Source organism: Aquila chrysaetos, chromosome 4 (assembly GCF_900496995.4).
Source record: "Aquila chrysaetos chrysaetos chromosome 4, bAquChr1.4, whole genome shotgun sequence".
Taxonomy (NCBI): domain Eukaryota; kingdom Metazoa; phylum Chordata; class Aves; order Accipitriformes; family Accipitridae; genus Aquila; species Aquila chrysaetos.
In genome coordinates, this window is record NC_044007.1 from 34,673,621 (window position 1) to 34,802,901 (window position 129,281).

Sequence of the window (129,281 nt, forward strand, 5' to 3'; positions counted from 1 at the left end):
AAACAGAAAAGACCAAAATTTGTTCACAAAAGACTGGGAGAATTCTTGAGAGTAACAACCACAGTTACAGAAAATCATGATCAGTTTGTGGGCAATTCACAAAAATACAAAGTGCAAAAATTGTCACACATCTTTTAATATAGAAATAATGCTAACAGTATACAAAAGCTGTATTTCCTTTTTTTTCTTATTCTCTTATCCTCCTCCTTTCCCCACCCATAAATATTTTCTGCATAGATATACATATACTGGTTTGCTATTACGAAGAAAAATTGTACAAACAAGAGAGGCTGATGGAAATGAACAGGAAAAAATATGACTATCACATTGTTAGTTTTCATTACTGCAGTTTAAATGTGTTCATGATTTGGTGTAGCTATATTTTCCCAGGAGGATGTATTATAATGACTATGTTTTCAAAACACCTCTGATATCATCTAGTGCCTTCTACAAGGGACAGTGCATTAGGTGTTGTTTTATGCTGATATTATAACCTCACCTGTAGTTTCTAACCTTGTAGTCCAGAAATCAGACTTTTTAGAAAATTTATCCCTAAGTGTACAGGTTGCAATATACCAACAAAAACATGAGTACCTGTTTAATAAAAACGCCACCACTGTTGCTTCATTAAGGTTCACTTTGGAACCTTTGCATCATTGGATTTTTGTCCTGATTAATAAAAAACAAGAGGCATCCATACTTTGCCCTCTGAGTGTTCCTGAAGCAGTGCTAACGATGAGAGGTTTAGGTTTTGCAATACCATACAAAATCATAGCATGTAATCTATATTCCACCTCATAATAGCAGAGAGTAAATCCACATAACTAATTTAAAGAGGTCCTTGTTCAGTCCCCATAAATATTAACTAAATGCAAAGAAAAAATCAGAGCACTATCATAGCATTTGGGACACTTTTGGGGCCAGGCAAAATATCACCTAGAACTGACTCAACATGAGTCCCCTATGTCTGTAGAAACAAGTAGCTATTAGTTTGTGTGAGACTGCTCCAAACAGCTGGCTTTTTACATTATCCATTATTTTTACAGTGCTTAGGTTAAAATCTGGCTCTGCGTTCAGCCCGCATAAATAGGCTGTGTGCTGGGGGCTCTGCAGGGGTTGCCAAAAGAGCTCCTCTCTCACAAAGAAAATTAATGACACTAAAATTTTTTCGCGGTGCAGGCTAGAGTTTCTGTCCCATCCGTGCAGCAAATCCAATTCTCTTCTGCTTTGTTTCCTGAAATCTTCATGCTGGAAGAGATATGCTGCATTGTACAACCAGGTATTTACAAAACATTTATTTCAATAGTAGTAAATTTTTAAAAATACCATCAATTTAAAGAGAGTCTTGTTTGCTTCCTGTGTTACCATTTTGTGTTGTTGACCAGGAAATGAGCCTGGGAACAGGAAATCATGCATGCTCTGTTGTGTAAGTTTATGGAGGTGGCAGACTATGAATCCAAATTAGATGTCCTTTTAAGAAGCTTTGCCAATGTTTATTTTCTGTTTGTTTTTGAAGAGTGTAGAGTATACCATCAGCTTGTGTAAACTAGCAAATTTCCCTTGAAGTCAAGATAGCTGGTCTGATTGACACCAGCTGAAAATCTGGCTTGAGCTTTTAAAAATCACTGTGATTAAATGTTGGTGTTATTTTTCTTGCGTAGTATTGTCTGCCAAAGTGGAAAACAAAGCAAAAGTTTCAGGGATAGAAAAGTTTCAGCTATGCATCTCAAAGACAGCTGGGACATTGGGCCATTACAGGGAGTTGCTTCTAACATGACAGTAAATTTAGCAGATGTTGTTTTACTAAACCTGTGTCCCTTAAACCAATAAACCCTGTTCATTATGCCAGGGCATAAATGCCCTGGCAGAAAGACGTCAAGGGAGCTGTCAGCTGTGTCAAGGACAGAGATTGTCTGAAAGCCAAAGAAGCTGTAACTTCACTCCCAAAAGATTCAGGCGTGCCAAGTTTCAGACCAGCCCACGTAAGAGAAGGCAGGGAATACCAAGCTCAAGGCATATCTTGGGCAGAGAGGCATCTTGCAATGAGACCATTCCCATGTCTGCTCCGTTCCTTTGGATAAAGTAAATTCTACCTTGCTTGGAAGATCTTCCTGTGTGTTGGTGTACTAATGTTATTCACAGAAGCAGGAGGTACCACGATTAGTCAGCTTGCTGTGTAAAAAAGCTGGCATCCAGAGGGATATACCCAACTGGATCATAGCATAGCACCCGAAAAAGACATATGGGGATAAGCCTGTGGAGAAAATGTGTGTAGTGGAGGGAAAAGAGCAAGATCTAAGAAGACTAAGCCTACTCATGGAATTATAAACAGTCCTACTCAGGCTGTTTGAAGTAAAATGAGACAGTCATTCTTGTGATTTGCCTCCAAGAGAAGTATTTTGAATAATCTGTATACCTCTTTGTTAGTATTTTTTCCTCTGAAATAAACTCCCATTGTTTTGGATGTTCTATAATCCATGCCACTTCCTCAAACATTTCTAACCCTGAATGCTTCACTTCCTCTGCTCTACACAAAGCCGTTCCAGTGAAATCAAAGAACATTTTCTTACACCAGTTCATTCACCACACTCAAATCTCTCTGTTTTGTTTATGGAGCTAATGTAGAAAAGATTTGGGTTTTGCAGAGTATTATGTTATCTCGTGGTATTGCAAAGCTTCTGACTTTTACATTAAACTTCTGAGTTGAATCTTCAGCTGATATAAATAGGCATGAATAGACTGACACAATACTTTAGGTCCGAAGAGGTCTGCCAGTAATTACAAGACTGAGTAACACGCATCTGAAATAGCAAAACTCATCATCACTTTCAGCAGACTGTCCCATTTTGTAAAAGACATGTTCTCAGGTGGGCTTTTTGGACTCCTGGCAGTGGAAATTCTGGACAATGTTTAGAGCTAGTTAGGTAACAGGCATATACTCAGCCTGAAGAGTCATATGATGAGACTGAAAGGTTTTTTATGGAGAGTAATATGAAAATATGACTGTAGTATAACATCAACAATAGTGTTTGTCAGTGTCTGTAGAATGCCCCCACCTAAAGAATGAGAAACATCAACTAATCCCTACTAATCCCAGCATTAAACTTCCTGATCCTGAAGCCACTGTTTGAGCATATTATTTGCAGAGTAGTGGGAAGCACTAGAGGAAAGGCATAAAAAGGATACTTTCTATCAATAGATCAACCTTGTCCCCCTTAAGATCCTCACAGAGAAGCTAATGAATCATGGCCTTGATGAGCAGACAGTGAGGTAGATTAAAAACTGGCTGAATGGCTGCACCCAGAGAATGATGATCAGTGGCACAAAGTCTAGTTGGAGGCCAGTAACTAGCGGTGTACTCCAGGAATCTATACTGGGTCCAAACCTGCTTAACATCTTCATTATTGATCTGGGTGAAGGGGGATAGCGTACCCTCAGCAAGTTTGCTAATGACACAAGACTGGAAGAAGTGACTGAGACACCAGAAGGTCATGCTTCCATCCAGAGGGACCTCAACAGGCTGAAGAAATGGGCTGACAGGAATCCCATGAAGTTCAACAAGGAGAAGTGCAAAGTCCGGTAACTGAAGAGGAGCAACTCTGTGCATGAATATATGCTGAGGGCCATCCAGCTGGAAATCACCTTTGAAGAGAAGGACCTGGGGGTCCTGGTGGTCATCAAGTTGAACATGAGCCAGCAATGGGCACTTGTGGCCAAGAAGGCTGACAGTATCCTGGGCTGCATTAGACAAAGTATTGCCAGAAGACTGAGGGAGGTGATCCTTGCCCTCTACTCAGCACTGGTAAGGCCACACCTGGAGTGCTATGTCCAGTTTTGGGCTCCCCAGTATGGGAGAGACATGGACATACTGAAGAAAGTCCAATGAAGGGCCACAAAGATGATTAAAGCACTGGGGTATCTCTCCTGTGAGGGAAGCCTAAGACAGCTGGGACTGTTTAGCCTGGAGAAGAGAAGGCTCAGGGGGATCTTATTAATGTTTATAAATACCCGAAGGGAGAGTGCAAAGCGGACAGAGCCAGGCTCTTTTCACTGGTGCCCAGTGACAGGACCAGAGGCAATGGGCACAAACTGATACACAGGAGTTTCCCTCTGAACATCAGGAAACACGTTTTCACTGTGAGGGTGACCGGGCACTGGCACAGGTTGCCCAGAAAGGTTGCAGAATCTCCATCCTTGGAAGTATTCAAAAACTGTCTGGACATGGTCCTGAGCAGCCAGCTGCAGGTGGTCCTGCTTGAGCAGGGGGGGTTGGACCAGATGACCTCCAGAGGTCCCTGCCAACCTCAGCTGTTCTGTGATTTTGTGATCACCCTACACTTGAATGTCCCAGTGAAATGGATTAGCTACCTTTTCGTAAAGGTCTCTTCTTATTAAAGCACCTAGTACCAATAAGACATTATTCAGAACAGGCAATGCTGATCCTTCTTCCACTAAAAACATTTGAAATGCTGCCATAACTAAAACTTTATGTTGATGTCATAATTTGGTGAACTTGCTTCTTTCATAAGTATTCTTATAATTAGGAAAAGCAAGGCTATCATTACTCCAGTTTTTGATGAGCGTCACAGATATTGGTGGGGTTATTCTGTTAAATGATTTACCGCAGTTTAACTGAAAAGATAACCCAACCTTTCATTTATCAAATTTGCAGCATTATATGTAACAACAAACAGCTTGACTGCTTCATAATACAGTTTGCTAAATTTCCTAGTGCACAAAAACTGTCTGTTGTCAGTATTGTTACTGTGCTGAAGATGCCTTTGTTATCATGCTTCCTTGGACATGCTCATGGTACAGCAGGACTCCCTCCCTCCCTCCGTGATTTCACATGAACATTTCCAGTGACAGAGCCCTGCAAGGAGTCTGCCATGCCTCTAGCCCCGCTGTGCAGTGCAGTATCACCACAGACATCCTCTCAAGATTTTCTTTTTCTTTGTAACTCCCACCTTTGACTAGGAAGGAAAAGAGGCATTTATGCTCTTGCTGAGACTCAAAGCAGCTGGGTTAGGTGGGAGGAGAGACACTATCTCTATTTCACAGTCACTTCTGTCACTAGGCATGAGTTATGCGTGAGACTTGGGTAGCAACTTCAACTGCGCAGATACTTTCAGTAACTCCAGGGTCAAACCCAGAAGCTGTACTGAATAACAAGTCTTTCAGCTAACACATACCATGCAGTCAGTAGGTTGAAAGAAGCTATTTCCTTTACATTGGCTTTTTGGGGACACAAACTGCATTCCTCATGAGCAGCTTATCTTCCTTGCACTGTGAGGATAACCCACATATTATTGCATCTTTTGTAACTTTTCACCAATGCATATTCTCTGGATTTTCACTCCTAACACGTTGCTGTCTAGGAGTACGTATGTCTAGAGAGTATTGCTGATCAATGAACTGATGGACATACACAGTGAACTACAGATTGGAAGGAACAAGCAAAGGGAAGAGTTTTTTTGTTGAACAGACTACAGGAATTTAAGATCATTTTTAAGTTCTTTGTAATAAATTCAAAATAAAATTATGTGTTGGCACCCTTATATCTAAAAAGTTAAATAATTAAGTAATTAGCTCTAGAAATTAAGAGAAACTTGATGATTGTTCAGGTTAGAATACATCATAAGACGTACTTGCTCACTAATCTAAGCATCTTGGGATACCTATGGCAAAATTATAAACCAAACCACCCTCCATCCTGTCTTCTGCTTAGTGGATACTTTTCTGAAGAATTTGACCATGATCCATCACCTCCAGTCTCAGAGCAGTTCTAAGAGGTACCAGTTCCCCAATAGTTTTTACTTCATTAGAGGATTCTGAGAGGTGTATCTCTGTATTATAAGCAGTTTCAAGGTATAAAGATGTATTTCTGAAATACAATGAGGAATATTTCTTATTTCACCTCAGTTATCACTAAATAACACTAGAGCTGTATTTGCAAAAACTCATTGCAAATCAGTTTCCTCTGCCAGTCCTACAAAACAGGTATATGTAACTCAAATGGACACCCATTTAAGTGATTTGTTTGCAAAAAGAACAAAGCTTACTGGAAAACTGCTTACAGAGAGTTTGGGTGCTTGTGAATGAACCTTAAAATTTACATCAGATTTTTGTGCATCAGTATACCTCAGCAAGCTCTTATCCACCTACTAGTCAAACTACAGACAAATTCTCCTTCTCAGCCCCACTGACCTTGGTATTTGCCTATTTTTACACACCGAAGAAAAACAGTGAGCTTTGAAATGTTATTTGAAGATTATTTGGTTTGGGACAGTAACCAGACAGTTTTAAAGTACTGAGATCAATCTTTATTAAGATTTATTCTTTATATTGTAGCAGCATCTACCAGTTCTATTCAGGGACCATGTGATACAGGCACATAAGTTTGTCTCCTAATACATCAAAGTGCCCTGCTTTACCGTAAGAGGCATTTCTCATATTCTCTGAGACCTCAGCTATTCTAGCCTTCAGCTGCAAATTACTCTCACCTTTCTTGTTAAAGCCCGATTCTTTGACAGACTACGGATGTTAAGTTATTCAGTATATTACAAGAGACATTGAGTCCTTTGCCTATGTTTTTGACGAGTTCTAAATAAGAAGCTGGGTTGGAAACTCAGCCTTCTGGGGACTCATAGACTGCAATTTTTATAGGAGTGGTTCTGAGTTGTTGTTTATGTGCTGTACTGATGTGAGATAAATAAGAGCTGAATGTCTTCTGAGACCATGGTAGAGATGGTGGTTTTCCTTAAGTATATTTTAGGTGTTTTGATTGGACTGTACTTCTCCAGGGATTGTAATGAAAACTACAAATTGAACTGAAGCATTAGCAGGAAAGAAGTCCTAAATCAAAGAACAGTATTTTTATTGTGTAGTAGATGCAAGAGCACATCTCATTCGAGGTATGACTTCCTCATTTCTAGGAGAAATCTTTACATATTACAAGATAATAATATATTACAAAATAATTGTCTTATAACTTTTAGAAAACTACTTTAAAATTATGTGGGCTTTGAAGCTGCTGGAGCAGAAGCTTTCAAATACAAATTGCTTTAACATTAGTGCCAAGCAAAAAAAATCACTGCATCTGCACAATCTGCACATCATTGAATATGTTCACTATAACATGCTTAAACCCTCGATCAGTGGCAGAAAGGCAAGTCTTTATCAGCAAGCCACCAAACCCATCCGTCCAGCTATACCTTTTATTTAAAAATGCAAACTGATCTAATTTACCCCATAATTCTTACTGGATATAAGACAGGGGCTCAGAGCATTTCACAAAACTACTCTTTGTCTCAGTTATAGCTGTGCCAGAATAGGACTATCACCTCCAGTACAGCAAGCACTAAATCAATTCATACAATGTACTTCTTTGTGTACTGAACTGGGCTAAATCCAAAATCTGGGACTAAGTCCTTCTGCATAAAATGATTGCTCTGTTTCTCTGCTTAGTACAGCCTGCAGCCCCAAAGGTCTTGGAGTTGTTCTGACACAATAAAAGAAATGCTTATTCAGAAGACATGATCTTTCAGTAGGAAAAAACCCACCCACAACCACCAAGAAACAGATGGACTTCAACAGATAAATAAGGAATGAAGATTGAACTGACTGCAGGGAGATTCATTTAGCAACTGTTTCCAATTTATCTTTGGGATGTACCGTAGCAGCAATTTATGAGAAGTCAAAGCCAGCTTGCTATTTATGTTGCATATAAACAGCCCTAAGTAAATAATTAAGCAACTGAAGTACTTGTTTTTCAACTGTAGGTTAAGTTTGGAAGTCTTACTACCCCCTAGCACTTTTTGTTTCTTGAGCATCCTAAAAATAACTAGTATTACTACAGATTCTTAGGAGTCTCTCAGCCTTTGGAAGTAATTCCAAAAAGATATGCAAGCAAATCTAATGCAAGTTCTTATATTTATTCTAAGACAATACTCCTAATAAGGATATTGTCTTAATAAAAAACATTCATTCAGAAATAACTGCAAACACACCAAATAAAGTTTGTTAAACTGCATAAGCAGTCTTTATATTAAATAAAATTTCAAGGAGATTATTGCTAATATTGCTGGTGTTAGCTGCAGCAATTTCTGTTCAGCTGAAATAAATGGGAATTCTTTGAACAACTGAATTTGTTACTAAACAGTTTGCATGTGCTGACATTTTTATTTTGTTATAATGCTTATTCTTTAAATGAAATTAGTGAATTTAAAAGCCCAAGAGTTATTGCCACTGGCAACTGAAGTCTTTTGTGTGCCTGTTAAAAGATATAGTATTGCAAAATTATTCATGTTGTTTGGCCAGTGTATCTCAGTTCTTAACCAACAACTTTGCTGCTAGCCTTCAGACACTCACCCCATTGTTAGTAAAGACAAAACCAATATTGGATACAGCACTGGGGGCAGTATCCCCCTGATACTGAATTGAATAACTAGGGTAATTATTGCAGAAATCAGTGTGGATAGTAACACATGGAGCATCATGACTAGCTGTTTTGGTTGCATGTTCTTTACTTTCCTCCTTTGGTCCCTCGTATTTTCCTGTGCCTTACTATATTGAGCTGGTCTGACTGGGGGGCTTTTGCTGGCTTCTGAAAATTTAAGACTCATTATTAGTACTTTTTGCAAAGTGCTATGATGGTTTAATGATGTAGGCATCTGTCTCCTAGCCAACAGGCTAAGAGGAACAAGACATTTAGCACAGATCATTGAACAGCTGATGGCAAATTTCAGGTGTCACATTATCATCCTATGTTAATATGGAGCAGGAATCACATTTTATTGTGTTTTCACAGTCCCCTAGTACATGACAAGGACTTCTCATTCAGTAACAATAATATCAATAAAATCAATAGTGACCATATATAAAATACTATTTCCATCGTTTGTTCCTGACAGCAAAGGCAGGCTAAAGCTACGGCTGAGAGCATGGCTTCTTTTCCCATATGCATAATGTATGTCTTTATAAAATCATGTAATTTTCTGAATACTAAAGTATGCTGTCATTTGTATATCTAAAGCTCTGTAAGATGCATATTATACACTGAATGAAACAAAACTCTTCAGGCTTTTCATTCCTTGTATAATTCCCTAGAGTTCCACAGATCCTAGAAAAAGCCTTAAGACATAGAAGTGTGACAGTACAGTATTTAATACAGTATTTATATAAATTTCAGTACAGAATATTGCACTGTATGAATAATCTTTGTAACTTCCAAATATTTACATTTCTAAATCTGACCCTTTGTAAGACTACAGAAATTGCAGGAAATAAACCTTCCCTTGTGTAGTCACAGGAAGCTGGGTTATCTGAGTTTCAAGCCAAATTCAAAACGTACTTCAAAAGCAATTGCCACACAGAAGACACTGTTTATGTGAGTAACTTCGTTACATCTCTGCCATATGAAGTGCCATGCATTTTCCTGAGCATATGTATCAATACACACAAAAAAGCTGCCATTACTTTTCTTCTTTTAAATCCACTGAGAATCCATAGACAGCTGACAGTCTGACATTTACATAAAACTTGAAACCAAGTACTTCATCAATTAAAAAACCTGTAAACTTAAACACATTATCCCAACCTGTGTTTCAGGCTTGGTTCCAAAAATACTTGATGTATAATTTCTAGATCAGACTGTCCCCTGTGGAGAAATCAGACACAAGGAAGTCTGCAAACTCTCTAAAATTCCTCAGTATCCACAAAGTTCAGGAAATGTTTCTTCGTTTCCTTAGTTTATGTCCAGCTAGTACTATGAGCTGTCTGCTGACATGAGTACGGGTCCCAAGTTCCTTAAAACTAAAGTATCCTCATATAGCCATCAAAACGGTGAGAGCCTGTTAAAGAATTATCTGTTTGGTTCCAACCATTTTCTTTCATACTAACTCTTGTTTAGTTATGAAATTAGCTACTCCAGCTGGAAAGGATGCCGCATAGCAGAAAAAATGCCTTAATTGATCCTTACTGAAAAGCTCACCAGGCAAGTGAACTACGCTTGACAAATACTTGACTCCTCTCCAAATGATTCCTATGCTTTTCTTTTTGAAAATTCCTCATGGACCAAGTCATAATCGGGAATACCACAGGATCATGGGAAAAGGTTCATATGTACTCTTCCCTGCTTCATATAAGTTTTTAAGGGCCTACTGTATTTTGTGGGTTTACATTTCTTGATAGTTTAGGACTTTCAAAATTATAAATGGCAGATATCAACGTATTAAAACAGCTTATTTTCTATTTTTTGGCAGAGGATTGTTATGGATCAGTTGTAATAATGCTTGTTGGGTACTTATAGGTCTTTCCTTGGAGGCAAGCTAAATATTATGAATAGCATGAATGAAGCTTTACTTTCTTATTGATTATCCTTTTATTTCAAGTTGAGAACATAATTTTGTAACTGCTCGGTTAACCAAACAATTCTTCACCATTTAAAAGCTGACTTTCTTCTATATTTTTTCATTAAGCTGCAACAAGTTTTCTGAAACTGCTAGTTACTCATTTGGGCTTTCTGTGAATTAGTTGTGATCATCTGGCATACAGTTGCTTCGCGTGCAGACAAAAATACCAGTGTTTAGCTCCCACTCTACAACTGCTTAGAAATGTCTACTCATTGACTCATTACTTACAGTAAATACAGAAGAGAATTTCTCAAAAAGCCAACGTTAGCTGGAATATTTATATTATAAGAGGATAGAATCATTGCACGTGGAAAAGTAACGGGACTCCAAAATTTGTGCAAGGGAAGATGTGAGGAGAAAGAGTTACTCACCTCCCTTTCTTCTTGTCACTGTGTCGGTTAGTAGAGCTGCTCGCAGCAACCATTCACACATGTCAGAGGTAGCCCCCACTTCTCCTCCCACCAAGCACTAACTTCACCATTATGGCACCAAGGTTCCACCCCCGCTCCCTTGCACAGGAACTCCCAGCAAACATAGGTTGGACTTTACGGATGACAGAGAGGAGAGGAAGCAAAGATATGCAGAAGAACAAAAAAGATGTCAGGAACAAATGGAGGAAAAAGGCAGAAATGTGGTGTGGCAACTGTGTTTCCACATGGGACTCCACACCCATCTACCCAAAGTGAGGAAGTTGTGGTTATGACCAAAGGTGTGACTGTCTTGTTCTTTCCCTCACCCCGGGCTCTGCGCTGCTGAAAGAAAGGGGTGCACCCTACTGCCTGGGCAGCAGAGCAGGGAGCTAGCTCACTGCCCAGGCTCTGCAGCACCCAACAGGTCTCCCATGGGCTCCTGAGGAAACGGCTGGGGACCATGGGCCAGGCAGGGGACAAGGGCAGCCTGCAAGAAAGCGTCCTGCCTGTGTGGAAAGGGACACTACCGTTGCATTCACACCGTGTTGTTTCAAATGTCTCCCTCAGCAGTTCTGTGTGTCCTCAATTTCAGAAGTGGCCTTACTCCACTTTATGTTCTGATAACCCCAACTGTAGGTATTGCAAGGCCTTTCTGTGTCAGTGCTTTGGTGCTTTTAAGGAAAGGTGGTGCAAGTCTACCTCAAGCCTTGAAGTGACTTGGAGTCCCATCAGAATCAAAGTCTACTTGCACTTTGATTTCAGTTCTGAAAAAAGGCTAATGCCAGTATTGCAAAAGCTATATAAAGCTTCTTTCAAGCTGCCACCACCTGCAAAAAAAGGGGTTATACATCAAAGACTCATTGTCTCCCTCATCAATTGAATAATTTCCCAAATGGAACTCCCAAGTTGACCATCAGTCTTACATGGCCAAAAAAGAATGTGTAATATAAAAACCTGCTTGCCCCCAACAAATGTAGCTAGGAATATTCACACTAGAAACATTTACCACAACAGCAAATAGTTGGACTGAATAAAAGGTGGTGGCTTTTTTATAATCACTTCCTGACACAGAGTTCCCCATTACAATGAGATGGCAATCTGTTCCCAAAGACCCTGGTCAAAACTTGAAAAAATGACCAGAAGATTTATCCATAAAACTTCAAATGCAATTAAGGGAAGTTGTATGCCTAAATGGCCTTTATAGCTTTTAGAACATCAGACTATGTCTACTGCTTGGTCCTACACTTGCAATGTTTAGGTCAGGAAAAAAACCCTAAATTTTGGGTGGCTGTTATTTTTTTCTTCTTGAGGCACAACAAACAATTCAAAAATAAAGGCTGTCAAAGGTACGCTTACTATGTAAATTAATTTTATTCAAAACAGATTAAAAAAGCTAACAAAGCTTGCCTAACTACATGAGGTAGTACATGTAGCAAAACAGAAGGCAGAATATAGCATTCTGAAATATGAAGAATACGAATAAGTTTACAAGTTGGAAGGAAATAAATTCAACAACAGAAACAAAGTATACCAAAAATAAAGTTTAACAGCTTTTCAGTCTCAAAGCACCAATACACTTTTCATAGAAAGAAACAGTTATCACCACTACATGTTCTTCATATACCATAATATGGTAAAATTAATGCACAAGGCTGTTCACCATAAATGAATTTTTAAAAATGGTGAAGCAACAAATGACATAATTGTCACTGGGCTCCGTACCACTATACTTCCTGGCCTGCAGGAGTATTTGCCAGGTCATGAGGAGCAAGGTGAGCCTTTGTAACCATTTTCTTTAAGTTTTTTTTAACATTTACCCTCATATTAATGTATAGTATACAGATATCACATACAGCTTAAGGCCTCAAGCTTGAAAATTTTTATGTATGTGTATAATTCTACGTTTTTTCTGAAACCCAATTTACGTAAATTGAAGGAGTCACATGGCAAAAACAAAGCATGTGTATGTGCAGAACTGCATTGCAGAACTGATGGCTTATTCCTTAATTTCAGCTTACTCTACTTCTCAATATGAAAATTTCCTCAGATCCTTCAAGGTTATATACGTCTCTCTCTCACTCACCCATCCCAAGATCACTGAATATTTGTGAAGGACTGGGCCATAATGAATTGTTTATTCAAACTAAAGAGCTTAGCAGCATCCAATAAACATTTTATTAACATACTGAAGAAATAATAAACACGAATGGCCCAGTCTCTTAAAGATATTTCTTTAGAGGAAAACATGCTAATACGACCCAGGACTTCCCTATATTTTATATTTTCCACTTTATTTCAAAACAGGTATTTGTGCTTGTTATGATTAGTGTGAAATTGAAAACAGTCTAGCTCTTCATTTATGCTTGCATGGCTAATGCTACTGTAAATCATCAAAAAGTTATATATATTTTTATTTTACTTTAAGGCATGATTTATTATATTGAATTATTGGGATGGCTTCTTTTATGTACATTGGAAATAAAAACTCAGGCCTCCCCATGGTATAGTTTTAAGGTTACTGTTAGTGGCATATATAAAGCACCATACAACAATATATTCAGATGAAGAAAACAAAGAACATTTATGAGCTTTGAATTAACTGTATAGGAGTAACTGCTAAGAAAATATAGCAATATTTAACACAGGATTCAAAATATTGTTATATATCATTATAGATTTTCAACTGAATTTTTCTCCCATGTTTACTTTTACAGATTTTTTCATTAAGATATATATGTAATTTAAACTTTTTGGTGGAAAGCAGTATACATCTTCTGTACAATAATGTTACAGCTTTATACAAATTTTAGGAATTATAAGAAATGGCCTTTATTATTCTCTTCCAAGTGCTCTGGTTTCAGTTGCCTATTTTACATTTTACTTGCTAGACTTAAACAACAGCAAATACTCTGAATGCCTTGCTTCCTGGAGGGTTCTGTAAACTGAAACATAAAAACATTCCTGATGTTATTTTTAAGACTGCAACACTCCAATGACAACTTTTTTGAATTGTTAATTACAACTCTAGGATCTTGCAGCTCTTCTTGTGACTACTCATAACTTTAGCTAAGATTTTTTTTTTTAAACTGTTACAAATAAAAATTACATGAATTTCAGATTAATTTTTCTTCCAAGCAGCTTATTAGGAACAAATTATAACATAAAAAAATTCAAGTAATCCTTTGTGATGAGGGATTCTAGTTTAAAGAATAAAGCTCTATTGAAGCAAAATATTAAAAAAATGTTTTAGGAAAAAGAGAAAGCATGCATCTTATGCTAACTATTCCAATAACTATATTCAGAAATAACTTGCAGAACTAGATCACTTGTTTGTTAGTTGCTTATAGGCTGAAGAATAGTTTTCAAAAGAGAATTAATATTTTACAAAAACAAAGGAAATGCCTTCTGAATGGATAAAAATCTGGCTTCAAAAGAAATGAAACAAAAATATCCAACTGCAATGAAATTTTGTTAGAATAAATATTTTTGTCCTATAAAATGAACCAGCAAGTCATATTTAATGGTCCCATTGTCTTCTCCTTTGCAAACCCTGTCTGAGGCATATATGGGAAGGAAAGGGAAATGGAGGTGAAAGTAAGGAAGGGCACAATGAAACAGGTTGCCTGCAAACTGCATTACAATCCATCATCTTCTGCTTCACAGAAAATTTGCATGGGACTGTTTTCCAAACCGCTGACCTTCTAAACTTTACCAAGACGGTAAAGTACAAATAATGATTAAATTTGCAACACTTTTCCTGGCTACATCTATACTCAATGAGATTTATATGGAGAACAAAAGTGTCAGTAAGGAAGCACTCTTTCTGAGGGAACGGGATGGTCATGGGGAAAGGCCAAAGAATATGTAAATTCAGTCATCCACTAAGCAAAGGAAATCTGTATTTTACAAGTTTCCAGGTTTGTTGAAAGGTTTGAGTGAAAGAGGCAAGACATCCCCCCACCCCCAATTAAAAATAAGAAAAAAATGCTCTATCTTTTCCTACTTCCAAGTTCTCTACAGAAACTTTCGGAGTTTTTTTCCCCCACAAATTTCTTGGAAAGCCTATAGTTTTAGAGATAACAATCATTCTTAGCTTTACAAGGACTAAAAGACTGGTACAAGATTTTTTTTTTAGGGTAAGTTCCCTTTCTTCCTTTAGAACCTGGAGAACTGTTTCAGGGATTAAATTTAATCTGCAAAATGCAGCCATGCATTATCATCACAGAACACATGAATACACTGAATACAACTCAATGAACTTTCACAGCATCTCCATGTCTTTCAGAATATCACTGTCAAAAACAGTCAAAGCATTGGAAAAAAAAAATTAAAAATATGTTTTAATGAGTGTGAATTTTAATGTTTGTGAATATTATTTATGATCCAGGCTCACTGCTTCAATACCATGTAAATTAGTAATGAACATTTCATCACGAACCAATGAACCTGCATCAGCTACTAGTACTCATCTATTGCAGATCCTCTAGCTTGGACAGAATAAATCACTAATGTTAATTTTAAAAAAATCCCAAAGAAAGCAAAGGCAATTTTCTTATCAAATATTGTGTTAGTTGCAACAGAACCAGCAAAGTAAAGAGGGTTATTTTATTTCATAAGCAGCTTTCTAGAGCAATGATTTATGAGCTTAGAGGAGGCAGGCACCTCTGGTACCACAGCTTCTCCAAAGTCACCACAGCTGTTACACAAGCTTTGTAAATCACCCATGTTAGCCTATTTGTTTGGTTTCTAGCACTGCCCCAGGTACAAACAGACACAATGCAAGACTTTGTAAATCTTATGGAGGTGAGGGGTAAAGTGTAATCTTTGAAACTGGGCTCTGTACCTTTCTGAATATATCCCATTTTGAAAGGAAGCAATGTACACCTTTCTTTTGTCTACTGGCATAACATCAACATAACCACCCTGGTTGCGGACTACACCAGCATGTACTGCTGCCCGGCAGATACTGGATATCTAAGAAAGAATGAGGAGAAGATTAGTTTTCATTCATCCTTTTATTTCAAAATTGTTTAGAAGAAAACTAATAAAGACATTTAAACCAAGTTCTAGGAAACATAAAATAATTATATATTTATTGCATGACTGATTTTATTAATCTTACAATATTTAGATCTGTTTTGTAGGAATTAGGCCAGTTTATAGGAATACAGACACTGCCTCTTCAAAGATCTCCTGCAGCATGACCCCAAAATCATTTATTTCAGGTAATTTCAGTTCAACGATCAGGAATATGTCTGAATTCTTGAGCTTTTCAAAATGAAAGGCTTTATCAGCCTTCCCTTCAACAGCAGAGAGGCAGTAAAACCCAAACCTTAGTCAATTATTATAGATCAGGAGATTCAGTTTTACCTCCAGCCAGAGCCAAACAGGGGAACTGTATAACAGCAAAGGCACACTGCAGTCATATGTTTCTCAGAGGATGTCCTACCCCAAAGTTGAGGCATAGACTGCAATAATTCCATCTCTAGGTGCAAAACCTCAAACATCAGTGAAATGATCTATATTCAAAGGGAACATCACAATTTCCTATCCAGGCATGGACAAACACTAAAATCTAATTAGATTAAAGGCATAATATGAGCATCAAACAGAAGACAGAGGTCTAAAATAATTCCTTAGCTATGACAGTTGATTAATGGCAGACTAATGGCTTTAGCTCCTCAATTCTAAGGAGCTAAATAGAGTCAGGAGGTGAGAACTCTCCAGTTGCTTCAAAAGAAGAATTTTTAAATCAGGGTCTAATTCCATAGACATTATGCAGGCAAAATTATGCAGCACTGTTGGGCCCCAGGCCTTGAGAACAAAAACCCAGGTTGATGCAAACACAGACCCACCAACAGAGCAGGAAGAGTTGGTATGCGAACTATTACGGGAGCCTGATACCTACAAATCAATGGGCCCTGACAATATCCACCCAACAGTGTTGAGAGCTGGCTGATGTCATTGCGAGGCCACTCTCCATAATGTTTGAGACATCGTGGAGATCAGGTGACGTCTCAGAAGACCGGAAGAAGGCTAATGTTACCCCCACCTACAAGAAGGGCTTAAAAGAGGATCCAGAAAATTATAGACCCATCAGTCTTACTTCAGTCCCTGGGAAAGTTACGGAACGAGTCCTCCTGAGGGATATCACAAGTCAAATGAAGCATGTGATTGGGAAAAAACAGCACAGATTCACCAAGGGCAAATCATGCTTGACAAACCTGATCACCTTCTACGACAAAGTAACCTGCTCAACTGATGTGGGGTGAGCAGTGGATATTGTCTACCTGGATTTCTCCAAGGCTTTCAGTATGGTTTCCCACAGCCTCCTCCTAGAGAAACTGATTCTTTATGGTCTAGACAAGTGCTCTGTGCGGTGGGCGGGGAACTGGCTGACAGGCAGCACCAGAGCGTGGTGGTAAATAGCTCCTTTTCAAACTGGCAACCTGTCACAAGTGTGGTCCCCCAGGGATTGATATTGGGCCCAATGGTGTTTCATACCTTCATAAGTGATCTGTATGATGGGATCAAGTGTACCCTGATGAAGTTTGCCGATGATACCAAACTGAGTGGGGAAGTGGACACTTTGGAAGGGAGAGCCACCCTGCAGGAAGACCTGGATAGGCTGGAAGAGTGGGCTAACAAGAACCTTATGAAGTTCAGCAAGGACAAGTTTAAGGTCTCACACCTGGGAAAACATAATCCAGGAGTGCAGCACAGGCTGGGATCTCTCCGGCTGGGGAGCAGCTCTGTGGAAAGGGACATGGGGGTCCTGATGGACCACAAGCTCAATATGAGTGAACAGTGTGCTGCTGTGGCAAAGCAAGCCAGCAGGATGCTGGGTTGCATCAACAAGGGCATCACCAGGAGAGACAAAGAAGTCATTATCCCACTCTACTCAGTGCTTGTCAGGCCACACCTGGAATATTGTGTTCAGTGGTGGTCCCTGCTATACAAAAAAGATGTGGACAGGCTGGAGAGGGTCCAGAAAAGGGCCACAAAGATGATCAAAGGACTGGGAAGCCTGCCATATGCAGAAAAGCTGAGAGAACTGGGTTTGTTCAGCCTCGAGAAAAGAAGGCTTAGGGGAGACCTTATCACCATGTTCCAGTATTTAAAGGGTGGCTACAAAGAAGATGGAGACGCCATTTTTACAAGGAGTCACATGGAAAAGACAAGGGGTAATGGGTAGAAGCCAATGCTGGGGAGATTCCGACTGGACACAAGAGGAATAATTTTTCACAATGAGAACAATCGGCCATTGGAATAATCTCCCCAGGGAAGTGGTGGATTCCCCAACATTTGACACTTAAGATTCAGGTGGGCAGGGTGCTGGGTCCTCTTGTCTAGACCGTGCTTTTGCCAGGAAAGCTTGGACCAGATGATCCTTGAGGTCCCTTCCAACCTGGCATTCTATGATTCTATGAAAATTCTCTGTGAAGTTAACAGCAGCTTCATGTGAGTGAAACCTACATTCTCTGGTCACTAATTTCTCTCATGAACCTACATAGCATAAATATTATCCACGGAAGAATTGCTCAGTGACAATCTTGATAATGTTCATTTAAATAATTGATTTAAATTTGCAGTCCTCTACTACTCTTTCAGCATTTTAAAAATTAATCACCAGAAGAATGAAACTTTTTAGATACTCCAGAATGTAGGTCTCAATCTTCAATACACACCACAGCAAAGTGTAGTTCCAGCTACGGTGAATCTCCACTTAAAGCCAAGTTGTTTAGTGGAAAAAGTCCACTGCAATAGGTCTTTCCACAACCAACCTAAGAAACTTAGCCAATATAAATATCAATAGCTGGTCACACAGGCCACTATTTAAACAAGAATTGCATTTCTTCCAGTTATAATTGGAATAATTTGTATCTGTTACCATAGCTATTTTGTAATCTCAAGGCTATATAAAATCAGTAATTTAAAATAGCAATGATTTTCCCACTCTTATTCCAAGCACAGAACTTGCCAGTTTCACTGTTATATAGTTTGTCTTTTAACGTTACAATATTTCTAGGAGTAAAGATTTTAAATTGTTTATGCAAAGAATCTTTTGCAAAGACACTTTAGAGTTTTTCTTTTCACACTGCTGGCTGCAGTTTTTGAACGTGCCAGAAGGGATGCCATTTATGCTCCTCTACTTTTTCCTTCCCCTCCCAGGGCTGCAATACTTTTGTTATATCCTGAACACCAGTAGTTACCTAATTTTTAGGATTATAGTATCCTTTATGTACTCATACTGTGGAAGTAACTAAGGATCAGACTGATCATGTGCAATTTCAAATATACAGGGGGAAAAATGGCCTCCTCAGTACAGGATTACAGTCTAAAGAAACAAAAGACAAGGTTTACAGGGAATTAACTACAGTGAAGAACTAGAAGAACACTATTAATTACTAGTACTATAATACAGTAGCAACTTTGTTTTCAGTTTACAGCGGAGATATAAAAAAAGCTAGAGGTACAGTTGGGGAAAAGACAGATCAAAGATTGTCACCTCTGTAATAATAACTGAAAGGCTACACTTTGTGTACGTCATTAGACAGGTAGGTACCTTCATAATTACATTTGAGGGTAGCTAAGATACTGGCTGTTCCAATGTTATTTGGAAGTTTCTAGTCAAGTAAAAAAGAAAGGAAAATTCAAGAGATGGAGATTTTGACAGAAGAGGCTGACCACTTGTTGGAAACTATTTCCAGTAAAGGATGGGGTCATTGTTAGGGTTGACAAAGCAGTTGGTTACTGGATCAATGAAGTACAGCTAGGCTAATACACAACATTTTAAAGCTGAAGGCAAGGCACTTATATGGGATATGTGAAAAAGGAGAGGTCAGAAGAATGGGGCTGATGAGGCCAACTCAGAGGCCATTTTCAGATGAAAAATAAACCGATATTCTGATGCTGCTTTCCAGATGAGACTAGAGAACAAATGTGCATAGTTTTTGAATATATGAACAATTAAATGAGTATAAATTCATAATTATGAACTAGCTTGTAAGAATAGACATGAATAAATGCATATGGTTTTATCAATATGTACAAAATATAATTTTTTTGAGAAAGTCTTATCTGCTTTGAGCTTTCAAAAATGTTTCACTAGCTTGGCAATCTTCATCTAAATGGAATCAGATTTCAGTTCTGATGCCATAATATTTCCTATACTTAATAATATTATGTCATCCTCATCACACTTCCTTGAATTGTTAAGGTGAACCTCCTGTTAATTTAAGCAGAACAGGATTTCACGCTTAGGTCTATCATAAATTTCAGCATATAATTGATATTTTACATTAGCAGCCTTATGCCAGGTTCTGGAAGTCTTCATCAGAGATTTGGGGTTGTTTCTTTAATTTTGATGAACTGACTCCAAAGGATATATAAGGCAGCATTTTTAAGTTAACATAAACATTTCATACAGCATTATATGACCATGCTTTATTGCTGTGCTGTGAACCCTCTGAAATTTGTTAGTATTTAACAGGTCATAGAATCTGAATACCAAGCTGCTTAATTATTTTCCTTCTTCAGCTACTCAGCAAAATACCAAATATCTACCACAGCATAGCAGTACTCTGCAAAGGCATTTTAACCACATTGATCTCTCCCTCACCATCACAGGACTACAGAACTATTCAATAGCTTTTTGACATCATATTGTTTATATTTTATCACAGCAGAGAATCATGAATACTTTTGCACAAGTATTAGGGAAATATTTCCATATATGGTTACTGAACCAAAACTTAATATGGCCAAAGTCCTCAGATGGTATGAAATTACACAACTCCATCAAATTCTTTAGATAAAAGACCTTTGTTGATCTCTAGCCCCCAAAAGGAGGCTCAATTTTTTGTAGAATTGCTCAGTCAACACCCATAATGTAGTCACTACTGGTAAGAGATTGTCTTTGGGAAAATGTTGCCTACTGTGAAAACAACAGGATAAATATAAACCTTAATCTCTTTAGAAATTCTTACAAGGCAACTGGAATGTGGTTAAGAACTTCTACCATATACACATCTTAGGTGTGTCCATTAAAATAAAATTTTACCAAAAAAATCTGCAAGTGAAAGAATTTTCAACTGAACTATTGTAGCCTCTCCTTCTCTCTATGAAAATGTTTGTTATTTTGGTACCTTGATAATCCAGGGACTAACAGCAACAACAAAGGACAATCTCTGTACAGGCAGGTGCTGCAAGATAGTCTCCAACAGACTTCAGACAATCACATTGGGCCTGACATGATTCAGTTCTTGGGAAGGTTTTTATTTTATTTCATAAATGAGGTCATATTGAAAAGTGCTTTAAAAATACAGATATTGTTAAAATGCTTGTCAACATGACACGATTCTGAAATTATAGAAATAAGACTCAAAAAGTTTTAGACAAAATGGATTAACCAAAGTTAAAAGGTGGAACCACCTCTTCAGCACAAGATAGGAGGAAACTTTCTTTTTTTCCTGGTCTCCCAACAAGACAAAGCATTGCCATATGGAAACTCTTAGTGGGGCCAGCAGGGACACAAAGCACAAAGGTGGCAATGTGTTTTGGCCATAGGAAGAATGAGTAATTTGTACTTCTTTCTGCTGAGAATGACAGGTACTACAGTTCTTATTCATACCATAATAGCTCTATTCAGAAAAGACAGTAATTGTACCATAAGCTCAGAATAAGAGATACTTTACCTCTTGCAATCTACCTCCAGACAAGTGAAACAAAAGGAGATCAACTAAAAAATAGAAGGTAGAGAGCATAGATGGATGGGTATTATGTGAAAACTCCCCACAAACATAAGTTTATAGATGCTGGCTATATGAACCATGGCTGTGATTTATCTGCCACAGATAAAGAAACAATAGCTAGCAGACTGGAAGAATGGAGGAAGAAATAATGGGGGGTTTGTTTCAATCAAGTTAGGGACAGTCATTGCAATATCAAAGGAAAAAAAGAATGGGAGGAAAAAAGGCTAAAAACTCTGTGGGGCACTACTGATAAACCAGAGAACAACTCTTCTCAGGAACAGGGAGGAAAAGAAGTCACTGCAAAATATGAAATTACTTTAAGAACACATGTCTGATCAGACCAAAGCCAGAAAAGGAAAGGTTTAACTAGATTATTCTCATGAATACTACAAAAATGGTTTTGTAAACATAACTTTTTGCATTAGTCACATCAATTAATGTTATTTGCTTTTTTTTCTTAATATCTCTGAAAAATATTCTTCCTTTACTGAATGCAAGTGCTCTAAGCAGTAGTGCAAATAAATAGTCATGTGCATATATGCATACCTCCATATACATATATATGCACTTTTGAAACAAAAGAATTTGCAGGAATGTCACAGAAACCCTATCTGTTTTGTGGAATCAGCCAAGTAGATCATGGACTGCAATTTCAAATACATTTGCTATGACAATTGGGCAAATAAATTCTCTTTATCAATGAACAAATCTGTGAATACATGAAAAACTGCAAAAGAAGACACACTTATTAAATAGATCATTCTCTATAAATACTTTACCTGAAACTAGTTAAGTAATATAATGCACAAAATACTCAATCATATTATTTAGTGAAAATTTCAATAAAAAGTATCTGAGTTTTAAAATAATTTAAATGTTAGCAACAAAGGAACATTGTAGAAAATCATATAATGCTGATACCACTGATGGGAATATCTGTACAAATATAGGTAGGACACATCTGTCTACACCTGAGCTAGATGCCCTAGGACCCTTCTGTAGGAAATGGAGAGGAATAGACATCTCTATTAGGCAATTAATCTCATACTGAGGTAGACACTCAGAAAAGGTCAAATGAATTCTGCTCTGCAGATGCCTATTTATCTCCTTTACCACTATACTGTATGTACTGCAAACTACTATAAACATAACCTAGAATAGCACCTTCAGTGTAGATATCTACCCTGACAGCATCTGAAGTTGATAAGACTCCCATCCCTGGTTTCTTACCTGTATGTATGTCCTTTTTTTCCTAAAAGCAGTATGGCTGCACACATTTCTATACAATGGAGATGAATAATGAGATAGTACATCTAAAATAATTTTAAAGCATAACTCTATAATACTAATTAAAGTCATCTGGGACTTCTCCAACCAAAGCAAATATACATATTCTGAGATGTCCTCCTGTGTAAGTTAAACAGAAATGGGTCTTCTTTCTCCTACAACAAAGTATTTTCTAACTCACTGGGAAACTTTGGCTGTAGCCTTTGATTGCAACCACAGAACTGAAAGAAAATCTTCTTCCACACAATGGACTTTCATTGAATCTATTTTCACTGCCCCTCTTACACACATTAAGGACCCAGTTCCACACGCACAAATCAATCATCTTCCTGAACTGGAAGTACTCCTCGCACATGTAACACGACTTACGGACAAGAGTGTTTTCAGGACAAGTTACTCAGGTAATCTAATGGAATGACCAATAAATATTTGCATATTATTTTCACACCTTTCAAAGTGCTGGAAAGTAGTGAAAATCATCATCTGACCCAGCTGGTTGCCATACTATTCCTTATGACAGCTAAAAGACAGTTAAAACATACAGTTTACTGGCAAAAATGTGAACTGCTCTCTCTGCCACTACATCCTGCCTTGTCCATAGAGAGATGACAAAGGAGGGGCATAAAAAAGAACTCTTTTTTCATTCTGTCTTCCCACTTCAGAACTAAACATGATGTAGAAAAGACAGTGGAAAAAAGTTGACTAGGAAACAGAACAACAACCAGAAAAAAATACAGTATTTGTCTGTTAAAATAATGTGACACTGTGAGATACTTTACACAAATATATCAAAATCCTGCTGCAAATATTTAGCTATCTACACAGATAAGAAATATCCAAAATAATGAGACTCTGGACATTTATTTTCAGAATATTTTTTTTTGGTTAGTTTATCTCACAGAAGTTATGGTTGCATCAGGGTCTAAAGAGCAAGGATTTAAATGAGTATACACTGCCAATACTGAACAAATCAGTGGGAATTTTGATAAAAAATTGAAAATATGGGTCCAGAGACTACTGAAGTCTACACTGAGTTTTCAAAAAACTTTCCGTATCTTCAGCAGCTGAGTACTACTAACTTAAATGGGAGCCTCTGAAAAAGAACATTTGAAAAGACTGTGTAAAAAATCAGCATATGGAGGAAAACTGGATATCTACATTATATCTTATTATCTTTACATTATAGCTTTTCATAGGATTTTATATTTCATTATATAATGTAATGTAAATCACTATACTTACATCAGAGTAAATTCGTGTTCCAATTACACGAGCATAGTGTGGATTTGCCTGCATACAGTTGCGAGGACAATACACCCTGAAATATCAAAAATAAACCACACACAGTTAGAAAGAATGGCATGAGAGTATTACTATATCATATTCAACATCAGCATTATTGAGTATAAATCAACATGATGATGCATACATATGGGTCCATACCAATACTAAAAGGCTGTCAGTTTTTGAGGCTTTAACAATACGGGTGAAAACATTGCTCATGTAAGTTGTGGTTCATAATGAAGTGCATGAAAACATACTTCAACAGGTCTGCTCTTCTTCCCTTTGGATAAGCAGATGGTGTTCTTGTTCAACATATGTGAGGCCAGTAGAAAATCCCCTGAGAAGAGAGACTGTTCACTCTTATATTATTATCTGTTTCTACAGAATCCTGTACAAACTGCACAGTTGAATACCTTCTCAGGAGAAGCAGATCAGAATGAGGACCCGCTATGGTGCTGATGACTTGGTGATGCAAGCCAATTTAGCAAATTCGAATGAGGGTGAGCACTTGGCATCTGTGACTAAAATGAAAAACTTTGGAAAGTAATGCGATTCCTAGCTGATTCTAGGAGATCAGAAAGCTACTGAAACAAAGACTGTCTTTATTCAATTGCATTTTGTTAACCTTTGAGAAAAACTCTATGTGATTCATGCCTGCTATAGCTCCAAAATGCACAGGAAAACCATGTGGGAAGCTAACAGTTGTACAGAAGGTGTCGAGCATCTTATTTGGTGTCGTGGTTTAACCCCAGTCAGCAACTAAGCACCACACAGCCACTCACTCACTCCCCTCCACCCAGTGGGATGGGGGAGAGAATTGGAAGGAAAAAGGTAAAACTCATGGGTTGAGATAAGAACAGTTTAATAGAACAGAAAGGAAGAAACTAATACTGATAATAACAACAATAATAAAATGACAACAACAATAAAAGGATTGGAATATACAAAACAAGTGATGCACACACTCATTGGCTGATGCCCAGTCAGTTCCCAAGCAGCGATCCCCCCAGGCCAACTCCCCCCAGTTTATATACTGGGCATGACATCACATGGTATGGAATACCCCTTTGGCCAGTTTGGGTCAGCTGTCCTGGCTGTGTCCCCTCCCAACTCCTTGTGCCCCTCCAGCCTTCTTGCTGGCTGGGCATGAGAAGCTGAAAAATCCTTGACTTTAGACTAAACACTACTTAGCAACCACTGAAAACATCAGTGTGTTATCAACATTCTTCTCATACTGAACCCAAAACATAACACTATACCAGCTACTAGGAAGAAAATTAACTCTATCCCAGCCAAAACCAGGACATTTGGTAATTGCAATATGCTACAAGGAGGAAGTGTCAGTCAGCTCAAGGTCTATTCTGTGTTGTTTTATTTAAAAAATGGGTCATGCACTAATGGCTTTGGAGCCACCCTACATGGGGCAGCCCTGGGCAAGTGTTCTTCTCGGGGATGCTATCCACACTCCAATCAATATTCGGCATGTCACACCACTTGGGCATGCTACAGTCTTACCAGATAGGTAATTCAAACAGGCTGATGCAGCTAGGAAAGAGACTTTTGTCTGAAGGAAGCAAGATGTGAAAGCGGCCTTTTGAAGACCTGCTGATTTATGATTAGGGCATAAGAGGGGAAAAATGAGGTTGTGCAAACAATGCCATAGCTGATTACTGCTTGTAACTTCTGAGACTACATTTTCAGAATTAAGTTAAGAGCATGTGCAGAATCTTGAATGAATCACTGCTGTTGTGAAGTTCCTTAAGTTGATACATCACAATTAATCAGTCATTTTTAGCCTTGTTTTTATTTTTAAATTTTCTTAAAGACAGAACCTATTTTTCTCTTAATGGAGCTAGGTTTAGTTTTTAATAATAAAGAAAAAAAGATAGAAGTATGAGATTGTACCCATCCATTCCTGCATTCCACTCCTTCGCTTAGTTCTCCACATCTTCCAGCTAGAAATCCAGGAGTCATAGCCAAACACCAAACAAGTCCACGGACCCAAGTGCTACATGAAGGGATGTTTTCCTAGCAGTTCTGGCTTTGTACTTGCTTCCTGTATTGGCTGTAGGATTGCTATGAAAGTAATCCTGTGGATATCTCCAGCTTAGCTTGCGGTAAATCATGCTACAGTGTATTTACCTTTGACTCATCTATGGTTTTAAAAACTGTTACTGATTTCCTTCCTCAAAATATTGTGGCACAGGCTCCTTTCAAAGAGTTAAAACATAGGCTTCAAAGAAATGGCACATATATTTAAAGCTGTTAACTGACCTGCAGACCACACCTTATCTTAACCATATACATTTCAAATTTTTTGCAAACATATTTGCTCTCTCTATCCTCCAGAACTCCCAAACAAGTTGATAACTTCTATGATAAATGTCTGTATCATATCCTTTTATTGTATCTGTTTTACAGGCAAATAAACTGAAATAAACTGTATTTTGCCCAAGGTGCATAGATGTAATAGTGGACAATGAAAAATAAAAACACATTTTTCTTCGCAGTCTTTAGTCTAACCAACTACAATTTCACTAAGAATTACCAAGGGACCAAAGAAAGATCTTTATGGGCAAAAGAAAGTAAGAATCTCCTAGTGAAAAAGCCTGTAGATCATCTTTACCTACCTGGCCTTCTACTTTGACCAAAGACTAAAATACCAGTAAAACATTTCTGGCTTCACTTTTACAGCTACTGTTGTCACCTTTATCAATGACAACTGTAGATAATTAGTAACTGACAGAAAATGTAGCAGCACTTTAAATTAATAAAACTCAAAGAATTTTACCTTGGACAGTGTGAGGCTGGTTTTTGAAATGGGCACAGTTGTTCCACTGTTGTTTCACAGGTGACAGCTTGAACTGAAGAAAGTAAACCAGAAACAAATAAATATGTGCTATTTAGAAAAAATGTAACTCAAAGTAGTACTGAGTTTATAAGAAATAAGTGCTAACCTGTTACTTTAGAGACAGTGAAGGAGTTAGCAGACTGGTATTTTCTGAAAAAGAAATAACAGAAATAGTCAGTAAATAATCTCAGTGATTTCTTTCAGCTAGAAGAATTTTTATTAGAGAATCTAGAAATAAACTCAAGACATTGTCCCCAATCAATTTTTACTCACAGCACCCCCTCTCCCCAGTTGTGAATCTATTTATTGCAAAGACAGATTTACTTTGTACTCCCAGTGAATCTGTTTCAAAACCAGGAATGCAGGTTAAACTCCTTCAGTAATTTAATTTGCTAAGAAAATAAGTGTGCTAGGAACCAATTATGCAATCTGTTTGTCCCTCAAAAATCTGTGGTTGCTCAGAAGCATTCATCTACCAGAAGAGATCATTCACTTCCCCCTAAAGGTTCATTCCTACAAACAGCTCCAACACTGAAAAGAGTTTCTCCTGGCAGCCTTTTTGAAAAATTTCATTAAATTTTACTTTTGGATCTTATGTCTATGTTCAATTATCAGCAGTATCACTAAAAACCCAGTATAACACGTAACAGTCTGGTTTTCTCAGTAATTATATGGTACCCAGATGTATCTATTTCCTGTTGTTTATATAAAGTCAGGTATATATATTCTGTTGTTACATTACAATTGATGAACACTTCTATTTTAATCTTCTTTATCTCCTGTTTTTCTCCTCTTTATTCCTCTTTTAACTCATTGGTTATGCCTCTGATTCTAATATTTTTCATCTGTAACAAAGAACCTGATGATGCTTTTGGCACCCATAAAGTTGTTTATTATTTAATAAAACACCAAGGAAATGATTCCCTATTCACCTTTGGGGCAAATTACTCTGTGTGCTCCACAGCACTGCAATTTGTATTCAGAAACTGTTTGCTTGCGTTGGTTTATTTAGCTGTATGGCCCACCAATTTCATATTTGCTCATTTATTGGATTCCAATGAGTTAGCTCATACTTCTGTTGCCCTAGCATTGTCCAACACTGATGTGAGATTAGTTCACTGTATTCTACTGTTGATTAGCTTATTGAGATATTGTTAAAAATGGTATCCTATTCTATGAAAATGCAACAGTTGAAAAAACATCTGTATTAGCAATCCTGATTATAAATCAAAGGAGCTGAAGATTAGGAACTTTGCTGTATGTTGCACTGACATTCCTTTTTCTGTCTTTCTGTTTTGCAATATGCACTAGAGGTGAGATCCATTTCATTCCATCTATTCATTGACTAGATATGCAGTTTATGCAAGGCTCCATCTAGAGACACTGGTGAGAGTCAGGTAGCGGCAAGGTATCCCCAGCCTTATTGATGGGCCTTTTGAAGGCTGAACTTTGGTAAATTGTATTTATTTATCCCAAAGACTTTGATTTATAGGCTGACTTATGAAGCTCATGCCTGATCACAATATGTTGTAAATTCACTATAAAAGGTGATGTCCTAAACACTATAGGACATTAATGAAGAATTATGTCATCTGTGTGCAAACATGGCGGCAGGAGTTTCCTGAAATATACTTGTAGATAGGAAGGTATAGATTTGGTCCTTTAACAGTCTTTTATTTATAAGGCATCTAATTTTTTTTACAACACCTGAATCACAGAACCAAAACCAAAATGGCCATTACTGTTCAGCAATGATACAATTATCCATGACCATAGCAAACAAAACCCAGTGTTAAACCTCACTCTGAGTTCTGATTCTCAGAGGATAGGTGCTAAACACGCTCTGTAAACTGGACACTCATACAATTTTGTCTCATACAGCACAGAAACACAGAGATTTCAAGTCATGGGAAATAAGTTCCTTCTAGTTTGAAGATTTTCTACAGTTTAACTACTCCTACATTTGCAAGAAAGCTGGCTTCTAATACGTTAGTATTGATATAATCAAGATTTACTTCCTTCTTTGTCTCAGAGCATTTAAAAAAGAGATTTTTTTCTGTATCTTCATTTTTAGGTAGGGTAACTTAAACCACAGTCAGATCATCAGATGATCCAAAGAAACAAATTGATATCAATGCCTTAAGTGCTACCCAGGTAGCCCAAATTATAGACCACTGAATTTAGTCTACCTGGTCAATGTTTCTCTCTATCCTGGATTAGGTAAATCTGTTGAAAAGAGAAATTATGACAGGTGTCATAGCATGTGGCATTCGTTTACACAGCACAGAGTGAGAGCACAGCCTCTAAGGATTGCTCATTTCCTTAACCTTGGGTTCACACCTGAGCCAAATATATCACTCAGCAAAATTCTGTTTTCTTTCAGGTTGATATTGCTCCTACATTAACTATTACACACATGCTACTATTATGCATATACTAACCATACACAGAAATAAGGACAGCAATGTACAGCTCTGCAGAATACATTATGATATAGTGAAGTGTAATTTGCAAATACTAATAACTTAAGATTCAAACATACTGATATTGATGTTGTCCTATCATTGGATAATTACATATGGAAACAGACAACTATTCTCCACTTCTATGCACTGTTTTTCTGGTTCTAATTTTAGCATGTCAACAAGTATTTGGATCTGTTTTCATATATCAGCCTTGGGGCAAGCACCTGAACAGTGTGAACAACACCTCCAAATGAAGCTTCCACAGTATGCAGTATTATTCCATCACTGGCCAATGCAGAAATTTTGCAAAATATTGGTGCAAAATATCATATGTAAGTTGTGGAATAGTGCTGAAACTATCAAACATATAGGAAGAGGTATAATTTCTACTCGATTCATACAGTTCATATGCACAGTACAAGATGGTTACTTCCAAACACAAACTTGTAAGATTATTGACTTGTTAGCTGTCATAGATTGCTGTGTCCATAGTCCAACCCCGGAAATATTACCAGCTTTGTCCAAAACATGTAAAACAAGCTACTTCAGTGCCAGTATGTACTAGTTTTCTACAATAAATATATACACATACAAATGAATTAATTTAATATTCCAAATATTGATATTATTTAACTACAAATTCTAACTTACTGCCCAAGTGATTTTGTAAATTATTTCACCTTCTTTCGCATCATTATTGCATCACTTCTGTCCACCATTAAACACTGGCTAAAGTTTCAGAATGGATACAATACCTGTATATCCACATGCCTTTTTATAGCATTTTCATGTTCTTTATGATAAAAAGTATGAACAAAATGTTATTACTGTGACATATTTTGTATGATAAAAAAGAAACAGGTGAAAACCTTTCCATACAATTTAATTTTAAGAAAACTTACCCAACTGACTGAATGCCATTTCTGTAAGACTTGATAAAGTAATTTTTCCTTCCTTGCCTAGTGACATCAACCCAACCACCTTCATTGTCTAGGATGCCATAATGTATGGCAGCTTTACAAATACTGGATTGCTGAAAAACAGAGTAGGAAAAGCAGTTCCATGTCAGACAAAACCACTATTTTACATTGTAATTTATTTGTGAAAAAAAAAAAAGGTTTTAATTATAATGTGTCATTAAAAGCTTGGTAGATAGTCTATTAAGTTTGATGTGGTCTATGTAGGTATTATTTCAAATGAAGAAAACACCACTTTGCCTTACTCAGAGATAAACTATACTCATTTACAGTATACTTGTTTACAGTAGCTATTATTTCCTATACTGTTTTTCAGTTAAGCTGACACAAGTAGGCCTATGTTACTGAAACAATTTATATGACTCTACCCACCAACTGCTATATTTCTCCTTAAGTCTCACCTTCACATGTTTACATGCAAGTATGTGGACACAAAAGTTCTACTTCTGTGCATGTATAAGAAGCATGAAGTACATTCGGACAGTACATGCAGAATAGCAGATGCAAACTTAGATCATCTGATGCTCTCTTAAACATTTGGTGTAGGCTTTTATTTTTGGTGAATATTGACTTCTTCAAAATCCATTTTTAATATTATTTTGACTAGTATTCCAGTAGAAAAGACATTTCATTAAACATTCTACTGGTACAAAATTTAATTTAAAAATATTTACCATTTCATAATGTACACTTCCAATAACTTTGGCTTTGCTATCCAAACAGCCAGCAGGACATTCATACCTAAGAAAATAAAATACAACTTGGTCTTAAATCCTGGGACTACAAAAAGGGAAAATATTCCAGCTCACATACAAATATAGCCTTTTAGAATAATCTCAGAATGATAACTGTAAAATTTACCATACCTATTGCAAGTTGTTCCTTTGCACTGATCTCTTAGCCTTACTTCACATGAAACAATCTGAGCTAAAACAAGCAAAAAGCAATTTCACTGCAATGAATTTGGTACTATATAATTCAAATTTGTTGACCACTTGCAAATCAGGTAAATTCCTTACACATTTGCTGTGTGCTTATTACTTCATTTTTCTCACTGTCATCAGCGCCTGTGGAGCCTGAAGGTGAATGAGCTCTTGGTCGGCTTTGCACCGTTGCATCCTGGGCTTTGGATCGCTGCCGTTCAATCTCATTGGTTTCCTCTTCTGGTTCGTGGGGAGAATAAGGCCTTTCTGAATCCTCTGTTTCAGAAAACAGGCAAAAAAATAATCTCTCAGGAAAAAAAAATCAGTGTTTGTGGAATATAAATCCTTTACCGTGTTTTGATAACATGGCTTTGCTCTCATAAAATGGTGTATGAATACAAGCAAGAAACCAAGGAAAACTCTCCACTGCTTCATAAGTTGAAGACCTCAAGATTAATAATGCATCTCAAATGTTTCTGATGCTGATAAAACGTAGATTTTTTCTAGCACAGGCAGCACAACTAAATGTGTATGAAAATGCTCTTAACACTCCTGTTTTCGTATCTTTATGCTATCAGAAAACCAGTAGAACAAAGATGATATTTCTATTATACATTGGAATAGTTTCACCAAGTTCATAGGTGACTTGTAACTAAAGAAGCTGATTTCATAAAAACATACACCTGAAAATGAGGTCCTTCTATTCATACATAATGAAAATAATTTTGAAATACGCATCACTGAATCTACATTTCTTACTTAAGCAAGAACCATAAGGAAGATATTTGGGCACACTTGTGCAGCTTTTACGGTCCGTAAGAAATTTCAGAAGTTATTAACAAAAATTGCTAAATTACTTGTACACAGAGTAAAACAAAAAGAAATAGCAGCTTCATAACATGCTGTGTTTCAATGCTATAAAATATGAATAGCATTATGAAAATTGTAAGTTAATAATCATCCCAGCTGATATTTTGTTTAATTACTAATGTCTTCTAGTCTAGTTCTTGATTCTTCTTATAGTAATGCATATGGCTATGTCACTGAGATAACATTTCCCTATAAATAGATGACTACATAGACTTCCAATATAATTACAAAAAGGCATACAAATAGCACCCAGCGACAGCCTACATCTTTGTGTACTAGAAGACCTCAATCGGCACTTAAATAAGCAAGAGTTCAGTATACTCCACTCCCTCTGGTGAGGCTCGGCCTCACATACCTTAAGATATTATCTCATTCATCATAGTAAAGTAGGCCCCTACCAGGTTTTTGGGCACATGCATAATATAGTCTATTCCACTATGTTAAAGCATAATGAGGAAAGAAAGCAAAAGAAAGGTTACATGTCTCTTCCCATTTATAGTTGCACTGTTGAAATGGTACATACCTCTGTAACAAAGATTTTCTCTGCAACCTCCTCCAAAACTAGGGGGACATGCAGAACAAGGGCGGCCAGGTTTATAAGGAGCATGACCCCACCAGTTACCCCTTTACATGAAAAAAGAAAAAAAATAGCAAAACATGCCTTAATAAATTAACATATGAACATTAAACAGCATTTAATATGTGGGCAAATAAATTATGAAAACCATCAGACACTTAGGACAATAACATTGTTTTGATATTCCCAAGTAACAAGTGATAGGATGAGAGGAAATGGCCTCAAGTGGCACCAAAGGAGGTTTCGATTGGATATCAGGAAAAATTTCTTCACCGAAAGGATTATCAAGCACTGGAACAGGGTGCCCAGGGAAGTGGTGGAGTCACCATCCCTGGAGGTATTTAAAAGACATGTAGGTGTGGTGCTCAGGGACATGGCTTAGTGGTGGACTTGGCAGTGTTAGGTTAAAGATTGGACTTGATGATCTTAAAGGTCTTTTCTAAACTAAATGATTCTATGATTCTGTGATTCTATACCAAATGCACAGGAAGTAACTGAAAAGTCCATGAAAAAAAACCTGAAGTACTGCCGTAAGCTGCTGTAAGATCTTTTCAGATTGGCATAGCACCATAAGACTAAATTCCTCAATTACATGAGAACAGGCTCCACTCTCCTAAATAGAATATCCTATAGAATTTGATCTTAACCATGGGCTTCATATTACACATTCCTTAAAGTCACAATGGGGAGATACATTTAATTTTCAGACAAATATCACACTACAACAAAGATCTCTGATGTTGTATGCTAAAACACAGGCCAGAAAACTGAAGCTCTAGAAAATCACAAGAGTATTTGTACAGCCAAACGCTGCCTTGGGAACAATGCTCTACTTTGTAACAGTACAAAAAATAGAAACCCCAGACTGATTTCTTTTCAGATTGTTTCCTGGATTATTATAAAGCATCTTGCCCCCCCAAGATATTTTTGTGTGTCAGCCTACTTACTTAGGAGAATAATTGCATACAAGATAGACTGCTTTTGGCCAAATCTGCCCCCAGATGTTCATGTTATGACACAAATTTATTGCACAACCGATTCTGCTACTTGTAGCCCAAACAACCTATGGAAAAGCAAAGAGAAAGACATGTGAAAACCAAAGCTGATTAACATAAAATCAAAACTGTCTCCAAACTTAAACGTATAAAACTCAAATTGCAAGTGATGTTACATTCCCCTCTGTTATAAATGGGTTGAAGTGACCTAATTACAACGGCCAAAAGGCCATGCAGTTATATCCTTATTAGAAAGAAAAGCTTTACCTTGATACAAAAGATACGGCTCTTATTTTACATAAATGGTCTAAGCATATATTTGGAAGTGTAGCAAAATATTTATAAAACATGATCCAAAGAACTGATTCTTGAAATTACAATTAATAGATAATCGTGAGTTAGATGTTAGGTTCCTGTGCCCTGGAGTTGTCAGCACAACCTAAGGACCCAGAAGGGTTTAGATTGGTTAGACTGAGAGAATAGATTATTTGTCAGCAGTGAAAGGAGGTAACATAAACGATAAAACTATTCACAAAAAAACTCATACACCAAAAAGACTCAAGTCATGGATTTTAAATTAATATGCTTTCCCGTCGTTGCAATCTAAGGTGGCTGTGCTCCTTTATTCATCTGTTGAAACAATTTTCATTGCAGATCTCAAAATGATCTGAACAACAAAGGCTGGAACGTTCAAATTAGACAAATATGACAGGTGTTAAACTTTTATTAATTCAAGATAAGCCAACTGTGTAGTTCCAGCAGGATATAGGAGTTGAAAGAGATAGGTACTGTGAAGAATTAGTACCACAAAGAACTATATATATGTATTGTAGATTTTGCATGTAATGGATAAGTGTAATTACAGGTATTTTTACAGAAATGGTAAATAAGAATATGGAGGTAACTGCGTCTTAAGATTAGATACAATGGGAAATAGTGCTAGTAAACAGAAAAAAATGTTTAAAAATTAATAATGTAGAAGTTTTCTAATATTCTATTGAAAATTCTATGGGGATTTTAGTATAATCAGAGGATCATGTATTTCCCACTCACTGAAAACATGACTGGTCCCCTCTGGAAAAATTCAGGCTAGATACACAGTGTTCAGAAGTACCAAATAAATTAGTTCTTATGCAATTTCAAAACCTTGCTGAAGTTAAAGCAACATGTTAAAAACTGTTTTTTAATCTGAGGAATTCACCTAAGAAAACTTTTTTTTTTTTTAAATGTGCTGTTTCTTCAGCATATTACAGAAAGGACTACCAGCATACCAGCACAGAGACTAGATTATGCAATGTGCACTGAGCAGTACACTCAATTTAATGCTGGGGTTTGTGAGCTTTTTCCTTAGTCCTGTTAAGGAAGTGATATTTATGAGGATGAAATCTAAAGATTCACATGACAACCCTACTCTATGTCACCGATACCCAATGCTTTTAACTATGGAGTCTAATAACAAGCAGCCCCTTTTGTGGTTTAGTGCTATGGTATATACTGCAAGACTAATATGCTCTACGTGTCATACAGCAACCTAACTGGAGGTCTCAACCACTCTTCTCCATAGCTGACAAAAACCAAACCCACCTACATACCTGTGTATAATGTGTACAAACAGGACCAGAGCATTTGTAAGGACAATATGGGTTGCATTCATGAGGATGGGGATACGTGAAATCTCTCACTTCATCATACCATGCTTGGACATGAAATGTTGGAGGTCTGTACCTATGAAAGCCAGTAGTAGTCTATTAGATCATTCAAAAGTTGCAGCTTCTATCATTCTTCCTTTAAGTAACAAACAAATTTTGTTAGACTTAAATAAAAAATATATAGTATAAAACAGTATCTTAAACTACCTGCCCCAGTGTGCCCCCAAATTCTGTCCAATTGATGGAAGAAGGCTTGCAGGACCATGCTCCCATAGACAGGTTTCAGCCCACGACTCTGCAGATCTCTCCAGTTCCATGTCCCACGTCTGAAATTTGAAAGAAAAGAAAGGGACATCTCCTTAGAAATACTTGGTGTGTATCTCATACTAAAAAAAAAAAAAAAAAAAAAAAAAAAGAGGGTTGTCCATTTTTAAAGCTTCTGTTACTGGGCCAGAAGTCTGAAGAAAAAGTGAGACTTGACAATTGTATGCCCCATTTGTGTTACATAAGAAAAAAAAAAATGTTTTCACCAAGAGAAAAAAACGTTTTAATCCCTTCACAGCACTCCCTTTAGAAAGCATGTGCAGCCATGCTGCAGTGAATAAAGCACAAATATGAAACTGAAAGGCTTAGTTCAACTTTCCAAGCTAAATTAAGTGCATTTTCTGTCTTGTGAGATTTCTTTTTAGTAATAGGCACTTTTTTAGCCAAAAGGGTATTATCCAACACACTTTCAACATAAGGCTTTTTTTCCTCTAAACCAATAGTTTATCTGAAGTGAAAGCAATTTTCTCTTCCTTTTCTATAATCAGCTTTTTTAAAATAATACACAGTGCAAACACAAAATAAGAAAGCTAGAGTAAGGTTGTCATTCACTGATTTTATGGCTAGATTGGCAAAAAGGGAAACATTCATGTTAGTAAGAGGCAGGCTTAGGAAAAGTTAAAGAAAAAAATTATTAATTATTGTTTATCACAATTGTTTATCCTTATTTTTTATTCTTTAAGGGACAAGAAAGAATAGGCTTGTAGCTGAAAGGCAAATGCAAGTTTCCTTCTTTCAAAAGCATACTAAAACCCACTCCTCTTGAAAGACATTATACCATACTGTGTATGTATAGTTCTTACTGTGCCCAGCTGGGGTTTGCTCAAAGTGGTCTCTCTTGTGCAAAGTATCCATACCGCTGCTTGACTTTTTAAATCTCCTGATAGTTGCAGAAATAGTTTCCAGATACCTGACTCTCTGATACCAATGCTCAGGTTAGGAAACTGAAATATTTCCAGGAAGAAAACACATCTCTTGATAGAACCTCAATTATTTCATCATAAGTTCAGACTAAGTTTCATAGAGTGAGACTGTGTTATCTAAATAACAGTAATTCAGTATTTCCAAACCCAAATTCCCATACAGACATTGGAGATCATGTCTACAAATTTTTGGCACAGATTAAAGGTAAAAAACTCCCTAACACAGCCAAAGAATACACAAACATAACAGACAAATTCCATGTGCTAGAATTTATTTTTCTTTTGATTTTGACATGCAGTTTTCACCTTATTTATTAGATTACTCATTAAAAACAAATATGTCCTTGGTTATGCAAGACCATGATTATGTAAAGACTTTAATATCACTCAGTTTAATCCTAGAATATCTGTTCTTAGTTTTTTTTCTTCATAAGTCTCTAATGCATTGCATTCCATGTTGTCTGTTATTATTAATATCATCAGCAAGTAAGAAATTTAGACGGTAGATTTTGACTCCCAAAATGCAACATTTATTCTGACAGAATTACTCTAACAGTATAATAATGAAAGAATAAAGCTTTTAGCCCAAATACGGATACAAAACCCACTGACTTTAGGAAACAGTAGGAATTTTCTATTCATCCTACTGGGCCAGTATGTCAATGTCATATGCCATAGCATTCTTTAATCGCCATAAGAAAACATTCTAATCTTAAATCAGAAAGTTTTATACGACAGTTCGTATAAATATTTTCCTCTTCCCTTTCCTTGTCACACCATCATTGTACCTTCCTATTGTACCCATTGTAAAAATCAAAGATTAACACACTTTTTCCACATATATATTTTGTTCTTACAAATTGTAGTAGAATTGCTTCATCATTCTACAATGGAATCATGAGACTGTAACTTTTTAAAATAAAGGCCACTACAGTTTGTCTTAGCTGCATATATTGTATGACATTAAGTCGCCTCAAAATCTTGTAATACTTAGATTTAGCTCTGAATATGAACACGTCGTAAAGTTAACATATTTCCTAAATAATTGCTGTTAAGAATGGTTTTACCAACTGGATTCTGAAACACAGATTTAGAGTAAATTAGACTTACGCTAGACCAAAACGTGGGCATCTGCTCACTTTTAAAACTTCCCACCTCCAAAGCCAGCTAAAATTTCTTGTAGCTCTCATGAACCTCAGAATGCCACAATATAGTCTCTTGTAAAGCATCCCCCACCATTTTCTCTAAAAACAGCTTTAGCAATCTAATCTGTATAACACTGGAGAAAGAATATGCATTTTAAAACTTGATTAATTCATATTTCAGTACCTTTGTAAAATGTCTGTGATACTATCTCATAGGAACTGTCTCATATATCAGAATTTAAACACAAGCATTAAAAGACAGGTATCTTTTTATAAAAAAAATGTACACAGTGTGACAGCACAGATTTCATACACTAAAATTTTGATGAAAAGTGGTGAAAAAAAAGGTTTATGATAAAAATAATCAGAAATCTTACAGTAAATATTTGCTTCTGTGTACAGACTGAATTCACCCAATCATACTGCATAACCCAAAGACACAGTAGGCTAATCAATCAACGGATAACCCCAACTTCAACATGTTGTGAAACATGAATCATGTGTCAAAATATATTTTGGGTTTGCAGCAAACAATGCGACATGTCTTGCTTTTCTCACCAATGCATGTACCACACAACGAAGTCACTTCAGAACAGTCAGTTGTTCAGGAAAAGCTCTCTGTGTGCCATAGAAGAAAGGATTCATTCATTTGTTCCTCAACCTTTAACACCTAAACCCCTTGTTTTTAAAGCCAGATACAAAAACTACCTCGCATGGATATCAAGCACATATACCTAGCATATTTTGTTGTCAGAAAACACTGCCTATTGTCCTGCCAGCCAATGTTTAGTTTGATCCAGGGGTTTTTTGGATGAGAAGAGGTCATGAAAAATATCAACCTACAGTACAACTTAACATTGCCTCTTCTTCATCAAGACTATTTTTGAGTTCAAATGTGCTCAAATATACAATGGTTATTGTTGCTAATGGAGCCAGTTATTTCAAAGCTACTTCAGGTATCTCAGTGCCAAATTGCAGTCCATAGTATGGAGGTACACCAAGTCGATTACCAGGATATAGCTTAATTTCTTCTTCATTTTAATTATTTAAGTATTGGTTTGGGGTGTGATGGAGTAAATACTAAAAGCATTACATATTCAGATGTAAAAAATCTGTCAAGTGTAAATCGCACTTAGGAAACAACCTCTTTAATTGGAGTATTCATTGTCCAGCTGTCTCATTTTCTCATCAAAGCAACCACTTCCTGAAGCGTCTGTTAATCGAAGTTAGATTTAAAATAAAACCTCTCCTATGTTACATCAAATTTATTAAATATTCTGGGAGAAATGACCCAACGTCCCAGTTCCAAAAAATTTCCTTGAGATCCAAGTCCCGTTCTTGATTGCCAGAGACTTTCAAAGGAAAAAAAGGAATAAAACACCAATAACCTCCTAAAGCCAGTGGGAAAAAAAAGGTAGAAGGGATTAGAAGTCAGTTACTTGGGTCTCCAACCCCTACCAAGACAGAAGCAATACAAAACAACTCCAAATTAATGTAGAAATGAAAAAGTCTCTCAATCTCCAGGATCACCCTAATGATTTTTAATAAAAAAGGGGGAAACTGACATCCTAATCCCTGACGCAGTTCTTTGGAAAACTTTATCTTACATTTGTATCTGACTACTCCAGTGATGCAAAACTTTTACACAGGTGCTAATAACATCATAAACAGGTACAGAATTTCTGAAAACAAATGAAACACTTATAAAAGAAATCTGACAGACTGCAATCCCATATCACAGGTAATGTAGAGTAAATTAGCTTAAAGGTATTTTTAAAGGTAATTTCTACAGTTACATGTAGTTGGAACTTAATTCAAAAGGTTTTGTACTGCTTTGCCAACATGCCTAAACATTGCTTCAGAGACTGGATCAAGAACAGGAAGAAGCTGCTTTACCTTAGTCATGACACCTTGATTTTTGTCCTTCTCTTCCAGTAGTTAAAATAGGAGATCCAAATTTCCCTCCTAAATTAATTATTCTGGTTGAAGTTATATGAAGAAAAACTGTGTATGTTAATTCTAAGGAATAAAAGACTGTTAATTTTAAAGTATTTTCACACCAATCCAGTCAGATTAGCTCTAAATATAATGCATTTTATCATATTTGTTCTGTGTTTGCTCACATAGCAGGCTAAATGAAACAAACATAAAATAATCTGTATAAGTATAAAAAACCTACCTGCTTACTGGAATGGGAGTTTTATTCCTGTCCTCTTAATAGCATTCCCTTGTTTCACTTACATGATGGCCAGCTTTTGGCTTCAAACAATGAAAGCAAATCCATATACAAAGAAAGATATACACATATGTTTTCATGTTTCATTTCATAAAATTCAAAAGGCTTTCGTTCTCCTAGTGTTCCCTTCTTCCTTAAAACAGTGAAGAAAAAAGATAAAGGCAGGAAAGCAAATATATAAGGAAAGGTTTCCAAAAACACATAAAAATGTCCACTCAGAGCAAGTTACACAATGAAGAACTTCAAACAAATATAGAACTAGTCAGTGAATCTTTAAAATGCCAAGCACCTTGGCATTTTAAAAAAAGCCAGAATAAAAGTGGAAGAATACGAAGAGTCACAGCAACACAGGTATTTTACATCCTATCAGGAGTAGGCATTTCTCATACTTAAACCACATCGTCATTAGTGATATTAAAATCTTACTACTGAAATATATACTGACCTGACATACTTCTGATGCTTTAAACTTAATTCAAAAAGTTCTTCCACAACATTTATCATCATCAGCTGGTATTTTACAGATTTAAACTAAGGACACTGCTAAAACAACTTAACTCTTTTGAAACAATTGGTACAGAAAAAGTTCAAAAGAAATCTCTGCATGGCTGTAGGCAAGGATCCTTTTGCTTGATGAAGGATGAATAAACTCTTCAAACACCATTACTTGAAAATACAGGAAGTTATTTCTTTTCATAAAAAGGGTAACTATGGTCTTTTGAAATGTAGGTGTGTGTGGCATCTGATTCCTCATCTGCTAGTTCCCTCATTCATGCTCTGACATGACTAGGTTTCAATGACTTTGCACTATCAGATTTCTTTGATAAATACAGGGTACTGATGGGACCACAAGAAGATGGAAGTGCAACTAGGCAGTGGTCTGACAAGCTTTTTTACTGCCAATTGTTTGATACTACGTGCAAGGTAATTCAACCTGTTTATCAAGAAAAACTATTGCTCACATTGTCAGAAAACTACATGTGATCTACCTTCTGGGTAAGTAAGTGATCATCATCAGGGTTGGTTTTCTACACTGAGATAGACAGGTAGACACTGAACATATCACCAAATGCCCAGCAATACAAACCTACTTGACGCTATTTCTTTTGTTTCACAGAACTCTGTTAGAGTAGCAACAAATGTAAAAGGAATTGCTAGCATGTCTTAAATTGAAAAATGTCCTTCTACTTTTCAAATCTTACATTTTTTACTTGCAAGAGAAGATCACTCAGTGATGCTAATTATTAAGACCGAAAGATGTTACCTAGCAATGGGAAGACACAGTGCTACTGCAAAGATGAGGAGAAACTAAAGAGGTTTTTTGCCCTCTTGTCCATCAGTACTCATGATGTCAAAGTGGATGTAGCTACCAAGTTATGTAGCTCTCTTTCCCTCATGTAGAGCAAGTTCACATCTGCACCTGGCTTGAGAAATGCAGGTTGTACTTTTCTGCTTTAGACATAAGAAGGCAAGACAGGTGCAAATCAATACATATTCAAGTCTAAGAAAATGGTATATGCTGTCCCATTTTGTGCTCCACAGCCTCTTCAGTGCCATAGTTTCTTCCATGATTCTATTGAATACAGGGTTATCATGACAAATACAGCTTTCTGCCTTATAAACTACATTTTACCAGAGTAAAATTTTCAAGACGGCCTTTGGTTCAGTGCTTTCTAGCCTTCTGCGTACACAAATAATTGTGATCACCCTTTGAAATGAGAAATTTCAGCTTGTGGAAGCTTGATTCCATTATCTTTTCTATATTATACTTAGGCACTGAATCCTTCCTAATTTCAGCTTTCACAGATAACTGTTTGTATATGCAGACTTTGACTTTATCTTACAAGTCATGTAAATGGCTTTTATAAGTCATGTACCAGTTTTACAAGTTTATGGACCTGGTCTTAACTAGAAAGACATTAAATCTCTTATATTCCAGTCTGTATCTGATGTTTCATCTCTTTGAAGTTTTTCCTAGATTTTTGTCCACATCTGCTTTAAGGATGAACTATATAAGTAAAACAAATACTATTTTAATTAAGCTACAGATGATGGTATCACCACAAGTCTACATTTGCTCTGTGAGCACACAGGTGTACATTTCTTCTGATTCACACGGCTAATTCAGACATCTGGTACATTAAATGGTGCTAACAGCAAAAGGGTTTTGGGTACCATTATGCTGACAGCTGACGGCTGGAGTGTTGAGTACACACGTATTTCTGAAGACTGTAGCAACAAGTGACTTCGGACATTTAGGTTCTCATGAAAGCAAAGGATGATGTCCCTCCCTCCCCCATTATTGCTTACTGGTTTAGTTCCAAGTGGTGAGCAGATTCATTAATCCAGACCTTCCTCTATAGAAACAAATCATGTTTTTATTATTCTAATGATTTTTTTTTTTTTTTGGTGGCATTCACGGGAGCTTGTCTGTGCTTTGTTGAATAAAATGAAAAACTCAAATATTTGGCAGAGATTGCTGAGTGGTAGGGTAGTGATGCTGACTGTAACTTTAGAGATGCTCACTGTGCTTCAGTTTTTTATATAGAAATTTCCAAATTCAGAATGAAATGACCAAAAACCAACAAAACAGGCATAGGTAATATTGAGTTTACTGATATTCAAGATCAAGATACCGCAAGGCAGACTTCCTCAAGCAAGTGCTTATTCAATAGTTAATCAAGATACTATCTTGATTAAGCTCTTAACTTTGCCATATGTACTCTTCCTAAAACCCCTAGGTCATGCAAACATAACTAAGTTCTCAATAATACCCCTCTCTATGACAAACAATCTTTCCTTCTAATGAAACATGTACATTCAGAACAAAAGATCCAGATGCTGGAAACCAGCTTCTTAGCTATCCAAGAGGACATACAGTTCTCTGTAGAAAGTTACCAGCATAACCACTTCGCTTTTACTCTTGTATTCTCCTATGTGACAGAAATGGTCTACATTAACTTTTTATGTATCATTGCTGTGAAGCATGTTTCTTCCATGGTATAATTCATCCACACACAAAACCCCTTAGTTCAAAGCTCAGTGCTGCTCTAGACTTCATCATCTACTCTGAATAGTCTACAACTGACAAGATGGCATGGTCTATATAGCTCAGATGCTTCTGCTATCCAAAGCAGTATACCCACACAGTAAAACTGCTGTTTCAAACTTATATTTGAGCCTCTATGTACAGCAGGCGCATTGACTAAACTTCCAGCCCCTGCAAGCATCTATTTTACAGTAAGAGAAGAAAACATTTAGCTCTACATACTTCAGCCTTACAGTCTCAGTAGGGTTGTATACTTTACCTAGTGTCTTCCTGTTTCAGCTTTGGAAAACAACTTGCATATTATCTGAGTATCATGATTATTTATGCTACTTCTGCTGCATTTCTTAGAGTTCACACAGATCTACAATCCAAAACATTCCCTTTCATGAAGCCAGCAGTCAGGAAATGGTGCTGATCTTTTAGACTGAGTTGCAATACCACCATGACTGAACTCAAAGCGGATTAGGGTTTTTCTTTTAATTTAGATCAGGGGAGTGCTTTTGAAATGAATCACTCACACTTACTGTGTATCACAGAGCACTCTTGGAGTACAAACTGGATCCCTTCCAGACAAAATGCCAGGAGGTGTGCTCTAGGAGTGCATCTAACACTTGTTCATGGGTATTCAGTCCACACAGATTAGACCTAGTTCAAAATAAAAACCCCTGAAATGCAGACAGCATGAATGTCAAGTGCTCAGCACCAATTCTTTTGCTCTACAAATCTGCTCTTATTGCACCATGCCACTTGCCAACACAGGCATTGCCTTCATCAGTATCCTGTTAAAACCTAGTACACCATCAAAGACATTCACACAGATATGGCACTATCAGCATTTCACAAATGTTCCACATACGCTAGACTAGCTGAAGCTAAAACCCTGGTGGCAGATTAAACTGAATGGTAGTAGCAGTTATTGACTAGCTGCTGAGTCTTCTTCTACCCCGGAAGGTTACGAGTTTTGCAGCAGGGATGTTGCATGCAATACGGACCTTCTGAATGCTTCTGGTTTACAACATATCACATTAAAATAAACCACAACTAACACGAGTTTAACTTTACAGACTGGACTACAAGTTGTGGTATTTAACCTCTGTCAACATGGGGTTCAAGTAGTGTGTAGACTGAAACCAATGTTCTGCTTATGGAAGAGCTGATGTTTCAGTGAGGATACCGCAGCTTAAATTACAATTCATCAACAGCCAAACTAATCACAAAGGGTGGGATTATCCTCCTCTGAATTTAAACAGCCTCAAAGCAGATACCTACATCTGAGCTAATTATCTAAATCACCTTTGCAGTTACATGGACAAATAAGCATCTATAGAGGGAGATAATTTTAGCTGCCCACCTTTAATTGAGATAAACTGTGTTGGAAATTCTCATTTTCCTCTACTAATTATAAAGGACACTGGCTCAAATGCAGGCATCTGCACCACAGGCATCAAAAGCTTGGTGAGATGAATCTCGCCATTTGTGCTGTGTGAGTGTTAAATCAAATGAGTACATTCTCACCCAAGGCAGACCAGCATAAGTGAGTCCACCAATTATACCAACTGGTATTGCAACAGAACTGGCAAGCCCAGTAGCTCAAAAAACATTTCCCAGTAAAATAAAAAAAAGTACAGTGATAACATTTTAATTGGAGAGATTTTCACATACGTAGGAAGGCAGAAAAAAATCATATGGAATGGGACTATATGGAAAGAAAAAAAGAGCTAAAATTTAAGCTCAGTAAAGATGGAAAAGTAAGTACAGTGGGCACCACTGAAAGTAAACATTTACCATGGCATAGTATAAATACCTCATTGCTGTATACATTCTAAATATAGGGAGAGAGAGGTAAAGTAAATACCACAGTACAGTATGTGTATTTATTTACTTTTTAGTAGAATCCACTGTATTCTTTAAGACTAATGACACTGAGAAGGAAAAAAAGGAAAGATGAAACATAGAATGAGAAATGCCATAGGCAAATAAGCCAGAAATACAGTAAAGAACTAGAAATCAGCTGCACGGCACCAGCACAGAATGACAGAAAGGTACAGCTGAAAATGACTTCAAGAGACTGATCTTGACTGTAGTCTACCTAGCCTCTTCCACTGAGCCAGAATCAAATATATGTGTATTATCTACATTTTTAAAATTAAAACTAATAACAGTAGTTTCAGAATAATATTTACTGTAATTTTCTTCTGGAGTTTTATGATTGTAAGAGTAAAGAGGATCTCCTTGGTATGCAACCTAAACCTCCTGCCCTGCAATGCTAGCTGATGTTTTATTGCCAAGAAAAAAGAAATCTCTCTTTCCTGTAACAACCTTTATTTATTTCCCAGATTAAAAAAATTCAGCTGCTTCACTCCTTCAATCTTCCTCATAAATCACATATTCTGTGTTTATAATCAATCCCATTAATCTCTTTCATTCTCTCTAGAATGGCTAGACCATTCTTAAAAAATGACCAGAACTGGACATTGCATTTCAAACAAGGTCTCACCAGTTTCACACAGAGAAGTCTCCTTTCAAAGACTGCTGCCTCATATTATCTTTTAACTCAGTGCAACTCCTGCATCATTTTATTGCAGTGTTACCTCTACATTTTATTCCTTGTATTTTACCTGTTTGATTTCTTCCTTATTCCATACCTTGCAGTTAAATTTCATCATGTTGACTCCAGGCCATTACTTCCACTTGTCAAGTTCTTCTGATTTTGATCGTGTTCTCTAAAACAACACCAACCTGTGCCCATGTTAATGTATTCTGCAGTTTTCAAGTGTATTCTTTGCTCACACAAGTCATAACCTAAGTACTTAACCAAAAAGGGATGGGCTCCAACAGTGTCAACACCTTCAATCTTCTGCCAGTTTAACAGGGAGCTTCTGTCAACTTTCACTCGGAAGAATGTTGGCGTGGAGAGCATCAGAAAGTCTCCAGAGTCAAAAATATGACACCTACTACTTCCTTCTGATACACTATGCTGGTTAATTACTGGGTCATAAAAAAATAAAGTAGATTGGTTTGACATTATCTCTTCTTGATGAACTGACACTGGCAGTTTTCATCGACTTGGCTTTCAGTTATGCTTAGGTGAGCCATTTTCATCTGTATGAAGGCTGCTGAAGGAAGTCCACGGAAACTAATGATAATTAGCACATCTGAAAAGTCAGTAACTTGCACACAACTGAGATGCTTACCTTCAGTCATCTGAGTTTGAAAAAAATATGGCCTCCATACTAGTCCAAGGTCCTTTACAGTATATAGCAGAGTGACCACAAAAACCCAGGGGTACTGAAACACCACACAACTCTCCTTGAAAATACAAAATGAACCATACTAACTAGTACTGATATATCCTTTAAGCACAAAGAGATAGGACAGCTAAAATTGTTAAACTTCCCACTACTAAGAAAGTTAGGCATTCATTTTCCGTTGGAGAACTACTACCTCTCCAGAAATGAATGGCAAGGACCTTACATGCTACCATGTTGTTCACTGGCATTTAGAGAGCTTTAAACTGGGCAGAGATCCCTGAAGAGACCTTGAGGTTTCAGCTACTCTTTTGGAAAACAGTAAAAAGCAGGAAAACTGTGGCTTTTGCCTGGAAACAGGAAAGAGGTATGAGGCCAAAAATATTGTTCCCGAACACTGAATAAATTGCACCAATATTTAGAAGTATCTCCCTATTACAGTTTCATGTGTTTGAGCTTTTTGTGTTCAAAAAGTAAAACCAGGAATAGGAACCAGCAGACATGACTAATCACATTTAATTCTGTGTGTACTCTATGCATGTTAAAAAAACCTTGCTGGAATATTCAGCTTTCCAAGGTGTTCTGAAACGGTACATTTACTTTGCTACCTTTCAAAAGCATAAAGACTTTCTATTAGAACATAACTAAAAATCATCTATTCACTTCTATATTCTGACACGAACAGAAGAGAAGCAACAGTGTAAAAGCTGATCTTGATTTCTGCATTTTGTCCATTGTCAAAGTATGAATTACACACATTCATTACAAATAGTATTCATAAATATTTATAGCTAATCACAAATTGACCAGAGCACAGGTCCTTACCTCAAATCCTAGTAGTGATTACCACGATAAACTAGGTATAACTGATTGCTTTCATATAGCAGTTTTAGAGATGCTACAGAATTTCCTGGACTTTGAACAGGAATTAGCTGCAGTATCTCAAATATGTGTCACAGTGAATGCTTTTAGAAGATGACCACTGTGATTTGACATAAGTGAATTGAACTCACTGCCAGAGAGCACCCATTGATCATATGTGACTTGACACTACTGTGAGAAATATGCTAAAATAAAGTCTAAAAAAAAGAGAGTTGGAAAATGTATTGAAGGAGTTCCTTACCATTTGGAGATCCAACAGGGAATTCAGGACAAATATATTGTGATATATACCAGGCAGCCAAAATTCTGGATTTAATGAGTGAAATAATAGCCTCATTTTATGAACCTGTTATCTTCCTTCATAATAAAGTAAAAATTGTCCTTCTCTATATGGACAGAAGATGGTTGCCTTAATGAATCACACTTTTTTAACTATGATAGTCACTCTACTGATGCCAAATCTAAGGCTGAGGACTATATTTATAGATAACAGGATAAATTCATATCCAGCATTTCAATGAAATTATGTTAAGCAATAAATATTTTTTCTCAATTAAAAAAATCTTAAGTTAAAGAAGATTCCCAGGCTGATATCATGAAGATGACAAGCTACATGGAGTTACTTTTATAAATCTCATTTATTCTTTCTGTGTTCAGTTCTTATTTTGTATTTAAGCTCTGATTCTGCTACTACTGATTAATTTTTAATAATCTTTTTGACATGGGGGATGAAGTTGTTCTCTGACAGCAAAAATAAAAGATGAACAGTGTCTGCCCTGTGTTGTTAATTATTTTATTTTGGGAAGGCTCCCTTAAACTTTGAGACAGTGAGCCTTTCTGCTACTTTCCACTTTCAGTTTCTTTACTTGGAGTTGCTTAGTTGTTGTTGGCATTACATCAATAAAAGTCATACCGTGGACTTATCCACTTGCTTTCTTGGCCACTTCACATTGCACAATTCTTTGCTAAAACTGCCAGAGAGAATAAGAGGATAAGTCAACGTCACTGTGTTCTTTGATGCACTGTCAGTAGCCTTTGAGCACAGGCAAAGGAGCTGAAGCACTTCCACCAACCTTTGAAGTGGAGCAGAAAAGTGGAAAACCAGAGGGAAAGCAGGCAGGTTCACTCTGAAAAGAGCTGCTCTGTTCTTGGCACCCAAAGTGCTCTCCAGCCACTTGAGGGATTCCACAAACCAAAGTCCTCTGCTCAAAAGGAATGGGAATTGTTTTTAACCAAGCATCCCTGAAGAGTTTTGGCAAAACAGACAAGATAGATACACTAAACAGAGACATGAAAAAGTTTCGTCGGAAAAGCCTAGGAAATTTAACAGGGCACTTCTATTCAGCACAGAAAAAATCACCAAAATGTCTAAGTCCACTACAAGGCCTTCCTTTATGTTTCCTAATGCTGCTTCAATTCTCCCAAGTATACTACAGACAAAATAATACCTCAGCTGGGAGCCGACAGATACACAGAGAGAGAAAAACTGCTACATCCAGACTTATGCAGATCATAGGATCTAAAAGCGTCACAAAATAGCCAAAAAATTGTTTCAATGCCTATTCAGTCACTATGATGACATGAACAACATTTTACTATTATCCATGCAAGAGCTCTATCCACTAGTGGGTTCATATGATCCAAAGTCCAATGATTTGTATTTAAATACAGCAGGAATTTGCCTGAGGAAAAAATAAGAAAAATCTAAAAAATGAGAAATATTTACAGTCATTCTTAATTTTCTTCTTCTTAGAAGTCTTCATGACGTTACTGGAAGGGAGACGCAAACCTTCAAGCCTCCCAAAATATAAGACCCCACATAAGTCACGAGTCAGTCATGGTTTTGAAAGGAATTATATGGTATCAGCACTTTCAACACATCACTATCAAGGTTTTGAAACTAAGACCTTCAGAGGTATTATACCAAAACAAAGTAAGAATAAATATATTTCTTTTTTTTTCCCCGTGAACAAAATATGGATCCAATACCGCTGCCAGATACACATCCGTAATTGTCCCTAAGAACCATGCAGCTATACCAAATAAATTATTCTAACCAGAACTTTCTAAAAAGTACCTCTAGAAAATTGTATTTTCCTTACCAGGTCTGCAAAATAAAATTTTATAGAAGCACGCTATGGGCTTTGCAATGACAACCCTAGCATTTATTTGCAGGATCTGGCCAAAAGAAGACTAAAAATAATTAAATAAGTAAAGACTTTCTTGCCCTAGAGGATACTGATGTTCTCCAATTACAGTAATTACAAAATGCAGTGTGTGGCTAGGTGCCAAGAAATACCAGGTTGAAATGCACTGCTATCTATCAAGCTGGGAACCTAAACACTTTTCAGTACAGCAAAGGCACATACATGGAAAGAGGATCTTGCATGAACTATTTGACTTACTCATCTGTTTGGGAAAATATGTACGAAATCAAGGAATGAATACTAAAAGAACTGTTTAAAATAGAATGCATTATAAATTCATCAATCAAAATTGGTTTTGTAAATTTTATTCTTGGTGGGTCCTTTTATTTTGCAGAGTACAACTGTTTGGAATATACAGGAACTAATAACTTCCACTATCCCAATAATAGTGACTATTTTTAAAGTGTTGACCATGGTAATAATGAAAAAAACTCAGTTGTCATTAATATGTTCAGATTTATTAAGGTGCAATGTTGCCAATGTAATTATTGGGGGGCGGGGGGGTGGGAAGGTTTTTTGCAAATTCAGTCCATGACACGCAAATAATGCTTACAAAAAAAAGATCAAGAGGCTAGGAAGCTGTAGGGTTATGGTGTCTAAAACAAGTCTTTCAAGTTTTATTAACACTTTACAATCTAGTAAGAATTTATTAATAATGCAATAAAACCCTTTCTAACTAAATAACACTAAATAAGGCCTTCCACATCAATCGACAACAAACCAATGTACCAATTTCCTGATTTGGTCACAGTCTCTTATATGATACTTACTTAAGGGTGGGATTGATGGCAGTAGGGTACATAAGGTTGTCTAAAGTCAATTCACCAAATAACGATTTTAACCACAAAAAGAATGTATTGTCTTATATATTCCGAGATTATTACATACATTGACAAGTATATGACAAAGCACGATGGTTCCCATTTTTGTCTTAAAGGTAGAGCAGCAGAGCCTCAACTGCACACTGCTTTGGCCAAACTGCCTGCAGATTTCAGTACTAGCTCAGATATCTCTTCTATACGGATGTACCCCAAGTGTGTACATGGTGTGAAGGCCACACTGGTGTCAATGGCCGAGGGTGGGAAATTTGAAAGCATGATATTTTACACAACGCTTTGATAAGCGCTGTTCGGATGCTTTGGAAGGGCAGCAGGGAAATCTCATCCCTCTTTGCTCTCTTTCCAGTGCTGTTAAATTCTTGTGCGCACCAAAAGAAAATGTTCCTTACTCCTTTCTTTACTAGGAAACAATTGTGCACAGCATATGGCAGGATAAACATATATACAGCATGCATCTGCCATACATTTTCATAACAAACTGTTCATGATAACCTCAAGAAAGATTTTTTTTTTTTCTACTGAAGTCATAATGTTGACAATTCAAAAACTCTCTCAGCATTGAAGGAAGAGGTCTAGGAAAGAATGATCTAACATGCAGTCATAAGGTCATATAAGGCCACTGCAGAGGAGTGAACTGAATTTTTTGGACTGCTGTTCCCTACAGAGGAGCTTACGCAGGTTCTCACACCAGAATCCTTCTATACAGAGAAAGAGAGAGAAGACAAGTCAGAGGATCCATATCAGACTTAAGAAACATTGGATGAAACTGAAAATATTAATAGTATCAAATTGCCAGGACTAGACAATATCCTTCAAGAATCTGGAAGAACTTGATCATGAAACTTCTCAATTCCTGTGTGGTAAACAACTTCTCCTAAAATAATGGCCTCATTACCACAGTAACAAAAACCAGCATGTGGGTGTTAATATTTTAAAAAGCTTCCAATAGATCCTGAGAAACTGCAGACTACAAACTGACTTCCATTGGGATGATTTCATAGGACAAGTTAAAAAACATATTAAATATATGGATAATATGAGTTCCTCCCAAATATATTAGACTTCGAAGGTGTCAAGAACATGTGGAAAAGGATTAAGTGCAGTTAAGCTTTCTACAAAGTTCCTAAATTTTTAAAAAAATCAATAAATGAATAAAATGAAGCTATCATGAGATAAAGAAAAAAGTGATAAAAGACAGAAAACAGATTTAAGAACACAAAATCATTTTTCAAATTCCCAGCAAGATGTGTCCATGGTCCTCTGCTATATACTTTCTTCACAATAGCCCAGGAAAAGGGAATGCAAGATGGTATTAACTACTTAAGGTAGTTAAAAACAAGATAGGAAAATAAAATATAGAGACAGGAGACCCACTAAGTGATTGGAAGACAAAATGATAGATAGCATTCAATGTGAACACATGCAAAATAATGACGACATTACTAGAGATTACAGCCATCTCTACATAGATTGTAGTGTAGTAAATGACCTCTTAGCACACTGGAAAGATCTTGGAGTGATTGTAAATAGCTCTATGAAAATGTTGGCTTTGGTTTAGCCACAGTCAAAAAGTAAAAGAATGTTAGAAATTAGCCACAGTCAAAAAGTAAAAGAATGTTAGAAATTATTAGGAAGCAAAAAAAAGAAAAAAACCCAACTATATCAATTTGCAGTATGCCATAACTATCAACAGTTTGGCTTGTTCCCTTTGAATTAACAGGAAAACAGTAGAACCATAGCAGATAGAGAAGGAAAACAAAATGGAATAGCTTTTCAGATAGAACAGTTTTCAAGTAAGAGCAGTAAGGACTCTTCAGCTGAAAAAAATGTGATCACTGAGGAAATCATTATTTCTTACAATAAAGAAAAACAAGGCATCAAAAAAAAAGAACATGTTTAAAGCAAAAAAAAGTACTTTTTCACACAGTGCATAATTAAATTTATAGAGCTCTGCAATTTGATGCCATAGATTCAAAGAATACAAATGGACTCAAAAGCATCCAGATTCACAAAACAAAATTCCATCTAAGACTACTGGACACAAAAAGTATAAGAGCAGATTTATGAAGTCCCTAAGCTGCTGTTTGCTGGAAGCTGGAGGGTTTTATTGCAGAAGTTTCTCTGTTCACATGCTCTATTCTTATCCTCTTACCCTAGGAATCTATTATTGCTCACCACCAGAGCCACAGTACTTCGGAAGATGAACTTTTCATCTGGCAAGTTCAGCCAGAAAACCATGAGAACATTCTGTTCATTAGACATATCTACGGTGCAACTTACTGCAGCTAGTAACTTTAGGTCTCTGAACTGTGATAGCCCAGTACCCTTTTTCTTTTTCAAGGCATAAGGGGAGAGTGTACAGCTGTACAGAAAATGAGTAATTCTACCTTTTTGTTTTTCTTTTTTTTTAAATAGAACCAAGACCTTCTATGCTGGAGACCATCCTCAAAAGCTTTTCTCCTTGCACGACTTAAACCAAAAAGTGGCATTAGCCCTGCAGTTCTCTCAAAGGTCAGGCTGGACTTTGCAAGTAAGGCATATAACCAATAGCTCCCACTCAAAGTGTGGGTCTTCATCCCTTCCATTCGTTAGCTATGCATTCCCACCCTCTTTTATCAGCACTGGTACTCATCTGATTCAGCCATGTAGGGAGCCGGTTTCATGACTCAGACTGGAAAAAAAGCTAAAAAATTAAATTAAAAAAATAAAACATGATTCTTTAAGCCCTTGCATCAGTCTCATCATCAACTTAGATACGTGCCAGCGGCAGGAGCAGGACCAGGACAGAGGCATTTCAGCCAGAGCCACCTGTTAGCTTAGCTTCGTTGTTACACTCTAACAGTGCAATGCGAGCATGCAGGCCCCAGATACCTTCTCCCAGCCCCAAGCACTCTTGGAGATCTTAAACTTTTCAACTATACAACAGCCTTCTAGAGAAACAGTTGTACCAGTGAGGCACCTGGACCATTTGGAGTCAGTAAGACATAAAACTTCACTTCCACAGGCAGAGCTAGCTCTATTTACAAGGAAAAGGTTTCACTAGTAGAAGGGGCAGCTTACAGTGACATGACTGTGCCCACAGCGGGAGATTTTTTTGCCAGCATGTCTGTACTAATAAAGCACCCGCAAAGTGCACAAAAGTATTCCAGCTGTACTTATCTAGCTCACTAAACATCAGGCAAACATCTAGAGGGATTGTTTCCCTATGCTGGAGCACTGGAATGCACCTTTGGTAAGACCCAATGTATCATATTGCAAGGGGTTTTTTTAGTGGTATGGGTCTATCTGCTGAAACTTTTTTTTAAATTAAACATCCCCATTTATCCTCATCCTTTATTTTACAAAAAATAGCCAAGTACAGTTTTAATTCGATCAATACTTAGGTGTTTGAACTTTCTGTCATCCACAAAACTGACCCAGAGGTGACAGACCCTTGGAAAAGCAGATCTAAGTATGCTTATTTCTTTATCTGGAAAAGTGGGACTTGTCCATCCTGTTATTAATATGCATCTAGAAAAATTAAAGTGACTATTATTTGTCAAAACAGGCATTTGTTTTAATTATGCACAAAAAGCTAGCAGTAATAGTTATACAGCTATATCTGTCAAAAGTTATGAAATGATAGAATGGAGTTTGCTTCTGTAATTTATTTCTGGCATCTATGCACTATGATAATGACCAGATATTAGTTTTTCCAAAGGAATCTCTTTGCACAAAACAAATCATGCTTCCTTAATGGGCTATCATTTATTGCTCCTTCTTTGCTGTTCAATCTGTGGCTCCACACCACATTTACAATTTTGTACTCAAATTTCACTCTTATTAAACAATAAAACAGCCCTGATTCCTTTATGACACCTCGTATAGTAAAGAAGGTGGACAATCACACAATCACAAACTGTGTCATAAAAATATATGTGCAATCAGAAATCCCGTCATTTCCTCCTTCTGTTCAAGCAGTGGAAGGCTCCTGCTGTCTCCTAAACCATCCTCTTGCAGTTCTCAATGCTGACTCCTGCCTGCATCCTCCAGGTACAATCTCCCTTCCCACTCCCAGGCTTAGTCTTTTTAAGTAGCCTCTTAGCAAATTTCTGTGTTCTTACCCTCCCTCCATAAACTCGTGCTCCCAGTTTTTTTCTGCCCAGAGAGTCAGTTCTTCCCCTAACCACATCTATTCATCAAATGCTCTTTACCTCCATACCACTGATTTCTCAACACCTTCTTGACCAGACTCTCAGTCTCTCTCCATGCCCTTCTCATGGGTCTCTGTCCCTGAACATGTTTCCGTCCCTTTGACCAGACCCTTTACACAGACCCTTTGCATTCACAAATCCCAAACTCTTGCCCATCCCAATCCCCGATTCCCTTGGATATTATGCCAAAATTGAATCCCAATCTCTTGAAAGCTGCTGTCGCGTTCTGAATAACGGGACGTAAGAATATCTCCTCAACATTAAGATTGGGTAATCTCTTTTCCATGCTACTTGTACTCTGGGTCAGAGGTCATAGGGGAGCACAGAAAAAACAACAACAACAAAACCCAAAAAACTTGTTCCAGATGTAGACCTAACACAAAGTCTAGGCCAAAGTGTGTGCAGTGCAGGAGGAATCTTTGAAGAATACAGCTGTCAAAAATCTAACTCCAATGAGTACATCAAAATTCTTCCTTCCGAGATATGTAACACAGGCAAATGCAGAATGGCATTAGGAATGGAAAAAGGCACATAACTAAAGAGTCAAAGCTACCCTTTTGTAGAATCTTGGGAAGAAGTTTTGTGGTATTTTAACATGGGAAAGCAATACAGTCTTCCCTATTCTCATTTTACAAAAAGGCTGGACAGCTTTTCCTTAAGTTTTCCAGAAATAAATCAATCTGAGTTACTGGGAACAAAAAGGTAATCTATATTACAACAAGGTCTGAAAAAGTCACAACAGAAAACAAAGTTTAAGGATATGTGCAGACAATTGTAACTGAAAAGGTTAAAGGGGTTTCAGATATTATCAGCCCTTTGTCTGGAGATGAAATGTGGTAACTAATTCTCTGATGGCCCTTAGTCTAATATAGCAACACTCATACAGGTAAACTTAAGTTAAACTACCTTTATTGATGGTTTAAGTAAGCGTGGTTTCTCCAGGACGCATATATGCTCAGTTCAATCAGATCTCCAAGCTGAGAGACATCACTCCAAGCTGGGAAAGATATCTTTATCTTGAAATGTGTTAATATGATCCTCTGTCACAACCTTACAAGGGAAAGTGTCAGGAAACCTGTGTAATATTTGGTATAAACAACCCAACTGTAGTAATGCTATTTCTCTTGTGCCTGGACAGATAAACAAATAATACACAGTGTGGACACAAGAAAGAGATTTGAGCTTTCCTGCAGAAACAAGAATACAGAAGAAAAACTGCCCATTCTTGTCAGACCTCTGGACTTCTTAAAAGCCCTAATGACCTGATTTGATCTAATTAGCAAGGAGGGAGAGAGTTAGCCTTGAACTATGGCATAAAATCAAAGTTCAAAAACATGGGAGATTTAAGTCTACTAATAACAAACCAAACACAGAGGCTTCTTAAGGGCAAAACACAAACAGAAATTATGTATTACATTATTAATCTGTTAAACACAGGAACATACAGGACTCCAATCCAGTAACACATGCCAACTTAAATACAAGACTTTCTTGTTATAGGAGCCTCATTTTGCCCAGAAATTCCATCCAACCTAGAAGCGTGGGAGAGAATCCATGTTATTTTGAAACGTCATAGTTCAGTACTTTTCTTAGATGGTAAATTCTTAGGCGACAATCAACTATTTTGAGTAATGCAATTTTGGAAATTGGCCCCTAACACTGAGGAACTGCCACTTAAATTCAGGAGAGCTATGAGAGATTAAGCCCATTAATATCAGTAGAACATGACATTTGATCCACAAACAGGTATTTTTATCGCACAGTTCGCCCCTGTACAAAAAAAAACGACAAACGAGTAACAAGTGCTTTAAATGAGAAAACAAGCAAGCTAAGACTGAAAGTATGCTGTTTTATAAAGTGACAGTAACTATTCTAAGAACATTTCTTTCTGCATGTCGCTATCAGTTTTTCCTTACCATATATTCCATATTGGAAGCTGGTGGATACACCTGACCCCGTAATTTATTATGAAGATCCAAGATACTCTGCATATCACTGTCTGTGATAGCCCTTTTCCCTCTCTGCTTGGCGATCCACCACTCACCATCTTCATCCATGTACTTTTCCAAAAGTTCCTCTAAGAGCGTGGCATTGGGAAGAACCATTGCAGAAACTGCTTGAGCTATGAATAGCAAGGTAGTTACTCTGAGCCATTCCTGTACTACATACTTCATGATGAATGATCTCAAAATGTTCAGGAGTTAGCTCCAAGACAAAGTCTTTCTTCCAGGTCTGTTAGCTGTAAATGCATAAGAAAGAGTAATGTAATTTGGAGGTTGAAGTACTGGCCTGTGTGAACTTACTAAGCAACAAAACCTGTAGTTTGTATGGAGTTTGCCACTGTTGTTTTAGGGGGAGAAACCAGGATGTTACTTTTTTTTTTTGACTCTACTAAGTATACACCATGGATTTGGGAAGATGGCTTATCTCCAACCTCATGAGCTTCAGTTTGTTCAACTGGTTTTATATAGTACACTGGCATGCACATTTCACTGCCTGCATGCAAGACAGCATGCTTTTCATATCTACTTAAAAGGAGCCAGACATCAATGAAGATTAGACTGCAGATAACGTCTTCCAGTATTGGAATTTAAGAACAAAAAGAAGTTAAAAGGCTTACATTCGTTGCCAAAATGGGAACTGAAAACCACAATGAAGTTGATACGAAATATCCTCTCGGTGCATTTCAAAATACGACTTTGATTGAAGCTTTTGTTTTAAAAAAACTAAAGGTAGTCAACTCGGACAAGCAAGTGGGGGGAGATGGGGTTATTCTATTCACCAAACAAAGGAAAGCACAGATAACTCTCAGAAGAAGTAGCACCACTTCCAAGAACACAGTATTCCGACACCGCCTATTACATGACTGAGTGCTTTAGGTAGGAAAGCCACGGTCGCTCCCTCACCCTGGGTGAAAGAGCGTGAAGCCCGCCACGCCGGCCGCGGCCGCTGCGAGGGAAACAAAAAGAGGCGAAGGGGGCAGAACCGGGCTCTCGCCGGCGCGCCGCCGCCGCCGCCCGCAGCCGGCCCCGAGGAGCCGCTCCCCCACCGCATCGCCCCGCGGCCGCCGGGGCCTGGATGCCGCCGCCCCCCCGCCCCCCCTCGCCGCGGGGAGGATGCTGCGGGGGGCCGCCGGCCGCCCCCCGCCAACGCCCTTACCCCTCCGGCGGCGGCTGCCTCCTCTCTCCGCAGCCAGCTTCGCTCCGCCGCCCACCTCCTCGCCAGGCCCGCGTCGGGGCCGGGGCCGGGGGGGCGCAGGCACGGCCTCGCCCCGCTCGCTGCGGCGGGCAGCCGCGGTGGGTGCGGACGTGTCCAGCAGCGGAGCCGCGGCGAGGGGCTGCCGATGACCGAGCCGCTGCCGCTGCTGCCGCTGCCGCCGCCGCCGCCTCCGCCTCCCCCGCCGGCCTCCGGACCGCCGCCGCCCCGAGGAGCTCCGCGCTTCTCCTCCTGGCTCCCGCCCCGCCGGGCATTTATCGCGGGCGGCGGTGACGTGCGGCGGACACCCCTCCCCGGCACCCCGCGGGGCGGGACGCGCCGCGCTCCGGGCACCGCGCCCGCCCCCGGCACCGGCACCCGCGCCCGCTCCCGCACCGCCAGGCCTCGCCCGGGCGGGCGCGGGAACGGCCGGAGGCGGCGGAGCCCGCACCGGCTCCCCGGGCCGTGCCCCGAGTCCCGCGGGGCAGCGAGGGCGGTCTGGGACCTCAGCCTCCCGCCAGAAGCTGGCCTCGGTCCTGCAGAAGCTATCGCCCAGAAAAGGTCGGGGGGGGGGGGGGGGGCGTCCCTTGCCGCCTCCATCCGTTGGTAGCTGGCGAGAGGGTGCTAAGGCAGCCTGCTCCTGCTGAGACACGGCGAAGGGAAAAAGCTGGGTGTTCGCACGTGAGCTCCGCAAAAGTCCAGAACGTGCAAATATGGCTGGAGGTATCGGGACATGAATTTTACCGTGGGTTCAGACCAGCCGCATGAGACTTCTCTTTGCGAAGCAGAATTCAAAAGCTTGTAACAACTCATTTCTGTTTCCGGCAAGACCAGGCATCAGATATGTACTTTTTCGTTGTATTTTAATCAAAGTCTTCTAGCCTGAATTTTTTGTGCAAGCTGATAGGGACAATGTTTCATTTATTTAGTGTAATTTGGTACATTGAGCTAATGGCAGGATTGACCAGCTTCCAGTCTTCACAGGACTGCTGTACCAGCTTGCAAAGGTTTACTGTATTTTCGTTTTCAGAAACTAAGAGGCTGAGGTTAAAATTCATCAGAATCCAGCTGGCTTCGGACCGTCTATAAATGCTTCCAAATTTCATGGGCCCAAGAGAAACAATGCCGTGCAAGTAACACACTGCTGCTTATTGTACTCTCTCCTCCTCAGTTTTAGTTATAATCTCCCTAAAGACTTGGAAACAAACCTGTCTTGCAGGACGCTACAGGTACTCTGTTACTTACACACTGTGATATGCAAAAATTGTTACACTCTATGTTGGTTGATCTTTATGGCTTATTCTTTGCACTGCTGGGAAGTGGACTTCTGCATCCAAGTATTGGGCACTAAACTTTTTTCCTAGCAAAACTGTGTGAGGTAAAATGCCACTGTGCAGCTAGATACACAGACTAGATGCAAGTTTTTTCAGGGTTTATGCACCAGGATGCCTTAACATCTGTCATTTTTGGTACGGAAGAACAAGCCTTACTTACAGTCTGGTCATCCAAAAGAGTTTGAAGAGAGGGGAAGGAAACCAAAAATTAGAAGAACTTGATACAGTCTACATGTCAAATCTGGATTTTTGTAATACTCACATCCCATTTGTCTTGCTAGATAGACTTACATCCTCTTTATATCTCTGGAGGCCAAGATGTAGACTCTATACCATCGGGACACAGCTTCACCATCATCACCGAATAAAGTATATGTGTCATATCAAGCCATTTATTCTTTGTACAGGCACAAGTGCTATTTCATTAGAAAGCATCAGAAAAGGTTTACATTAATGGTTGCATACAAGAAACTGAAAAATTCTAAAGGAATGAACATATTTATGGAGTTCCCATCAATCATTGGAAAGCACAGTAGCTGCCCCTTTCCATCAGCACTGGACATCTGCTGGGCTTCAAATAGAATATAGATCAAACATCACCTTCCATCTTTCATTTTGAGTATTCATCATACTTTGCAGAAAACACTTGATCATATTTGGTCTTTGTTGGATTGAAGTCCTTAATATATTGTAAAGCAGGTTTTAGATTGAATAAAATAAATACTAATATAAAAAGAGATAGGCATAACTTAAATTGATTTTTTTTTTGTTTATCAATTAATTTATCATCAAGTGAATAAACCCTTTATACTCTGTGACTGTGCCCTTTGTATTTGGTTTATGGCTGTATGATTTGTGACCACGTAAAACTTGTGACTTTGACAAATGATATTTTGAACTATCCACTAATTTTGTGTATATAATTAAGTCTAATTGCCTGGATCTGCTGTCTTAATCAGCTTGCAGGAGACCTTTTTCTCCTTTTTTGTTATTCTGGATTGGTTTAAACCTCTGACCATAATTTAAAATTGTTATAATAAACAGTTAAGCACCATTACATCTCCTGAAACTAAAGCTAACTATCCTCCCTTCCCAAAGGCACATGCAGACAGGGCATATGCAGACAGACAGATTCAGTAACTGTCTTCTGAATAGCTGTAGCAGCAACAACAACAATTACAACAAAAAAATCCACTTGAAAGAAATCAGTAAGGGGTCATCAGGTACGTGCTGGACAAGCACTGAGAATATGGCACAAAGGAAGATTTTCAGCCTAAGCTTTGGCTAAATAGTGATTTAAAGTTTGAGGGAAAAATTATCTTCTGCTGTTTGAGTCCTCCTTGAGTTCGAGGAGACACAATTCCAGCAGTCATTGTAAATAAACAAGGGCCTGAATGAAAGATATTTTACTTCATCATCAATTTGTTTTCCTAATAGAAATAATACACAGGGCCCCCAAGCATGGATAATTGGTTTAAGAAAGAGTGACACCACCAAGTAAGAAAGACAGAGAGAAAGACACTAATACATATAAACACATATTTAGCAAATCTGCTAAATTGTAAGAGCTGGGCTTTTAATTGAAAACAGAAGGAAGAAGAAAAATCCAGGCCATCTTTCTGTTGATTTTAAACATCTTTAGTTAATATACCTTCTGGTTTGCTACTGCATTAACTAGAAAGTACTATTAAAAAGTCTGATCTGTTACAGGAGTTTGGTACCTAACATGAACGTTTTTGGTTTTTTCTTTTTTTCCAAAAATTAGACCCACAAAAACGGTGTTTGGTTGTTGCCTGGTCCTGTAGGCAACTAAATCGTGGGAACAGTTTTTGCCAGATAAATCTGTGGTACACCTGAAGTTCAACCCCCTGGAGGTATACATTACTGCATATATCACAAACTGGCTCCAGTGACTTTCAGATCAGGCACCCCGCTGCCTACCTGTCCTAACAATGTGGCAAATTGCTTCAGACTCCCACAAAAATGGCCAAGCAGGAGATTTTTCAGGAGACATGTCTGTGAGGTGGGATACAAATTTTCAGTCATAGAATCATAGAACAGTTTGGGTTGGAAGGGACCTTTAAAGGTTATCTAGTCCACCCTCCCTGCAATAGGAGGGACATCTTCAACTAGATCAGGTTGCTCAGAGCCCCATCCAACCTGACCTTGAATGTTTCCAGGGATGGGGCATCTACCACCTCTCTGGGCAACCTGTTCCAGTGTTTCACCACCCTCGTTGTAAAAAATGTCTTCCTTCTATCTAGTCTGCATCTACCCTCCTTTAGTTTAAAGCCATTACCCCTTGTCCTATCACAACAGGCCCTGCCAAAAAGTTTGTCCCCATCTTTCTTATAAGCCCCCTTTAAGTACTGGAAGGCCTCAGTAAGGTCTCCCTGGAGCCTTCTCTTCTCCAGGCTGAACAACCCCAACTCTCTCAGCCTGTCTTCATAGAAAAGATGTTCCACCCTTCTGATGATTTTTGTGGCCCTCCTCTGGACCCGCTCCAACAGGTCCATGCCTTTCCTGTGCTGAGGGCTCCAGAGCTGGATGCAGTACTCCAGGTGGGGTCTCACCAGGGTGGAGTAGAGAGGGGCAGGACCACCTCCCTTGACCTGCTGGTCACGGTTCTTTTGATGCGGCCCAGGATACGGTTGTCTTTCTGGGCTGCAAGCGCACATTGCCAGCTCTTGTCCAGCTTTTCATCCACCAATACCCCCAAGTCCTTCTCTGCAGGGCTGCTCTCAATCCCTTCATCCACGAGCCTGTATTGATACTGGGGGTTGCCCCGACCCATGTGCAGGACCTTGCACTTGGCATTGTTGAACCTCATGAGGTTCACATGGACCTGCTTCTCAAGCTTGTCCATGTCCCTCTGGCTGGCATCCTGTCCCTCAGGCGTGTCACCCACACCACTCAGCTTGGTGTCATCTGCAAACTTGCTGAGGGTGCACTCGATCCCACTGTCTATGTCATTGATGAAGATAATAAACAGTGCTGGTCCCAATATGGACCCTTGAGGGACACCACTCACCACTGATGAGCCACTGTCGTCACGACTTGTCACTGATGTCACCACTCATCACTGATGTCATCACTCATCACTGACATCACTGATTCAAATTTAATCTCTTCCTGATATGTACCACGCTCTTGAATGCTCCTTCACTGACACCTAATATGCCTTCCATGTTGCTGAGCGGTCTGATTTGATTTTGCTTTTGGTGGTTCTTGTTTAATCTGTCCAGTTTTACAATTGAATATACATAGAGCTAGAAAAGGTAAATATTTTCATATGCAAGTTGGTGGCTAAAATGGAGGAACTGTGTTCAAAGCCTTGCTTTAAGCTTTTGCCCAAACTGCCTCTGCAGTTTTTTGGTTTTCTGCCTGGTCAGATTTAAAAAACTGTCACAAAAGGTTTCTGGCAAGGACAACAAATGAAGTAGAGAGATGATGGGTGTTGTTATTTGTGCTATTCTGGGTGTGGTGGGAAACCTTTATCCAAAACAAAAATATTCCAATGTTGCAAGATCTTTTGATAGATGGATTCCTTCAGCTGAAAATGTCTTGGCCACATCTATTGCTGAGGACCTCGTGAACTGTTTTATTCTTGAGGAGCACAGCTATATTGGTAATTCAGAGACAGAACTCAACAAAAAAGCAATGGGGCATAGCTTTCCTATGGGTAGATTTACCAGAGTAAAAAGATGCATAAAGATCCCATATTGTCTATCAGAAACCATATACGTGCCTGGACACTTTGCATGTACCAAGCAGCATTTCCAAGCATTTCCTTTTATCAACAGGTATCACTATGCATTCTGTAGTACAGTTTGTGCAACACGCTGTTCATTCAAAAGTTGGTCATCTTTAGACATTGTAGCATCATAGAGAAAATTTTATATCCATTGCTTTTGCTATTTCACCAGCAGAGTTAATAAAAATCATGGTTTCCCATTATCTCTCTGGGAAGCTTGAAAAATACTTAAAAGAACAGGACTTAACAAAGATACTCGTAACACTCCACAGTTCCTGGCCTTTGGAAAAAGGAGGCATACCTATTATCATGTATTATCCATCACTATGATGAAGAGTAAAATTGGCAGAAATGTTTTTCTGCACCATCTTCACCAGCTAATTCACACAAGTGACTGAAAAAGTAATCACAAATGTCTGTAAAAGTAAATAGTCAAATATAAATTGGGTTATAAAGATACATGAAATACATGAAATAGTCATACAATGATTTCTAGAACAATTACCTTAACATAATTTTTTATACTTAAGTTACAAATAGATGGCATGAAGATTTTACTTTTATGTTACTAGTTTTAAAAGTTTCATTTTAAAATTTGAATACAATGATTGGGTGAGGATAGAACTATAATTTTACTGTCATTGTATTACTTTGAAAAAGTCATTCTTGTGTATTTACAGTGAATGGAAGCAATTATTTCTACTAAGGGGAGCTTCTACTTTGCTTCTAATTGAGACGAAGAACAGTTTATTTTTTTAGTTTAATTTTTTTCCAAGATCAACAATGAACAACAGTTATCAGCAGTTAACATTCTGCAACTAATATGAAATCCAAGAAAGATTTTAACCAATGGAGAAATGTCAGAGCTGCAGGGCACTGGGGAGCTGGGGTGAATGGAAGGCAGGTTATCATTAAAAAGAAAAATGACACGATTTAAATTACTTTGAAGATACATTTTAAAAGAAAGATACAGGAAATTGTTTGGATTTCCGAACTGTTATTTATTGTAAAACTGGTTCATTTGCTCCCCTTGGCTCTTAAGCGTATAAAGATTTGGTTTGTTTACCAAACAAAAAACCTCCTGAAATTAAGAACAATTGGACTCTCACAGAAATAGTCTCTGACATTTAGATATTAGCACATATACTCATTGTTTCAATATGTCTGTTCATAAAATATAAAAAAAGACAAATACATACTCCCTTTTCTTTTACACAGTACCACAAGAGATAATCAGTCAGCATCTGAAAGAGTAGGTTTCCATTTCCACCCCTCTCTAAAAGGATTTGAGCCTGATTGTCCTTGATTAATTCCCCCAACCTGTACATTACAGTGAGTCAGGATGGCATTCTTTCTGTCACTTCTATTTCTCAAAATAATCAAGTATACTTTGAGCCAGGAAGATGTGTAGTAACGCTTTTGTAACCCAGTGATGAGGGTACCTCTGGTAAAATGAAATCGCACTGAAAACCGATAAATACATTTAATGTATTTGAAATAAAGTACTAACTGGGGTGGGTATGTGGTACCATATATATTCTTGTTGATTTAGTCTCCTGTTTCTGCTCACTTTTAAGCTCGCAACCATATGCTTTTCTCATTTTTTTGTTTTGGGTGGATAGGGGACTTATGAGCATGCTGTTTTTTTCTGCCTGAACAGATATACCCAGACAGCTCCAACAAATTCAAGCCTTAAGCGCAGAAACACTTTGTTCTGAGTCCCTTTGCTGCTGATTGATTTGGAATAGGACTGAGAACTTTGTTGGTGGTTTTTATTGTCTCCAGCTATTTGTCCCATAAAATTAACTGAATTAAATGTTGCATTTGTGCTCAGTGTTGCTGCAGAGACAGGACTGGAGCATTTTGCCCCAAACCAGCTTTTACTCCGAGATAGGTGGATTTTGTTGTGATAAGTTTTGAACAAAACCCAGTACTAAACTGCATGTTCTTACGTTTTTTATATGAAATGTGGCTGGCAATTTATTTATAGATTTATATGTATGAATCACTTGAGCTGTGTGTATGAGGGAGCAAACCAAAGTTTGAATCCCTTCCTGCCGGTTAGAACAGAGTATTTAACATTGCAGTGGCTTAACAGTTTAACAGTTTAATTAATGGTGCAGTCCTGTCCAGTTTGACCCTGTGAGAGTCATTAATTCCTTGTTTACTCTCTGGAAAAGAAATGGCTTGACTTAGCCATATCAGCTTTTCTAAAGTGAGGTAGGACTATCAGTATTTTTTCAGTATCACCATTAAAAGTAGCATCTTTATCAGCATATGAATTACAGCAAGGATTCAAAATAAAAGGGAGAAAAATGTTTCAAAATGAGAATTTATGGAGAAGTATGTCCCTGGACCAAGACCTTTCCATTGAAAATGCTCAAGATTTTTTGGTTTGTTTGGTTTGGGGTTTCTTTTCCCCCCGAGGAGTAAATTCCATCTCCCCAGGCATCCTGATTGCTTGTCTGAGATGGCTGGCACAGAAACAGTATCACAGAGGTGCTATGAAGTTTAGGCAGTTAGAAGCATTTTTTTTTCTTCTGATCATCTAAACCTAAGCATAGGAAATCTTTGAATAGCACAAATAAACGAAGGACATAAGGGGTGCCCTGCTGGGTTAGACCAATGGTCCATCTAGCCCAGTGCCCTGTCTCCAATGCCAGCCATAGAGGAGGCTGTGCAGGGAGCATAGGTGAGTCGGCCACTTTCTGCTGCCCGTTCCCCTCGCAGACTGAGCTGCAGCCCAGCCAAGGCCAGCCATGGCAGAAGGACAAGCCCTGCCCCACTGCCTCTGCTCATGGCAGGGCCTGCTGGCTGCAGCGGCACAGAAATGGAAATCCCTACTGCCTCACTGGGGGCTGAGGGGAAGGATCAAACATTTACTGTCTGAACTGCTGCAACCACTGTCGCTATTGCCAGGAATGGATTATCCTCAGTTTATTGCCCCTTGAAAGGGAAGGGACAGAGAAATGTCCTTCCTGTTGGCTTCTGTCCTGTCCCCCCCTTGCTGCATCTTTCTCCTTTGTTCCTCCTGAGTATCTAGGTAAATTTTTTTGGTTTGTTTGGGATGGGGGAGTAAGGCAAATTTTTACCCTCACTGATCATGTTGTCTTGCCCAAACCTGAGACCCACACAGACATTGTGGAGAGGATGGGGCTCTCAGCTGTGGTGATAATTCTCTAAGATCTATAAGAAGATGGCCTTCTTTGTACTGGGGAATAACTCCCTGACAGCAGTGCAGAAGGAGATCTCAGTGTAGAGTATCACCATCCCCTTTGAGTCTCTATGGTTATAAGTAGTCTTCACCCCCCTTCTGCCTTTCCTCTTCTCCCTCCCCCATGCTGCCCTTCTCCTTCCCTTTTCTAGCCTCACTAGGCCAGTTCCTTGCCCCCCCCCCGCCCATCCCTCTCCCACTGGGGTGCAAATACCTTGCCTTCTACCACATGCTTTCCTTTTGCTGGCAAAACTTCATCCAAATGCCAGTGGCAGCGCACAGTGTGACAAAGAGGAATAGAAATGTTCTTTGTCACCCTTCTTTGTCAAGGAGAGGTCCCTCTACCCGGCGAACTGTTCTGCAAGAGCAACTTGGTGCTATTCCTGCTGGCTTTGGGAGTACCTCAAGAGGGACAGTCCTTTGGTGCAGCAAGGAGGAGCTCCGGTGCCCCAGTCAGTGGATTACACTGACTATATCATTGCTGTTGACTCACTGCAGCTGAATGTCACCCTTCCCTTGTAATGCTATCCAAAGAGCCCACCCAGGTACAGAATCAACCACCTACACCCTTCCCATTACAGCCAGTAAAGCAGATGAGACGACAAAGCCACACAAGGTCCCTGAACAGCAAACTAGAGGAAACCGTGTGTCTGGCATGGAAGATGATCACTTCCAGGGTAGCCCATTTCCTTCCTTCCCCTACCTTCTGATCCCTTCTCTTTATGCATTGTCACACCATCCTCAGGCCCGATCCCCTAGCCAGTTATCTCGGGGAGAGGGACAAAACCAGCAAGTTTAAATCGTGGGCCTAGCACATTCCTCACTAAGGTGGGAAAATTCTTGAGACACATGAGAAGGTAAACTGTGGACCTGTGGCTATGGCCCAGAGATGGCCCAGGAGGTAGAGTTGGCTACAGAGGCACAGAGAGCTGCAGGGAGCAACTCCTCAGCTGTTCCTCCAGTTGTGGAGCTCTTAGCTGGGGAGGCCTCAGAGGTGGTTCCCTCACCGTTGTGTCATCAGCACCTCCACTCACCGCTGAGACACTGACCTACCTGTTACCAGGCATTTCTCTTGTCCTCCAGGGAAAGACTTGGCCTCTTTAGGGAGGCTGGGGCTCTGTAAAAGACACAGGGGGATGACAACTCTTTCCAGTGGGCCTCTATCTTTGCGCTGTCCCATCTTCCCCTAGAGTGTCGAGGTCATGACAGTACCTGGGTGTGATGCCAGCATGGGGCCCCACCATCCCTACTCCTAATCCTCCAACCCCTGTGCTGTTTTAGCGACATAGGTACCAAGGTTTCTGTGCCCCTGACCTACAGCCAAACTTAGCCACAGTGGGGGAGCAGAGCCACATACTTCTGCCTCCTGAAGACATCTCTGGCAGATTGGCAGTCTTGTTCCCTCCAGAGCTACATGCTTAATGCTGCAGGTTACCCAGGCCATGCTGGTCACCTGCTATATCACCAGGCCCACAGGGATGGATCAATCATTAATTTGGTAGTGAGAGTTTGTAGACTTGGTAGATTTCCAGCATGACCTGTGCAGCTTAAACTGGGCACAGTTGTGGCATATGCAGTCTGCAAGTACCAGCCTCGTACGTTTTACCAGTGGTGATGTCTGCAGGCCCTCATCTCTACTTCTTATTGAAAGTGTTTGGATACATAAGAAGAGCAATAACTGGTGACAGTACATCACCCTACAAAGATGAAGAAATTGTTAGTGGGTGGGAAAAATGATACATGCATCTGTGCTGAGCTACTTTGGCCACTGAACAAACTAGGAGTCCCACTGACAGTGAAGAAGATACTGTGGGTATCTAGAAGCCACCAACTTTGGATTCCAGATGTTATATTGCCAGTAAATTCCAGACTGGCCTTTATTGTATGACTGTATGTGAAATATGCATTTTGTTTACTGGAGGGAAGGCAGAGATGCATTGGTATCAGACTTTATGTCCTATTAGTGTTTGCCTGCTTTATCCTTCACAGTTGCAGTAAGGCAGGTGGTCACAAACAGTAACTTCAAGTGAAATTGTCAGGTTTCAGTGGTACTGTCACCCTGAAAAACTAGAAGGTCTAGCCTGAGAAAAGCAGCAGCTGAGAACTGCTGTGACTTACATAGCACTGGTATGACAAGTGCTGTGAGGTACCTTGAACTAATAGCAATGCAGTGCTCCAAATCCTGCAGATTCAGAGCTCTCTTAGTGAGCTGAGAAAGATGCATGGCTGGTTATGGGGATGAGAAGTATAGGAAGTAGCACTGCCCTGACCCCAGAGCTAGAAATGGTGCAAGGCATAAATGTTTGACTTTCCTGCTGACAGAAATGCTTGGGTCTGGTTTGTGTCTGTTATGTATGTATTTGTTTTTTAAATCAAACACATATGAAAAAGGGCCTATGGAACAGCTTCTACACAGGCTGCTTTTCTTTACTCACAGTTCCCTGCAGCACAATCAGAGGACTTCAGATGTCTTGACTGGCCTGGAGCAATCTAGCTCTAAGAAAACCATTTTCACCCTGGGACAGTCTCTGCCATGATTGTGCCTGTATCTTGGACTCAGCTTCTGCTTCCCACATCATCCTGTGTCTTAAAAGCTGTGAGGTGGAGGAGAACAGGTCTACTTACTTACACCAAGCTTCTTATGACTGGAAGAGAGCAACAAACAAGGCTGACAGTGATACCAGTAGAGCATCTTCATCTGAGAAACGCATTCAGGTTCCAATACAGAATCATCGGCATCGATATCTGTAACACCTCACACTATCCATGCCACACTAGTAAGTGGCTCCTTGGCTGCAACCTTTCTCCTAGAGATCTGGTACATCCAGCACTTCTGCCTAGGTACAGATGTTCGATATGAGATCCCACAGTGAAGTACAGAATGATTTACAAGTCCCAGGCCCTGCTTCAGCTGAATCACGTGTCTTTTTAATGTGGGCAAAATCAGACAGAGGCATCATAATTCCACTGATCATAGGTAGCATTCACCTAGAGAAAGGAATGATGCTTTTTAGGGATTTGGGGGGCAGAAGTCCCCAGGAGCACCAGAAGCCAAAAGAACTAAGGAGATACTGGAAATCATGCCTGTGGTACAGTTAGTACATCTAGAGCACTGGATAGTTTTAGATAACACAGAATAACTTCTTGCACAGGTTTTGTTTTTTTTTTTTCTCCTGAACAAATCTGAACTAGTACAGGCATATAGATCAGACAGGAAAATTATATTATTTAGCTATTACAATTCTGAGTTGGTGCTGGGGGTCCTTTAGTATCTCATGATACCACAGCTTAAAGGTCAGGTGAAATGACCTTTATCCACATTCTGATAGAACAACTGGAACACTCTGAAACAGCAGTGTTCAAGGATCAGTAAGAATATTTAATTCTGATTTTATGTTGGCATGACTAAGCATGCTAATTCTTCTATTATAGGCTGTTAGTAATTCTTTTTTCTCTATATAAATTACTCAGACCCTGCTGTGCAAAACAGGGTCTTTATAAATTATACCAGCATGGACAGTTATGATCCACTAATTCAGAATTAATTTATGTCATCCTACATATCACCCCAGTTTTCAGTGGCAACTCATTCTAGATAGCAAAAATCAACAAGATGTTTAAAACAAAGATCTTAAGATTATTAATTTTTGTTGTTATTATTATATTTCCTGTAAATTTCCAGATAAATGTAATTAAATATATTATTTCACAAGCACATGAAAAGAAGGAATGGTTTAAAAATTGATTCATAAAGGAAGATTTAATTAGAATAACAAAGGAGAATGAAAGCAATGAACTTTGTTGGTTGGAATATGGCTCTTTCATAAGTAGATCTTTGAAGAAGGCGCTCATTAGCATATTTCTATATTTTGCCCGGGAGCACTTCAGCCAGACTTATTCAAGTTTCATTAATATTTTAAAATTTGTGGCAAAAATGTAACTTTAATTATAGGCTTGGATTATTTGAAAATTAAAACACTGCCTTTAGCTGTACTAAAAGAGCACTGAGAAGAGACCTTGTGAGAATCTTATTTCTCCTTAAATCCCACAAGATGGAATCAATTTCTTTTTTAATTAATAGCTTATTTGCCAGTCATTTACAATTCAGTGCATAGCCTTGACTGTTAGCACCTCTAAATACTCATTCCTCACACTGGGTAAATTATTTTCCAGTATCAGGAAAAGGTCTGTGACGCAATATCTTTTTTTGAGACAATGATGGCTTTGGGAATCGATCCATGTGGCACATCTGGTTGTATCAAGGAGAGACGGATATGATTGTAGAAGAGTAAGACCATTGCAAGGATACCGTGATGTGGATGGGCTGCCACCCTCACCAGCAGCAGTCTGGTGCAGTGCAGGTTCTTCCCTCATTACTTCTTTAAACTTAACAGTGTCAAATGTTGATTGAATGAGATCAGCCAAGCACCAAATTCTCCTCTCTACTTCCTTCTGTCCCAGTCCCACACTTGCCCCCTTCCTCTGCACTTCTGCTGTGTCCTTCCACCAGCAAGCAACTAGACCCCATACTCCCTCTCTCTCACAGCAAGACCCAGCCCTTTAGTTTCTGCCTCTTCAACTTTGTTATTCCATTTACTCACCTGCCTCATATCGGGACCTCCAACTCCTCCTCAGGAGCAATCTCTTTACCATTCCCTATCTTCCTACCTCACCTCTCAGAATAACTGGGCACATATTTCTAAGTATATATACCGTTTATTTACCACTTTTTTGCTTGCGTAGCCTGGGTTATGCATTAAAAAATCCTACATTTGGCAGCCGTATGGGCATGGGTATACAGGTGGCTGAAGAATATAAAGGGATGTTTATTAGAGAACTCCTTTTTCCTAGGAATCTCCCATTTCATCAGTCTTCCATGCTCTGCTGTTCTGCATCCAGTAATCCCAACTCTTTCTTTCCTCTGACCCGCAGTTAAAACAGAGCACTGCTGCCAAGGACCGGGGAATATGCTGCATCCACAGCTGCTGCAGTAGATTGCAAACCCACACAGCTACAGCTACAGCTAAAGGAGGGTATGTGAGGATTTGACTTGCTGCTTTGAAGGAATAGCACCTTTAAAGGAGTGCAGGTTATACACATCAAAACACTGACCTGTTCTCTGAATGCTTGTGTTATAAAACATAATTAATTGCTTGCAGAATGTGGGGCCCCAGAAAAGGAAGTTCAAGCAAGCAGTATAGTAAACGCTTTGCAAAGAAGCTTTCAGATTTGCAAAGTCTATTGGCGCTTTCCAAAACAGCATCGCCAACGTCAGCCAGGTACGTGCCATTGAAAACACCACCAGGGTAAATACTGAAAGGTCAGCTCCCCTTTTGTGCCAGTTGTGTGTGCCTGTTCTTCAGCCTTCTCACTTTAAACAGACTGATATCTGTATGTGCGCAAATATTAAAACATACATTCTTACACCGGTGCCAGTGTCTGTTTTTCTTAAAGAAGCAATATTTATATACGCAAACAAGACCGTTACAGAGGGTATGGACTGCAATATTCTCATACCACAGTTCCTTCTTGCCTTGAAAAAAAGGGGAAAAGGGACAGGTCTTTCATGGTGTGGGTAAGAGCTTTGGGATCTTGGCATCTTTGCAGTAGTACCTGACCAATCTAAGGATAAACTTTGTGAGCCATATGGTCTTTTGCAACTGGTCCTCCTGAGGATGCCATAAAATTCAGTGCAGCCAAGTGGAAGCAACAGTGTTTACTCAAAGTTTGCTTCCTTTGGAAAAGAAATTTGATGTGGCTTCATTTTAATTAGTTTGTAGCATGCGAGAAATACACCGACTGCAGACGAGGTGTGAAATGTTCAAAATGCAGTAGGGCTGCTGGAATCACAGTCTGGGTCTTGTGGGGGACAGGGAGTTAGAACGCTTCTGTGGCTGGCACAGTCTGTGCAATTGAGACGTGTATCTGGTAGGGTCAGTGAGCTGGACACTTCTGCTACATGGGAAAGGTATCACTGACTGCTGCCATTATCACTAATGAACTAGAGCTGTAACATCCCCACATGTGAGTGCATGGCTAGAAAGGGGAGATTTTGATTCCTTTGTTTCCTCTGTGCAAATCATATTGATTCAGTAATGGAGGAAAAAGGACCTATCCCTCAAATATTACTGATAGTCTGTATGTCCTTTGCAGTTAGCAAATCAAAATACTGCTGTGTTTGTGTTCTCTGCTATTGCTTGTTAGTGTTGTAATGGAATAGCACATAATTTCTGGTCTCTGGTCTAGCATTAGGAAAGTCAAGTTTTAATATTTGAATATTTGTGGGTTTGCAATATATTCTGTAATAGATCTGATAAGTGTACAGTATGTTTTTTTTAAATCTCACCATAGCACTTTGAAAAATAGTAAAATGGTAAAATACTGCCACTTATGTGCAAAGTTGTCAGGGTGCATAGTAGGGAATCTGTATTAAAAGGTGCTTAAGCCAGAGTTAACTACTTCTCAGAAAATTTTCAGAGGTTGAAAGTTTTTTGGGAAGATTGTGAAACCTGATCCTTGTGGTTTCAGTGAAAACTTGTGAGTGACATTTTTTATGTATTGTGGCATTTTTCTCCTAAATATTTCAAATCACATGAATTTACAGCTGAATTACTATGTATGAATGGTAGCATATCACATACTCAAAATAATATTGTCATAATAAAAAGCCATACAGCATTAATGTGGTGACCCACCTGACACTTGGCAAATTTTAACTCTATGCACTTTCTCCCCTCAGTCAGGTTTCCCCTTCACAATCACTTCCTGACATCAAGACCACCCATTCACTGGCATATGACAAGGTTTTGAAAAATGACCTGTCAGCAAGACTCACATCTATACTTAACTAATCGTGATAAAAATAACTGAAATTTCTAAGGTTCCCAAAATGTACATTAGGAAAAAAATGCTCTGAGGGAGCTATATAATGCATTATTTCCAGATGTATAATAAATAGCATGTTTCTTTAAAAAATGCTAGGAAAGCAGTTTCTTCCAACTTTTAAGACAGTTTAAGGGACAAAGGCACATAAAGGAAACAGTGTTAAGTGCAGGAAAGATGGTTTGGCATCGGTAATGTCTATAGAGATTACTGTAAGGAAACTAAAGTTCAAAGTCCTTCTAATTTTAAAGCTTTTTTTTTTATAAGAATCTTTAATTATAATATATATATTTCCATGTGTAGAAGAGTGATTTAAAACATCCAAGTGAAAATATTTCTGTTATATTTCACAATTCCCATATCCAACTGCTTATCCAACTTCCATACCTCACCAGGCTGCTGCTCTTAGTACAGTATTTTCGTCAGTTCTTAGAGGCACCTCCATGCCTACTCCCAGCCTTCCCTTCCATATGAGATGCTACTCCCAAATCTGTTTGGGAAGCCTTTATTCTTTCTTGGACTGCAGATATTCTTCAAACCAGGCTTTGAACCTCTGGTGATTTAATGTTTTCCCTAATCTCACGGTACATTTGGTAACACAAACCAAGGCAAGATGCACACATCTCCTGTCAAAGTGGAAAGTACCCAGTTGTGCAGGGGAGTGCTCAAGAAGGACAGCTGGTGGTTCAGATCTCCTGAACAACCATCTATTCTTGATAGAGCCTAAGAAAAATGCCTAATCAGAACTGATACATTTTGAAACATTTCTAGAAGGCTTATATAAATAACCCATGAACATTTACATACCATCTACTGAATACAAGGAATCCACTAAGTTTAACTGGAATGTATAGAAAGTTGCTTGTGCAGTATTCAATACTATACCCTATATTTTGTGCACTTACAAACACCTTTTATCAAATTCAGGATTTTTTTCCAGTTGGCCCTTTAAAAATATTTTCCACAATTTGCTCACCACAATATTGTTTCAGCCGTTTGTTGCCTGCCAGAATGAATTTTCTCAGTCTCTTTCATTTCACAGCTTTCCTTTTCTCTTTTTTTTTGAGCCTGAACTCTTCTTCCTTGTTGCCTTTCTTATGCTCACTGTCCTTTTCCTTTCATTCTTAGAACAGGACAGGCAGTTGTTCCACTGTCTCTCTTTCTTCAACTCCTCACCAATTGTTTTCACTTTGCTTGCCTTTATTTTATCATCTTCTCTCCATTGTCTCTCCCTCCTACTCCACTAGGCTGACATGGTAGTTCAGGCTAATACCATTGCATTAGACTCAGGAAAACATGTCCTCTCCAGCTATAAATGCCAAATATAGCAAAAGCAGAAGACAGCCATGTCCTGTTACACAGATCAGGTTTTTACTAAAAGTTTGATTGTTAAATGGCAAGTGCTTGTATTTTCTTTTTTTGATGTCTACTTTTTATCTTTACCTTTCAAGATGCAATGCAGTACAGTATCAATTTAATATCACTGCTATGAAATAGTTAATAAAACAGAAGTAGAAGCTGCATGACATGTAGGGAAGGTATGGAGCTTCTGACAGATAATACTGTGTCTCTCAAGTACAATCACTTTGTGATGTCATGCCACTTCTCTTTGCCTCCTTGATTGAAACCTATCTCTTCAGTCTCTCACTTGGCTACAGAATATAATCTAGATCCTGGTTTTGATGTTTTGTTTTTTGGTTTTGGTTATTAGACATACTATGGAATATCAGTGAGTGAAGAACAACAGATAGCACCATTTCAGATTTCTATAAGGAACTGAAAAATGTAGTCTGCCTTGCTTTTTTTCAGATGTCTTCTCTTCATTCTCTGAAAGCATCCTGTGCTGGTTTTGGCTGGGATAGAGTTAATTTTCTTCATAGTAGCTGGTATGGGGCTGTGTTTTGGATTTGTGCTGGGAACAGTGTTGATAACACAGGGACGTTTTCGTTACTGCTGAGCTTACACAGAGCCAAGGCCTTTTCTGCTCCTCACCCCACCCCACCAGCGAGGAGGCTGGGGGGGGGCACAAGGAGTTGGGAGGGGACACAGCTGGGACAGCTGACCCCAGCTGACCAAAGGGATATTCCAGACCATAGGACGTCATGCTCGGCATATACAGCTGGGGGGATGTTCAGAGTGATGGGGTTTGTCTTCTCAAGTAACCGTTATGGGTGATGGAGCCCTGCTTTCCTGGAGATGGCTGAACACCTGCCTGCCAATGGAAAGTGGTGAATAAATTCCTTGTTTTGCTTTCCTTGCGTGCGTGGCTTTTGCTTTACCTCTTAAACTGTCTTTATCTCAACCCACGAGTTTTTTCACTTCTACTCTTCTGCTTCTCTCCCACATTCCACTGTGGGCGAGTGAGTGAGAAGCTGTGTGGAGCTTAGTTGCCGGCTGGGGTTAAACCACGACACATTTTCAGTGATCTTGCACAGATAGTAACAAACTGGTATGCTTGTTGTATTTCCACTGCTTTGAGTTCCAAGCGTGCCATTTAATTGTAACCATTTCAAAGATTTTTTTGTCTTTGAAGAAAATCTATGAATTTGTTACTAAGCTCTGAAAAGAAGATGGATGGAAAGGAAATTCTCTGGTAAGCTTTTAAATCCACTAAATGAAATGTTGATGTGGCACAGGTAAACTGATGAGATGATGAGAAAAAGCTGATGAAAACAACCCATAATTAATTAAATGACATTATTTGTAATTTACTAAGCCAGGCTCTCCTGGTGAGGAAACTGATTTCAATGCACCTCGCTTTTTTCCCCATTAAAAGAAAATCTGTAATAATATTTCATTAATGAGATAATCCTCCTTATTTAAAAGACCGCCTTAGATCTCTGCAGGTGTAGTTTCAGAGATACTTGCTTTTTGAGAACTAATTGTAGTTACCAGAAAACTATTAATAGAATCTGCATTTATAATATGCCCCTTTTAAAGCAATGTAACACAGAACTCTGATTTTGCATCATCATCTTCTTTTCATATCTACAAGAATATTTTCCTCCAGGTTAGGCCTATACTATAGTTGGTAATTCTTTGTGGTTCAAAATAAGAGAAACACTCTTGTCTCTGTCTGTCACTGTTCCTTCCTGGAGTGCTGAATAAGACACCTCATTTGCATTTATTAGTTAGTCCTACTTCTCTACCTTTTTATTCTGCCTTTCTGTCTTCTTTTATATGACTTTTTAATTAAATCTTATTCTGTCCTTTCATTACTTATTAATGTTCTCATTGGGGAAGCATGGTTTTCACTCTCCTCACAAAGCAGAATCAATTTATTTCAATAACCTCATTTAGACTTAGTTATCAGTAATAAAACAAATAAGCCATTTGTTAATTATGCAAATTGAAATGACAATTTCAGAACACACATTCCTAATATAATGTCAAATGGTCACACCTGGAATGTGGCTTCTGCTTCATGAACAAATGTGCTGACTATTAATGTGACAGCATCTGATAGAGGTTATTCACAACTTCTAACTGGGAACACTTGAGATAGGTAGCTAAGTAGGGATGATCTCCCTATTTCATCAATGATGACAAATATGAATGTTATGAAGATTATTTTGAACATCAAAGTTAACCTCTTCATCTTGTCCAGCCCTCTAAAGAAGCCTACATTTACTATACAGGAGCTCAGACTCCTGGTTTAGGTGCCTGAAGTTAAGCAGTGTGAATAACCTCTTCTCTATGTCTCTGCAAATAACCAGATCTCATTAAACGAAGTATTCACTAAGATGGTTTAACTGTAGCTCTTGTTTTAGACACATTCCCATGGAGCAGTTTCCTGGTGATACCTCCAAACTTCTGTTACCTGAAAACCTCCATCCACATTTCATCCTGACTGCTACATTTCTTGTAAGTTTGCCTTCACTGAGTAATGGTTTAAGGTGAATGCCAACATTTTTTGTACTTTGTCTTGGTTCCTCATCTTCTTTACATGACTAGTGGACTAATTTCTAGCACTTTCAGTCCTACCATTATAATCAACAGTAGAATGTAACATCTACAGTTTCCTTCAGAAAGTATTTAACAAATAAAATATGAAAGAACCTTATTCCACGTACTTCCTTCGGTTTTCTGATAGCTTCCTGTACGCAGTGAGCAATTCAAGCAACATTTTTTTTCCAGTATTGACAAAGACTTAGGTTACTTCTAATTCTTCATAACACCATAATGCAGAAGAGTACAGATGAAGGGTTGCTACATTTTTCTTGGCTTGAATCATATGGCCTAGATCAAGGTTATAGGAAATTTTAGCAGTCTGACATCTGTCACATAGCTATTGATAAGCTATGATTCCAATGGCTGCCGGCTTCACCACGGCTTGCTGGTACATCAGTCTGAAAGGAAATAGCACACACAACATAATTTGCAAGTAAGAACCTCTTCTTATCAGAGAGGCTGCAACATAACCCTGAGGGACTATGTGTGGAAGGGTTGTACACACTTTTGCCACCCAGACATTGAGCTCAAGTACCATCGGCAGATTTACGGTTGTAATCCAAACCAAAACAGTCTGTAGAGTGAAGTATAAAAGTAGCTCACACCAGTAAAAAGTTGCTGAATATTGTTGAAATATGCAAGCAGATGAGTAGACAGGAGGAAATGATTTGCAAAACAAAAGATCTCAGTGTTTGCATGAAAGGAAAAGTGAACGTTTTCAGAGAGGTTATTGGAGCTATGAACTGACCTTTCCATCTGATTCAATGCTCTGTTTCAAGCTTCTCCTCTTCTGTAGTTTACTGGCTCTTGACTAATTATAGGTTAATATGTTAAGAAGCAGTCACACAGAATTGCCTTCTGTATATTGGATTTTACATGCTAGCCTTTGGCTGCTATCCCCACCACAAGATCAGGCTGCTTGTATAAGTGGTAAAAAAGACACACTGGGCAGTGAAGACAAACAGTAATCACCACTGCAGCCACAGCCCCACAGTGGTACAACCACAAAACTAGCATTCATAAAATAAGGCATTACATACAAGCAGCTGCCTACGCTGAAAAAATAGACTTTTCAGGTGCTAGAGGTGTTAAATATAAGTGTGAGCACATTTTCACGAGGGTTCCACACGATGTAGCAGTGATATCTCAGAGGCTAAAATACTGTGACAATATGACATTTTATGGTACATGACATTATAAGACAACCCTTTTAATTTATTGGTTTCAGCTCAAAAACTGATGTAGAAAAGTGAATATTGAGAAGACGTTGCGTTTAATTGCTGTACCTGAGAAAAACAAAAAAGCAGCTGCACTTTACTTATTGATACTGTAATGCTCCCACTTTCCCAGAGGTCCTGTGTATAAGACTGCACACAGTGGGTCGTGTATCAGCACAATCAGGTGAACATAGGGTCCTCCAAGTCCCTTGGCTGTGTATAATGTCACGCATGATGTAGCATCATATCATCTCTTGTACTGAGGCACTATCTCTCAGGTGGAATTAGTGGTAGATGACAGAGCCAGCCAGGCAGCCACACTGGGATGTGGTATTGTGGAGCACGAGAGATGAATTGGCAGTACAGAGTCTGAAATAGTACGGACGTTGCAGAAGACAAGCATAAGAAAATCAGATGAGTGTTTCTCACACAGAAAATCTTGCAGTTGCTTAAGAGCCTTTCTTCAGCCTCTCTTTCTATCCAATGCAGCATTTGTGAATTTCCTGGTTTTGCTCTAAGATTTACAATGTTTTCAAGTTTGTGTTAGTATGTGTTGGTACTGGTAAATACTAACAATTTGCATAGGACTGCCCTTTTCTCACTTTCTTCTCCCTTGCACCTTGCAGTAGGTAACTGTACTCTGCATGAACAGTTGTTGTTCAGTGTTGTTCATGATTTTGTCCATTAATACAGTGCGGTATGCTTTTCAAGTAGGTGATATAAGCCACATTTTTAAGCACAGCCACTGATTTTTTCAGTGTAACTTTTTTCATGCCCAAAACATGTTGTATAGTCACTATGAATACCAGTAAGCAAACAGATTTCCTACTGCCTTCTTTCCCTCTCTACTATATATATCCATGTAGAGAACTTCTGAGCAAGGGAAAAGAGCAAAGAGCCTTTGATAAAGAGCCTACCAGCTTGGTAAAGGTTTTGATCCTTATTTCTATTCTTCTGTTGTTTTAATTTGTGGTTATAAAAATTTTCTCTTGCTAAGAACAGTTTCCTATATTATTTTGGTGTTTTGGTTACTTAATCTGCTAATTTATGAAGTATTTAACCTGAATTTCAAGAGCTGTTGTGTGGGTATAGTGGGAATATGGAGGGTACTGAAGTAAAAATACATATACAGCCATTACATTTTACTTGTTCACAACAGCATCTGTCACTGATAAAACACAAAGCACAGTTTTAACCTTTTGTGATTTGGCAAGAGGGAAATGCATTGCATCAAAAAAATATTCCTATTTATTAATTTCTTAATAAAACTGCAAATGCAAATACAAAATTACATCAGGTTTGAAAATACTTTCAAAGTTCCTTTAGCAGAATTATCAAGCAATAGATTTACTGGTATTCCTTAAACAGATTTCTTAAATTCTGATGCAGCTAGGATTTTTTAAGCTTAGTACAAACTGATTACTTTTTAATATTTTCTTGCATTCATAAAGACATACCTCTCTCTGATTTTATCTCAACCTTTAAAGTGTCCACTTAGCCTGAATTTGTATATATATAGATAGTTTCTATATAGTCAGAAGAGAATGGCAGACTCCACCCAGGAAAAGTTTAAAAAAAACCAAAACAAAACAACAACAACAACAAAACCTCCAGACCTTTATAGCCAGCAGCAGTTACAGTATCTGGGCAAATAGTCAGGTATCTTACTAACTTCCAGAAACAAACCAAGGATTTGTAACATGCATTTAAAGTAACACATATCTAGCATGAAGCCTTCATAGTTGTATACAACCCGTAATTGTATACTGGTCATCTACTAAATGCCTAGAGTTGTTTCCATTTCCTTTTTCTTTTGAGCTCTGATTGAGTCACCTGTCACATGGTGAAAATGTGGAACCTGCAAGCCTGGAAAGAAATCTTCCACAGAGCCTCTGAAAATATACTATGTCTTAGAAGTCCAACCATCATTTCTACATGATCCTGGAATTTCTACTTGACTCAACTTTTACTCAACATGCAGCAATTCAGGCTTTTCCTTTCTGCTTTTCATGATTTCTTAGGCCCTCAAAAAAGTGCAAGCATAGACTTTCAATTCTGCAAATAAACTCAGTGATACCTGTGAGCACTCAGCAGCTCTCTCATAACACTGTAGCAAGTTCAAAAAAAACCCCAAACCAAACCAAATGGAGATATTTATTAACAAAAGTCATATTTAAACTATGTAACTCATGATCATGTGGCAGTTTAGATGACAAGAGCTGTTATGGGCTCAGAAAGTGAGTTGACAAATTCACAGAGAAAAAAATATCAGAAGATATCAAACACAAATATATCTCTTATGCCTGAGGAAGTCCATGAGCCACAGATTGCCAAAACCTGGGAAATTATATCTAGAAGTGTATATGGTTGCCTTGCTCTTATGTTCTTCCTAAAGCACCCATGCTGGCTATTTACAGAGGTGCAGTAATGAACTAGGTATATCATAAAATCACAGAATCATAGAATGGTTTGGATTGGAAGGGACCTTAGTGATCATCTAGTTCCAACCCCTCCGTCATGAGCAGGGACACCTTCCACTAGACCAGGTTGCTCAAAACCCCATCCAACCTGGCCTTGAACGCTTCCAGGGATGGGCCAGACACAACCCCTCTGGGCAACCTGTTCCAGTGCCTCACCACCCTCACAGTAAAGAGTTTCTTCCTTACTTCTAATCTAAATCTGCCTTCTTTCAGTTTAAAACCATTACCCCTTGTCCTATCATTACACTCCCCCATAGAGACCCTCCCCATCTTTCCTGTAGGCCCCCTTTAAGCACTGGAAGGCTGCTATAAGGTCTCCCCGGAGCCTTCTCTTCTCCAGGCTGAACAACCCCAACTCTCTCAGCCTGTCTTCATAGGAGAGGAGCTCCAGCCCTCTCATCGTCTTTGTGGCCCTTCTCTGGACTCACTCCAACAGGTCCATGTCCTTCTTATGTTGGGGGCCCCAGAGTTGAACGCAGTACTCCAGGTGGGGGCTCACTAGAGCAGAGGGGGAGAATCACCTCTCTTAACCTGCTGGTCATGCTTCTTTTGATGCAGCCCAGGATACGGTTGGCTTTCTGGTCTGCAAGCACCCATTGCCGGGTAATGTTGAGCTTCTTATCAACCAACACCCCCATGTCCTTCTCTGCAGGGCAGCTCTCAATCCATTCTCCACCCAGCCTGTATTTGTGCTTGGGATTGCCCCAACCCATGTGCAGGACCTTGCACTCGGCCTTGTTGAACTTCATGAGGTTTGCATAGGCCCACCTCTCAAGCCTGTCAAGGTCCCTCTCGATGGTATCTTTTCCCTCCAGCATGTCAACCACACCACACAGCTTGGTATCATGGGCAAACTTGCACTCAATCCCACTGTCCGTGTCGCTGACAATGTTGTTAAACAGTGCTGGTCCCAATACCGACCCCTGAGGAATGCCACTCATCACTGGTCTCCACTCGGACATGTTGACTGCAACTCTTTGAGTGTGACCATCCAGCCAATTCCTTACCCACCGAGTGGTCCATCCATCAAATCCATGTGTCTCCAATTTAGAGACAAGGATGTCATGCAGGACAGTGTCAAATGCTTTGCACAAGTCCAGGTAGATCATGTCAATTCTTTATGTTCTGCATATTATGCAGTAAAGTTTAGATACCCAAAATGTAGGAGAAAAAATAGAGAAATCAATTGTATCATAAAAATATAATGTAATGCTAATTTCTGGAAAGCGCTCCAGGAATTATACAAGGAGGCAATGAGGCATATGTTACTCACTGTTTGAGATCAAAATCCACTCCCTGAAATGCTAAAAGCTAATCATGTAGATTATTTACCCTTGGCTCTTGATGGTGATTTGGCATTTGACCAGTGAGTAATTCACAGATCAGGAGGGAGGTTTGCTTCCTGATTAAATGGATAACAAATATTTTAAGTAGATGCTCAACATGAATACAAACCAATAATAACGCACTTCCACTGTGAACTTTTGAAATTTATAGATAAATTCACAGATACTGCATAGCAGCCCAAACACTTACTGGCAGTAGCTGATTAGATCATATAGGTAAAGTGAAATAGCCATTCTATTTTTATGTTAAAGGGTGTACATATATCCCTTTCATTGTCAGGGTCCTCATTAGACCATTCCTGCTCTGGAGTAGCCTGGTAACATGTAGCAAAAACCATAGGTATAAATTCAGCACCTAAGTTACTCTCACTGTTTTCCCTGGGAAAAGATACTAGTTTTATAGACAAGGTTTCCAACTTGTCCTCCGCAGAGGACCATGTGCTATCTGAGAAAGTTCTTAAAGAAATCATGCCTAAATGGAGGTAGTTACTGTATCTCTTACAGCACCAGCATTTTAGGACTTGTCTTGCATTGGGAAAGATTGTGCCTGAGCTTTCAGTGTGACTCATGAGCTTGTAGCAGAGAACCCAAAATAGATAATCTATGAACTCTTTTTTTATTATTTGTCTGTATTAAATCTCATAATTTCTCACATAATTAATATTTCTCTCCTATGTAATTGGACCTCACTACAGAATTTCTAAAATTCAGTGAAGACTTTATTAAGCAAAAGTGGGAATGATGTAAATTATATAGGTTAATATGAGCATTGTTACAGAAACTAAGCTACATAGGTGATTTGGCAATTCAGTAATATGTTAATTTCAGAAAAGAAAACTCAGGGTCAGTGATAGTGGAAGGGACTATTTCAAGTAATCAGAGCTGCTGATGGCTTCTACATTGAGTACAGCCACTCAAATAAAGTCCTAACAAATTTTTTTCAACCAGAACTGAAAATAACTGCTCATTTTGCAGTAATGTACAGAATAATAAACAACATAGATACATTACAAATGTGTGTCACCAGGTAATGCTGCAATTAAATATTATAACTTTACTATTTACCTATAATAGTGCACTACTTTTGGTCACTTGTATTGAAAAGATCCAGCAGAAGGCAATTTGAATTATTAGAGACTTGGAATGATTTTCATATGAAAGAAAAAGGTCTGACAAGACAAGCATTTACAATAATCAATATTTTAGAAGGGGATTGCTTAAATGTCTATGAATTATTTCACAATGAAAGAACATAGGAACACCTAAAAGATTTTTTTTGTTTTAAATATTACAGTTAAAAATAATAAGGAGAAAAATGTTTTCACAGGCATAGTTTGGCACCACTGACAAAAGCCAAACATGTAGGAATTTCTCCTGGCTCACCAAAGCCCAAAATAACCACTTGTCAGAGACCACAGGATGACTGCAATGTGTTGCAGACCACACGCCCTTGCCTCTGTGGTGGGTTGACCCTGGCTGGATGCCAGGTGTCCACCAAAGCCGCTCTATCACTCCCCTCCTCAGCTGGGCAGGGGGGAGAAAATATAATGAAAAGCTCATGGGTCGAGATAAGGACAGGGAGAGATCACTCACCAATTACCGTCACGGGCAAAACAGACTCAACTTGGGGAAATCAGTTTAATTTATTACCAATCCAATCAGTGTAGGGTAATAAGAAATAAACCCAAATCTTAAAACACCTTCCCTCCACCCCTCCCTTCTTCCCAGGCTTAACTTTACTCCTGATTTTCTCTACCTCCTCCCCACCAGCAGCACAGGGGGATGGCGAATGGGGGTTAAGATCAGTTCATCACATGTTGTCTCTGCCGCTCCTTCCTTCTCAGGGGCAGGACTCTTCACACTCTTCCCCTGCTCCACCGTGGGGTCCCTCCCACGGGAGACAGTCCTCCATGAACTTCTCCGGCATAAGTCCTTCCCATGGGCTGCAGTCCTTCAGGCACACACTGGTCCAGCATGGGTCCCCCACGGGGTCACAAGTCCTGCCAGGAGCCTGCTCCAGCGCGGACTTCCCACAGAGTCACAGCCTCCTTCGGGCATCCCCCTGCTCCGGCTGGGGTCATCCACAGGCTGCAGGTGGATATCTGCTCCACCGTGGACCTCCATGGGCTGCAGGGGGACAGCCTGCCTCACCATGGTCTTCACCACGGGCTGCAGGGGAATCTCTGCTCCGGCGCCTGGAGCACGTCCTGCCCCTCCTTCTTCACTGACCTGGGGGTCTGCAGGGCTGTTTCTCTCACATGTTCTCACTCCTCTCTCCAGCTGCAGTTTCTGTGCTGCAGCAACTTTTTTTCCCCTTCTTAAATCTGTTCTCCTAGAGGCACTACCACTGTCACTGATGGGCTTGGACTTGGCCAGCGGCAGGTCTGACTTGGAGCCGGCTGGCATTGGCTCTGTCGGACATAGGGGTAGCTTCTAGCAGCTTCTCACAGAAGCTACCCCTGTAGCCCCCCACTACCAAAACTTTGCCACGCAAATGCAATACAGCCTCACAGACCCCAGTGGTATATGGATGATAATTTGGGAACCACCATCTGCACACTGAGCTGTGGAGCTCCCTGGCACAAGATGGTATAGAAAAGAGCAGGGTTTTAAGGAGGATTCAGCATTTTTACACCTGTTAAGAATGTCTGCAATTCCACTCAATAAAATACAAAATATGTATTACCAAAAGATGCATACCTTCATGCTTCAAGACATTATCCATCCCTAACTTCCTGCACTGGAAAAAACTATTCAATAACATGCTATTGCAAGCTATTGTAGGGATTTTTAAACTTTTTTTTTTCTGAAAAATTTGGTATTGTCTCAATTTAAAGAAAAGATTTTAGAAGAAATAGACCATTGGTTTGATCTTCTGTGGCAATTCATATAGTACTTGACTGGTGCTTTGTCATGTGAAAGAAAGACTAGTGTTTTGGATGCTGAAGCCTTAACAGTTGTGATTAAGGTAAAAGAGGGAATACATATTGTTGAAAGAACATCACAAAATAAAGACTGGGAGAAAGCAAAGTGTATATCATGTGGGATTAAAATGACTAAGACCATCTGGGAAACAATAGCTGGCAAGGAAAATATTCAGGAAGTAAAGATAATGTTGCTTCCTTCTAGTATAGTCAAATTATTTGATAAGGTATTCTAGACCTAATGTCTTGTCTGAGTCAGCCATTGAAAAGAAATGCAGATGATGCTGAACTCCTAGTCATTCTATTAAATTTAAAATGCTGATTTTAAAAAGTGTGGAAAGATCATTAATGCAGAACTACTGAAGTTTCAAAAAGAAAGAATTGATTTTTTTTTTTAAACTTAACCAAGATTGGCTGCAATCAAAAAAATAACAGGACATATGTCAAGAAAAGTAAAGTTATTCAGCAAGAAGAAACATATATTGGGGAAAAGAAAAGAAGATACAATGGACAGGAATATAGTTATTACACAGACACTGAGGAGATAATTTAAAATAAAAAAAAATAATAATGAGTGGGAATGTTATAAAAGCAGTAAAGAATGCAACTGACAAAATTCAGAAAGTATACCAAATAGTTCATAGGAATGCAGGAGGAATTACAGATAGTTTTAGGGACAAGTGTATGGTATGACGAGTACATGAGCCAGCAATGTGCCCTTGCGACGAAGAATGCTAATGGTATCCTGGGCAGCATTAGGAGGAATGTTGCCAGCAAATGGAGGGAGGTGATCTTTCCCCTCTATTCAGCACTGGTGAGGCCACACTTGGAGTGCTACGTACAGTTCTGGGCTCCCCAATACAAGAGAGACATGGACATACTGGAGAAAGTCCAATGAAGAGCCACTAAGATCATTAAGGGACTGGAGCATCTCTCCTATGAGGAAAGGCTGAGATAGCTGGGACTGTTCAGCCTGGAGAAGAGAAGCCTCAAGGAGGATCTTACTAATGTGTATAAGTACCTGAAGGGGGGTGCAAAGAGGATGGAGCCAGGCTCTTTTCAGTGGTGCCCATGATAGGACCAGAGGCAATGGGCACACACTGAAACACAAGAGGTTCCCTCTGAACATCAGGAAACACATTTTTACTGTAAGAGTAACTGAGCATTGGCACAGGTTACACAGGGAGGTTGTGGAGTCTTCCTTCTTGGAGATATCCAAAAGCCGTCTGGACATGGTCTTGGGCAACTGGCTCTAGGTGGCACTGCTTGAGCAGGGGGGTTGGACTAGATGACCTCCAGAGGTCCCTTCCAACCTCAGCTATTCTGTGATTCTGAATAAGGAAAGGTGATGGAACAGTGAACATGTGGGAGGTATTCATTGAACAGGAAGTTTTGTCTACACGAGCACTTGGAGAATGGGCCTTCTAGAATAAAGAATGGAACTATTGATAAAAAGATCTTTAGAAGACATAGGATAAATTTGGAAGAAACTTGTGTAAATTCACACATAGATTTAGTGCACAGCTGGAAAAAGATCATATGAATGGAGATATAGCAACAGAAAAAGAAGTACTGAAGAGGAAGAGAAGAGACAGCATGATGAAAATGTGTCCTAATATTAATGACAACAAGAGCAATACATTTACTGAGAGTATTGTACCTTACCCAGCTAGAATTAGATGAAGTCAGGGGAAAAAAACACTGAAATATTTATATAATAATAAGCTTTAGCAATAAAATAAGTACTCTCAAAGTACTCAGACAGCAGATGAAACTGGATACGATAGGAGTAACAGAAATCTGTGTTGCACAGTGCCTTAAATGCCTTACCCTGTGTAATGCGAAGGACTTTCCACTTGCAGTTCAGTAGCCTGCTTTTCACTTGCAGCTCTGCAACATCACTCAGGTTGTCCTGACCAGTGTTTTCCAGAGCTTCTCTGGCAGTAGTTTCCCTTGTTCTGGTTCTGTTGTTCCTGCAATCTTACACCTGCAAATCCCCGAACTATTGTTTTAGGGCAGGTTCTCATGGAAGTTACCCTGCAAATGCATTTCAACATCCTTTGTGCATCACATGGACTTTCATGACTCTCAGGAAGGCCTGTCTAAATATACAGTCATGAATGCTGCCCATGACTCGTGGTGGTGTGGGACTCTGCTGAATTGAGAAACAAAGGAAACTGGTGAGAAGCACTAGAAGTCTTGTGTTTGCCTGTGTGAAAGCTGTCTGGAGCTTGTGGGTAAGCAAAAAAACTGAAGAAGGGTCTTGAAGCCTGAGAGGGGCATATTAGGATTAATCATAGAGCAAAGAGGTCAGTAGAGAGAGCTCTGCCTAGAAAGCCAAGATATACTGAGGTAAATTGAGGATTTTTGAAAGCTAAACTAAGCTGTATCTTTAAAGAAAAAAAAAAGTTAAAACCAATAGCAGATTTGCCAGACCTGTATCTGTGTGGGAAAAGAGGTCAAGGAATAAAGAATCACTATGCCATGCTGTGATGACTAAGTACAGTTTAAAGATAATCAAAATATAGTCCCAGACCAGATTAATATTTTGCTTTCCTTCTCAGTAAGAGTAATTATACTGAACATAAGGGCAAAGACAGGATGGTTAATGGGAAATGAGAGCACAGAAACAAATAGGTCTTCAACCAAAGTATAATCAAACTTCAGGACAGCCTGCTGTGTTACAGTGTGCTTTATTGGAAACTAGTATTTGAGCTGGATAAGGAAGGGATTAGCACAACAGTTGAATGACCTTGAGGACCCAAGTAATAGAAACGGGAAGGAATTCAAGAGTGCAAAGTATAAAGTCATGCACTTAGGGACTAATAACAAGAATCTCTGCTATAAACTTGGGAGCTCATCCATTGAGAATGACAGAGGAGGAGGAAAACTTGTGTATGCTGGTCAGTCACAGGAAACCTGGATGATGTGATGTGTCTGTGAAAAAGGCAAGGAAAGATATATCCGGTAAGAGGGAATAAAAGAATAGTGCCTTTATACGAATCATTGGTAGGGCTCCATGTGTAACAGTGGCTGTCCATGTCCAGGAAAGAAGGATTCAGAATGGGACAGAGGTGCAGAAAGTCTGCTAGGAAGATCACAAGAATAAAAACCTTTTATATAACAAGTGACAGTAACTGGATTTTTTTAACAAATCAAAGGTTGAGATATTCTCTATAAATATGCCTTGAGGGTGTTTTTTCATTCAACAGCAGGAAGATAATACAGCTGTTTAAACTAAGGACAGTGGTGAAACAAGACAAAGTCATAAATTAACTATGACAGTATTGAGGCTGGAAATTAGAAGAAGGTTTTTAACCACAAACATGAGACTATCAAGTAGGTTTTAAGTAAAAGATTTGGGGGCAAATCTTAAATATTTTAAGTCAGAGTTTCAGCAATTTATAAAAGGAATTATATGACCTTGCATTATTCTGGGTTTTTGTCGTATATCGGCCTGGAGGTCCCTTTCAGTCTTTTTTTAGATAAGATCAACATTATCTAAACAAAGGGCAAAACTATCACTGACCCTCATTGCCTTCTGTGAAAGCTACCAGCTAATCCTGTCATCAGCGAAATTCTGTCAGAACAGAAGATCTGTGTGTACACATATTCTGCAAATTCTGCTGATTAGTTCTCGATCAACTGTTGTGTGGCTGAGGACAATAGCACTGATTGGAAGAGAAAGATTAATTATAGCAAGTACCTAAAAGTATAGCTATGGACAATACCTGGACATCTTTCCTTCGAAGCAGCAACCTTTTTCTCTTCTTTTAGAAAAACATGTATGTGGAAGGTGTTGGACTAAGGCCCATAAAGGTAGTGTATTAGGCATGGAAATAGTTCAGTTAGCAAGTTGTTGTGCAGATTTCCCAGGTGCTGCTATAGGGTTTTTTTAATCCAAAGTTGTGGTAAGGAATGACTTTATCTGTGTGTCTGTGTATCTATCAAAAGGATATTCTACTGTTCTGGTTGTTAATGCCCAAGGCTATGGAAAACGCTGAGTGGCATCCTAAAGAAATTGCTCTTCTTGACCATGGATAGATAATAGCAGAGAGAGTGTGGAGGACTTTACACAATTGCATGCACATGCACATGCACAAACACTTCCACACAGCCCGAACAGCCCACATACCACCAGTTTGAACAGTTTGAGTACTTAAAACATGTACTCAGTCCTTGGTCCACAGATAGTAATGTCATGTTCTGCCTGTGGGCCATTGTCATATAACTCATAGGGCCAAGAAGAGAACATGGAAAACATAGGAAACCACATGGACCCAATAAAAGTGTGCTTACTTGTTTTCTTCTCCTAACAGAAAACAGACCTCCTCATCCATGATCCTTATGAGTCCCTTCCAACTTGAGATATTATACCATTCTGTGATTCTATGATCTCTGTATACCTTTAATTTGTATAATAGCTGTACATTATTTCGAAGTATTTGATTATTTTTATCTGTATAGAAGAATATCTCTTGTGCTTTTCAGATTGGAAAAATACAACACCCAGCCCATTCCCTTGGTAAATCTGATTCCTGTGGCAGTCTTTGTCCTAGCCACCTGAATTGTGATGGGAAAGGGTAGTAACAGACTTTCACTCCGGCTGGGCTAACAAAAAGGCATCTTATCTACATGAGTGCAGTTACAGCTTCATTTTAACCTGCCTTCTGATCCCGTGTCTGAATGCTGTTGTATTTGGCTTGGTTTTACAGGCTTTTACTGCAAATATCAACACTCAAAGTGCTGGCTTGTGAAAGAACTTAGGCATTTTCCTAATTTTAGGAAGTGACTTCAGTGGGGCATCTCTAGTCAGACCTGTGTGTAAGTACTTGGCTGAATCAGAGCCAAGGTGCTTGTCAGTGTAATTCTTGCCAGAGAAGGGCCTCTTTCCTATGTCTGCCCGAACCTGTCCCACTGAGTTCACAGAGAGATTACACATTCCTTATCTTTTGTGAATTCCTTTGGGTCACCTTATTCCTCCAAGTCTCTCGCAAGTTCTTTCTGATCTTTAAGATAAGTAGTTGGCAAAGAAATACTTCCTGAAAAGGTGTGCCTGGACCAACCAGGAACATGCCTTTCTAAAATGATGGCTGATTTTAATAAATAAGTAATATAATATATTTGTATATTCATAGAATCATAGAATATCGTGAGTTGGAAGGGACTCATTATGAAATATATCTTAATATATTTTACAATATTTAATATATGTAAATAAATAATACAGTATGATAAAATGATCGGGAACCTGGCAACCAAATTATGTGGAAGGACTTCAGGTAGCAATCAGCTCTCCCAGGTCACATCTCCATGATTAGATTTTAAAATTAAAAAAATGGTTTGGTGTGGAGAGTATTTCCTGGGGATAACAGACCTTCTGAGAGAAGAGGGAGTAGGAAGCAAAGGGTACCCTCTCTTTTTAGTACTTTTCAGCTCAAAGTGCACTGAAGGAGAAAAGGTTACTTATCCTTTTGTAGTGTCTTTTTCCAAATTTCAGTCACTGTCCTACAGCACATAGAACGTATTTCCAAATTAATTCATTAACTGACACTTTGCTCTGTAACTGTCTTTTTTTGGCTCAGCGTTCTTTGCCTTTTATTCACCATCATTATCTGGCTTAGCACTCTGCTTTCTGGTTCCTAACTTTGACTTCTCCATATTTTGGTGTTGCTTCATCTGGAAAAAGCACAGGGAGAGGTTGTGAAGGATGTGCATCCAGTGCTATATTTCTACTTGGCAGAAGTAGAAACCATCTCCAGTTTCTCTGATGGTAGGAGGCAACAGTGCATGCTGAGCACTTAGCACAGTCTTGACCCTTCTAGCAAGGTGTAAATCAATTAGCTGTTGAAGTAGCAGCCTGAGATAAGGCTGTAGAATGAGGGAGAAGAAAATTATGGCTATCCTGATTTGGATCTTAGGATGTCTTTTTTTTTTTTTCTTTTTTTTTTTTTTTTTTCTTTTCCCTATGGGGACAGGTCTCCAGTGCAGCAAGGTATCTATTTTCAGTTCTGGTTAATAGTATCGATGCATCTGATATGTAAATGTTTCCAAATGTGAGGCTAATTCTGAACAGCGCTGAATTCCTTCAGTTCCCAGTGATTACAAGGGATAGTTCAACACCTCAGAGGTCTTATTTTATGAAAGTATCACCTATCTCATCTGCACTGATTAACATTAATTAAGATCCACTGAGGATAAAATTCTGAACACTCTCACTTTTCAAAGTATTCGCTACACTGAGTAATGACTATTTTCCTGGGTAAACTTTGCCAAGACTGGGACCTTAGTAAAGCATTTAGGGCTCTAAAAGGCAGCATTTACTCATATGAATTATGCCATTTTACAGCAAAAGTTCCAGAGTGCTACTCACATGAGTAAGAATTGCAGTTCGTCCATCATTAGGAAAGCCATCAATAAATAAATGTTAAAATATAAATACATGGACATATTCTTAATGCTGCAAAGCAGACTTTTTTAAGGTGTACTAATAATTTAGCCTGCCAATAAATGTTCTTAATGAAACCCTTCAGGCTAGTGTTGGAAGAATTTTGCTTGATACAAGTGGAAAAATTGTGCATATTAACCTGATGGGGGGGTCACTCAAGGCAATGTGCTTGCATGTGTGTTTGGGAGGCTCTTCATATAAAGGAGAAACATTCAATAACAGTAAAATACAAATACCACTTACAACGTCAAGAAAATAATATAAGGAAAGATACTTAAAGGATTTCAGATTATGTTTACATTATTATTTTTACACATTTCTTCTTCTGAGTGAAGAGTGCTGTTTGTTTAAGGAGAACACAGAGCCTCTATGACACAGTGAATAAATTTAAAATACTTTTGTTATTTAAAGCCAGGTATATTGTGAAACACATGCAAATGAAAAGTAAAATGCCCATTATTTTCCCCCTGCCCTTAAATTTTAAAATGGTGATGCCTTTATTCATATGAGGACAATTTTTCTACTCCACACAAGAAGTTTGTGCAGGAAACTTGCCTAAACAAGATGCCCTTTTGTTATGTTTGGCATAACCTTACAAACCGGATTGTAAAACAGTTAGAGAATTGTCTACAGAGAACCATGAAGGCTCTGCTCCTACAAATTTCAGCTTTCACCGCCAGGCTTCCTGCCCTTCAAGACTTCAGCTGCAGCCAACGTTTCTTCCTTAGGATGTAATTGAAGATTACTTCACAAACTGTTTTCTTCACCTGCATAAATACTTCCCGCATCTCTTCCTTCTGTGTTCCTGCTCTTAGACACAAAGGAAACTGTGACAAATGTCAGATTTCTAAAAGAAAGACGAGAAGTCCCATTACTTCCTCAGTTGTTAAATAGGAAGGTCTTTAAAACGTAAGCGAGGCTGCTGAAACACTGCGAGTCCATAGGTAGATTGCTCCCTCTTCTGGCACACCTGCATATTGCAGGACGATTTTTTAATAACTAAAAATGAGGCATATTAATAGATGTTTTACTATCGATTATTATTTTTGATAACTTCTTATAAAAATTCATACAAATTATGAAATATTTCCTAATAAGGTCTGTTCTGTAGTACTACACTATACTGGCTACAATAAAGAAAAGAGCATCGCTAAACACATATAATAAACAGATATGCTGATATTTATCAAGGCCTGGCTGTAACTGAACCTGCCATTTTTTGTGGAGAAGGTTGTGAAGCAGGTACATAAGAACTTTTACATACTTCTACAGAAGAGAAGAAAGGAAGGTTATCTGTGCTATACATATACTGGAACATCACTTTACCAGGATTTCTAAATCTGTGTGCTCCATTTTATAGTTTCAACCAAACTGAGGTCATATTTGGTTCTCAGAGTTTGCTGTGCCCTGCTTCTAATCAAGCCTGGGGTTTCCCTTAGCCTTAGATGTGACCTCAAACTAGTCAGAAGCCTGTATTTCTGCAGATTTCCTAGTCAATAATGCCTTGACACACCAGTTGCAAAAAGGGCACAAACACTATTTTCCGTGTTGCCAGTACACCAAGATTTTATTATGAAGCTCAAAATATGTAATTTTTTTTCATGTAGCCACAACTCATGAAGCCAAGTGTCCATCAAGAAACAAAAAATCTTCATTTTGAGACATTTTAGAAGCAGCTGGAATAAAACATCAGAAATAAAAACACCTGAAAGCTGAAAAGCTGGGAGGAAAAACCATCTATAGTCAATTTTTAAGTTAATACCATGTATGAGGGTTTGATTTGTGAAGGCTTTGGTTGTTTTCTAAAGCTTGGGACTGACATTATTACCTGAAATCTTTTACTGTTTATCGAGTGAGGTTAATTATTTTTTGGCTAGTTGTGAAAATAATCCCAATAATCCCCAAAATCCCAATCCAACCAAAAATTATAAAATATCATGTCAGACTCATTAATTCATTTTTCCCCTTTAGAACCATGTAGCCTAGAGATGCTCTTTTCTTTGTGGATAAAAAGCTGTGATCTTACGGCAAATCACTGATTTCCAAGTTTCAGAACATAAGTAAAGATAATAACTATTATGAGATCAATAAAACCACCTTTTAGTGTTAGCTGAACACTAGCCACTCAAAGGTATAGACACTAACAAAGAAGGGAAAAGGAGGTGCTCACCTTCTCCTCTGGAGAGGGTGCTTCAGACAGAGGATACCCTGGGCAGGAGCACATGACAAGTCAGTTCTGGTGGTCCACGTTGGAGCCATGACACCCATCCTTGTGCAAAGAGCTGAACAGCACTGGTGTGAAAAGGCAGAGGGAGACAGTCACATGCCTGAAAGCATCTTCTACAGCCAGAACTTGATGTTGATAACTGGGTGAGCACAATGCTGACCCCCCCAAGGTCGGGGGGGAGAATGTCTGCTAGTGTTAATGGCAGAAATGTCTTGTGTGAGAAGGGGATATTTAAGATATTTTTCTTAACAGGTGAATACATCCTGAGGATACTATTTCTATCCCTATTTCAAGTCTGGTAACCACAATTTCTGTGGAAGTTCAGTTCTCCTGGGTGTATAAGGATGGCTCACTTAGGTCGCCTCTGGTTAGACTCCACTCTAAACCCCACCACTTTGGCTTCTTTTCCAGAGCGGACAAGCAATATCCTTAGTAATGTTCTTAGTCTTGATTTCACAAAGGAACTTCATGATTTGTCAGAAAATATGGCAGTGTTTCCTCCAGTAATTGTGTGATTCACTAACACCAAATTGGATGTTCCCTAACAGAACTTCCATAGCTTAAGCAGTCTCCGATCAACAGATATTTCCTTTGAATAATAGAATAATGGAAAAAATTTTCACAACTGGTAGTAATGCTGTGTGGAAATAGAAAGCCTTCTTTCTTGCAAAGCTTGGAAGCAAGGAGCAGTCTCTGTGGGTCTGGGACAGAGAGGGATCGAGCCAGGAAAGCTGGTTCTGGCACATGGTCTCCAGCCTTCTTCCACCCTCCAAATATGTAGTTAATGCCAATCCTTTCTGTTACAGAACTCAACGCCCCCACTAGTACCATCAGTTAGATTTAGAGAAGAGTAAGTATTCAGAAGACTGAAACCAGGACAGATAATTTAGAAAGCATGGAACAGAACAAAATAAATGAAGCAACCAAAAATTCTTAGAGAGCTAATACCCATTGGGATTGTATCTTGGAAATTCAAATTCAGATAAGAATTTGGATTTCATATCTATGTGCAAAACCCTGGGCTTAGGAAAGATCTCACCTGAATAAGGCAGGAACCTGCCTTTAAAAATATACAACCAAATCATGTTAAGAAAAGAAATTGTATAGCTGCCATTCAGAAGTCTGATTAATATTTTACTCCCAAGAAAATAAAGCACCTGAATGGTGTAGATTTCATGACACTTATGAGACTTGGGAGAAACTGAGGAAATTTTTTCCAAATGCTCTTAAACGAGTCATCCTTGATTACAGATCAGACACTTTGACCAGTTTTGTTGTATGGGATCAGAAAGTGATTGGAGTCAGGGATTCAAAGATAAGCAAAAACCTCTTGGAAGATGCAAATTTGGCTTTGGGGAAGGATTTGTCAAGCTGCATGTCTAGACAGAATGGAAGATATCAAAATGGAAAGAAAGCAAGAAGGAAAGAAAGCAGGAGGCAGTCACACCAAACAGGCTAACAGGAAAGAAAACTGAAAGGAAAAGGATACAGTAAAGAACTCAGAAGTGACTTGAGGGAGAAAGATACTGCAAAGCACAGATTTGCATGAGATAACAGCACAGGGAAAATCCAATGTCCAGCAGCTTACAAATACAGCAACACCTGAGAAGTGCTTCTCAGCACATGCGGATTCTGAATGCCTTACTGAAAACTGCTGTTTAGTTACCCATGATTTCTGTAAGTAAATAAAAATTCCAATATTCAATAATTTCTGTTGAAAAAGAAAAAAAAAGGAAATGTAAGGAACAGCACACAGCTTTAAAAATCTGACAAGTAGAACCACTCTACTATGAAGATCTAATGTACTTTATTGAAGGTCTCCTTCTTACAAAAACTAAACATCACAAGATGGAAGGGTCAAAATTAAACAGATTCTTGTTGTGAGGAAAACTGCCTTTTTGTACTGCAACTACTACTTCCAGGGTATCATGGGGAAAGTTGGTATTGTTTTTCTGTTTCAAAAAACAGTCAAGTGAGCAACGTTTCAGAGCTGAAATTTATGTTCACACAGTAGTGGCACTTTTTGCCAGGAGCTAAGAGCACTCAAATCCCATGGGCTCCTATGGAAACTCTGAGCATCATCTTAAAAAAATAATTCAGCACCTTGCATCTCAAATCCCTTTCTCCTCTGCAGGGAAAAGCTTTGCTCAAGGGAAACATTTTCATTTGATATATAATGTCTAAAGAGTGCATCACAGTTAAGAACTTTTAAAACTAGATGAAACATTAAAAGCAAAAGTACTTCAGATAAACATGCTTTATTTTGGTATCTAAATCTATTTTCTGTGAGACAGTTAGGCCCAGATTTATTTTGGTTTTGTGGTTTTGAGGATTTTTTCTTTCATTCTCAGGGGTCCTCTGAGTCAAAACCAAAACCAGATCTTGCTGTCTTTTATAATTAGATTTAAATAGATTAAGCTGGGTATTTATTTTGTGCAGGTTGTTTAAAATAATTAGCATCAAAATGATCAGAGGTAGTCTTTGAAGTTCATAGCACTTAAGATGAAGTGATGGAGTTTCACACCGGTACTGGTACTACTGGTTCTCTGAGCAGACTGGCAATAGCTTGATAAGGGTAAGACAATGAGCACTAGAAAGTAAAAGGATCAAGACACATTTAAATGAAAATTTAACACCTGGTAGACACAGTGGAATCTGTGCCACTATTTTTTTGATGTACTAATACATTTAGGGTGTCTTTCTTACAAGCTTTTAAAAAAGAAACTTGATGGGTTTTCTCTTTTCTCTCCCTTCCTTCATTCCTTCATTTCTTCCTTCCTTCTTTCCTTCTTTCTTTCCTCTTTCTTTCCTCTTTCTCCTTTCTTTCTTTTTTCCTCACTTCTTTCTACTTTCTCCTTTCTTTCTTTTATCTTTTTCTTTCTTTTTCTTTTTACATTATTCTCTTTACTTTTTCTTTAATTTTCTTATTTTTTCTTTCCTTTTCTTTCCTTTCTTTTTTAATTCTTCTTTCTTCTTTCTCCTTCCTTCCTTCCTTCCATCCTTCATCCCTCCCTCCCTTCCTTCCTTCCTTCCTTTCTTTGTATTTCAGTGACAGTTATCTTTAAGAAAGAATGCATTTAGAAGGAGAAACACAGAGATCAGACACCAAACATACCTTGCAAATGTCTTGAAATTTACAGAGGATGTCAAATTCCTTGTCAAAGACATTGTAATCTATGAATAAAATTAGATGATGCCAGGTTTTTTTAACAGGTATATTTGGAAGAAGACTTCTTAGAAGACAGGCTGACACTGTTGGTTTATTCTGCCTTCTTTAGTTGCCTTAGGTAAATAGCCCATCCATTACTGTCAGAAGTAGGGAATAATATGAGGAGTTCTTGCCCTCTCATTACCTATAGAAAAGAACTATGCACAGCTACAGAGGTATGGTCCTAATTTTGCATTGCTTAATGTTTCTTGGCATGGGCCCCATGACCACAATTCCTGTTGCCTTTGGGTCTGGAATATCTTTGAAGTCTTTCAGAGGCACCACAGCATGTGACAGAGCACCATAGTTGCATCTTCATTGCTAATACAAGCTGGAAGAACCTTTTTAAAATTTATAAAATGCAGTCAGTTCCTTTAAAGAAGGAACAGAAAAAGATGAGGACATAAAAGGCTGTTCCCTATAAAAAGGGCATGACTCACTATCAGCAATTTTGGTTGTCCCCTCCCAGTAGAGCTCTGATTCTCCTTTGGCCTAGTTTAAATAGACTCCAATCAATAGGCACTTCCTTTGCATAATGGAAAAGACTGCTACAAATATTATCACAACTGTTAGTAATGCTGTATAAAAATAGACAGTTTCCTTTTTAAGGACCTGATTTGTTTTATGTGCATAACCATTTAGCAAACCATTTCAACATCTGCGTGAAATACAGTAGAAAATTTATCAAAGTTGTCTCAACTGTTGCTTTATAGCAGACCTGGACTATTCAGGAAAAGTAACTGAATCCAGTGAATGTCCAGCATGAAAAATAGCTAAATTATTTCTCAGCTTTATTTGTTTAATGAACAATTAGTTGCTGTCATGGATTACATAAACAGCAATTTGAGTTTTGTGTGGTTTATTTGTGTTCCTGTACCACGTTGAATTTCCCACTCCTGATTTCTGGATTGTTGTTCAAAGTTTTGTCCTGGTACAGTCTGTAGTAGTTCCTGCTCTTTTAGTCTCAAATCACTTCTTTTATTTCTGAGGATATATTGCATGTCACTGAAGTCAGATCCTCAGCAGAGCACCTGCCTCCCACTACTATGAGTGAGCCAGATCTGTCCTATGCTGCTGTCAGTGATCCAGCTGTTGGTGTTGACCACTCTTGCTTCTAGTCCTCAGTACATAAGCACCATTCATCAAGATGAAGAAGTAGTTAGTGTATTAGGAAAACTTTATGGTCACTGTCCTAATTCCACTCAGTGGTGTTTTTCCACAATTCTTTTTTTTTTTTTTTTTCCATAGCAAACAAGCTGTGCCATTTCCTCATATGCTCAAAACCAAACAACTCTCTTGTCTAACATCCAAAACAAGTGTGGTTAGAATTGACTCTCACTCCTACACTCAAAGAAACTTCAATACTTTCTTCTCAATTAAATTTTGTTACATGACCATGTAAGATACCTGAAATCACTGAAAATAAACAGCAGCATTTACTCTAAGTAATTCCTCATCCACAAATGAGAAGGCCCCAGCATATTTATTACATGGGAAAATTGAGCACATATGAGGGTCTGATATACACATTAAAAACTAGCTCACATTCAAAAATCTCGCAGGGGCAGAGATTCTAGACCTTTTGTCCTGGTTTTGGCTGAGATAGAGTTAATTTTCCTCCTAGTAAACAGTACAGTGTGTTTTGGGTTTAGTGTGAGAATAACGTTGATAACACACTGATGTTTTAGTTGTTGCTAAGTGGTGCTTATCTGAAGTTAAGGATTTTTCAGTTTCCCATGCTCTGCCAGCAAGCAGGTGTACAAGAAGCTGGGAGGAAGCACGGCCAAGACAGCTGACCCGAACTAGCCAAAGCGATATTCCATACCATAGAACGTCATGGTCAGTATATAAACTGGGGGGAGTTGGCCAGGAGGGATGCGTCACTGCTCTGGCATTGATCAGTGGGTGGTGAGCAATTGCATTGTGCATCACTTGTCTTTTCTTGGGTCTAATTTCTCTCTGTTATATTCCTTTTTATCATTATTATTATTATTATTATTATTATTATTATTATTATTATTATTATTATTATTATTATTATTGTCTTTTTAGTAGTAGTAGTATTGCTTTTTAAAATTTATTTTAGTTATTAAACTGTTCTTATCTCAACCCACGAGTTTTACTTTTTTTCATGATTCTCCTCCCCATTCTGCTGGGAGGGGGAAGAGGTGAGCGAGCAGCTGCATGGTGCTTAGTTGCTGGTTGGAGTTAAACCATGACACCTTTGAAAAACAAGAATACATTTTTAAAAGAATTCTGTATTTTCTGCTGGTATCTCTTCTTGTTTATTCTGTCCATTTAGTCTTCTCTAGGCATATGCTGTCATAGACAGGATCCTGGAGTAGATGTACATTATGTTCATTCTCATGCTATTTTTGTATGTCTTTCCTAGAATAGATGATCATAATATAACCAAGGCTGCCTAACTATTTGCTGTGTGGCCACCACTGTTTCACTGTTTATTTTATTGCTTAACTTTATGGCATGAAATTTTTCTTTGCTTTGTTTCTGTCTTCGGTTATTATAAGTTATTGTGAAGGGAGAACTATTTTCAGCAAAATATGTAGCTATTTTGACAGCAGCAGTGTAGACATTGCTGCACAAATGAGAAGGAAGTTGTCTGCCCTACAAAGAAAACTCTGATCCCTTGAAAACTCATTTAGCCTTTAGTCTTAGACTAAACAGTGTTTGGATTTCACTCTGATAAGCCACAGAAACTGCTATTTGTAAAGGGTAGGAAAGTTATGGGCCTGCAGAATAATTATTTGCATGTTCCTTTTCATTTCACTGTTAATGCAGTTGTTCATTCTTCCTTGCTGCATTAAAGTAGATGACTGATGTGTGAATGTAGTGGAATCCTGCAAAATCACAAAAGTCATAGAAAGAATAGATATGGAGCTGTTCACTCTCTCTTCCAGTACAAGACCTGACGAAAGGAGAAGCATCAAATGGAGCCAGGAGGAACCAAGATTGAAATGAAAGAAATAGCAGCTTTCTGGCTCTTGATCGCAGTTGGTAGTTGTCCTATAGCCTCCTCTATAGAAGCAATTCTGGATACTAGAGGTTGGATGGGCTCAAGAGGAAAATAGACAAGGTCATGAAAGAAATAATCTTTAGAATGTTGCTAAAAACACAGCAGTTCTAAAAACCATCCCCTGGGGCTAAAAATAATTGGAAGGTGACATAGTATTATGAAGAAGTATTATATAGGTTTGTCCAGTTTTTATCCTTCTCTGGGCCTACATTTAGAGAAAGGACAGCAGGTTAGATAGACCTGTCACCTGCCATTCTTGTGTTCTCACCTAGTAGTTAAGTGGGACAGAAGATACAAACCAACATAGATACAAAAGGTTCTCACACCGGAAAAACAGAAATACACTTCAACAGGTTTTAGTATACATACAAGCACATTTGAGCATATATTTTATCTGGAGTATATATTAACTGATTTTGGTACTTCCATGGTCTACTCCTCCTAGCACCGATAATATCAATGATAAAATAGTGAGTTCTGGAAAAGCACTGGATCACTTTTTCAGCAGATATAATGTACAAAAGAATCACAGAATCATAGACTGGTTTGGGTTGGAAGGGACCTTTAAAGGTTATCTAGTCCACCCCTGCTGCAATAGGAGGGACATCTTCAACTAGATCAGGTTCCTCAGAGCCCCATCCAACCTGACCTTGAATGTTTCCAAGGATGGGGCATCTACCACCTCTCTGGGCAACCTGTTCCAGTGTTTCACCACCCTCGTTGTAAAAAATTTCTTCCTTCTATCTAGTCTGCATCTACCCTCCTTTCTTTTAAAACCATTACCCCGTGTCCTACTGCAACAGGCCCTGCTAAAAACTTTGTCCCCATCTTTCTTATAAGCCCCCTTTAAGTACTGGAAGGCCTCAGTAAGGTCTCCCTGGAGCCTTCTCTTCTCCAGGCTGAACAACCCCAACTCTCTCAGCCTTTCCTCATGGGAGAGGAGCTCCAGCCCTCTAATCATCTTCGTGGCCCTCCTCTGGACTCACTCCAACAGGTCCATGTCCTCATGTTGGGGGCCTCAGAGCTGGATGCAGTACTCCAGGTGGGGTCTCACTAGAGCAGAGCAGAGGGGCAGAATCACCTCCCTCAACCTGCTGGCCAGACTTCTTTTGATGCAGCCCAGGATACGGTTGGCTTTCTGGGCTGTGAGCACACATTGCCAGCTCATGTCCAGCTAATGCTTACACTGAAAAGCAATCAGTTTAAATCAAGTGGCTCATTTGTGAGTAAACCAAAGTATTCAGAGGTTCACTTGTGTTCATATAAGATTACAGCTGAGATGATAGTTATCTGAACATATACAAATAATCTGAACTTTGTGGCCTGTAAACCCATGCTGAAATTTTTGCAAGGACAGACATCTTGAACCTTGTGTTTTTTTACAAGGCTGAAAATAATGTGGCAGCAGTGTTTTTGAATTATTTTGGCAATTTTGTATTTCTTAGCAAGTGAAGAGCTGTATGATATATAAGCTTGTCACAATTTTTTTTTTTTAATCAGAACAACAGCTTGATTTACATTTGTTTCAATTTTAGACTGCAACTCACCTCACTTTTTGTTTTAATTAGACTTGTTGAACCCTTCTTTGAATTTTCTGAGTTCTTTGGAGAGACAGTGTCAAGATGTATACACCTTGCTTTACACTGCTGACCTTCAGTCTTTATAAACTGCTGACTTGCAAAGTTAATTAAACAAATAGCCCATCTATCTAGAGCTGTTTGTATGGAGAAATGTATGTTCATAACTTTACTGAACTCTTACATAGTTTTGCGACTTGTGTGCTTCAAATTCCTTGTTATGCGTACCTGAGGTAGCTATTTAAAGCGGGATCAGGTCTGATAACATAGTCTACATCTGTTGTAGTGTAGGTACAGCTCAAGAATCTAGTTTTATTTCCCTGATTTGGTTAAAAAGGTGTTAGGCATATCACAAACCCAACAGAATATACATATATGTTAAGGTAGATGTTACCTTTCTTTACAGAGGGGGGTTTATGAACATCGGTCTTCATTTCTTCATGTGGCCACTAGACTTATTTCATCAGGGTCATATGCTACCAGCCTTACTACTCCGTCAATATGCTAATCATCATGATCCAGGCCATCCAGATGCAGTCCTAAATTTGGATGTAAAGGCTTTAATTCACTGTGTGAGGCTAACAAAGAGGACTAAGCACACGTCAGTCCTGTGCTTTCCTTCTGAAAAGACAGAGAGTATAAAACATCATAAAACTACTCAGCCATGGGCTCAATCCAGCAGAAATTTTGCAGGAAGCAAAGGGAAGCTTACCTTTGAGAGAACTGCACTGGTCATGTTCCAGTCGCCAGCACATGTAAATAGACATAACCTCACTGTCAGGAGAACACAGGCAGTAAGACTGTAATATTCAATCCTTTTGAATAAGCTATTTAAAGAGGGCCAAAGTATAGTAAAAACAATTAGAGGCTGTTTACTCCTTGGCTAGTAAAATCTTTGGATATGTAGCATGTGCTGTGATGGGAGAGGTGGAAGCAGACATCTCTACCATCAATGACTGCTAGCTTCTGTTCTGGATGTAAAGAATAATTTTTTAAAATTTCTTTTCCAAATCTGAACATTGTCTGAGCAAAATGTTTTCAAAAGTTTTCTTTGGATATTTTGAAAATGCATGATCCAAAAGAAATAGTTATTTTGAAGTTATGTTCTCTGTTCAATGGCATAGATGCATCTACGAATATGATACTTCTGAAGGCTCTTGTTTCTGCCGGGAGTGAATCTGTTGGGAGTGCTGGGAGTGAATCTGTTGGCTCCAGACTGACGGGGGGCGGGGGGGGGGGGGGTGTGTGAGGTGTTGGGTTCCCACAAATACACCATGAGAAAGCAGTCTTTTACTTCTTTTGCATGAAAGACAGCCTGAATGTATGAGTTTATTATTCAGTGCATGGGACTCAATACCTCTTATTTCTGTCTAGGCTTTAAGAGCTTCTAGTTCAGTCCCTGTGAGTGCTCTATCCCAGTAAAGGACTGATGCATTTTTTTCTGCAAGTACGATGGTCACTGTATAATCCTGCCTGGTAGATCTAAGGGCAGTGGGGTGTTCTCCATCTCTTAACAGAGAGTGAGCTGTCCCAAAACTCCTCCTTTTGCAGTCACACCATGGGGATTTACCCACAGTTCAGGATGAGCGCTGACTGGATGGCTGATACCAGTGAGACCCTGAGTACCAGTGCAGGAGCCAATACCTAATGAGAAAGTAGTCTGCCTCCTCTACACTGGCTGTGTTTCAGTGCTACTGTAGACCTGATCGTAAAGATGGTTTCTTGACCTCCCATTTGTATGCCTGTCTGCAGGGCTCTGTCCCAGTTATTCTGATGCTCACACTGCACTGACTTCTTGCTGCTGTGTCAAGGACACAGCAAACCTTCAGACTGTCAAATGAGTATTGTGGGCAGACTTGGAAACCAAGGGATAATTTAATTCCCTATATGTACATTGCATTTTCCACTCTTACAAGGTTGGTTTCTGGTTTACTAGTCTGTAGGGAGGAAAGGGAACTGCATGAGAAATTCCCATGGTGTGAAGTTCTTTTCTCTTTCAAAGTGGAACAAACATAGAAATATTGCAGTAAGTAATCATACAAAATTTATAAAATAAAAAATAAATTATAAAGGGTGATAAAAATATCTTATTTCAAAAAAAATTCAAACATCTCATATAAGGGTACTTTTAACTTATAGGTTGTTTTGAAAAGAAAACAGAAAATTCTGAATGCATAGTGATACCAACTTTTCAACAACACCAGAACACATCCTCTTAGGTTTTTCTTCCCCCAGTTGAAGTACCAGTCACTTTGACCACTTCTATTAAATATTTAATCGTGATTAGTTTTCATTTTCCAATTGAAAGGTTTTACCCTGGAGAATGTACAACTAGTTCTTCTAAATGGCAAATGAAGAAAACACATGTTTCTTGTGTCTTGAAAAGAATGCTTAGCCCAGAATGTACCTGTTGAACATCCTTATCCTCAGACTCACCTAAAAATCCAGGAGACTCTGCAGCAAGAGGCAAACTAATGGCTAGCTCAATATCCATTCTCAAGTAACTTATGCAGAGCATAAACTACACAAAGATTATTCCCACCTGAGTGCCAGAGAATATTGGATAAAATTCATAATCACATCCAGTGTGTTTTTCAGTATTTCATTATTCTCTATACTATCATAGTTCTAAGTAGGCGGGTTACTTATATATAGAAATACAATGGAGAGAAAGTTGTGTAGAATACATTGGAAGTATTATTTTAGGAATCAGAGTAAATTTAATTTATTTTCTACGCCAGCCTGTTCTGGATTACAATGCCTAATCCAGTTTCTAATACAATAGGATTAGCACTATGGTCTTCTATTTTACTGTCTGATTTTACAGTGGTGTCTGTGTGTCACTTGATTAATCGAACCTTGTTAACGTGAAGTGTCGTTTATGTACTGTGTATTAATTTATGTTACCTTTTTGACAGCCGTACTTACGTAAATATAATGTAAATGGATTATCTCACTTGTCATCCAGTCCTCAGCTCTACTTCTTATTCCTTTATACATCTGAAAATGAAAAAAATTATTTGAAACAAGAATCACATTAAATTGCTTAAATTCTTAGGCCCGGAAAATGCTGAAAATATACATTTAAAATTCTGAAAAAGCACTTATTTGGGGCTCCTCTTGCCTTTTGGTTTGCTTCCAAAACAGAAGAAAGCACCTCACAGTTTTCTTCTTTGGCTTGGGAAGTTTTTGAGAGGTCCAGTGACGCCTAATTTTTCCTAGGAATGTTTAGACATCTATCTGATGGGTTCACTAAAAATAATGTTCAAAAATCTTCCTTAAATTTTTTCCTTAGAATATGTGTAAAGGCATCTTTAGGACAAGTATGATTATCCTCTAAGCTAAACAAAGAAAACTTCTCAGTAATTGACTACCCTTTTCTACTTTGAATAATCTTGGGCTACTAACCTGATGTGGAAGAGGGATAACCTGGAGCCCAGAGTAGAGCTTTCCCAGCAAATGTGGGAATACTGAATAGGATGTTCTTTTTTCCAGAAGTCTTTCCATTTGCTTCATTTCATCACATCATTTCTGTCTTCTACTGATGCCAATTGGAGTTACCTATCTTAAACAGCAGGCTTAATTATGGTTTAACTGCAAAGAAATATTGTAACAAGAACATTTTAATGCCTGTAATGTTTCACCTTTTGGGCAGGGAGGGGGCATTTTTCTGTAACATTTATAGATCCTTCATTAGTCAGGAAATTAATTTTATAGCAGATGCCCTCTTTAATAAATGCATTAGAGTTACGACTCAACACAGATAGTTATGATGTACTAGGGATAAACTTAAGCTCTGTTGCTGAGCTTTTCTGACAGGAATACAGCGAGTTTCTTTACAGCTTTTGGCACAGTACTCAAAATAAAGGTAGAGTCAGTGCAAACCCCACAAAATATTACTAGATTAACCATTTGAAACTGATTTCAAAATGCAGCAGAATTCAAGGCAAAGAAAATATGTGTATTTCCATACTTTACATCTCCCACCTACATCTAGTATTTTAGTGACAATTCAAGTCTAGGAAAACCTAGAGTTGGAGCAAATGCTTAAATAAAATGTAACTCTTTGCTGAGCAAAATTTAGAAGGCACTCCATTTCCTTTAGTTTGAGAGTCATGACTTTAAGTAGCAGATGTCAGCATTGTTCCCAATTGATATTTATTGGTGAAGAATATCTAATTCTAATAAGAACAGATACATTTAGGTAGAATACTCACAAAATCAGAGTTGCAAGACAGAGTAAAAGAAGAGTTCTGAAAAGGAACTTAGGAACTTCTTACTGTTATCTTGAGGGAAATATGACCATGACTTCTGCAAGACTCAAGGATCCCTAAGCTAACTGAGGAGCAAGTATAATATGTCTATAAATATTTTCATAATTCTATACTTCAGAAAGAAAACAGATGAGGTGAACTGTGTCTGCCCTGAAGGAAGACTGTGAAAAACAGGAAGTTCGGGGTTGTTTTTTTAAAAAACTTTCCTTTTCCTATATGCAGTGCAATAAAAACAAACAAACATATAAACAAAGCCCACTGTTATTATTGGGTTTTCTTGCTTTGACCTCTTAGTAAGTCAGAAAGCCCTGTGTTGCCTGTCTTTACAGGAGGAGAGACTATTCAAGGATGGCCCACTTTCCCATTCTCCTGGGGCTCCATGTGCTCCCCTGACCTGTTTTCTTGACTTACTAACATACCAGTTTCAGGTATAAGGTTTTCACTTGCATTTCCTAAAAGATAATCACAGTTTTAGGTTTTTTCCCCATGCTTTATGGAGAGTCTATCTTCTTTCATTAATTAAGTTAGTACAGAAACACTGATTTGAAGTTGCTTTGCTCATTTCTTTAATTAGCTTTTATTCTTTAAATTATAAAAACATTCAATACACTTTATGCCCAATAGATGGCAGCGAAACACTGTAAATCCACCAACTTTGTTTATGTTTTTATTTTTAAATGTCTTCTGCAGTGAAAATAACCAGCTACTGCCCAATGCTTGTCCTTAACAGCAGGCAAATTTACACTTCCCTCTAGATTCTGAGCTGCTGTTTCATAGGAATCTGACATTTTCACATGCATCATAATCTAGTCTTTGCTCTCTGATATTTTGGGGTGACTGTTTCCTCTGCTTCTGTTCCTCCTTTCTTAACTCTTGTCATTCACAAAAGTCTGTGCCTCTTTTTTGATTAGATGTCAATCACTATTGACAAGGTGATGAGAAATTCCTTCCAGTGCTTATCTCTTCATATAAATAGCATAATCTCTTCAGTGTCTTCAGGATGGTGACTGACTGACCTGCTGAGTATACACAGAAGATCTTTCTGTGTTTGCTCTTGTGAGAAATATAGAAGCTTGTACTACATTACTTGAAGTTTTTGTATCAACCACATAAAAGCATAGGTTTTGCAGCAATCAAGGGAAGGACTTGAGTTTCGGGTTTCGAGGAGGAATGTTGCTTTCCACTGTATATAATATTCCAAGTGTCATTTGAAGCAGTAGGAGTTTTCAGAAAATCTTAGAGCAAATATTTTGCATGTTGTTGACTGATTGTCCGCAAGGACCTTGTTGTTGCCTTTTCACCATGAGGCTTCATGCTAAAACTGATAATTTATTTTCAGTTCAGAAAAATTTGAGCTACAAAAACTGGTGATGTCCTATTTTTGTGATTGTGCTTTCAGTCTAGCAAGATCTTCAAAGTACCATAAAAGCAATATTTACTATTTGAGAACTACCTGAAAGGGCAGAAGTTGTGAAATATTTCCAAAAGGATGCACATGATGTCTGATATCCAGAAAAATTGCACACCCACTTTATAAACATAGTTATGATTTGTGCTGCACAATACAAATCTTTTTCCCACCCTGTGGAACATATGTATCTTTAATAAAGAATTTGTATTTATAGTTCCATTTACTAAGAGAGTTCCTTTATGGCTACTTGCAGGAGTATGCAACTTTTTCTCTAAAGATTTGAGGTTTTGTCCTCACTTTCTTCAGAAGGTTGGCTAACATTATAAAATGGTATTCATACACAGAAAGAGCTCGGACAAGAAGACCAGTATGAGAGAGGAGAAGGAGCAAGGAGAAGATAGTCTGAAAAACTAAGTAGGGAAGGTTCCTAAGTAATGATTTTACTTGTCAAATGCTGAAATGCTCTGCAAGAGAAGATTTCTACTTGCTGATTTCACTGGTTGACCTTGGCTGTTTCCATAAGGACTAAATTTAACATCTGTCTTGTGATACGGAATACTTAAAGGGCAAACTGTAGGCAAAGGCATCGGGGACTTGTCACTGGTAGTATGGTCCACTGCTGCCTTTCTAGCAGCAAAAGCCCAAAATACAGACCTGCCATTTTGTGGTCCCTGCAGTGCAGCAGCTATTCCACCCAGTCCCTAAACACTGCAGTTAGCAATAGAGATTCAGCTTTTTTGCTTTGGTAGTAAAAAAATTAATAAAATTGACCACGCTTTTTTTTGAACATCAGTTACCATGTAGTAATTTTTTCCTAACTTCAATATTCATATCTTTTTGGCCCACACCTCTTTCCTGTAACAACGTTATAATAGCTCAGTGGTTTGGATGGAGATGATACATCTTTGAATATCATGTCAAAGATCAGCATAAATAGTTCAAAGAACTGTTTTGGCATTGGATCAAAATTCACTTGAAAAAAAATCTAAGCTTGTATTTATACAATAAACTGTGTTAAACAATGTAATTATGGTTCATCATATCAACTTGAATAAACTTGAAAGGTTTCACTATTTTTAATGCCATTGTAAAAATGTACCAAAAGTGAAAAACTGAATACTGTGTATTTTCTATTGAACCACAAAAGAAGTCTAAGTCCAGATAATACTAAGGGTCTCATTTAAAAACCACAAACTCCTGACAATTTAGAGTTAAGGCTAAAAATACAGTCTTAACCTATTTTGTTGCTTTTAGGTATTGAAGAGGTGGAACTGCAATACCTACACAGAACAGGGTTAGTTAAGGATCCTAAACAGAGTTTGAAAATATCCACAGACACAGCATTATATGTCGCCAGTCCCATTTATGGATACTGCTATATTAATGACACAATATTTGTTTTAGAGGCCACCAAATATCTTTGCCAGATTAAACATTTGTAATCTGGATCCAACCTTAATATACTCTTTCAAATGGGAAAGCCACAAACAGCTATAGGCAACATCAACACAGTCTCCCTCAATCTGTTAATTTGTCAGAATTACAGACAAGGTAGAGCCAATAATAATAAGCACCTTCCATAAGGACATTAATTAGAATGTTAAAATAATGAGACTCCTTGCTATGAACGAATCTGAGTTTAACGTGCTGCAAGGAAATCCTACGCTATTTCAACAAAAGACTAGCAGCAAACGGAGATCAGTCCAGTGAAATGAGAGCAGAGAATAAACCTCCTTCCCTCTTTTTATCCAAAGATGCCCATGTTCCATAACTTTTGAATACACCTGACTATCTTCTCTTTTTATCATTCATCCTTGCTTACCATTTTAGGCATGTCTACACAGTGGATCTATTCACTCAACTATAGAACATAACTCTCTTAGAAATGTCCACTTCAATTCCTTAGGTGGAACTAAGGGGATTATACTGTATTTTCTCTATAGCCACCGTATTTGCCTTTGCAATTCCATGGGCTTTCGATGCCATGGCAAAAAGGCAAATGGAGAAGAAAGTGGTGCAGCAATATGAAATACAGCATTAATCTGAAGCAACTTCAACAGTGGAGACATTTTTCTGGACACAGACTGCTTTAGACAGATACATATTGGTGCTTAGGGACATGGTTTAGTGGTGGACTTAGTAGTGTTAGGTTAATAGTTGGAGTCAATGATCTCCAACCTAAATGATTCTATGATCTTCATAATCCTACTAGCCAGAGATGGCTAGAGAGAATAAAGGGGTAGGAGGATGTAGTGGGTTAAGATGGTTGAAAGGAAGGGACAGTAAACAGAAAATGGGTTGGAGAGGGGGGCTGGTGGGACCAAATGCTGGGAGAATTGTTTATGCAGGGAAATAAAGATTGAAGTTTGACAAGTGCAGCATTTTTTAACATGCTGAGAAAGAGCAAGGAAGAGGAGAATGGGGAGAGAAGAAAGCTAGTTGCAGAATACCGCGAGAGACAATTCTGCCTTATTTAGCCCATATCCAGAAATCTGTGAAAACTCTTATGTTTGTGTAATGGCACACAAAATACCTGCAAGCATAGTGAAGCATTTTCAGGTTTGTTTGGGAAAAAAAACTCCTGATGGCCACAGTAATATTTTGTGTGTCTCCATGATTAAGCAAAGCAATGCCTGTATTTGCAAAGTCGGAGTTTTGGGCTGCTCTTATAAAATGCTTCGTGGTTGGGCCCATGTCTTACAGGAAGAGCTCTTCAGGGGTTGTGAAGAGGGGACCTGTCATGTTAAGCTAAGGGTGCCCCGTATTGCATGGGGGTTTTTTACCAAATTTAACAGTAATGAATTTTTTTCATGATTCGATGGTAGAACAAACTTGTAGTCCACTTCTTTATCATTTGTACAGCATAAGATCCATAAATGCTTCCTTTTCTGCCTCACTCTGTAATATCTGCATAACGATGCCTGGCGTCCTGTCAGTTCTCCAGACAAACATGCTCCAACACTGAACATGCTCCAACCAGGGCAATTGAGTCATGCAACTTGGAGCTGGCATACCCAGATGCAGGGACACTGCATGTTATAATTATCTGCCTCCGTTTTCAGACTGCAGCTTCCTCAGCTGCTCCAGGCTGCATGCTGAAGGGGAGCATCTGGAACAGCTCAGGATAGGCAGGTGCCTGAACAATACCAATAAAAACACTAAGCAATGGAGGATAATAGTTAAGAGCATTCAGAAGAGTGGATTTAGACAGAACCAGATGGAGAGACACAGGGCCTTCTAAAACTGAAGAGGGATTTATTTCCTTCTGAAACTTGCCAGGGAATCGTGTACGTTGGTTCAGGCAGGAAATGATCAGCACAGTGGGCAGCAGTGAAACGCTAATAACCTGTGTTCAGATATAAAAAGATGCAAATCCTAACAAGGCTCTTTTCAGCATGGAACTTAGTGCTGCTAAACTGATGGCTCCTGCCTAAAAGTCCAGCTTGTAAACAGAGGAGCTACAAATACAACTTCCTAACACAACTTCTTAACCTTAGAATGAATAAACTTACTGCAAAATGGAAATTCTTCTATTCCAGACAAGGTTAGAGACCTTATCTATTTGCTTTGTTTATTAGAAAGAAGTTAAGTTTGAAAAAAACTTACGCTTGGAAGTAAGCCACTTAATAGTGAACTAATTAAAATTGTTCAGATTTGGCTTTTAGGGGTTGAGATGTTTTTACAGTGTGTAATAGTCTGCAAACACACAGTCCAAAATATGTTGCCACTAAAGTGCCTGGGATTTTTGGTTGGTTGCTTGATTGTTTTACTGTGGTTACTTTATTAATAGATCCATACCATGTACACCATATGCCCCTTGAAAGATCATAGCTGGAGGGAGTGGCATTGATTTATAAAATTAATTTTGAGTGCTGTTATTGATTTCTCTTCCAGAAAATATGCTTAAAGGATGGCGCTCTCGAGAATCCTGATAGATTGGGAAATAAATCAACTGGTTTATAACTGCATCACATTATTTCTACTTTTTGAGGAGGTCAGATAAGCAAAAGATTAGCAAAATAAAACTCCGATAAGTGCTTTGAGCGCCAACACATATATTTGTATCCAGTGGTTAAAATTGCATATTAAAAAGTGATCTGTATTTTTAGAAATACCTGTATGAAAAAAAAAAATAGGTCCCTCTATTCTGTCTTATTTCCTCATCCATGAAAAAAGCTCAGTAATGTACTTGCATATGCCAGGTCATTCTAACCAACATTTGTACATGTATAGCCAGCAATTACAGAAAGTTGCAGGACATCCAGAGTCTCATAAGAAAGCCTCTGCCTCTTCTGGTAAAGCAAAAAGGGACTCCAACAAACAAATATTTACTCACATCTGTGAGTCACAGATGCTGTAACTTCAGGTTACAGCTTCATCTTCAAGCCTGCAAAGCACATCCAGTTCATATTTACCAACTACAGCAGTCTGCTCCATGTGCTCTTTTGCTTTACTCCAAAAGTAAAAGCTCTGTGACGTGATTCTATGTCTCTTCTAGGTAGAGATATAGGAATTAGTCATGTAGACAATTTGATGATGTATATTTAAGAATGTAGTTAACTTTTCTATTATTTAGTATGAGGAAAAAGAGCAAGATTTGGCCTGTTTGTTATTTTTGTGCCTGATCTGGATTTGACATATTCTTGTAGTCAGGGACTGATCCAACACCTACTAAAGTTAGTGGAAGCATTGTGTCCTTTTTCCATAATAAATGCTCCCAGAATTCTTTTTATTTGTGATGCATTAATATAAAATACTTTCTTTTCTGTTCATCAGCAAACTTGAGAATATTACTATATGTTGAAACAAAATTCCTAAAACATGTCAAAAAGGTAAACTGCATTAAAAGTGTCTTTTCCAAGCCAATTAGCATGCACAATCTTCAAAAGATTAGTAGATTAAAATATTCAGATTGTTCAGAAGACACGACTGTGTTCACAGGGTATAATTTTTGGTGATGTGGTATGAGAGTTGCTGTCTACAGGGTGTAATGATCTGTGACCACAGACAAACTGACCCCAGGATCATCAGCCAACCACAAACACAGCACTGGGATTTAAATGTGGCTTCCAAAACCACAAACCTCCACCCACGGAGCTAAAACAGCAACTCTACTAGATCAGCTAATAGAGAGGACTGATGAACAAACACATGAGGAGGTGCATCGTGTTTTCATTACAGCACACGTGTACCTCAGTGATCACATCATTAGCAGGTACCAGAAGGTAAAGCAAAATAAAAGCTTCTCACACACAGACAGAGGCCATACAGAGGGAGAACTATATTTGACAGCAGCCTTGGGACATGCTTGGTCCCTTTTTAAATAGATGAGCATTCTCCCTGGCTCGTGTCCCCTTTGGAGCCTCCCTCTTCTCAGCTCTGCCTAATTCATAATGATTCAGTATTTTCTGTCTTTGTAACTAGAGGTGGATTGCTGTGATAGAGCCAAATAAACAGGAAAGTAATGGATGTACTGGAGAAAATTAAAGGTTCCAAAGGCAAAGCAGCAAAGACTCTTATCTGAAGGGGGGGAAAAAAGAACAAAACCTAAAGAGGGAGAAAGGGTATAATTTTCATAAACCAAGAGATGTCATTCAGCATTATCAGCTCCAGCAATGAACTTCTCCCTTGCCAGGTTTCCATAAGAGCATATTAAAACTGAAGAAAACAAAATGCTTCATCTGGGTAGCCTTCATCAGGAGCCTTTGTCACACTTCTCAATTCACTTGTGCAGCTATTATAATAAACTTACCCAGGGACAATATTTACAAATCTTCAACATCAAGGTTAAAAATGAAGTGAGGAGGAAGGTGAAAAACAAGTCATCTTTGGTGGAAACTCTGACAGACTGAAAGACTAACAACAGCTAAACAGAGCTTTGCAAACTGGCCTTCAAGTACTTAAATGCTTCATCTGATGAAGCCCATACAGGATTTAGAATTCTCTCTGCCATAATTCCTTGTATTTCCAGACAACATATTTTTTTAAAAAGCAGATGATGCCATCATATTGCAGAAGTATGACTAGCTGGAAATAACCGGGTTAAAAAAACACTGGAAGTAAAAACCATCAAAAAATGTGCTCACATTCTCCTTGGATGTTTATATTAAAATCTCTAATCCCAAAGGATTTGAAATGAGTCTGTTCATCTTGTTCAATTAGCTCTGTGCTGAGTTTTACTAAAAGAGGTCTGTGTTCCTCAGAGCCATTTTTCAGAAAGCTTTCAAGTAATTTCAGTGAAACCCTTATAAATTTAACAAGCAAAAGTCAGATCTTCAATGGGTATAAAATATCAGAACTCTATTAATCCTGTCATTCTGGATCAGGAGGAAGTAGGGTTAGCTCAGGTGGAACTACTGGGAAAAAAATAAAACCAGCTCTAACATTTGTTTTCTCCTCCCATCCCAGTCTTTTGACTGCCTGTTAAGTGGTTATCTGACCATTAGACATTTAATGGCTACTTAAGCAGCTAAATTCCAGAAAAGCTGTTTCAAGTCAACACTGGCAGTCACAAAATTGCCATCTAGGACTTTCAAAACTTAGCTCTTTCAGAGCCTATATTTCCATTACTAATGTTGCTATGGTATCAAAACCTTTTTAGTAGGTATGTACATATCTGCCTGTAATCTGACAGCAGTAAACTGCAGAGTTCCTTTCTCATAGCTCAACTCCCTCAGGGCTCATAAAATGTGCATTCCTCTGCTTCTCGCAAAATACAGTTTGATTTGGTAGATGATCGTGATTATCAACACCTCCCCACATCCTCCCTTCCCACACATTCCCAAGCTAGCTGAAAGAGTAATTCCTGTTTTACTTGATAGGCCAGTCATTAAAGCTCTGGGTGCTTTTAACATTTTTGATCCCTCCTCCACCAGAATTTTTTTCTGAGTCCCAGAAGACAGCATCCAGAAGACAACATAAACTGCCAGGCTGTGGTATATTCCATGATGGTCTCTGTGTCACTTTCTCTTGTAGTTCACATTGATTATTTAATTTTACGTTGAAGGAGAAAAGGCATGAAAAAGTGAAAATGATTGTCCAATGAGTCTCCCTGGAAAGGGCAGACTGGGACCCTTTACTTACTCAAACAAATTATTTCTGTAAAGTGGAGCAGCTTCATCAAGGCTGTGGTAGAGCCTTGCACTAAGTGATTGCATTACCGCAGCATCCTAGAGCTGAGGTTTTAAGCTCACTTCAGGCAAGAAAGGGGACTACACTTTGAGGCCAGTCATCATACACAAAACAAGGACACTGACAAGTGACTTCGATATCTATTACTAAAACCATATCCTGATCTGGTGTTTTGGAAAGGACTGATCTGTTCATATTATCCACTCAGATTGAATATCAACCAGAAATGTCTTGAGAGTTTATAATTTTGCCTCCAGTTTATATTTAGCAGTCAAGTTATTTATTCCAGTAATAATTTTTTTTTCTGGCTTATGGAGCTAAAAAAGGCTATTTTTGCTGATTTGTACCTTTATAAAAATAGTCAATATATTCATTTATTTTGGATTTTGTTTTTGAATAAAAGTCTCTAAATCATTGACTGAAAAATATGTACGAATATTTTGTATACATGGGGTAATATATTTAATGTGTGTATACTGTAACGAAATAGTCCCCCAAAACATCGGACACAGGAGAAAAAACAGAATTATTTTTATGAAGAAACATAAGTTTTCCTAGTGAAATAGTTTTGGTCATACTTTGCTTCTGGGTTAGCAGAGGAAATAACAACAAAAACATTCCTTTGGAAGTTTTGAATGATACCTGAGAAGTTCCAGGAGCTTGCTATCAAACACACTCAGTATCTTCTGGAAGAAATGAGTAACATAAATCCGAGATCAAAAGTGTTTGTCACTCAGGAGTGGTCACTGTCTATTCCCAAGAGGCAATTAATTGTACTAAATTCTGCTTTTCTACCTGTTAGGCCATAAAAACGTGATTGTACAGCTCTTCACTAATGCCTCTGTAATGAGATACAGTTAGCTTAGCGCCATGGGAGGTTTGATTCCACTGATGGTTTCCTGTCCCTACACGAAGGATAGAGTTTTTTCAGTTGATGGAGGGGTTTTTTTTTCCCTTTAATGAACAGTGTGTTTATGATGTCCTTCTGCCAGCTCCAGGGAATGTAACAGCCACAGATCAATGGCACGATCTCAAACAGAGGTGCTGGAGTATTATTAAAAGAGGCTGTCTTCTATTCAGCACTACAAATGGAGTCACACGGTGGAACTGCTGGGCCTTTTCCATCTCTTGACTGCCTGGAGTTCCCTCCAGTCTTGTGGTGAGGGGACAAGGCAATTGCCAAGCAGCTAATGATCTTGGAGACAAGGGGAGGGGCCAGGAAAAAGAAAGGGGGAAATGTTCAATTAACACCTATTTAGCTTTTATAATAATGCTCAGACATAATTATACTGCCTGGTGTTAGAGGTATATGTCTCATTAACAGCACTATATATATATTTATGTATGTTTTGGCAAGGGAGACTGAATCCTAGAATTTTTCATAATAACAACCTTGCTGTTGTTAACTTCACCCTACATTCTTGTGATTGCACTTCATTCCAATATTTTCATACTTTTTTTCCTACTAATAACTCTGTTGGAAATACAGGATTGTTTTGAAACCAACTGTTATTTTCCTTTGAAAATAAACATCTCTTTGCATTTCTCAGTAGGGGACTTGCTTTGAGCTTACTCATGGTTTTCAAAGTATTCCTTCAGAGCACTTCAGGTCCCAGCTTTCCCTGTGCCTGCAGCTGATCCTCAAAAAATGGAGCCCTTTAAGAGCTACACCAAAAACATGGAGATTCAGACTCTTACTGTAACCTCTATGGTACAGCACATTTTCCCTATAAATCCAGATGTGCTCAGATACAGTCACCTCTTGATAGAGCTGAGCAGATGCTTAAGTGTCCCTATGATGCTCTTACTGTGAATTCCTACTTCTGTCTCTTGTGAAGGGCTTAATCAAGCTACTCACCTAATGAGCAGCTATAGGAGCAAACCTCTACAATAAGGTTTAGCACAAAGCATTGATGTCACAGATGATAGCAATATCCTTGCTTTCATTTTGTCCCAAAGGTCATAAATAAAGTGTCAGCTGGAATGTGATCAGTAAGGGTTTCATTTACCCTGCTTTCTAAGGGGAATTTGCACCCTGACTAAGAACTTCTGTTCCTGAATGTTCCCGGGTGGCTCTCTTCCATCTTATCTCAGCATTTCCCAATGGATACTTTAGACAGTTTCTCCCCCAGTACTAGCTGTTTCATACTCCCCATGCACTCCCTTAACTGACTGAAACTAAAGCCATACATTTCTCTAGACAGGAAGTTAAAAACACTGCAGTGCCCGTCCTCGATATAGCTAAGCCCTTTTGCTCAACTGTTTTAGTGGGTCCTCAGCGAGTGGGAGCATGGGGTCCACAGTCCAAGGACCTGAAGTATTCCAGCAACAATGCCTAAATTATGTGAGAAGAGAGGAGAGAAACAACCAGAAAGTCCCTTCCCATGCTGGCACGTAGGTGGGTCTAGTAGTAGGCAGCAGCAACCATTACACTCTGTTACACTCCTTATACTTGCTCACTGCTGACCTCAGTTTTCTTCCATGATGCAGAAGGGAGGGGGAGCCAAGGTCCTGCTCCTTCAGGAAGGCCACACTGTCTTCTTTGAGAAGACCACGGTTTTGTGTCTTCAGTAGCACATGGCCCTTGGCAGGTGATAGCCAACATGACAACTAGCAATGTTACAACCGTAGGGTAGGCAGGGGAAGTGACAGTTTCCACGTGCTAACAGGTTGCGGCTGTTCTCTGTTCTGCAGGGTGGACATGGATCAGTTGACCAGCACGGATAAAAGCATACTGTCTACAGCATGTCACAGATATTGATAAGCTAACAGTTCCTGTCACCTTTCATCCTAGTAAAACAGTGCTATAGAAATAGAAACTGAAAAAAATCCACTTTTTAATAAAATTCTCTTCTACCAAAGATGTTGAAAAAGGCAATTTACTTTAAAAGAAATTCAGTGTCATCTGTAATTTCAAATAGAATGGCAATTCATACATGCTGCACGTAAAGATTACAAAATGTGATTTTTAGACTATTTTGAGGACACTTTTATGCTAATAGAGATTAAACTGAAATGCAAATCTGATATTTTACAACTTTCAATGGAATGAAAACATGTTTTAAAAGAAAAGATGTTTTTAAAAAAGTAATTATCTTTGAATCAAAATGCTTTGTTCTGGTTTTGACTTCATATATTATGACAATATATTTATTTTACAAAATAACACCATAAGAAAAACCTTATGTTGAAATTCCCCAAATGCCTTTATTTTCCAAAAGGAATTAAAAATTAGACTAAGATGCTCCAACAGAAATTCTTTCTTCAGGAGTATCAAACTTATGGATGAAAATTTTGCAAAATTAAGCTCTAAGTGTTTTTCCTCTATACCTTATGAAACCTATTATGCTTAGTGCATCTGTCAGAAGGATCACCTGGGCTTTCACAGAGGGCCATCAGACAAACTGTTGTTATAAGTCATTGGCAGGGAAGCTTAAGCTGGACTGCTAAAGCTACTGTTATAGCTCTTTACTCTTCCACCATATTAACACAATTTCTGGGTTTATTTTGCGAAGAATGACATTCTACTTACAGAATAAGTGTTAGGTTTTGTATGGTCTGCTGTTTTATAGGATTTTGTAATATCTGATTATAAGATATGTTAATAAATAATGAGAGGAAATGTAAATTGGTGAAATTTAAAGATTGCACAACTAGAATGACATAATTGGAAGAAATTCAATCATTAACACTCCAGGAGTAACGTAAAGACGCATTGCATAATCTCAACACTTTGTACTGTTAGTCCAACACAAATATCATACAATTAAGGAGCAATAAAAAACGTATAACATATGTCTTGGCTTATACAGCTTCTGAAAAGATGATACTTGTATCGTCTGACTTGATGTGATGACAGCTGTAGTACTGTATCCCATGGATTTACACATAGTTGTCTGGAACACTTTGTTTTAAGGAAAAAGAGTGGGTGGTGAAATTACCTTTGTTTAGTCATGTTGATTTTCACATGATTTTTAAGATACTCACACCTTATTAAGTAGACAGAGAACAAGAAGGTTCATTATGTGGTGAAACCTTAGTTCAGACACTGGGATTTTTTCTTCATATTTTCAACTCATATGGATGTGATACGCCCTCTCCATTAAAGGTGAAGCATTAAAGCTCCCATAGATGGACTCATGTTAGTAACAGAGCATGAGACCACAGCCAGAACACACAAAATCATCTTGAATAACCTTTCAAATTTAAGCCATTTAATAAATAGCTCTTTTGTTTAAAAGCAGCATATGTATAAAAAGAAAGATATTATCATAAGCCACACAGACTTCAATGACACTTGTTTCAAATGTGTCTGTATCCCCTTATCCAACATTATGGGTCTCTCTTTCTCATCTCTATAGTTCCTCAAAATGTTTGAGTCTGGGTTTTGTATTAAATGACTGAATTCAGATTACAGTTGTCTACAGGGACTAACTCTCCCCTTTCCATATATAACTCCTTCTGTCTATAAAAAATGCATCATATCCCTTTCTATACATGAATGCAGACAGTGGAGGGAAGGTTATATGTGGCAGACCATGGCTGGATGTCACTACAATGTTGATGACAAAGCTGTCAGCTTCTTCCCTCTGCTTAAAACAAAGCACAGCAACACCGTATGGTGCAGCTGGAGGATTATGACTCTTCCTCCTTCCCCGAAAATCTTCCTTGGTAGGCTAAACATCCGAAAGTTCTAGTTTGACCCATATTTTGTTTTCCAAAATACGGACTGATTGATTGATTGATTGATTGAATTCGTGCTTGAGTGAATGAATGAATCATTCTTCAATAAAACTCCATTAGCAGCAAATTGATATAATCTATATACAATGTTGAATACAAGCTGGAACGTGTTCCTATTTGTCATTCTCAGTTTCTGAAGGTTGGGATAAGGCGTCTCTTTGTCCCACCAAGGCCAGTGACAAAGCCCACTCCAGTACTGACAAACAGATGAGAAATATAAAATGTAACAAGATAATGATGAGGAGAAGTATCAGGATGAGCAAGATAGCCCAAACTAGTAAAAAATAGTGGATTTGGTTATTTTAATGTACTTAATTTTTCAATAATGAGTAAGGGATGAGAGGCATTATCCATGCCTGTGAGTGGGACAGAACAGAATCAATCAGGACCAGTGGCAGGATACATGTGTACTTGAGGTAATGTTCTAGCTGTGGGAATGAACGGCAACTGCTTCCTGTAGAAGGGAAAACAGGTCTATGAGGCTTGTCCAAGATGCTGAATATCCTCAGCCACCAGAAATGGGTGCTGGCTCTGAATTCTGCAGCAGGACAGCAAGAAGATCAGTAAACAGAGAGGCAGACAAAATATCTAGACACTAGTTTTCTTCTCCTACATGTGTGGAAACCACAGCTTTCTGTGCTGAAAGGAATGGAGAAAAGCTCAGTGGTACAAAATTGGTGTGAGATGGTGAAAACCTGAAATTCTATGTTCCTTTTAAGAGGAGCTGGTTTTAGGAGAAGGAAGCAAGCCAACTGCCCAGGAAAGAGGTGAGATGTCTTAAAGATGAAATTAAGCAGGAATGCATGTTGTCCAACATGCATACTGGAGGAAGGAGGAGCCATGCCTTACCCTTTGTCCCTCTGAGGAACACATTTCAGTCTGACACTGCCTTCATTTTTACCCTTATTTTTTTTCTCTACTTACTCACAGTCAGAAGAGCTATCGTACAGTAGAAGTTAGAACTGGAAAAGACCTATGGGATCATTAAACTGTCTCCCAGCCAAGGCAGGACTGATCTTAACAATATATAATTACTGTCTTGTGCATCACGTGACTGACTTACCTTGCACCTTCACTGCATTTGGACAAAGTAGTGTGTATTAGAACTACTCTGCTGCACTTTTCTTCTGTGAACTTTGGCTTCTAAGACCATTTTCTTTTAAAAAAGGGATAAAATAAATCTTATGTCCCTGACTGGCTATTAGAGGGCTGAATGTTTTTCAAAATGAAAAGTTGAAATAACAGTCCTAATGATAGTGTGATACAAAATGTGGGAGAAACTTTATTTTGGTATGTAAAAGTGGGCCATACAATTACAAGTTACAGGGATTAAAAAATGTTTCACCAAAAATGGTTTATCTTTGCCAGCAGATAATCTAAGCTAGAGGTTTCTTTTAAGTGTCACTTCAGTTAAATCTAATGGGTATGTTTCTATCATCTTTATGTTTACTCTGCCTCCTACCTTTTATGCAATTCTTCTTTCTCTCACTTTCTCTGATTTCTGCCTTCTCTTGGCTTCCAGGCTATATGTCTGCCTCATTCTCATCCTGTTTTGTTGATCAAATCCTGCAGTTGTAGCCTTACTTCTTACTCCTCCCTACTCTTATTATGTACCAGATTCATTTTTGATGCAAAATCAATCAGCAAGTTTACCTATGTGCACACAGTTCCCAAGCTGTATTTTTTATTTCTTCCTCAAGTTCTAATCCCTATATCTTGTCCTTTGTCTTTAAAATCTCCTTCTGGTTCAGGGAGTGAGTGAGAGAAATCACAGAAAAAATCAGCAGGACCTTACTTTCCCCTTTTTAGAATATACAGAGTCTAAGTGCACAGTTCAGATGCATGCAAATCTTGAACTTCTGAAACATAAGGGGAAGCTACTTGCTGAAGGAAATGACAGGTGGGGTTTTTAAAACATATCTGAGCATGCCCATGTGGAGTCTCAGAACTGATTCAAAAAATAGGAACAGTAAGATTCCTTCTAACAACTGAACTAGTTTCTCTTCTCAAAAACCATATGTCTCAAAAAGACATTTCTGTCTTCTGAAGGAGCAGGAAACTATTCAGGAAAAAAAGGGATCTGAAGGTTATTTGGTATAGATTTGTCTATTTAATCTTCAGTGGACCATGTCAAGAATGAGGCTGGACAGATGCTAGGATCTGTAATCTCCTTCCTCTTTATCTATGTAAGCTATTTATCCAGCTGTATTTAAGCAAGTTTTTTCTGACGCTTTCTTTATGAACGTGCATCTTTGCTAAGTATTTCAGCTGCTAATACTGCCGTTATGTCGTTGACTATACTCACAGTCAGCTTACCTCCTAACTCAAAGTGAAATGACTGCTACGGACTTGATTTTTAAGTGGAACAAGTTCACCATACCCTGGCTATGTCTAGAAGAAACAGAAAGAGCACAAGACAGATAACTGAGTTTTGAGCCCATGTCTTCTAGCGCATCTCTGCCTCCCACAGTTCAGACAGAGAGCAACTGTTTCCTTCATCATTGCCCCCTTAATAAAATTGTTTCCTCAGGGTTTAGGCTCTCTGACTTTTTGTACAATATAGTTTTTAAAAAATTTGATTCTGCCTAGTGATTAATTTTGGTGGCCAGCCATTGGTTTTGTTGTTGGAGATAAACTGGCAAATTTTTCATCTTCTTCACAATGTCAGGAAAAGCGATTGGTGGAGGACTTAGACCTGAATGTTGGTCATTTCTGTAGGAACAATTTAGGTCATTCCAAGTGGCAGCTTGTACAGAAAAATAAAAGATCCAAGTACAAGGAGCAAAAGAGTACTGGGATCTTGCTAGTGGACCTTAAACCTAAAGAAGCACAAGTCCTGAGGTGTTGTCTTGTGAGGTCACTATTCCGCCACCTTTTCCACAGAAGAGGAGGGGAGAGAGTCAGGGTGTTAGAGACTGTGGAAAAGCTACTTTGTGACTACACAGTAGACACACTCTACTCTTGCTCTGGACCTCCTCAGATATCGCAAGTGTTTTGTTAACGAAGTTGTGGCCTTCTCCATCCATGTTCCTCCTTCTGATCAGCTCTCACAGGCCCTAGCCATGGTGGTGTGGCGTGACAGGAAAGGGAGAAGCCTGCAGTGCTGCTCCCAGGACACACACAGCTGGGCCGAGCTGAACCAGCTTCCACTGGAGTCACTGGCAAACTTTGCTGTCTGGGCTAGTGCCAGATCAGATCAATGGAGTTGTGCCTAATTGAAAGCCTTTTAATTTAAGGGATGGGATAGAACAAGAAAGAACAACTCTGGTTATTAAGACATCTGCATGAACAGGAGAAAGCTTAGCTGGTGTTATAAATCAAGTGGCAAATAATGGAAATTAGTGTTTTAACTGCAGGAAAATGAAAATCATCCTGTTGCAATAGTTGCTTTAACAACAACACTGATAACGCTTGCACCTAGATTTTCTGATGGCAGGTTCTTTTCGCTCTAATCTCTCTTCATGGGCCTGCAGCTTTCATAAACCTGGGTGCCAAGAGTAGCAGCGGAACAAGCATCAATGCTTTCATTGCACAGGTTATGGGTAGGTAGAGACAGACAGAACCATTTTCTTTGGTTTTATCAGGCCATGCTTTCATTCAGCAACACTTACAGAAACGGTTCTCACAGTGTAGCTTGCAGAGCACTCGCTGGTGGTCCATGAAGACTTAGCCCGTCACATAGTGCATATTTTACCGCCTTTCTCCCCTTCTCTAAAAAGACAGCTAAAACTGCATTGAGTGCTTTCCTAGCCCTGCTTCTCAAGGCAAGCAAATGCTGTACTACTTGCAGGAACGTTACAGGTTTCTGAACGCATTGGTTAAAACAAGTCTATCAGTCCTTCCACTGGCATCTCCTGAAAGCTAACAGCTGGCCCTCCTTAACTATCTGGCAAGCACCTGGTGCACAGCAATAAGAAATTATAATACTTGTATTCTTTTTTTAAAACATGACAAGGAGGCAATACAAAAACAAATCACAGTAATGCATGATTATTCCAGCCTTGGTTTGTGCACAGTCAGCATGCTGAGATATTCCAAGCCAAGAGGATTTTTTCCTTGCTTTTAAAGAAAGATTTATTCATAAGGGTGAAGAGGGCAAATTCCCAACATTTCAGCCCTCAGCTGGCTTTTGTCAAGGGTTTCTAATGCACACACATGGTGAGGCTTGGCTAAGGCACAGGGGAAAAAAGTTATGAAGTAAATTCTATGGATTGATATATACTCTTTGTAGTAATGCTAAGATTTGCCAAACTTCTCATGGAGGAGGAATGTGAAAGCTTAGGAATATATGCAGATCTGCATATACTTTTACATGCACCGATAAATAGTACGGTCTTTGTTTTGCCACCATGACTTTATCATTGTATTATCTTACTTTGCCATTAATTCCATTAAATACAGTCAGTAACACTTTCAACTACACAGCTGGAATGAAAGTAACAAAATCCGGCCTTCTGTGACCCTAGCACTAGAGAACTCACTTCCCTCCCTCCTCCACCTTATATGTAGGGTAAGACCCATGCTTACCTGACGAGGCATTCCTTCATTTTAAATTTGCAAAACACCAAAGAGACCATACTCATTATAATGTTTAACAAGCATTTGAGTTTATTTCTACTTCCTTTTTTGATTTTTTCTTGTATAAATGAATAAGGTGAACACACACTTCAGAGCTAGCTTCCTTCTACCTAGCTCTTTTGGGGGTTCGCTCAGCCTATGTAAGGGTTAGAAAGTGATATCCCTCTTCTCAGGTGAGACACATTCTGTTCCGTAGCAGGTGGTGGGTTCTAGTCTGTGTTCCTGGGAATGTTGCATTTCACATTCTATGTTTAAAAATAAATGCATAATGTTATACATTTTGCATGCCAAAATCACTGTCTACAGCAGCCACAGTCCTGAGAGAAGGGGCTGGGATTTGTAACTTTTCTAGTCAGGTGTCCAAACCACCACCTTCATTTTCCCTTGGGCCTCTTGCATGACTCTTCCATACTTGGCTGTGCAGCAGTGGCTTATTGCTTGCCTACCTGCCTTTTAACAGAGCTTTTCTGCACATGTAAAGTGTTTTATTTGGGAGTCTACTGAAAGTGTGAGAGTGGGGTTGAGTCCCCTCAGGACGGGGAAAAAACTAACTCTAAGGCTCCTGCTTCGCATATGGGTTATCTAACAAATAGTATGGAAAAAACCTAAACATTTATAGAAGCAGCACTTGCTGCCACCATTTTAGCCTCTTTTCTTCTTCCCAGCCAGCAGGAGGAGGAAACTGCATGCTCTGTAGTTCTTCTGAGCCCTCTGTTTCTTCCTGGGAAGAAGGCTCCAGCCCTTCATGCTTGGGATATCAAAATCCAGTTTTGCTTTTGCCATTGAAAAGAGGTGAACAGGTTCTGCTTCTACACTAACATATGCAGACCTTGTTGGTAGGAAGAAAGGATTATTTATCACTTTCTTGGATTTAGGAATTTATATTCTGTCTAAGTAGCTCTTTAAAATAAACAAGTGACTTTTGGGGATCTTGCCTTTTTTACCCAGGTGCTCTACTATATGGTGCATGGACTATTATTTTAATACCTCTCACTCTTTGTGAGGAGGAATACGATTTTCATTAATCTAATAGTGAGCAATTTTAAAAATACATATCATATAAATAACATTCTGAACTCCCAGTTAAAACTAATGTAATTCATATTGTTTTGAAAACACATAATTTATATGACAATAAATAGTAGAACATGTGTTGCAGTTTTAAGAACCAGTATTTTCTGATTGGCAAAGACTCCAAAAGACTGTTTTAATATTGACAAGGATACCATTGAAAAGGATATACCCTAACACTAGTTGAAGTGGAAAAAAATATTTTAAAAGTGATAAAATTAAAATGTGCTTGGAGAAAATATGTTGAACAAATAAAATATGATTGTAGGAATTCAGAGTAGAAATTCATTTCTGATACCATCAGTCAGGAGCAAAAGGTTTTCAGTATACAAACAGCATTGTTTATCTTTAGAAAATAATGACCATTAATGCAGTTAATGTTTTACTCAAATCAGATATTTTACTTATTTTGTCCTTTTCAGTTTAAAGACTTTTATTGGCTCTGTTTCTTTGGTAAATGCAGCTGTCAGAAATAAGTCTTTACATTTAAAGTGAGCTCCACAGAATAATGTCTTCATTGCACAAAAAGTTGAATAAACAGCGTGTGCTAAAGTAGAAATTTCCAAAGACTCAAAGTTAAAGTTATATTTTCCATTTGCTTAGTTTCATTCAGCTGACATTTCTTCTGCTGCTGCTGTATTTTCTCCTTTTTGTAACCCCTCTCTGTCTATTATGTGCTTATAAACCTTTTGGAGAAGTGGATAGGGCTTGCAGGTATCTTTAAAGTTCCTTTCTTTAGCTGAGGAAAAGTGATACTACTTGAAAAAGTCTGGAAAAGCAGAACTCCTCAACTTAGCAGAGGAGAAATCCCAGCTCCAATGGAATGAACAAAACTTTCATTGACTTCAAAGGGTTGCTGTTTGATGCCATAGCTATATGTCTATATAGTAGTACACACACCTGAACGGCAGTATTTAAGAGGAGAGTTTCCCAGAAGGTACCACTATGTGGGGCTCTGTGAAGCTGTTATTAGCATCCACAGACACTAAGATACCAACTCAGAAGAAGACAAAGAAAAAAAAGAAAAAGTGATTACTTGCAAGCAGCAGGGGCAAAGTTATCAAATACAAAGATGATCCAATGACATTAGCATCCACAGAGCATGAGTGACAGGCTGTAAAGATGACACAAAAGAGGGACGATGTCTGAGGGCAAGTAGGTAACCTGGCTGGGGGCGAAGGGAATTATCTTAATCAAAAGCTGCATTGACCACCATAAACCTCTGGGAAACACCTGAAGAAAAGAGTGGCATAAAGGTAAAAAGAAATTAAAATACCTTGTATGGAGGAATACAAATCTGAAAAGAGCCAGCAAAGGTGAAAGTCTATGTATATATCAAAGATTGCAGACTGTAGTTAAAACATTTTTTTGACATGGAAAGATAATAAATGGGTACAAATAAAAAGAAAGATAGTAAAAAAAGTTAGCTTCAATTTTTTTCCTGAAACATTCCTCACAACTTTGCCAGAGAGGCTACGAGTAATAGGAGATAACTGGATACAATTCAGGTTGAATTTATTCCCACAAAAGAATAGATGAATTACATGCCTGGTTGAATAAATAATGGAAATTATAGAAACTTTAATAGAACCTGGGTAAAGACCATCTATTTTTTTATTAAAAGCATGTCACTCCATTGGTCTTATGAAGAAAGTTCATGCTTTGGAAAGAAGAGAAGGAAAACAGGTGAGGAATTTGACACTGTTTTCAAGGAGTGGAAGATCTTCCACTGCTGTGCATCATCCAGCCAGGCTGTGCCACAATCTGGGTACCCACGACAAGTGCCTTCACCATAAACTGAGTTTCCAAAGGTACTAGTTTGAAAGGTATTACGTTCAGACCCTTTGCTGGAGCTTTGCCATACAACCATCAAGGCTACTCTGGTGTGAAGGTTTCGTGATATGGCTGTGGAAGGAAGTGAAACAGACTCTGGAGATGTAAACGTCACAACACCATCATGAAGTCCAGCTGCAGGGCCCATGTGGCCTTTTTCAGCAAAGAAATAAAAGTATCCTGGGACTGCTAACCTTTTTCAGCAAAGAAATAAAAGTATCCTGGGACTGCTAAAGATATCTTCTGGTTTTGAGCCACTCTTGGAGCATCCCTTGCCCCCCAGCATACTGAGCTCACTGTTTCCAGGCATTACATTTTGGTATACAGCTCTGGGTGACTACACTGGGGTTAGAAGAATGGATAAAATAGATACACTCACTAAAAAACAGTGTGCTTATTTTTGCTTATGGACATACCCAAAATAATCAAACAGATATGTAAAAGAGGAATATTTTCCAATACCTGTGAGGGGAAAAATCCTTCAGGAGATGGCTAATGCCAAATATTTTTCCATGTCTGATATATCAGCAGGATTCTGGCATTGCCCATAGGAAAAAAGACCACATGTCTGTGCACATTCAACACACCCATAGGGAGACACTGTTTTTCTGCAGAATACCATCTCAGTTATGTTTGGCACATATGTTTTTCACTGGAAAATACAAAATGTTGGTGGTATACAGCATGCTAAACAGAAAGTACACTTTCTACTGGGGAGGAGTGAAGAAGAGAATGACTAGAAGCTCATGCAGCTATGAAAAGAGCTCGAGATTTTGAGAAAAGCTAAAAAAGTAAACCCACCAGTTCTGTGTAATGAAAATAGCAAACATGGGGAGAAGTTTATATGGCAAGATCTGCAGGTAGATCACAGTAAGTATGAAGAATTTATCAACACATCTGATCCAGCAAACAAGGAGGAAATACAAAGACTCTTTGAAGAATGATACAGAAAAAATGGTGCCAAAATTAAAACCAACTTAAAGCAGCAAGCCAAGAGTCGTACAGTGCTTAAATGGATACAGGGATATTAAAAGTTTAGAGAAGACAAAATGGTACTTAAATAATGCAAATTATTCACCTCCTATATGCATATTAGCACATCCATCTCTGTGCTCTGTTCTACATTCTACTACAACAGTATGGTCAAGTGTAGACTTACCTACCATGGCTGCTGATAAAAGTGAATTTCAATACATTCAGTTGCAGAGGAGACTTTGGATCCTTTGTGATCTGGGTGGAAAAATCTCCCACCATTATGCAATGTCCTTGTTGGTTGAAACTACCATCACCTCACTGTTGCCAATGTCTACAAAAGACTGCAAAACAGCACTCTAAGGCTGTAGCTGCAGATGTATGGACTGCAAATTGAGCAAGACCTCAGAGAGTTTTGGGTTCACAGACATACTTTTAAACTTTTTTTGACAAAAAATGCAGTGGAGCAAGTCCAGTGCTAAATTTCACAGTCAAAATCAAATAAACCTGTCTTGCCTCAGATGAAAAGGGGATTCAAAACGATGGAGCTAGAGCTCAGGATGAAACCCCACAGAAAGTAAGAAAAGCTATAAGCACTGCCAAGTTAAGAAAATACATTCTCAGTCTCTAGTATCTGTTAAGGAGAACTCTATATTATTTTCCATTACATATTTTCATGATGTTGCTGTAAAGCCCTGTCGTGTAAGGAATGCAATTACTACAATTGTCGCCCAGTCAAACATAAGGGACTATGTTAGAATCATAGAATCATAGAATTTCCTGTAGTGAGGGGCCCAAAACTGAACACAGTACTCGAGGTGTGGCCTCACCAGTGCCGAATATATGGGGTTGTCACCCTGTGGACATATACCCTGTTGGCATGGTAGACATTTTCTCAAAAAAATAGAGAAAACTGAATCTCCTAGTTTACATGAGAGGTTCTCAGACTGACAGTAACTACTGTGCAATAACATAAAGGCACGCCAAACCATGGTACTACTGTAACATGTGGACTTGCTGCCTCCTGAAAACAGTGATGCCATTCCTCCTGTTGAAGTCACAGTTTAGAGCACCTCGTGCTATGTCTGGACTGTGGACTCTCTGACTGATTTCAAGTTCCCACACCTGAGATCACACACCCCAACGACATCCACTCTCCATATCAGGGTGAGAGTTACATACACATCAGCTCCTCCATGTCCTGGTTTCTGTAGGTGAAAAATCAAGGTGTGAAGGCCTGATGGAAACCATGATTAGAAAACTGGGAGACTGAGAGAGGGCACCAGTGGGAATTCAGTGGTCAATTCTGTTTCAGTCTCAGATTCAGATAAAAGGGCAACAGAGAGAAAATGAAAAAGAATATAGTGGGTAGATGTGCCTTCGCCTTGTCTTTCCAAAAACTGCAGACCAATTCATAGGTCAAGAGAAAGACGGGAGAGAAGCAAGATAGGAAGAGAGAAAAAGAAACCAAATCAAGTCCATCCAGAGGTAAGAAATTAGGCAAAACCACTGTTCTTTTTGTCGCAGTCCAAACAGTACTGGGCTCAGATCAGGGAGAGACAAGCAACAACACTGAATATTGTTGGCCAACTATCAACATTTGACATAATCCTATTACAATTGCCCAGAGAGTGCCAACAGTTTGGGCTGTATTTATTCATAATTGCACATAATATTAATCCCAAATTTCAGTGAACTTCTACATCACAACCAGGTGTGACGAAAAGCATACAATGTCATTAAACAAAAAAGAGCATACTAGAGAAAATGCATTGTAGCATTCTGAAAGACTTTGCTCTTTCTTCTATTCTTTCTCATTTTCTGAGAGATTGTCTTGTCCCAGCTGAATCTCTAAATTAATGATGTATAAAATAACTGTGTCATGCTGAATTATAAGGAAAGTGGTTTTTGTTGTGTCCAGCTCATGAAGGATGAACCAAAGAGAACCGAGGATTTTCACACTGAGTTTGAATAGCT

General features: G+C 38.6%; 1 protein-coding gene and 1 long non-coding RNA gene across 4 annotated transcripts; one reads left to right on the top strand and one right to left on the bottom strand.

Annotated features, from left to right (window-relative positions):
- Positions 1–12,174: 12,174 nt before the first annotated feature.
- On the bottom strand, positions 12,175–57,928 carry CRISPLD1 (cysteine rich secretory protein LCCL domain containing 1). Of its 3 annotated transcripts, XM_030011949.2 has the most exons (15): positions 57,660–57,927; positions 56,417–56,739; positions 35,662–35,780; positions 35,398–35,530; positions 33,758–33,873; positions 32,757–32,857; positions 31,460–31,639; positions 31,307–31,367; positions 31,115–31,181; positions 30,366–30,496; positions 27,105–27,148; positions 26,939–27,011; positions 24,106–24,181; positions 15,666–15,796; positions 12,175–13,764 (listed from the first exon to the last, which is right to left on the bottom strand). In XM_030011949.2, the coding sequence occupies exons 2-15, from the start codon at positions 56,672–56,674 to the stop codon at positions 13,713–13,715; spliced, it is 1,542 nt and encodes a 513-aa protein (XP_029867809.1). In that variant the 5' UTR covers positions 56,675–56,739; positions 57,660–57,927; the 3' UTR covers positions 12,175–13,712. The 3 variants fall into 3 exon arrangements, with proteins under 3 accessions (XP_029867809.1, XP_029867811.1, XP_029867810.1); XM_030011951.2 differs by lacking the exon at positions 57,660–57,927 and having other exon boundaries at positions 56,545–56,739; XM_030011950.1 differs by lacking the exons at positions 12,175–13,764; positions 15,666–15,796 and adding an exon at positions 17,928–22,855 and having other exon boundaries at positions 57,660–57,928.
- Positions 57,929–70,767: 12,839 nt separating this feature from the next.
- On the top strand, positions 70,768–86,127 carry LOC115340667. Its single transcript, XR_003923125.2, has 3 exons — positions 70,768–70,778; positions 77,540–77,556; positions 85,985–86,127. It is a non-coding gene; the product is annotated as an uncharacterized LOC115340667 (long non-coding RNA).
- The last annotated feature ends 43,154 nt before the right edge of the window (positions 86,128–129,281 follow it).

Bases quoted from the DNA above. Each gene is read 5' to 3' on its own strand.
- CRISPLD1 (XM_030011949.2), bottom strand. From the start codon at position 56,674: ATGAAGTATGTAGTACAGGAATGGCTCAGAGTAACTACCTTGCTATTC. The intron at 31,368-31,459 runs GTAAGGAATTTA...TGCTTGTTTTAG, and splicing joins AATAAGCACACAGCAAATGT to CTCAGATTGTTTCATGTGAA. The intron at 13,765-15,665 runs GTACAGAGCCCA...TTTATGTTTCAG, and splicing joins AATGGGATATATTCAGAAAG to TTTACAGAACCCTCCAGGAA.